The 123,050-nt window shown below is 44.9% G+C and overlaps 8 protein-coding genes; 4 read left to right on the forward strand and 4 right to left on the reverse strand.

The window, feature by feature from the left end:
• Positions 1-35,606: 35,606 nt before the first annotated feature.
• On the reverse strand, positions 35,607-36,982 carry GSTUM_00009697001 (uncharacterized protein). XM_002840856.2 has 1 exon: positions 35,607-36,982. The coding sequence occupies exon 1, from the start codon at positions 36,793-36,795 to the stop codon at positions 35,773-35,775; it is 1,023 nt and encodes a 340-aa protein (XP_002840902.1). The 5' UTR covers positions 36,796-36,982; the 3' UTR covers positions 35,607-35,772.
• A 1,138-nt stretch (positions 36,983-38,120) lies between these two features.
• Positions 38,121-38,983, forward strand: GSTUM_00009698001 (uncharacterized protein; the record flags this gene model as incomplete). XM_002840857.2 has 3 exons in its annotated part: positions 38,121-38,206; positions 38,256-38,611; positions 38,665-38,983. The coding sequence occupies 2 exons, from the start codon at positions 38,121-38,123 to the stop codon at positions 38,368-38,370; spliced, it is 201 nt and encodes a 66-aa protein (XP_002840903.1). The 3' UTR covers positions 38,371-38,611; positions 38,665-38,983.
• A 361-nt stretch (positions 38,984-39,344) lies between these two features.
• On the forward strand, positions 39,345-40,003 carry GSTUM_00009699001 (uncharacterized protein; the record flags this gene model as incomplete). XM_002840858.2 has 1 exon in its annotated part: positions 39,345-40,003. One exon carries the CDS (start codon positions 39,345-39,347, stop codon positions 39,675-39,677), a length of 333 nt encoding a protein of 110 aa, XP_002840904.1. The 3' UTR covers positions 39,678-40,003.
• Positions 40,004-48,561: 8,558 nt separating this feature from the next.
• Positions 48,562-50,691, reverse strand: GSTUM_00009702001 (uncharacterized protein). XM_002840859.2 has 4 exons: positions 49,871-50,691; positions 49,589-49,809; positions 48,997-49,530; positions 48,562-48,947 (listed from the first exon to the last, which is right to left on the reverse strand). Exons 1-4 carry the CDS (start codon positions 50,567-50,569, stop codon positions 48,734-48,736), a joined length of 1,668 nt encoding a protein of 555 aa, XP_002840905.1. The 5' UTR covers positions 50,570-50,691; the 3' UTR covers positions 48,562-48,733.
• Positions 50,692-52,861: 2,170 nt separating this feature from the next.
• On the reverse strand, positions 52,862-59,325 carry GSTUM_00009703001 (uncharacterized protein; the record flags this gene model as incomplete). The annotated part of the gene is made up of 4 exons (XM_002840860.1): positions 52,862-54,483; positions 54,534-55,821; positions 55,881-58,367; positions 58,429-59,325. 4 exons carry the CDS (start codon positions 59,323-59,325, stop codon positions 52,862-52,864), a joined length of 6,294 nt encoding a protein of 2,097 aa, XP_002840906.1.
• A 2,213-nt stretch (positions 59,326-61,538) lies between these two features.
• On the forward strand, positions 61,539-64,814 carry GSTUM_00009704001 (uncharacterized protein). XM_002840861.2 has 8 exons: positions 61,539-62,181; positions 62,415-62,591; positions 62,671-62,731; positions 62,791-63,228; positions 63,298-64,071; positions 64,138-64,293; positions 64,343-64,465; positions 64,526-64,814. Exons 1-8 carry the CDS (start codon positions 61,967-61,969, stop codon positions 64,673-64,675), a joined length of 2,094 nt encoding a protein of 697 aa, XP_002840907.1. The 5' UTR covers positions 61,539-61,966; the 3' UTR covers positions 64,676-64,814.
• Positions 64,815-65,327: 513 nt separating this feature from the next.
• Positions 65,328-69,131, forward strand: GSTUM_00009705001 (uncharacterized protein; the record flags this gene model as incomplete). XM_002840862.2 has 7 exons in its annotated part: positions 65,328-65,687; positions 65,762-65,821; positions 65,896-66,822; positions 66,880-67,456; positions 67,508-68,343; positions 68,401-68,584; positions 68,632-69,131. The coding sequence occupies exons 1-7, from the start codon at positions 65,676-65,678 to the stop codon at positions 69,129-69,131; spliced, it is 3,096 nt and encodes a 1,031-aa protein (XP_002840908.1). The 5' UTR covers positions 65,328-65,675.
• Positions 69,132-100,635: 31,504 nt separating this feature from the next.
• Positions 100,636-102,079, reverse strand: GSTUM_00009708001 (uncharacterized protein; the record flags this gene model as incomplete). XM_002840863.2 has 5 exons in its annotated part: positions 101,869-102,079; positions 101,759-101,793; positions 101,352-101,706; positions 101,107-101,222; positions 100,636-101,027 (listed from the first exon to the last, which is right to left on the reverse strand). Exons 1-5 carry the CDS (start codon positions 101,883-101,885, stop codon positions 100,636-100,638), a joined length of 915 nt encoding a protein of 304 aa, XP_002840909.1. The 5' UTR covers positions 101,886-102,079.
• Between the last annotated feature and the right edge of the window lie 20,971 nt (positions 102,080-123,050).

The raw sequence follows: 123,050 nt of genomic DNA on the forward strand, positions 1-123,050 counted from the left end.
CAACTATCGTATCTATTATCGATAACGTGATTAGCACCTTGCGAACACGTTACAGAATGGGTCACATACGAAGAGTTCAAGGCGACACTCTTTGAACAATTTGGAGATCCCAACGCCAAAGAAACAGTAAGACGAAAGCTAGAAAAACTCCAGCAAGAAAAACAAACATTCTCAGCAAATTGGAACGAATGTCGACTGTTGGAATACAAGGCCGAGTTTGATGATGCGGCTCTCTACATCATCCTCCAGAGAAACTGCAGTGAGAGACTCCGAGAGGCATGGGGAATCTCTGACCTGCGTTATACGACAGCCAAACGATTTGCAAGATGGGCAATCGACAAAGAAAGCAAATTAAACATAGTTCGGAGCAACTCGGAAAATACTATAGCACATAGAGTGGTCCAATCATCCAGGAATGTGGACGGGACATTCAAACCGCAAGCACCTCGAGGAGAAAGTTGAGCATTACCACCAGGCGAACCAATGGAATTAGACAAGTCAAGAGCAGGACCTGCTCTGAATCTGTCCAAGAAAGAATACGCCAGAAGGATGAATGGGAAACTTTGCCTAAGGTGTGGAAAAGCAGTACATCGGATACGAGAATGCAGAAGCCGACCGGACAACAGATACCAGGAAAACAGGGCTGCTGGAAATAATCATTTCCAAAATCAGAAAAGAAGCAACATCCGCGAAATGATAGCAGATTCACCAGCGGAAAACGACGAGGGTCCCCAGTAAACGGTGGTCTGGGAGACCCAAGATGTGGACCTGGAAAACCCATCAAATTAGCGAACTACTACACGGCACTACATACGGAAAGAGGAGAAGAAGATGGAGATCATGTGATGATCAAAACGAAGATACACAACAGAGAAAGCAAAGAAACAACAATATATGCAATGCTCGACTCGGGGGCCACTGAAGACTTCATCGACAAAGAAATATGCGACAAATACGGCCTCCACACCAAACAAGCGAAGAAAGCAAGACAAGTCTACTTAGCGGATGGAAAACCAAGCGCTATGGGTCCTATAACCCACATGGCGACAGTACCCATAGACATTGACAGCCATAGGGAAACGGCAACCTTTCAAGTGGCAGATCTGAAGAACCATAAGATAGTCCTAGTGATGCCATGATTACGGAAGCATAATCCAACGATCAATTGGAACGAGAACAAGATGACCTTTACAAGCGAACTATGTGCAACACAATGTCTCAACGGTTCACCTGTGGTCTACTCAACACCTATACGAGAAGCGGAGGAAGAAACTTTGCATGCAAAGTTTGCCGAGATGCGGCAAGACAAAAGGGTCCGAATACAAAGACTGGACCAAGAGGCAAAAGTGCCTACCAAGGATTCTAAAGGGGCAGCAGGACACAACCTATATGCCAACGAAGGAATCAAGATACCGGCTAATGGGCAGGCAACGATAGCGATGGGAATAGCCATTGGACTCCTAGAAGGCACCTATGGACGAATAGCACCCCGTAGTGGTCTAGCAGTCAAACACCAACTCATGACCATGCCAGGGGTGATCGACATCAACTATACCGGTGAAATCAAAGTGGTCCTAGCCAACCTAGCTAACGAGGACTACCAAGTCCAGAAAGGTGATCGAATTGCGCAGTTGATAATCGAAAAAATCAACACATAGGATCTGCATGAAGTAGATCAACTGGAAGAAACTATAAGATGAAATAAGGGATTTGGAAGTAAGGACCAAAACCAGCTCGATACAACAATAAGAATTGAGATCAAAGAGATCACAGCACAAACCTTTGGACGATATTATCGAAGAGGAGATACAACAGGAATTCTCAAATGGACATACAAAGACGAAAAAGCGGTTCTAGCAAAAATCAACATCAGCACAGAACTAGCAATCCAGGACAAGAAATACCAAAGCAAAGAAGGATGGAAAGAATTGGTTCCAAAAGAATATCACCAATTCAGAAAATCTATTCCAGGAAGAGGAAGCTACGGAGCTACCACCTCGAAGACCAGGAATTGACCACGAAATTCAGCAGGACAAAGACGAAAAAATAGGAAAGACAAAAGAGATTCCCTATAAGAAGTTATACCCCTTAGGGGAAACAGAACTCGAAGAACTTAGGAAGTACATCGAGCAAAACCTAAAGAGAGGATGGATCTGAGATTCTTTCGCGTCGGGAGGATCCCCAATACTATTCGTTAAAAAGAAAGATGGCAAAATGAGACTCTACATGGACTACAGAGCCGTCAATTCGGTTACCAAGAAGGACTGATATCCACTACCCTTGATTGGGGAAGCACTGGACAGACTACAATCAGCAAAATCCTTCACCAAACTCGACATCAAAGATGCATACCACAATATACGCATCAAGGCAGAAGACGAATGGAACACTACATTCGCCTCAAGATACGGAATGTTCGAATACTTGGTTATGCCCTTCGGGCTAACCAACGCACAGGCTTCATTCCAGAGATGGATTAACAATGTACTTAATAAGTACCTCGACATATGTTGCATCGTATACTTGGACGATGTACTCATATACTTGGAAAACATACAACAACACCAAAAAGATATCAGCAATATCATGGCGGCAATACAAGGATCAGGAATGAAGATCCAACCAACCAAATGCGAATTCCATAAGGAAGAAACAGAATACCTTGGATTTATCATCAATGGAAGTGGGGTCAAGGTCGACCCTGTTAGAACAGCAGCCATATGGGACTGGGCCAAACCAAACAACAAGACAGATGTGCAATGCTTTATGGGATTCTGCAACTTGTATCGAAGGTTCATAGAGGGGTTTAGCAGACTTGCAAAACCACTCTATAACCTAACGAAAAAAGACAAGAAATGGGAATGGGGAGAAACAGAACAAAAAGCATATGATGCAATATGAACGCATCTAACATCGGCACCCATATTGGTCCATTTCAACCCAAACCGAAGGACAATGATCGTGACAGACACCTCAAAATATATATGCTCAGGGATACTATCGCAACAATGCAACGATGGAAAATAGAGGCCAGTGTCCTATCGATCCAAGACAATGACCCCCGCAGAGTGCAACTACGATGTTGCAAACAAAGAACTATTAGCAATAGTTCAAGCATTAAAAGAAAGGAGAAGATATGTTTCGAAAAACGACCATCCAGTCCGAGTTCTAACCGACCACAAGCACCTGGTGCCGTTCATGACTACAAAAGAACTGAACGATCGCCAGATAAGATGGATGGAACACCTCAGCAAATACAACTTCAAAATCAAATACCGACTAGGCAAAGAAAGTGGAAAGCTAGATGCTCTCACAAGGATTGCAAGCGACAAACCACAAACGAAAGAAGACGAAAGGATTAAACAAAAAACACGGACCCTATTACCAAAAACCTAGTTCGAGGAAATGGAGGTTATCCAATTCACATCAAAGGAGGAATGAGGAATTGAGAACGCAAACGAGAAAGACAAAACAATCCAGGCAATAAGAGAAGTCTTGAAAGAAGGGAAAAAGGAGATGAAAGGAATTGCACTGGGGTTATGCCAATGGAAGGACGGAAATATGTGGTACGATGGAAAACAATGGATCCCAGAAGGAGAGGAGATAAGGACAGACGTCACGACAACACCATGATATCCGAATGGCAGGACACGGAGGAATGGCTAAAACGACGGAATTTGTCACGAGGTCATTCTATTGGCCAGGACTGCGCGAAGATGTCCAACGATGTGTCAAAAACTGCGACATCTGCCAGAGAACGAAAATGGCTAAATACGTACCATATGGATTACTAAAATCAAACGAAGTCCCCGAACAACCATGGAAAACAATTACTCTGGATTTCATCATGGACCTACCAACATCGGAAAATTGAGATAGCATCCTGGTTGTGGTTGATCGTCTGACCAAAATGTGTCATTTCATTCCGGTTAGAAAAGACATCAACATGAGGGATTTTATACAAACATTCTTCCGAGAGGTCTTTCGACTTCACAGCCTCTCAAAGAATATCATTACCGATCGAGGAACACTATTCACATCGGGACTATGGAAAAAAGTAACCAGAGAAATGGGAATACAAAACAGAATGAGCGCGGCGTTCCACCCACAAACAGATGGACAAACGGAACGTGTAAATGCGATACTCGAACAATATTTAAGGGCCTATGTCAACTCCCAGCAAGATGATAGGTACAAGCTGTTATCTATGGCCGAATTTACATACAACAATGGAAAGCAAGAAACAATTGGCACGACACCCTTTTTCGCATTTTACGGACAACATCCACAAAGTCAGACCACATATCATACGATTAATGATGTGATACCGGATAAAGCCGATATGGGGAAACTACACGAAACATTACAATACGAAATGAGTGAAGCACAACAACGACAGAAGGAACAATACGATAAGTACCGAAGACCAGATCCGAACATAAAACCAGGAGATATGGTAAGGCTAACACCATGCAATATTCATACAACGCGACCATCAAAGAAATTGGACTACAAGAAAATAGGACCATTCCGGATACTGGAAAAAGTGGGCAGCCGAGCTTATAAACTCGACCTTCCCCCCTCAATGCGAATACACAATACATTCCACATCTCACTCCTCGAACTACACAGTGACAATAAGTTTCCTTCACAAACACTTATTCCTCCCCCTCTGATCGAACTCGATGGAGAACCAGAATACGAGCTCGACGAAATAGTCGATTCCTGCTTCTTCCATGGTCACCTCCAATGCCGAGCCAAGTGGACAGGATATTCTGCCGAATACGATAAAACTTGGTACTTCGCACACAACTTCGAAAACGAACAAGATGCCATCTCAACCTTCCACCAACGATACCCAGGCAAGCTCGGCGCAGGTGACGATCACGTTCAACCAAGACAAAGGAGAGGGAAAGACTCCCGCGCTGTTGCAGCAACACGAGGGCTGGGGCGATAGCCCCCGCCAAACCAGAGCCACCAGCCCCGAATAGTCATTGATGGGGCCAACCGACGAAGAACTTAAGGAGAGGGAACAACAAGCACAGCATAACACCATGTCATGGACTGTATGCTACGATGACGGTTGCCAAACACACTTTGGTGACACAGAAGGCTCGGGATGGTTCCCGAGGGAATGTCGAAAGCGTGGCCCATGCCCAGACTACGTTCTAAAGCATTGACAACAATGCTTCAGAAATGGATGCAGGATGCACAGTGCACAGAAAATATCTGCGGGATTCTACCCGCAGAAAGATGAAAGCAGGAAAGAGTTGGAAGGAGAAGATGCCAGAAAGGTATGGGCCGCGAGGACACGGTCCAGGAAGGGAGGGGCCCAAAACTCCTCCGCAGACACGGAACCGGATGTCAGGCACCTACACAGGCAGATTCGGGGACTCCGAGAACAACTAGGCCAAGCCGAGGCCACAATTTTGGCAAACGAAAAAACGATCGCGAAGCTAAGACAGCTGAACCACAATCAGCAGCACACAATCGAAATGGCGAACCTGACCCTGGAATTGGTGAGGGTCAGATGGAGGACGGCAGACGAAAAGTTCCACAAGCTGAGAAGGACCACGCGCTCGGCAGGACGGGAACTATTAAAACTGGGAGAAAAAGCCTGATGGGACTCAGGCTTAGGAGGAGGGGAGCTAATGTCACGAATGTGGCTTGGCATGGAAAAAGTTTTCACGTAACACATAGTTATGAGTCACAGGTATGTTATTGTTTTGCGCATATAATTCATTCGGGTTATATGATTTGTTATGTCTGAGATTGGTGATGCTTTCGCACATGGCTCAAGTATGAGTCATGGGACGTGCGCCTGGCAAGTAGGCCTTGCGAGTGTGCCTTGTGGGTAAGCCTTGCGCATATGAGTTGGGTTTTGCACATGACCTCATTATGAGGTCATGGGTTTCGCGCATATGACTCAGTCGAGTTATATGACTTGTTTATTGCGTTATAATTTGTTTATGAGTTTTGCACATGACCTCGCCATGAGGTCATGGGTTTTGAGCATGTGATTACTTCGGTTACATGATTAGTTTGTTATGATTTGGTTTCGCACATGTGACCCCTTTAGGTCACATGATTACAGGCGGCAAGAACACTATATAAGGAGGCTGATACGGCCGAGGAAGATAAGTTTGTCATGCTTTGTTTTAAGTACTTTTCCTACTTATTACTTTAACGAATATAAAACACCTTTACGATCTTTATCCTTATTGCAACTTTATCGTTATGCCAAGGAAGGCGCGTTAAGAAGAAGAGTTAGAGAAAGCTTACGATAGGCGTTCCCGGTAGAAGACGAGGGTCTTGTACTATCGGTAATGTAGGCAGAGGCCTAGAGTTATCGTAAGACAAAGGAAGAAGCAGACAGGAAGAGAAGTATCGTTCCCCGTCGCCAAGCACTAACTAGCCCAAGAGTGATCGTTACATCTATTGTCTCTGATGTATGACTTGAGTATTGGGGTATCATACTGAAATTGAGTAATGATCAGACTCAGGCAAGAGCACGTTTAAAAGGTAGCACTTGAGTACTGTCTGACTGTCTCAACACAACTGCCAGAACTCCCAAAACATATCACTCAAGGTTCCTTATCTTCTTTTCTTGCCATTACGTGACCGTCCCATTGGTTTTCTTGTGGATGACGAATCCCAAGTACTATAGTAGGGCCTTCGAGGCCTCATCAAATGCTTGCAGCCATGTGTTCTTCTTGAGAAATTCTTGAACACAATCCATCATGTGCTTAAACTGTCGAAGATAAACAGTATGGAGTAAATCAGGCTTGTCCAGATTAGACGCTGATACAGGTTGAAGCCTTTAAAATACATTACACCCAATCTTGAGACCAAGAGTATTGAACATAGTTTGGATATCGTGCAGGTGGGACTCCCCTGACTGATCCCATACTTCCTGTTCTAGAAGCTCGTATCTTACATAATCTCTCTGAGGATATCAGTTCTTCACGCAGGCTTCTAACATATCTAGTAATATCTCGCATTTAGGACAGGTATTGGATTTTACTCCATGTAATGCAATGCTTTCCATGTAGTCAGTAATCCATACTGCCAAGATAGGGAAACACAAGTGCACTTTCCAATCAATACAGTCAATTGGTATACTTTCACACGCTCTGTCTTGTAATGGACTAAAGATAAGATTGAATATTCAGCGTAGTATATCTGCATTGATTTCTCTTTGAACCTTGTTGGCAGAACTGGTTTGTAGGAGCCTGGGTGGGACAGGTACAAGTACCAGAAGGAGCACTGCCATTGACCCAGGTCTATTGCGCTTGCACGACAGAGGTTTTCCAATTGTAATATACACGGGCCATGCCTTCCTGTCACCGGAGAAGTTCATCAGATGGGTCTGTTCCGACATCCTAATAATTGGGACCACAGTCATACCATGTAGAAGTGTTTCCTATCATCACTTACCCTGTGTTTTCGTTAGAGAGGTCTAGATAAGCCATTTGGCACTTTACTTCAATGTCACACCACCTGTCCACTGTATGTATTTCCGCATATATCCACTCACCTTGGGGATTGTATTCATATCGCAGTATGTAAACAAAGTCATCTCAGCACACAATCACTTTTTTCTTTTTTTTTTTTTTTTTTTGTAATCATTTAGATACTTGTTTAAGGTACAAGAACATCGCATGCAGCACTAGCTATGGCATTAAGAAAACCCCTCCACCCCGGACCTAGAGAAAACCTGTGCCACCAAGACCCTCTGGTATGGACCCAACCACACACACTCCAAGGGCGATCAACTCAGGTGCCCAGCCTGCAGGCCTCACGACTTGAACGTGAAAGGGTCTCGCCTAGAAGCCAACCAAAAGCCCAAGAAGATTCCTCACCCGAAAGAAAACCCCACCCACTAACTACACTTAGCCAATAGGAAGGAAACCAATCAAGCTAGGCAGGAAAGCATAAGGAAAAACTCCATCCCATAAACTACAAGACCCGTAGGGGCCACAAAGAAAAACAACTACTGCCCACCATACCACCAGATTTGCGATTATTTATAGAACCGCCCCCGAAGTGGGTGGCCGGCGACGAGCCCTAAGGCCGAGCGCCCCCAACCAGCTAACCTACAGAGGTAGTGCAATATCATGGGCCGCTAATAGAGAACAGAGGCCACGGTATCAGGCCCAAGGAATGGATGTTTAGCGGAGGGGATGCCGTCCAGCAGTAGGATGCCAGCCAAAGATCGACCACAGGCAGGCAGCAGGCCGAAACCCCGGAACACCACGCGGCAGAGGGAGGAGGTAGTAGGGTACCAGCCAAGGAGGGAAAGCAGTAGGGTGCGAGCCAACGCGACCGAAGTGGAAAGTAGAGGTAGGGCCAAAGGCCCCAGTGCAAACCTGACCGTAGACAAAACTGCCGCATTACCGCGTCTCTCATGTAGTCCATTATTCTCCGAGAGATAGTGTCACTTAGTGGAAGGGATCCCACCGGCGGTAGGGAGGTGGAAGGGTGAGGTGAGGAGGGCAACCAAACTTGAACCGAGCGACCAGGAGGATATGGTCAAATCTCATTGCGTGACAGACCCCGAAGTTACTAGCCGAGGCGTTCCCCAACGGTGATCATGCAAGTAGGGAGAAGGACGTCCACCACTGCCAGTGCCATCCGGAAATGAAGAGAGGAAGCCGACTGTGCTAAAGCTAAGCGAGCTCCTATTAGCAAGACAGGACTACTGGGTGAGCCCAGATAACTCCCCAATCAAGCAGACAAGAGACAAGCGAGGCCAAAGTGGGAGAGGATGGAAGAGTTAACCATGCCCCTAGGCAGGAACCATCAAGGGGGCAGAGGGGAGTTGGGGGGGCCCACAATAGTTGACGTAGTGTTGCCAAACTATGTGGGAGGAAAATAGGAGCGACGGACCGTCCTCAGCACACGATCACTCAGAGTATGTATCGAATACAGTGTAGAATATAGTGGTAGAAGAAAGGTAAGATTCTCGTCCTGTCCTCCACTTAGCCCTTAAACTATCCTAGATATTGGCTATAATAATCCAGCTCGTGGAGGTGTTGCTCAACTGTATATACCTAGCGATAGCCAACGTCAGCGGAATTGCCAAGGCTACTAGTAAAGTATTCATTAATCCATCCTTTAGAAATCCTGCCTGTAATTAACCAAGATCCTAGTTTGAAACTGTGCTCACTGGCAGACAGTACACATGGCTCCTAGTACAGATTTCCATATTCCTTGCAAAATCCCTTAACCTTCTCAATTGATTCTCCAGAGCCTGGATAGTAGGTCTGGTCACTAGGCGCCGAAGACATCATGATAATGTTTAGTTCTTCCACTTTATACTCTGACATGATGCCATTTAGTACGTTTTATTTGTAACCACCAGAATCCTGATCCGATTCATAGTCAGAATCTGGATGTTCATTTTCATAGAACAGTGCATCTTGGAGCAATATGTGGGATTCTGTGTGGTGAATACGATTGCCGGGAGGAGAATGCTGTCGGCAAGACGCTAGAAGATTGTACAAATCTGCATGTACTATTCATAGGTATTTCTCAAACTGGCCTGCACAAGCGTACTTGTGGCGACAAAAATGAGCACTTAATTGGCATTGTGGGAGTGAGCAAAGTCAATTCTGAGAAGCCTGTGTATATCACAAGATGCGAAAGATTGGTGGTTACATTGTGGACGTGATACAGGGCCAAGGATTTTGGATGCTTATAGGTATAGTAAATTTATTACTCAAAGCAGTTAGGTGCATTGTATCTATACATCATGTGACATAAAATGTCTTGCATTCCAGATATATTGTTTCATCTGCGCTTAAATATCTCGGATCTAGTATTTATATCAGTGTATATCGAGTGTTCTATATTTCAACTTGAATCGTGTAAGGGTCCTGGACATCTTGACCAAAAGCGTTCTAGACATGCAGCATAAGAGACATTGTGTGGGTTTCCCTGATGGCCACACTCTTGCTCACAAAGAGATGGATGCCGTGCCTGCTATCAGTCATTCCTCCATTCTTTTGTACATATCTTATATTGCCAAACTATGGTATTATGTGGAGTGTGCGCCAACCTACAGTAGTGGAGATAGAGTGCTGGCATGAAGTAGAGGTGACCACGAGTTCGTCTTATCCTCCATGTCTACATCTACCGCTACTGCTGTATATATATATAAAGTATGTCTCTTAGCATCACGATACTATTAGCAGCTTAAAACCTTATTTGGTAAACTCAAAGAGTAAGAGTACCAGTAGTTAAAACTGGAATCTACCCCAACAATGTTAGAAATGCTTGATCGACACTCAGCATATTTAGAACAATTTCCAGATCCACATTTCTCATTATCGCCATGCAGATTAGAGGGTTTGCACTCAGGCACCTAGGTGCCCGTTAGCGCTAGAGGGGCCTAGGTAGTAAAAAGAGTTTGTGCATGAGATCTAGGTGACTCGATAGCCGGGTTACCCTAAGCAGGATGATGAACCTGTAAACAGTTCATTAGATTGATCAAAGTACTATTTGAATTTGTTATCATTCCACAGAGAGATACAAAAGACCACTTCGAAAAGCCATACTTGCCTAACAGTTCCTACTTAGAAGAAATGCCAGAAGACTAGCAGCTCTTCAAAGGCTTCAGGTAGCTCTGAGATGTAACAATAATCGAAAGGAAGGAGTACTACGCGATGGTGGAAGACTAGATCTGGATAAATTAGAGAAAGTGGAGTGGAAGAATCAATTTTGATTAGTATTATCCTGTACTTTAATGAAATTAATATAATTAAAAAGAAATGAAATTTGTGACTTACTTGTAGAAGGTTCACAAGATGTGAAGTGGAAGAGCTTGTTATAGCTCTATAACTCCCGATATCGTTAGAGCAGACAACCGAATCACTGAACACCCCTGAAGAGCCCCCTGCATGATACTAGCTGATTGGCATATCCAAATCGCCTCAGTGATATGGCTCTGAAGTTTGGTTTTTTTCTGGTTGAGAGAGTATCCAGAATTAGTACTGTAACTCAAAAGATTATTCACGAGAAGTGGAGCCACTTACTCTTCTGGGATGTTCACCGCCTGACTCCAGAAAGATTAGCCGAGTATGTCAATACAATAGAACAAAAGTGAGCCCCAATTGGCACTGTATGGGGATTTATTGATAGTACCATATGTGCTATTGCTCGACCTACTCAATGTCAGTGAACTTGTTAAAACAGTTGGAAGCGGAAACACTGCCTGAAATATCATGCAGTTGTTACTCCAGGCGGGCTAATAAGCCACTTGTTCAGTCCAATAGATAGATGCCGGAATGATGTGTTTCTCTGGCAGGAGTCGAATCTGCCCAACATCCTACAACAATACGTGCATGGACTGGACAGAACCTCACTTCAGCTGTATGGTGACCTAGCCTATAGTATTAATAGGTTTATTCTGTCACCATACCAGGGGCACGAGTTACAGAAAACCAAAGGCAATGGAATCAGTCCATGTATTATCTTCGCATTGTGGCTGAGTGGGCTTTTAAAGTGATGGTGAACACTTTTGGCTTTTTGGACTATGCAAAGAATCAAAAACACTTACTTGAACCAGTAGGAGTACAATTCCGTGTAGCTGCTCTCCTTCATAATGCTGATGTATGTGTACATAGACCTCAAGTAACTCAATATTTTCAGATTGAGAGAGGAAACATTGCTGAACCCAAAGAGTTAATTGAAGAAAATCTTTTAGAGCCACCCTCATTGTTAGAATATTTTCATAATTGAATTTTTGTTTATACTTGTACATATAATATATAAAATAACTTAATCAAAATCAATATAAAATAATCAACGTATTTTTAATATATAATATTATACAGAATAGTTAATTTAAATCTCTCCATCCTTTCGCAAAGCCTGCAAAATCATCACCAGCTCCTCCTTTCTTGCCTCACATTCAAGATACGAATCATGAGACCTGCACTCACTTTGTTCCATATTTTCTTCTGTAAGTTCTAGAATACATCTCATCAAGTCCTCATGCTTCTGATCCTGCCTTGCCTCTAGCTCTTTCAGCTCCTCCATGTCCTCCTTCATCCCCGCCTCTCACTCTTCTACAACTTCCTCTACCTCTTTTGCCCATCCATTCTTTTGCCTTTTGGTCACAGGCCCACTGACATTACTACCTGCCCCTTCAGGACTATTCCATTCCTCCTCTCTCCACCGCACTAGTCCTTGTATCAAATCCGCTCTTACCCTCCAGCCATCAAGCTCTAACTGAGCCGCTTTTATTTGTGCTGCCCTTTTTGTCGCAGGATCCGTCCTGCTCTGGTCTTACTGAGTTGCAAGCTCGACCATGTTAAGTTCAAACTCACTAAACTCTTCATTGGTTCTACTTTTCTGAAGGGAGCAGAGCACGTTTTTCTATTATTTAGCTTGGTAAGATTTTGTTCATCTTCATTTTTTCAAATTAGAAACCAAATTTACTTGCCTTATATATTTCAATTAGTTTCTTGACATGTTGGCAGCATAACTCAGCACTGTCCAGAATTGGTTGATGTGTCAAACAATTAAGTGTATCAGAGACCTCTGCCTATTTCGCTACTGTTCTTCCTCATCCACAATTAATTAGATTGGTTGCTAACACTTGTCTAACCAGAGCTCGATCCATCCAGCCTATTTGGCTGCTCTTCCTGGTCCTCGAGCATCTGCTGGAATGGCTCTCTCATTTCCATAAACGGCAAGCCCTGGAGTTTGACTACTCCCCACTGCTTCAACCTCAACTTGATTCACCTGTAACCCCCTGACCTCTTGAGCTGCCATATCGTGTATAACACTCTGCCTTCTTGCATCTTGTTGGAGATTTTCACTCATGTTGTCTGTGTTCACTAACGTTCGTACGCTTTTTGGACTTGTTTCTTTTTTTTTTCTCTTTTTCCTGTAGTTACCCTACAGAATTCTCCAGGTCTCCTCTGCTGCAATGTAGACCACAGCCAGGTCCCCACTGCCACCCAGGTGTCCCAGACTTTTAGCTTAACATATATTAACAGGTTTTCCAAGCACCTAGGTCTCAGTGCGCAAACCCTCTATTGTGACATGATCGGCATAAAGCTTTTGAAAATCAAACTTTCTAGAACATTGTGTACCCTAGACATAAATTGGAAAAACCCCTGTGATGTCCCATGATTTCAACTAACCTCAGGCGTATAAGCAAGCTTTCTCCACACTCTTGTCTCATCCACTCCTCCACCTCCATGCCTCTCCTCTCCCCCTCTGGAGCACACACACATCTTTAACACCAAACTGTTAACATCCTTTGTTTCTTAGGTCCTCTGGTACTATCGACTGAGAGAACCTGCACAGTCAATGGGTGTTTTTTTCCCTCTTTTTCGGTTCGGTCTGCGGGTATTGTTGCTTTTTTTGTCTTTGCAGTTCGGTCGGTCTGTGAGCGCTTTTTTTTTTTTTTTCTTTTCAGTTTAGTTGATCTGTGGGTGTTCTTTTTTGACTTTCCGGTTCCCCATCTGCTCGTGTTTTCCCCTTTGTCTTCTTCGTTCTTTCCTAAACCAACACCCGCATACCACAAATAGTATCCTCCAAGAAAATGCAAAGCGTTCTCGAAATAGAAATGTAAGTACACACTTTCTCCAAGTTTAATAATGGGACCAATCTTGATCTCTTGATTTCTTAGGCATCCTGCCAGCCAGGCACAGATTGGAGATGCTGCTGGTGGTAAATGCAGAAAGTATCTGTCCCATGCGGTCACTGTTGCCACAGCTACTGCAAAACGGTATGTACTCTTCTTATCGACGGTATATCCCAGCACACCTAGCTATGGTTTATGCTAGTCATAAGCAGCACAAACCGGAATTTGCTCCAGTGGGTGAGGATTTACAGGGTGTTTTACATTCTTTTTTTCATTTAAAACGGAGCTCACATGCATCTCATAGAGGGTACTATGGCGATATTGCCTACTCTAGAAGTTGGTGTAGCTTCTCCAACACCAGAAAGGTCTCCACACAGTATATCAATTGGTGGCACGAAGTCCAATCGTACATCACAAAGAGCACTTAGGACCCAGAAACCCTGACCCAAGACCAATTCGCATCGGTCCTGGAAATTGCCCGCTCACTTCCGCCTCTCACCTTCCAACTCCAGTTATTAAAAATGACGTGCCGGACAACCGACGTTGATGAGTTCAAACACCACCTGAAAGTTTTAGTGAAAGACGTAGGAAAAAAACTTGAAGTGACAATTGAGCATTACAAGGCTGATCCCAATAGTGTTAGCGTGACTCTAGATGGTGGGAATAAGCATTTTGTTCTCGGACGTTCATGTATCGTCGTACTAATGGATTATCTTAGTCAAAACGGATTGGATGTCTCCTTTCTGCCATGGGCAGTATGGATTCATGTTGTTCAGAGATCAGGGGTGGCAGCCACGGAGCATGCATTTTTCAAACTTCTATTGTTCCTGTAACCGGTACTGGTACTCGGTTATTGATTTTGTTTTATGTTTTGTTTTAAGTAGCGCTTTGATACTTGGTATGTTTTAAGTATTGTTTGATAATAGCCGGTTCCCCTCCTATTTCGCGTTGCCCATAGTCGGTAAAAGCAAGTGTGACGGAAAAGCAAGTATGACACGCCAGCTTTTTTTTTCCCCGCAAAAAAAGAGCCTCCTACTAGCCTATAGCAATAGACTCAACACTCTAAGTTAACAGGAACAACACTGTTAACACCAACCATTCCCATCTCAATCCAGTGAGACCTACTAAGGTACATTCCAGCTTCCTAATTGCCATTCAGACTATCTAAATTGAAGTCCTAATCTGACCAAGTTTTTAAGAAGCAAAGTGCCAGAACACAACTTGACAGAGTGGCTTGAAGCCAAGTAGCGATTAGATCATTCCATGCAATAGCTGGTGGAAGAAACAACTGAGAAAGCTTCAACAGCCACTATTATCTTCAATGTTAAAGCATTATCAATACGAATGCATCTACTTCAGACCCGTCATCAAGAGCGCAATTCTCAAGCGACTTTCAACTACCATGGTGGGAATAATTTGATTCTGACTGAGGTCCAAGAAGAAGCAGTTTTCTGGTTCTGCTCTGAGCAATTGGAAATAGGCTTAGAGGCTCCACCATCCATCATATATGCAGCTATTTGTAACTTGCGTAAGCAGGAGAAACAGAATCCACCAACTCTCGTCTGTTTTTCGAATTGATTAAAGAAGCACTCAGGACTTCATACTATTAAAACAAAGCCCGTTTCCGATGTCCGAGTTACCACCCATTCTGAGCAGGATTTAAAAGCTTTCATTGCCGAATATCAGAATACACTATCGGAATATGGTATCACCTGTGCCAGTTATATTTACAATATGAATGAGTCCGGAGTTAGAATTGGCTGTCCTACAGGGGAGATTGTGATAGTTCCTACAGAAGTAAAGGAACTATATACTGCCAGTCCTGAAAACTGCCAGTCTCTTACTATTGTTGAGGCAATCTGTACCGATGGAAGCACTCCTCCACTGCCTGTTATTATCTGTCCAGGGGAGAAGATTATGGGGAATTGAATTCAGGATAACTTGACAGGAGCAGAGGCTATTGCTCTATCACAAACCAGTTATACAAATGAGAGTATTGCCCTTGCCTGGCTTGACCACTTCATCAAGCATGTTAACCCAGAGCCTAATAAGCACTGGCGTGCTCTTCTCCTTGACAGCCATATTACCCACTATCAAGATGATTTTGTTATTAAATGCCATGAAAACCCCATCATTCCCATTGAACTTTCCTCTCATGTCACCCATGTCCTACAACCTTTGGACACTGGTGTCTTCCGTCTTTGGAAGCACTACCATAACAACAGTATTCATAATGCTCTCAACTCACTAGATAATAAATATACTATGTCCTCCTTCTTCTGTGACTTGAGCTCTATCCGTGAGCAAACCCTCCTGCCGTTCACCCTTAAAAACCTGTGTAAAGAGTCATGAATATTTCCACTATCTTTTTAGAAAGACTTAAAAAAGATCCAGTATTACAACAAAAAAGGAAAAGCAGCTGCAAATTCTCTCACAAATTCAAGTAGCAGCCAAGGAGATGGCCAGAATCATACCGGTATATCGGTTAATGAAGGTAGAGAGTTGGAACTTCCGATGCTTCCCAGCACCTATTTTAACTGCCAGAAAGGACTTGGTGAGTGAGTTGAGTATGCGGAAACCTTTAGTCCATCTTCGAAGGACCACTTTCAACAATGAGCTAAAGAGACTCAAGTACTTCTTGCTCAAGCAGAACTTCAAAGAGAATCTTATCAGAATATCCAAACCTGAATTTAGGAGGAGAAAAGGCGCAAAAGTAAGTCTCACAGGGTCGTTCAAAAAGGTGGTATTATTACTATTGAAGCTACAAGACAAAGAAAGAAGGAAAAGAAAGAGCAGGAGAAGGCAGCTACAATTAAGAAGGCGCGCAAGAATATTCAAGTTGCAGTGAACAAAGCTAACATAGCTCTCAATCACCGTAGTATTGATGGTCGTAAGGCAGAGAAGGAAAGAAAGTAGCAAGTCAGGAGTATTCTAAATATGGGGGAAATTGTTTCTGCTGAGCTTCAAATACCAATTCCTTATCCAGAGAAGAATCCTAGTACTCAAGATCTTGAATCACTGAAACCATCTCCTGATCTCTTGCAAGCTCTCTTACTGGTAGAACTCCCATCTGTTTGTTCTTCTAATGTTATTGACCCTCAATTTCTGGCTCTTAGTGGTGAAGTTGGAAATAGGCATACAAGTCTAGGGAGGCTAGAAACTAGTTATCCTAAAGATAATTCTCCAGATTTAGGCAGTGAATCAGACTCTGATTCTTCATGTACATCAAATAACTCAATTACTAGAAATGCTAACTTTGTAGCATTCAATTAAAGTTGTGGTTCACAACTGTTGTTATGTAGAACTCTAAAAAAATAAAATAAAAACTGGCACATCATACTTGCTTTTCCGTCACACCTACTTTTACCAACTATGAGCAATGCGAAATAGGAGGGGAACCAACTATTACTTGGTTTTGTTTTATGTTTTGTATTAAGTATTACTTTTATACTTGGTATGTTTTAAGTATCATTTGATACTTAGTTTTGTTTTATGTTTTATTTTAAGTATCACTTTGATACTTAAATTAGTTTCACCAAAGTGTATCACTTGATACTCTTGTCTAGTTTCGTTCATGCTGGACATGAACAAGATTTGTGTATTTAAAGACTGCCTGAGTCTACAGTGGAAACAGCAGACTCCAACAGACAGTATTATCAATATACTTGATTGAAAGGTTACTTCTTTGTTTCTCAGTACATCTTCAAAGCCTCCTTTAGTTCTCAGCTGTTGCCTCCTCCCTGGTAGAGCAGGCCACATGCCAACTATCTTACCCATTACCGATAGCATGATTAGCACCTTGCGAACACATTATAGCTCTATAGTGACTTGGACTGTGGCATGGCCTGGGGTGTTCTGGAGTCCTCCGATATGTACCACCTACTGGGTACGATCAAAGCACAAAAAAGAGTCCGAAATTGGATACCCAAGATACCTGATTAGTGTAACTAGTTCTGGTGCACGGAGCTTGTATCACCAGCCCTTGGCTCCCCTTTCCTTAGCCGATATGTTTTTCTTTGAACGAGGACTATGACATCCAGGCCTGGCTGCTGGCAAACCAGCAGGAGGGCAAAGACCTACTGGATCTTCATCTCCTGGACTCAAGCCAAAATGGGTGAGAGAACCTGGGGCAGATGCCAGAGCCCGAGGGCGGCAAATATCAGTTTCTTGACTGGGACATCTGGATATATGGCGATCAGGAAGACCTTTTTGGAGATAAGATAAGTGGGGGCAACTGCAGTGGCAACGAGGACTGGGACACTAATGAGAATACTAACCCAGGGAAATCTGTCGAGCCTTTGGACCCCAGAGCGATTATCGTTGACGACGATAATCGGGTACCACAAACAGGAACCTATTCACCCCACCCATCAGATACTACATCTGGTGAATCTTGGAACCCCACCCAGTCCTCTGCAACCAGCCTATCCACCCCAGCCACAGGAGGTCCTCTCTGCCCATCGGCTAGGATATGAGGCCAAGACCCCTCCACCTCTACCCACGACCCAACCCACCAACCGAGACCAGACGCCATCACAAATCCCCGAGGTAAGCTCAGTCGCAAGGAACCCCGGGACCCTTCTCGAAAACAAGCAGCAGAATCAGACTCTGGACGTTCTAGACTGTGCAAGGAGGAGAAAGATAGACAGGCGATGGCTATTCTGCAGACCATGCCATGGCTGGTGCCCAACATCCAGGGCCAATACTCCACAACCTCCAGGATTAACACTTTGCAGGATGACAATAGCTACGGCCACGGCGGTACCTTTGACAGCCAAGCCGTAAGTGGCGCAACTGAACCCAGTGTTGTTTGTCGTACTGGGTCTGGACCCACCGCCCCTGACACTCTTGTACTGTTTCCCACACACCCCATTATGCTAGACCCTGTTCTGCCTCTCCTCCGTTCCCCCCCACGCTTAATACTAGCGTGGCCTCTCCACCCGCGACACCTTCAGTACTTGATATGACATTAGCTCCTAGTTCTCCAGTTACTCCAACGTTTAGGGGAACACTGAGGCAAGGCTCTAAGAAGAAGTGCTATGTGGGGTGTTGCCAATAGTCCCTTAGACCTTGTCACTTTTCATTTTTTACACCTGCATTTTCACATTTTTATCGGTCTTCTGTCTGCAGGTGTTTTCCTCTCTACTGTATTGTTACAAGGGTTTGCTTACTTTTTTACCATGTTGTATGATGTTTTTTTCCATCTTCAGTCTAGCAGGTGGTTTTTTCTTTCATCTGTACTACAGGATTGCTCCCAGTGTTTGCTCCCATTGGCGCCCTGTATCATGTTTTCTTCGATCTCCCATCTGTAGTGTTTGCTCGCTTTGGCATCTTATATTCTTCGATTCTTTGCTCGCTTTAGCATCTCGTATTCTTAGATCCTGTGCTCACTTTGGCGTCTTATGTTCTTAGATCCTTTGCTAGCTTTGGTAACTTGTATTCTTAGATTTGTAGTTTCCTATTTGGTGTCTACTATTTCTACGCACCCATTGCACCCATGTCTTGTATTATCTTAACCACATACTGCTTGAATAATGTAAGACCTATCTCCATTTGGCTAGTCTTATATCCGTAGTCTGTGTACAGCCTTGCGTGGCCATGTAAGGCTCAGAATATCTACAATAGTCATAGTGCAAAACAGTGTTACTAATCCTTATTGCTCGTGGTTAAATTCAACCTAGCATTCTATCCCCATTTTTTCTACTTTTATTTTGCATAAAAGCTAATGTTCTGTAGCTGAGAATTATATGTTTGGGTTTGGACCATAAACTTATTGTTGCGCCTTCATAAAAAAAAATTCTCTCATCAGACACCAACCTAGACTGTATCTCGACTCAAATTTGAAAATAGTGATTAAACCCTGTGATAGAGATTCTCAAGAATGGTATGTTCAGACCATGGATGTAATATTGGACCTTTACCAGCCAGGATTTTGCGGTCAAATCAAGAAAATCAATACCAAGTAATGGTCTGTGAATTCGCCAACCCTAACCCAGGATGTCCTCATGTATATGACTTGACACATCTGATTTTCTAAAACAAAACAATAAAAATCCTTCATCTTCAGCACACTCGAGAATAATATAGTTTGGCTAGGTCCTCAATCCTCACTTACCTGACAGTAAGTGACCTATTATACTATGCATGCACAATAGGTTGATTTACAGAGTCAGCCTGCACTGCAAATACATAATATGCACGGTCGTAGGCAGAATGTCGGACCGGATCCCATTGGATTGGGAATGTCCGGATCTGCAACACCACCTAAAGAACCCACCAGCTTACTGAGTATGCTATCGAACCACCAGTCATCACGTCAAAACCCTTCTCCAACCACAATCGGGGTGACACAAAGGATTTGAAATTTAAATAGGCGTACACGTAATGCCAGACCTAACTCCATTGGATTGGGAATGTCGAGATCAGGAATACAACACAACGAACTGGGTAGCTCTCTGGATACACTATTGAACAACCAATTGACACGTCAAGAGCATTCGCCACCACATATCTCAAGTGGTACCCTCCAAAACCCTATAAAATGGATATGATGAAGTAGGCTACAGGTGATGGCTTATGCCCAAGTCGTAACCAAATCTGAAGTACTTGGATATACGCAAATAATCATCTGAGCGATGATAGGGGCAAAGAATACCAAAACTCATAAGGATCAGATGAGACAGAATTAGAGACCAAACTAGATCCTCACGATGTTGATATTACAGATAGTACTATATCATGACAGATTCCCAGGTCCCAAGCTGCCAAGTACTGCATCAACCACGTGACTACTATCCAGATTTCCCCTGCCACCGGCTCTGAATCACAACTGGTGGATCATGCATAGTGGACACCTGCACCTAGTGGACGAATTATTAGTGGTAAACCCTATGGTCATCCTGTATTTCTATCATCTAGTGTGTCGCATTTTCCATCTCTACTGAGCAGCCTAAGGGCTACTGCATCTGGTATTAGGAGCTCTAGTCCAACCGATCACATGAGTACACCATAGCATAAGAGCTGGTTAGGAGGTAACTCTCGCCAAAAGGGAGTGATGGGTGCTGAATGGGCCATAGTAGAGTATGCAAAGTCTCTCATCATACACTACACCCTTTTTGAGGATTTACTCCTAAATGTTGTTGCTTGGACTGACCAGGTACACAGAGTTTAGGATATTGATGTGACCAGGATTGTGGATTGTGAACATATCACACATACGGAGGAGTACATAAATTTGGTAAGTGGACTCTGGTGAGCATGACATGATGCAGAGTACACTGCTAATATAAAAAGATACACTGGAAATACTCAGGCATACAATCGCAATTTGTATACCATATAAAGAATGTTATTACAAAGTTATACGAACTACCAGAAGACCTCAGAGCTGTAGCATGTAGGGTACAATACCGGCTGCCGGACAACAGATTTATGTGCAACCTGAAGAGCTATGAAATTTGCTTCCACAGGATGACTACCCTCTAGTGACCACCACTAACTGCGATTGAACTCTACACAGCATGTGACATTTCGATTCCTTACACCCCAGATTCCAGAGGCTATTTACGGCAAATATTTCGCTGGAAAGACAACAAGTGGTAATGTTGAACTAGACTTTCTTTGGCAGATCAATGGTACTATGATCTGCTTAACATGTGCTATAATCCGCCATTCACTATACGTGTGGTATAAGAGAACATATGAGGAGTCTATAGACTTCAAGCCTGAAGCAGCCAGAGGTGACAATTCCTGTATCTTTGGATAGTACTCTAGTTGCTGGATTGAATTTCCATTGTTTCGGATACAATGAATCTAAAAAAATGCAAGTTCAAAGAGTCAGCTTCGAGTAAGTTGGTGACAAAATCAGCTATCTAGTCACCAAACAACCAAGACCTTTTTACATGTCAGAGACAGATGTGGGCGATAATACCACCACATATTAAGGAAATATTTTTAAAGAGTGTTTGCAAGGCAATCAAGAAGAAGGTTGAACAAGTACTTGGCATACAGGAGGAGCACATTCAGGCATATAACAACAATTGGGAAGCGGGTACAGTAGAGCTCACTAGTTAGGCATCTGAACAAAATTCTACACTAATTGTCCCGCAAGGTACAGGATGCTACACACTGGCCTTAGAGTCAAACTTGGAATGTGAAAATCTCTTGCAGCAGTCAAACACAACATTGATCAATAGTCAGCTGTCGTCAATTACTCAGTAGTTTGGAATATTGGAAGCAGATCTTGCAAGTCAAGATTCAGGTGTGCTGATTTTAAGACCCATGCTGGACATCCAAAAGAGCCCTTCTCTTTCCCATTGCCTCTCGCTTAGCGATAAGCAATCTCAAGAAGTGGAAGAAGTAGGAGTATAAATCAATCATCGTCAGCTGGACCAGGAGGGCTGTGGGCTAAATGTGAACATCAGCATGAGAAGCCAATCAGGGTTAAAGAGATATAGAGGGTACTGGTCACCATAATTAAGTCAATTTGTCTAACTGTGATGTGATATGACATGAAAACGAGGCAGGAATCCGGGTCATATGCCGCATAGAGTCAACAGAGAAAAGGCATCACGTGAATGTTGGTGTGATCAAGATGTGATAGGTAAACAATCTGGAGGAATATGGGACCATGATTCAGTATTGAGCTGATATAAGCACAGTGTCTGGTAGAATTCGAGGTGTACCAGAGTGCATCATAAGACTGTCGAGATGACCGAGTATCATCAGGCTGGAGTCACGATGTCAAGTAGAATCTGGAGGCGTCACATATCGAGGGTGAATATCTAGACATAGGGAGAAGCATGTAGAAGGAATTTGGATATAAAAGTCAGAGACAACACAATGCTAGGATGAAAGAAAAGAGCATTATGGTATCCAAATACTAGAGTACATAGATGAAGCAGTCCAGAGGCACTGGAGCGAGATGAAGGATGTCAGAATGTAGCAGGCAAGCGTGAGATTTTCGTGGGATACAACAGGTAAGAATGGCAGGTGGTGAGGATGATTGATACCAGGATCGGTTGTCGTCACAGTAGCAGATGTAAGGATCAAACATTGTTAAGGGACAACTGTCTTGCGTCTGATATTGTTAGGATGTACAGGACATAGAGGGCTGTGTCCAGATAGCATCAGGACACAGAATAGCGTACAAATGCAAATCAGGATGCGACGTCAGAGAGAGGTCCCGTCCAGGTTAACAGTTAACATCATGAGCATCTGGTGCATCTAACACACCAGACATACAGGACCCAAGAAATTATTTGTGCTGATGCAATTCTGTTCATGTCTAGCATGAATGAAACTAATCAAAGGTATCAAGCGATACACCTTGGTAAAACAACTTAAGTATTAAAATGATACTTTAACACAAAACATAAAACAAAACCAAGTATCAAACAATACTTAAAACAAACCAAGTATCAAAATAATACTAAAAACAAAACTTAAAACAAAACCAAGTATCAAATAATACTTAAAGTAAACCATGAACTAAAACAATAATTAAAACAAAACAAAAAACAAATCTAATAACCAAGTACCTGAACTGTTTACATAAAGGGTGTAAGCAAGGGTTACAGGAACATGGTTTATGGCCAAAAGGTAGATTGTGACTTGACTGTAAGAGCAGAAAATCTAAGAAGAACAAAAGCCACTCTTGTAATTCTTGTTGTGCAAGAAGGCTGTTCTCTGTACAGCCTGACTTTTTAGAGCAAAAGTCACACTTACAGGAAGAGAAGAAAAAATGTGGTTATCTTCGCTGATTCTTTCCCAAGTTTCATTGCGAGCTCAATTGGATAGAATACCAATGGCGAACAGCCAAGTGGATTACTAGCAAACATTGTCAATACACTTGGTCCTCATTGGTTAAGACTGTTCCCAATGCCTTGGAGGAAGTACCTCCACTTTTGCTTCTCAATTATTGGTGGAAGAGTACTTGAATACTAGATACTTACTATAATAGACTCTAGTATGAGACTAATCAATTTACCAATGTTGTACATAAAAGTCATTGTCGTGTTCCCTTAGCTTAAGCCACTTGTTAGATAGTTTCTGCATATACAAATATCTTTTTACAATTCAGAAGGTATAAACTTCTCTTACTATTTCATTCCGCATTTTTTCATTTTTGGCCTAGTGAACTGTAAAGTCTCAAATATTATTAGACATCCTCTTGGGCCATTCTAAGCACTGAAAACTACTGTGCATCTAGAATAGGCAAGTTGTGATTCTTTGGATATCGTTATAATAAATATCATTGCACTTTACTAATCATGCCTCGGCAACTCTTGGCTGAATCCCGATCGGCAGCAACGGAATTTCCGTTTCACCGGAGGTCCCGCCTTTAGGCACTTTTCACCGTATCATTGGGCTTCGCTCAACTATATTTATTTACACTTTTTGAATTGGGGGCTGAACGCGGAGGTGTCCCCTGTTCCGAACTACTTGGTCAATTTTGGCCATGGTATAGGTGTCCGGAACCATAACTCGCCCCGGCTCGTGTAGGCTGACTGGTGTGACTGTTTTCTCTTGGCATCATATAAGCCTGATCTGTCCCTTCCTTCCTTCCTTCCCCACACCTCTTCAACATCTTCCATTATTAAACCTTTCCCTGGGGCATCCGCTCCTACACTGCTCTCCAAGCTTATACTTCCCTCTCCTCAGCTCATTCCTTTACAAAGTCTAGAATCCACCACAAGCCGAAAATATTCCCCCTCATCCTCATTCTGTCGGACTGCACTCTCGACAGACCACCATGGACCACACTGTTTTCCCTTCCCCGAGGAACGCCCCTGATGTCAGTTGCAACAATGTAGCTAATAGCAACAACAATATCATCCCTATCGAAAAAATCACACACTGGCAAAATCAAGAAATCATGCATTGGAACTCCCCACTTGACCCGGGGAGAAGATATCTGGATGTGCGTACTGACAGCTTGGATGGCGTTGGAGATTGTCTTTTGGCAAACGAGTTCCGCGAGTTGAAGAATGGTAGACGCGGAGCAGATAATACTGTCCCACTCGCCCCCGGGAACCCCGGAGCGGGGAAGACGTATCTAGGGTAAGTACTCAGTTTGGCTAGGGGAAGCAGGAATTATTGCTGAGGGCCAGAAACATCAGTTCCTTAGTGATCGAAAGCCTGTGCCATGGACCCTGCCAGGAAGACATTGCAATCGCAATGTTTTACGGTGACTTTCACAACCAACAGGAGCAGACTGCTACCAAAGTCATGGGAGCCATCCTCAAGCAGCTGGTAGTTAGAGGGGAAGTTCTGAAGGCTGTGGGGACGGAGGCTGGCTGTCGAGGTCTGCCACTTTTAGTTGTGATGGAGATGTTGGAGCAGGAAGTTGCTACTTTACCCCAGGTCCTGATCTCTATCGATGCTTTGGATGAGTACCTTCCCAAGCATAGGCAGGAGCTTCGCGCATCACTGGGGGATATCCTTCCGGAATCGCGGAACCTCCCGATATTTGTCACTAGGAGGCCACAGATTGAGGGAGAAATTACAGGCTACTTCCCCACAAGTGTTACAGTATCCATCAGCCCGAAGATTCACTATGTGGCGCGGTGCCCAGGGAAGAGGTTGGAGGTGGATATCAAGCGCGGCATTATGTCTGATGGCTTACGAGAGGATGCCTCGACAATTACTCCTGAAACGGTCTCTAAAATGTGTTTGTGAGTATCTACAGTTTTCCTTCTGCTCATCATGATTTTGTCTTGACTAACTGTTGTCTCTAGATTCCTCCTTGTTTCGTTACACATCGTCGCAATACTGGGGGGGGTTACTGACTTTAATAGAGGACAAAAGTTGAACGCAAAAAGAAAGAGCAATTATTTGGGGGATGCATACGAGACAGTTATAGCACGAATTAAAGAGCAGAAGGGAAGTGGATCCAAACCCACAATAGAAACCCTGGTGTGGGTACCCAACTTGGAGCGACTGTTACACACTGCCCAGCTTTGTCATGCCTTATGGGTTAGCATAGGATCCCCGTATCTAAATAGAGACAGGGTTCCTACAATCCGAGCAACCCCCGCGCACTCTATGGGGCTTATCGTGGTTGAGACATCTTCATCTACCTTTCGGCTAGTCCATTTCAGCCTGCAGGAGTATATATTCGATAATCCATGCCTTTTCCAAAGCCCACTCGCCATGATCGCCGATGTTTGCTTGACTTGCCTGAATTTTCGCTGTCTTTGCGAACCTCCCCTAACTCTGAGCTCGACATCGTTGCCAACCCCCCTTGTGGGATATTTTTCCAACGGCTGGTGGAAGCATATAGGAGGGCAGAAAGCGGGGGGTGTGGGTCCCCTGGCACTGCAGATTTCGGTTGAATTCGAACAGCATTCATCATCCCGGCTGCTCTTCCAAGGTTACCGAAGGAATAAATATTGGTTAGATCTAGGTTTTGATAACATGGTTGTCTCTGGGAGTTTTACAGGGCTCCATGGAGCGGTAAGTTCCGTGATCGTGGAAGTCACCGCGTTATCGGCGATGAAGAAATGGGATATCAACGCAGCAGATACTACGGGTAAAACAGCACTTACTTGGGCAGTAATAGGAGGTTATGAGGATGTCGTGAAGGTACTACTACCGTGGAGGGATGTTGAGGCCGATGATGTGGATACAGAATACGGTGGGACGCCCCTATGGTGGGCTGCGAAGGATGGACATGAGGGAGTGGCCAAGTTGCTATTGGAGCGTGAAGATACCAATCCCAATGCACTAGACAAGGAATATGGCCGAGCGCCGCTCTCTTGGGATACAGAGAACGGGCATGAGGTAGTAGTAAAGATGGTGTTAGAACGAGAGGATACCAGCCCCAACACCGCGGATACCAAATTTGGACTGACAGCACACTTGTGGGCGGTGGGGAAGGGAAATGAGGAAGTTTCAAGGTTGCTATTGGAGCAGGAGGATGTCGATCCCAATGCGGAAGACACAGGATATGGCCGAACACCACTCTCGTGGGCGGCAGGGAACGGCCACCAGGGAGTTGTAAAATTGCTATTGGAGCGGGGGGATGTCGATCCCAACGCAGAAGACACAGAATATGGCCGAACACCACTCACGTGGGCAGCAGGGAATGGCCACCAGGGAGTTGTAAAATTGCTATTGGAGCGGGAGGATGTCGATCCCAACGCAGAAGATACAGAATATGGCCAAACACCACTCTCGTTGGCAGCAGAGTATGGCCACCAGGGAGTTGTAAAATTGCTATTGGAGCGGGAGGATGTCGATCCCAACGCAGAAGATACAGAATATGGCCAAACACCACTCTCGTTGGCAGCAGAGAATGGCCACCAGGGAGTTGTAAAATTGCTATTGGACCGGAAGGATGTCGATCCCAACACAGAAGACACAGAATATGGCCGAACGCCGCTCACGTGGGCAGCAGGGAATGGCCACCAGGGAGTTGTAAAATTGCTATTGGAGCGGGAGGATGTCGATCCCAACGCAGAAGACACAGAATATGGCCAAACACCACTCTCATTGGCAGCAGATAATGGCCACCAGGGAGTTGTAAAATTGCTATTGGACCGGAAAGATGTCGATCCCAACACAGAAGACACGAAATGTGGCCGAACACCACTCTTGTGGGCAGCAGAGAATGGCCACCAGGGAGTTGTAAAGTTGCTATTGGAGCGGGAGGATGTCGATCCGAACACCGCAGACACAATATTTAGTCGAACACCACTATTGTGGGCTTTGCGGAACGTCCATGAGGGAGTAGTTCGGTTTTTATTGGGGCGTGAGGACACGAATCCCAACATTGTAGACCCTTATTCTGGCCAAACACCACTCGTGTGGGCGGTTGAGAACGGCCACGAGGGAGTAGTAAAGTTGCTATTGGACCGGGAGGATGTCGATCCGAACACCGCAGACAGAATTTGGGGCCGGCCGCCACTCTGGTGGGCTGCCAATAGTGGGCACGAGGGAATAGTAATGTTGCTTTTGGGGCGAGAAGATATTGGTCCCAACACTGTAGACACCTCCTTTTGCGAAACGCCGCTCTGGAGAGCTGTAAGGGGAGGGCACGAGGCGGTAGCAAAATTGCTTTTAGGACGAGAGGACGTTAATCCAAACACCACGGATACACAATATGGCGCAACACCACTCTGGTGGGCTGCCTACAGTGGGTACGAGGGAGTGGTAAAGTTGTTGCTGGAGCGTGAGGACGTTAATCCCAACACTGCAGATCACGAACTTGGTCAATCGCCGCTCTTGCGCACTGTTATGAATGGGCATGAAGGAGTGGTAAAGATACTATTAGAACGAGCGGATGTCAATCCTAACATTGGATGCACAGATTATCGTGGAAGAACACCACTCACCTACGCGGCAGAAGGCGGACATGAAGGAATCATGCGGTTACTTTTAGGACGAGATGACATAAATCGAAATCCTCCAGACCCATGTGGCCGAACGCCGCTCTCGTGGGCTGCATCTCGTGGCCATGTGGGAGTAGTCCAATTGCTATTGGAGGATGAGGATAACAGTGGCAACACTGCAGAAGGGAGTGGTCACCGAGAGGCGTTAGAGGAGGCTCTGTCGAGTGGGCATGACACGGTGGTGGAGTTGCTATTGGAACGAGATCACCCCGGCCACAACACCGCATACAACGGATATGGGAAGACACCACTCTCCTGGGCTGCGGAGAACGGACACGAGGCGGCCGTCAAGTTACTACTAGAGCGACAGGATATCAACCCCAACGCTGTAGACACAATATTTGGCCGAACACCGCTCCTGCTAGCCGCAAAGAACAGGCATGAAATAGTAACAAAGCTACTTCTGGAACACGATGATATTGATCCAAACGCTCCAGACACTCTATGGGGCCAAACACCACTCTTGTGGGCCGCAGGGAACGGGGATGAGGGGATAGTAAAATTGCTTTTGGGATGCGAGGATATTAATCCCAACGCTGCAGATAGGAGATTCGGCCGAACACCCCTCTTGCGGGCTGCGCAGAGCGGTCATGAAGGAGTGGTGGGGTTGCTTTTAGGACGGGGGGACGTTAATCGCAACACTGTAGACACCAAATATGGCAAAACACCACTCTTGTGGGCTGCAGAGAACGAGCATAAAGGAGTAGTAAAGTTACTATTGGAGCGCGCGGACATCAACCCCAACACCCCCGAAACCGGATTTGGTTACACACCACTCAGCTGGGCTGCGATATGTAGACGGAAGTGGTTTGTAAAGTTGTTATTGGAGCGATGGGATATCAACCCCAACGCTACAAACACAAGTGATGGCACCACTGCTCTCTCGTGTGCTGCCAGGGAGGGTCGTGATAAAATAGTAAAGTTGCTATTGGAACGGGAAGATATCGATCCCAACATTGCAGACACAATATTTGGTCGAACACCATTAGCGTGGGCTGCCAATGAGGGACATGAGGGAGTAGTAAAGTTACTATTGGAAAGAGACGACGTCAATCCTGACATTCGAGACTTCTTTGGTGCAAAAGCATCGAAATTAGCAACTCGGGGTGGACATAAACGAATTCAGATTTTACTCGGCGCGCTGAACCTTCCCTCAGTGTCCTTGTGCACATCGATGACCTCTCACCAGTGCTGCTCCGGGGATCGGTCTGACTCACTTCAAACCCTGTGAGTCTATCCCGTCAGTTTACTTTTCGGAGCCAAAAATGCCCTCCCGCAATCGCTAGCCGTCTTTTAGAGCAGCCATTGACTCCTTCATTATTATTTTCGTTGAAAATCACAGGCAATCACAAGGTAGTGAAGGATATATTCTTTCGTGACTTCCCATTTTGGCACTCTTAGTCTTTGGTTTCCTTCATTTGTCACTTATTATGAATCCACCTGAGCTTGCGTGAGGGCCAGGCACGAGTATCCTCACTACCGGCCGGAAATCTTTGGGGGGGATAGTGGATGATGGATCGGAGTAATATAAGCAAACGGGACTGGAGCTCCGCTGTTAGCATATCATCTCCAGAAGGATTTCTTCCAGCAAACCATTTTTATACATTCTAGTTGTGCTCGTGGCCGGAGGAAGGAGATAAGGGAGAGAAAATTCCGAATTTGTTTCAAACCGGCCCCTACCGTGTCGCAAGCGAATTCACTGCATTATAATCTAGAGTATGAGCAATATGAATTTCACCCTTCTTCAGCATGTCACTTTTCTGACATCAAAGTGACTTTTAATGTGTTTCAGGGGGGCAAGTGTTCATCACTAAGCGATCAATAAATGCATAAAATAAAATGAAACATTATTTATGAGACCTTAACACCATTCCAGACTTACTAAATCTGATTTCTCCAGTTCCGTTTCTAAACTATGGCTGAGAGGTTTTTCATATTGATAATTCTCATTGATTTCATTGATTTCGTACGAGGCAGGTTCCTGTTACTAACGTCGATCACCGGGAAGTGACACAATACCCGGATGTGACACAAGCCGGAATCAGCCACAATGAGGCGTTCTGTGGATGTATAACCCCGCTCTCACATAGGCTAAGTGATCAACACAACTACAAACCCAATGGCACCACCAAAGACGTCTGATTCCGGATACAAGGAACGCCTACAGCAAGCAATGCGTAAGAGAATTAATTCGCCGGCCGGTCAGTTCCTTCAACCCAACCTAACAGACCGCAGGCACTCGCCCGCATCTCAGGCGGTAGCTGTCTGAACTCCATCTCAACATCCAACTGCCAACCTCAAATACCCACAATGTGGAGTTGTCCGGTCGATATTCGGCTTGAGAAAGAGATAGTCCGCAGTCCCCTGGAAACCTTTTTGCTCTGTCAAACAAGAGGTCCGCTATTGGATATGGGTACATACAATGATTGAAAGGCACCACCCAAAAAAAATGCATCCCCCGGCCCATTCAAGAACCTGGCATGCAGGCGCGCTGACTTGATGCGCCGCAGATCACCGGCTCATTTCAATCCCGCAGCACGAACCAATAAATGTCTAATTCCTGTATGGCGATAGCGGTACCTGGGTGGCGTGTCGGAATATGTGTCCCCTTCGTTTTTGATTTCCTTGTACCTTTTCCGCTCTTCAAAGTTGTCTGATCTTTCTTGAAACTCACTACTGTACTCTCCTTACTCTTGTTGAAACTGTCCTCTCCTTGCAGTTGAAACCTTCGCTCTCTTCTAGTGAGAGCAAATTTTCTCTACGCTTAGTGGGGTGAAAGTTTTCACCCACACTGGTACGGTATTGATGGAAGCAGGACTTCTCATAAAACACTTGCTTGTCTAGTTAGAAATCTATATGCGAATTTGAACGTCTCTTCTTTGCTCAACTGAATTGCCCAATTGAACTTTAACTATCTTCCCTTTCTATATACAATATTTCTCCCTTCCTTCGGCCTGTAAAATAACATGGCGATACCACATTCGACGATACCTGTTGTCCTGCTGACCCAAACCACTCCGACCCACCACAACCGCCAGGTACCTGCAGGCTAGTCAGTAACAATGTTTCGAACATGCAGGTCCAGGCAATTTGGGTGTTGGGCCCGAGCCAGCTTTTCCCTTACTCACCCTAGTTAGCGTCCTGAACTTGTCGATACTGAGATCCATGTGCTGAGCTTGAGTGGCTGCCTCCTTGTTTGGGCATGTATAATCACTCGTACCACATTTGGTTGAACGGTAAGAAGTTTCTGTTAAATCTCATAGTTCTGACTGGACGTCATTATTGCCGGGCTAAAGGGAACTCTCTTGCCAAACTTATGCTAACTTTGATGTCACGGAAATGAACTTGAATTTTTAGCCTGGCCGCGATTGATCTGTACAGTACCATCTGTTAGAAATGATCCGTGATAAGTCAAACACTACAAGCGATAGACGGTATAGATTATCTGCACAGCTGATTGCTGAGTACTGAGAGTGCAGAGGAGCTTTACTGAAAGCAAGAACCAGAGAGAGAAATAGAGATCAAACAAGAGTTGTATTAAGACCAATGTTGTTCTTGTTCGGATATTGAAAGGAGCTTGTTGAGAAGAGAGAAGAGAACTAGAAACGAAACAAAAGGAAAGAGTACAAGGAGAACAAGGGAGCTGCTTAACCACCGACATCCGGGTAATCCTCATGACTGAGCTTCCGCAAACAATCCATAATTTCCAACACCATCACGGCACAGCGTTGAACCATCGAACCGGATGAACACCCCGCGTCGATCCCGAATCAAACCCCTGGCTCAACAACGGCACGACAACTTCAGAAGGAGAACGCAGGGAAGGGGGGAAACACTTAGGAACAGGACAACGACCACGGTACGGTGGAACCTTGCGGCTGAGTTGCCCATCTTGGGGTCAACCCGGGTTAAGTTTGGGACGGGCGGCACCAGGATCCGCGCGGGGGTCGAGAGTTAATGGACAGGTTACTCGTCTCGCCCAAGGTTGGACTCGTGATCCTCTAAGATCCCAAAGTGTCTTTGGGGATAGCTGAGGATAAGGAATTACACTGTGCAACTGATGATATCTTCTAAACTAGAACCTAGATTTCCGTCCGCCCTCCTGGCTGCCCCCTATCTTCTCTAGCATTTTACCCGCTGTCTCGAGAGCTTTTGCCTAATCGCCCATCCCCTACTCCTACTCTCATCAACTAGTTTTTCTTTGAATATGTAATATTTCCTTTTTGGGGTAGGGCGGGTATGTTCCTTATTTCAGGCCGAATCAGGATATTTGTCTATACATATGATGGTTTCCTCTGGTTTTTGTCCTTTAGCAGAAGCCTGAAGTAGACCTCAAGTTACTGATATCGTTACCCCAAATGTGACACGTCTAATCACACAGTAGATTGAAAAGGTATTTCACCACCCACCCCCACCCGCTATTTAGCCTCCCAACCTTCCTCTTCTCGCACGGTAGCTCAACCAGTATCTTTTCCCACCAGGTTGAATCCCCACCAATATGTGCTACAGCCGTGGCACCCAAACCACCCGGTTCAAATAGGGTATCAGTGCGATTGCAGGAACATAGTGTCTGCAGTCACCACTCTGGATCAAATACCCCGAGAACGTATATCACTAGAAGCCTTGGGAGATAACGCGATGTGGGTGTGATGCTTTCAAGCAAGGTGTGGGGTAGTGGCTGGTTGCGGACATTCTACTATTAGGAACTCGATTTTGGCGAGTGCTTCCTACATATCTCCAATCCCGTTCTCATCATGAAACTAGCACTCCCAACTCGAATTTCTGTTTCCCCTAAGGGAACTATTGATTAGCTATAAAAAATCTTCGAGGCTCTCCCCGGCGATCCCGGATCTACACCGGGTACTCCTCCCCTGGCCGGCAAGCAGTCTTCGAGAACACACATACCTTGTGTCGAACACTAGCTCGGAATCGGGAGCCTAGTTGGGTCAGCCTCGAAGGGGAACCACCCCCGGACAAGCGGATAAAACCCGTGAACATGGATGCTGATTTCCACGGGCCAGGTGTAGATTTTCCGAATTATCCCGGCGCTTTCAAACTCAAACAGTAGTGCATACCATATGGCCAACTTTGGTAATGCAAGCGGAGATGCAAGGGTGCGTTATATTGGGCGACTTGGTTTGAATGGGACATTCGTGACAGTAGGGAAAAAAAGAATAAGCGATCCGACGCAACTGAATTTCTTCCCCTGCAATCCCTCCAATCACGCCCTATCACTCACTTCCTCCGTCAGCCACCCAAAACAGAAGTCAGACATAAACACGCAGAACAAAAAAAAAAAAAAAAAAAAGACGACGGGGGATATCCAAGGAGAGATCAGTCTATCCTCCTCCATATCTTCCGGTCCTAGTAGTAGCTCCCTATGACACCTAGAGATCCAAGATTATCACTTCTTTGTCTCCTTTCTCCTTTCTCCTCCCGTTTGAACCTGCCATGCAAGAACAGGTATATATGTCCGATCTGTTACCTGAGGAACTTCCCCCCACTCGGATACCACGAACCGCTCCAGCTGAATTATGGCGGGAAACATGGTATGCGATAGCTCACCACTTGTGGCCGAATTCCGATACATATTAAGTTACAGCGAGTGGAGGAACTGTAGGGGCCGTAGATCCAACAGTGCGCCTTCCTTCTCCCATACTTTTCAGGATATCTCCACAGGAAAAGCTGATAGGATGTCCTAAAAGGACAAGGGTTTTAACTTTGGGGCATACCTCCGAACAACACTTAGTATGATTGAATCATAATATTATTATTATTATTATGTTTTAATTCGGGACGATATTCACCAAAAGCCCGCCCCACAAATCATTTCCGCTTGCTAACTAGGCTTTTGGAAAAGAAGCTGTGCCCACGGTTCATTAGGGGTAGAAAGAAAAGATTTTTTTTTTCACGCTAGTACCCCCCCCGTTCTCGTTCAACTCATGCCGGCAATGTCTCAGCTAATCAGTATCATATGATACCTTGCCGTCCTAAATGGTTAGGTTATGCTAGCCAACTGCTGTAAAAGGCTCTGGGAGTGAACTTGTACATAGCTAAGATACCTCTACACCGGTTTTACCCGGAGTTGATGACGGGGCGGATGTCAGATGAACAAACCCTGGGGACCAGTAGTACCTCCGAACCCACCAACCCATCTCCGGAGCGTCCCAGCCAAGGTCTTTCTTTTCTTTCCCGGGAGTGCCATGGGGACTCGAGACGTCGGTTTATACCCTTCACGGCTGTAAGCCGGACGTCTATATCCTGAATTTCTAGAAGCGGCGCTATTACAAAACCGGCCAAGGCACTGACGGAAGTTAGTAGTGCTAGTGAGCATAGTTCAATGTTCTACGTGGGAATTGAAACCAGTCTTGTATGAATGCTACTGGGAAAAACAGGCCCGTATACCCCAGCCCATCTCTCAAACTATGATACCAATTTCATTGCTACACAAGTCCTCATCCTTCCAGAAAAAAAAAAAATCCCCCTTTCCAGTCCAGTCATTTCAATTCCTTGATCTATCACACACACCTGAACCCGCCCACACCCCAACGCTTCTCTATTCCCCGTGTCTTGTAGTGGGTAATCCCTAACCCCCCCGCCCATCCATTTCGACACCAACCAGCCAACGGTCCCAACATCCCTCCAGCGCCCTGCTCCAAACACACAAAAGTCACAAATCGAAGGTGCAACCCCCCCGCTGCGGGACCAATCCCCAGAAGAAGCTCAAGAGTTTCCCAGGACCTAATAGGCAGCACCGAGGAGCTTTTCTCAACATTAACGTGAAACACCGAGGAGTTCACTTTCCCATACGTACTGTGCCAGCTGAGCCACGATGGGTGGGGGTCTGTTCGTATCCGGCTCTCAAGGGAGTGAATGATAGGGTATAAATTAAATTTCGGTGTGACCTCGATTGCGAAAGGCTTCTGCCGTTTCGTTGGCTGGTCCGGTTGGGTGATTTTTGGCAGACGCCGGGGCTGGTAGGACACTTCTTCATTCGAGTGCAATGCCCTGCCGAATGTATCTTGTGCTTTACTCGTGATGTCCCTACGCTTGGGTTTGCATGTAGCGCCAAGATTGAATGCATTGGACCTGCTATTGATCAATACACTCATCCTAACTATAATACCAATCTGGCTTCTGGCTTCTGGCTAGGCGAGATGTATATTTCAGGGGAAAGGGAGTGAATCTCAAGCGCCATTTTTAACAACCCATCCAACTACTCAGATCCGGATCACAGTTCCTTATTTTTTGTGTTGTTGGGCTCTGTGCTATTGGTCCAAGATGCAGATGCAGGACAATGCGGACCCGGGCGCGTTCACAAACGTCGGAACATTGCTCGAGTACCAGCAGTTCGTGATTGGCATAAGCCTTCATCTGGATAAGCAGAGACTAAGGTCCCTTATAGGCCAACTAGATGATAAGCTTAATCCAACCTCACTTCGCACGGGGACTTGACCAGTTAATCCTTCGTCACACAATTCTTGGGCCTGTCGAATCAATTTAGGGCACTGGCATGCGCCCACAGCTCGATGCTTGCAGGGATGGAATTAACGGTATACAGCATTTATCGCCCAATCAAACGATTCTCGCATGCCACCATTCTCCATCCAGTGAAAAGGCTTGATACCACTACAAACTTGGGTTCATTGCAATTTGATTTTTGCCTAATCGAAACCGAAACAGTGAGAACGAAGAAAAATGGAAAAAACTCCTCCTACTCCATCCGATCCCCGCGTCTGCATGTCCTTCAAAGTCCTTAAGAAAAAACAGAAGAAAAAATTAAAGTTCCTCGTCCTTCTCCGTGTAAACCACAGTCCACTGACGGTCGACTGGGCCGGTGCTCAGCTCGCTCCACCTATCACAATCGTCGATTTCGGATTTTGAAAGGTCGCCGTACTCGGAATCCGTGACAGACTCGCCCCCTTCCGACTGGCGAGAAATGCTGATAATGCTCTCATCCAATTTATCCACCATAAGAGTGTTCGTATCATCCTCTATTTCCTCGTTAGACATCGTAGGAATCCTGGTTGGCGGAGGGGGGCATGGAGTTATAAAGTATTCTTCTTGGGTGTGTTTTCCATCTCCCACATCTGGCGAACCCGAGACACGGCTTGGCGGGGGTGGATGCGGTGTGTAATCCTGTTCCTCCACCCCACCACTGTATCCTTCATTTCTTCCATTGGCACTCCCGCCCCCATTATCGCTGCCAGAGGGCGGAGACGGAGAAGTATTCAGAGAACCGAGCGGGCATCCTCCATCCGACACCTTCCTCAACATCACGGCTGCCCAATCCAACTCCACGTTCGACTGCCAGGTATTGCTAAGAGAAGAACTCCTGCTCCTCTTATTCCACTTATCCTCCAACCGCTTCGTCAATTCGCTCGAGCACTTCTCCACCTTGTGAACCGCGTCGATAACGTACCAACCACCGAATTCCCATCTATCTCGCCCACCGGAAATCGCCACGGGCACTTGGCGGTAAAGCGGCACAGCGGTCGTCTGAAGGCTAGACAGCGGAACGTCGAAAAGTAGGTTTAGATGTGACTTCACAAATATTTCGCGTGGAAAGTCTGGGTGTGCGTTGTCGAAGACGAGGATCCGGGCGATCCCAGGGGGTGTAGTTGGAGTAGGAGATATTGTGCTGGAATCGTTCGAGTAGAACTCATCAAGTTGCGTCCGCGTATAAGTTTGCGAGGTTCGTGAAGTCCGCGAGGTACGGGGACGCCATGGGTGATTTATTGTTCCGCCTCCTCCGTCTGTTGGCATAAGTGAATGTGAGGGCGAGACCGCCAATGTAGACATCCTCTCTCTCTTTTTTTTTTTTATCCCGGGAGTTGATCCCCTAAGAGCGTCGGATATTTGGGTTTTTATTTTTTTTAAAAAATAGAAGAAAGGAGGAAGTGGAGTGGTTGGATGATTGAAAGGGAGGAGGGTGGAATACGAAAGCTTTTGTCAGAGCGTTGGTGTTCTGGACGTTACGAGAGTTGATTGATGGGAAGGATAAGCCGATGAGGTGCAGCCCGTGTCAGTTCGCTTGGCTACAGGCTTACAGCTATCATGCCTTTACTGGGTATCATTGTGGTTACACCAAAAGCATACTCGAGTAAACTCTCAATTGTCGCCCCGCGGCGCGATTTGGCAACCAGTCACTCTTGCTGCCTATCTCAAATTGCTCCTCTTGGAAGCGCAGATACCGATCTGGTGAGTTGTGCTTTGGTGCCCACAGCTGTTCCTGCTTATTCATTACCAAGCTGATCGGTCGCGGCATTGGATTTTGAACGAGACCTATGAGCCCAGTCATATCCACAATCATGCGCAGCCAATGAGCCTTTAAGGCTCGGATGAGGGATATTCTTGGAATCTTTGCATCTCCGGGATCATGCATTCGCTGAGCCTTCTCGTGATGTGCTTTACCGTCAGTGGGTAGTCGGAAGCGCTGATTCGACCCCGACTCTTCCGGTCGAGAATGCAATCCCTCGGACCTCACTTCCCGCTAACTTGGGCTAGAGCCCAATGGGGCGTACCGGTCCCAGGGGAGTTACGATAAGATAGCGGTACCAACATTAGTCACTGAGTTCCGACCAAAATATTCAATCTCCATCCTCCTATCGAGTGACCTCCGATGAGGGTTCTTTGTGGCCCAACATGGAGTCGCCGCAAGATGGTGGGTTTTTCCGCCAAATCGTATCCGAGCCGCACAAAGCTGAGTTAATGTGTATGCCCATCGGCATCATGGGAAAAGCACAACAAAACACCTGAGCCCTGAGATGAATGTTCGAGATTAGGGAGAGGTGAATCGGTTTATCATATCTCTGGCCATTTGTCTCTGCGACGGCAGGGGTGTGCGAAAGATAAGGGGGATGCCGGCCCGTCATATTTAAGTGACCTGCTCCACGGTGTAGCGAGCTATAGCAGGTTTGAGCGACACAATGATTTGAACTTTGGTCAAGATTGCAATGGTTCCTAGTGTTCGGATGTGTCTTTCTGTGAAGGGCCGCGGAATACGTCATGAGAGTGGGGCAGAAGGACAGGCATGATGGCGATGGCAAAACGAAGATGGTTGCCTACTCGAGCACAATCACAATCCCAACAATTATCTTTTTGACCGGCAATACACGGAGAATTTCATGTCTCCCCTGTCGGCTCCTGAGATACAGATGGCTGAGGAGGAGGGGTTGACCGGCTGCCTCACTCTTCCTTGGTGGTTATCAGCGTAGGTGTGGTCATATATCTACCGGTAATATTACGCTGATTATGGTCAGGAGTCTGCACGCCTACGAAATCTCGGCTATTGACACGAGTTCCTTATCAACCTCTGTCCCAAGCGCCGGCAGGGGGCGCACAGAATTCCCAGCGTCCTGCCGATCCAGGCGATAGATCGCGGATAACGGGTCCCCGGATGTGCCTAACAAGAAGAGAAAAGGTACTAAAGGGTTAGGTTATATAAAGCTTAGGAAATCTGCTTCATGCAGCCCTGACACCAACACCACTCTAGTACTGCGTAATCTTCGTCTACCATCGACCGGTCCCTTCTAATTTGCTCCTTTCGTATACGGTACTATCTAAATCCCGTATCTGCGGGGGGTCTTGGTGTCGGTAGGGGGCTATCGGTGAGAATGTAGGTCCATCCGCTTTACCGGGACAAAGAAAAGCAGGGGCTAATAGGGGTAGCCGAGATTCTATCGATGAGAACGCTGTCGTGCTGTACCGTATGTACGAGTATACGAGCCATTATACTCGGATGATCAGCAGTACGGCTAAGCCGGGGTACGTTAGGCGGAGTTGTATGATATCAACGGGAACGCGGTTGTGCTGGGGCGGTCAGAACTAGCGCGAGGTTTTACGAGCGGGAACGTCTGAGTACCAGCTATTGTATTAGGGCGGTTCAAAACCATGACGAAGAGGAGGTAGGTGAAGATCTGTGGATGAGATTCTACCTATTGTACCAGGTGTTGAGATAGCGCGGTTAAGAGCACGGTGTCAACTCCTACCAGCATACCGGTAATTGACCGGTGTTCGTTCGTGGCTGCTCTCTGTATCAGGGTTGGAGTCTTGTTGGCCCAGAAGTTGCTGTGCTGTGCCTTTGTAGCATTTTGAGATAGCATGGGAGGGCGGTGTCCGGCGATATGTGCCGACTATACCAGTGTTGATATCTACCCGGCGTAGTAGTAGCCCCACGATCCCGCCATGGCTAATTCTGGGCAGTGAGAGGTTGCTATTTGGCTGTCTCCGTTCGTAATTGATATATTAGGATTGATGGCCCTAGGTTCCTGGTGTGGCGGTAGACTTGGAGTTCTTTAATTTCCCAAAGAGCGACAGAGGAGAGCGTGATTTGGCCGTGCTTTTATATCATGTGCCGATTTCGTAAATTGGTGCCGGTAGCTGCAATATCTCATTACGACCCTTTGTGGTATCATACCCTCTCGCCCGCATTTGTCTGCTACATTAGGGTTGATATCTCTTCGGTGTATCATAGTATAATCAGCAATTTCACAATCCCCTCGTGGCCAATTTCAGCGGCACGGGAGAGCCGTGTTCTGCCATCTTCGTCTATTATGTTAGGGTTGACGTCTTTACAACCTAGTGGCAACCTCACTAGTTCTCCAAGACCTCCGAGAGTCATAAGGGGGAGGGCGCTCCTAGCGTGTCGATTCGCTACGTTGGGGTTGGCATCTTACCGATGAAGTAGCAAACTTCACTGTTACTTTATGGCCCTTTAGAGCAGCATGAGAGAGAAGTATCTGCCCCCTTTTGTCTGCTAAATTAAGGTTGACATATCGTCAGCAGAATAGTAGCTTCGCGATCCCCTCACGGCCATTTCCAGAATGACAGAGCGCTGTTCGGCCATCTTGTCTATGGTGTTGGGGTTCACTTCTTGCTGGCCGAGAGTGGCTTCACCATTTCCTCCCGTCTAGAGTGAGCAGCGTAAAAGAGGGGGGGTCCGGCCGTATACGTCTTTCCTATTGGTTTGACATCTCGTTGGTCTAGGAGTAATTTCACTGTTTCCTCATGTCCTAAGTGAGCAGCGTAGAATAAGTTAGGGGAGTTCGACCATATCCGTCCACCATATCAGGGTTGATATCATGCCGGCCTAGCAGCAGCCTCGCGGTCCGTTTACAGCCCATTGCCGCAGCATAAGACAGTGGTGTTCGGTCGTCTTGTTCTGCTGTGTCGGGATTGATGTCTTCATAGCTCAGTAGTATTTTTGCTGCCATCTCTTTCCCATCTCTAGCTGCGAAAGAATGTGGTGTTCCGCCATACCTACCCACTGTATGAGCATTGGCCTGTTTCTAGGCTAGAAGTAGATTTACTACCCCTCATACCCACTTCGGTCGGGATAGGAGAATCAAGCCTTCTAACCGGCTGGCCCGGGTTGTCCGTCCCATAAAATCTGTTTGATTCACATTATAGCTTCCCGGTTCTAGTAGTGCGATGGCAATCTCAGCGACGTCGAGGACTGCTTTGCAATACGATCCGGAAAATCCAGCTGCACTTTTCTCAGCTTCTCCCCAATCCCGGATTTCCCTCCCATTCTGGAATAAATTAAATACCAGGATTGAGGTAGACACATAGTTGTAGTAGTATCGAACCAGCAATTAAAAACAAGTCTTTTTTTACCGAGACTGCGATCCCTCTGCTGGCATGACCCCCCAGTGCAGGGGGGAATATTCGAGAAGGGGTAGTATTTTTGGGAGGCTAATCGTGGGCTTTGCAAAGAGCGGTGAAATGGTAGTGATAGGGTATCCATGATTCACGACAGTTGAAAATTTGAGACATTTTCCGCAACCGCTCCATGGGTATAATCGAAAGGCTCATGTCATATGCGAATAAATATCCCCGTATCGTTGAATGAATCAGTCGAACTGTTGATGTTTCCCGATTTACAGTTATAGGTCTTTGATAGGACTGCAGTACTGTCTGTATCGCGGAAGTGCCACAGGACTTAAATCTAGTGAGCCATCCTTCACCCCTACCGCATCGCGCAGCCCATTGGCCTGTAAGGGCGGCTCCACCGGGGATATCAACATCAAAGATATCATGCGTAATCATGCCCGGTCTCCACATTGCTGCTTAATCCTTCCCGGATTCACTTTATAAGCATCTTCCAGATCGCCTATAGATCCCATTTGACGGAGCTTCGTTACTCTATCAAACGCAGTCGCCTTCCCCAATATCGTGTTGATGTGTAACGCAATCAGCAGAAAGCTTGTCTCGGTCAGCGAATTGTATCCATAAAAATAATCATATTATCGCTCACACTCCTGAAAAGCTCTGAGAAATGCTCTGATTTTAGGCGATCGTTCATAATACTAGATCCGGGCCTTGATAGCTTGGCCTCCGGATGCGGCTTGATAACATTCCTACTGTATGGTACTCAAGTACCGGTACAGCCACGACCGTACCCACGACGAATCTGGGCTAGTGACAAACATGGCAAGGGGGGAATCGTCAAACAAAAAATTACTCGTACTTGTTACTGATCCCTATTGATCACGTGTGCTCGAACTGTAGTGTACGGTACTATTCAGTACTCCAGTACTCAAGTACCGGTACCGATACGGCAGTAGGCACCTAAAGTCCTTGTGCAGTGCCAGTGTGCCCATTATGGCACTGCGCGACTTGATCCCAGAGTGCACTCGTACTGAGTACTCGAGTACTCTAGTGGCACCAACCGATGGCATTTTTTGGCAGAATACCGGTACGATTGTCAAGAATGGGTGAGCCACGATCACATCCATACGGACCGGTAGTTCGGGCGGCAGTTGTAGTCGGGCACCCAGTCAGGGAAGTTGATCAGCCGCGAGTCAAGTAAAAAGCACAGATACCGTACCGGTAGTCCATCTGTGCTCTGTGGTTGGCTGGATGATGACTAATGTCGCCCCCAGCATGCGACCTGGAATGGGCCGCGCGAGTAGTCTACAGGCACAGTACCCCGCACGGGGACAGTCAGTACTCGAGTATCATACTTGAGCAGTAACTTCGCAACCTTGCTCGCTTCGAGACTTTGCAGCGTTGGGGTTCATCTTCCCAACAGTTTCTCCTTTTCTCCTTTTCTCCTTTTCTCCCTTTTCTCCCTTTTCTTCTTTGCTTTTAAATTCATTTCATTTTTACAAGTACCCGGGTGGGAGTTAATTCGCGAACCGTTGTACCAGTCAAGCCGCTATATACCCCTTCAAGCAAATAAAGAATCACAGAGCCTCCTCTCCCCACAACCAGTGGGCTTAGCTGGATATCAGAAACAGCCATCCATTCATTGGAGAATGTTCACGGACTGATCCAGGTGTCCGAGTACCAGTATGATATGTGTTTTTCCTGAAGGTGGAAAGTGCGAGTACGGTATCATACGAGTACTGTATTTATAAATCTCGTAGCGGCCTACGGCGCACGGATCGTAACAATTGCAACCCGTCTCCGCGGGGTAATTTCTTTGTTAGCTTCTCCTGCCATATCTCCAGCATATTTACTCGTACAGTAACTTATTTCTCTTACATCTCTCGGGGACTGCATGAGCCATTCTGCAGTGGTTGATTGATTGGGAAGGTGACACAGTCACACGGCGTTCTACTCCTTGTTCTTATAGGATATGTTGATTGCGGCCATGCTTTCTGTTGTCCGGGGGCCGGGTAACTCCTCTTTCCTCTTCCGAATATGACACAAAATATGGCCTAGTCGTGCCATAATGGGCAGGGTGCTGGTTTCACAGATTTCAACTCGGTTGATTGGATCCTTCCTGGGTATTAATTATATCGAGGCTCTAGGATAAAGACCCCGCTTTTCCTCACCCCCCCAGAAATTTCATCAACCGACACCACCCAACAACCCGCCCTCTGCAACCCTCCAAACAGCGGGGAACAGAGGATGTCTCCATCTTTTACTCACAATCTCATCCCTTCTAACGTTTTTAATGTGCCGGATAGCTTCGTTGTTGCTGATGATCGGTCCGAAATCCAAGCCTGGTTATCGTACGAGGACGCTCAAGACTGCCAGTTTGACAACGCAGATGAGAGGCTTCTACAAACCGGGGGGTTTAGAGGCTGGTGTGGCGGGAGTCGGGGGGATGGATCTGAAAACGGAGTCTTGTTTTGCTGTGGAAATCCGGGAGTCGGCAAGACCGACATTAGGTAAGGAGAACCCCCAAGGAATGAAGGAAAGGGAGCTAGTGCTGATGAGCTGTGATCGATCCCAGAGCCCTCATGGCAGACAGCTTGTGCGGTCAGGCTATTGGGCAGGATGCTGCTTTCGCCTATTTTGACTTTGACTTCGCCACCCGAAAGGCGCAGTTATTGAAAAGTATGCTAGGTTTCCCGATAAAGAAGGTTGTTAGTGGACTAGACATGGTTCCGGAGGAAGTATCCCAAATGCTTAAAGACCAGAAAAACGTCATTGGTGAACGGGGATCGTTGCTCCCCGATATCGTTACGATGCTACAGGCTACCACGTCTCCACGGCGCCCACCTATATCCATTGACTCCCTGTGCGGATGTGTTGCAGGGCATCGGGTCGAGCTTCTTGATTCGCTGAGAGAAAAAGAAAATTTCCAGAAGTCCCCAGGCATCGGGGGACTCTACAGCCGGGCTGGGACCGGGAGGCGTCCCGCTGGATGAACGATGGCTGTGTCCGTAGGCACCAGCAAAGATGATATCATTGGATATCTCCGTGTTGGACGAGGATACAAACTCGGATGCAATGGACGATGGCCAGGAAGAAGACACTCTAGGGGAAACTCCCGGAATGATTTCGGAAGTGTATGTCGCTGCAAAGATACTAGGAATCTTACCCTCAGTTATCCGCTGACACACGTGTATTTAGATTTCTACTTGTTTCCTTAAATACCGGGGCAATCCAACGAGAATCAGCAATCTATCGTAATTCACGGGCCCGCAATGGTAGATGGGCTGGAGTTGGGAGGTGTTTACGGTGCAACATTAGGGTGGATAGGGGCGCAGGATGGGGTAAATCAAGACTTGGGATGGCAGCTTTGATGGATCAGTCGCCCATTGTCGGCAGATGAACCTTGCCACGTCCTAGCAGTCGAGTTAGGCTCAATGACTTCAATTCTGGCAAAATTCCTTCGATGTCGACACCGTTAGGTTTCTGTCAGGGACTTATTACTGTGGGCAAGGAAGCTTCGACTTTCCGCTTGATCCATTTCACTCTCCAAGAGTATCCTTCCGCACATCCCGCCTTTTCGACCAGATCTTGCTCGACGGTCGCGGGAACCTGCTTACGCTATCTGATTTCTCCACTGGCCAAGGCCCTTCCCATCGACCCCTCCCCTAACCTCCGAGGCACACCCTTTCTCAAATATCCCTCCATATATCGAAGCCCACGCGAAATAGGAATTCTCAGACGGCGCGAAATCGCTTGCGCTGAAGCTATTTGAGAAGTATGATAAACACATCAATTAAATCACCTATCGAGGGGGCAGAGTCTTGGAGTGATTATCTCGGTGGCTATCCCTCGTTCACTAGACTACACTGTCCAACCTTGTTCAAAATTGTTGCTTTGATGGAGATGATGGATTTTGCTATCAACCGAGCCGTTTTGCGGGAAACACCACCCATGTGTGATGCTGGGGATGGGCGTGAGGGAGTTATGAAGATACTATGGCGGGAAAGTGTCAATCCTAGCTCGCCGAAAAAATAGAGCCAAACACCACTCTTGTTTGTCGCTTGGAATGCACATGAGGGGGGGCGGAATATGCCTGGGATGGGGAGAGATCAACCCTGCCAGGCCGGGTGAAGGGATGCGTAGGGGTGGTAGCACTAATATGGCTCTGGAAAGCCGCGACCCCCAACACGATTTGAGGCGAGATATCACCTTCGAACATGGAAGACATATGCGCCGCTCCCATAACAGCCCCACGGACATATTCACCATCATCACCATCGTCGTCCGACCCTTTCACTCCGGTTAAACCTTCTCGTTGACAGAAATCGTCCCCCTTCCCCCGCTTCCCTTCCGGACCCGGGTCACTTTAGCATCGTCCTTGCTGTGGTTTATCCAAAAAAACCCCGCACGGCGGGAATGTATGCATAAGCCATCGTACCTGTGCCAACCTCCCTGCATATTTCCTTGCGCTTTCGAATGAGTATTGGTGACCTGGGTATAACTTATGGCTCGAAGTTTTCCCGTATAATACCCGATTTTTCTGGTTTCATTCTAGTGAAAATTATCCCTTCACAATATTTCTTGTTCTGCGATTTGCGTCTTCCTTTCCCCCACCCTGTATGATTGATGCGTTGTGCTTCGGGTGCTGTTCAGAGGGAGATAGAGAAATGTGGCGTGGGTATTCTCGACATGGTTAAAAACAACTTAAGAGCGGGGGTTTTAGCTGAGATAGCGGGTGGCTACCACAAAGACAAATATATATTACTTAGTATCATTCGAGTTTCCACCAGCATAATCAGAAATACTGCAAAGCCAAGAGTCAGTTTGAGACATAATACACAATAGCCAATAACTTCACGGAAGGTGCTTATGATTCCTAAACCCGTATCTACTTAGGCTTGGAACGAGAGCCAAAACAGTAAACCAGCAGAAATCCTCCTGGGGGCGACGAGTCTACTGTAGGAGCCTGACAAAAGAAAGCCATGAAATCCACAAGCGGGGGTTAGATAACTGTAATCTGCGGGGAGATTAAGGGCTCCGATCCACTTGGCGTACGATCGTACAGCAGATATTTTCGCGGTCCGCAACATTCGAGAGAAAACTAGCGAGCGAGGGATCCGAGATAACCTAACGACATTGACGGTAAGTGCTTTATCATATCAGTTGGGACATGTCCTTCCCGTCTTTCTACTCGGAGTCATTCCATTCAATGCGCCTGTCAGGGAATTTTCTTGTTCAACCATCTACCGCTCGCCAATGGCCCCCCCTCATATATTCTCGAGACAGATTATAGTCAAACTGACACCGGCGCTGCATACTCCGCTATGGGGCCGGTTCTATTAGGGGTCCATAAACCTCACACGGGTTTCGGATAGGTTCGGGACAAGCTGGTTTTTGGCGAAATAAAGAGCCAATAAGATCAGCCATCCCGGCAACCGGTTTGAGGACCCAGTGAACGCAAGCTAGAGGAAATGTAATGTCATCATGACATGCTGGGAGCGGGTGGAAACCGTGGTGCGAGATACACTGACTGGTTTGTAAGAAATTGTATGATAGTAAACTATATAACTTGTAAGCAACGGCAAAGAATCGTTCAAGGACTTCCCTCCTTCGTACCAATTCGCAAAGATGCTAAAAGTTACAAAGTGCAAAAAGTTATGATAATTACATTATTGGAGCGGTGGAAGATTTCAAGAGAATACTAATGGATGATCCCAACTTGGACTCAGATACCTACCAAATTCGGCATATTGGACTATCCTTGCCGAGTGGGGAGGGGAGGGGACAGCTTGCAGAGAGAGATGGGAGATGATATTGAGAAAAATGATAAGGAAGTAGGAGATCGAAAAATAAACGAGTAGGAGCTGGAAAGGCGATTGGATATAGAGCTCAAGAAGGAGGATAGGAGGATGATGGAGAAAGTTATCGGAATATCATACCGGATGGAACAATGGGGCACAAGGCCAAAGATGGAATCGAGGAAGTAATCAGAGCAAGGAGCAAGCGGAATCGGAGGAGATTTTTAGAATGCCAAGGTTGAAACAATACTTCAATGAGCAAAAATAATACTACCTATGATACTCGTATTGCTTAAATTACCTGCTGTTTGAGCAGGAGAGACTACAATCAGAGTGGGCCTTTAATACTATATTTTGTATGAACGAGCCCGTCTTTTTCCACCTCATATCCAGAATCTGTCAACATTCAATCTTTCCGAAACAGATCCAGCTATCAACGGACCTCAGACTAGTATCAGTTAGCTGCCTTTTTGAGAATAGAGATTATAAAAATGGGGGGTTTACATTGGAACCTATCATTGTAAGTTGGTGCCCGTGAGGGAACAATCCTACTCTACTGTGACTTAGCATTGCTAGTATTGCTGTCTACCTGTATAGGTATAGGATTTATTACCTGGCCCTGGCAGAAAAACGCAAATTTCATAAAAATCAGATATGTGATGCCATCTCGGGAGTCACTCCTGGGCCGTTGGCTTTTATAGGTAGTACATTCATTATCCTCAACTCTGCCCCCTAACAAAAGAAACACTTTGTAACTTGAGTCAGCTCATGTGCAGCCGTCTGACTGCCTTGGACTTGCACACCTAAAACATACGATCTTCGTAACTCAACGCTTAACCTCCTCTGCGTGCCGCCGGGAAAATAATAATAATCGTTTCCACTGCTACTGCTCACGCATCCATACAGTTAAGCGTGAGGGGATCGGAGCTGAGAAGCAGCGAGAAGTACACAGGATCCGTCTATTGCTCCTGATGCTCACTGCAGTGCGCCGAAGCCGCCGCGCGAGCTTCGCTTCCTCCGTGCTTGCTAGAGTAAGTTGATACCGGACACTACATACCAGGGTCAAAGTACGGCAGCAAAGTAACATGAGTTCTTACACGCATGTATTTCACCCCGCACCAACCCCCCGGAAGATCTTATCATGTGTAAACCAACAGACACAAGTCCCCTACGAATGTCAGCTCTGGATTATGGATTCCAAGGGAGGGAGCCCCCCCCCCCAGCCGTCACGAGAAGAATGCGATTTTTCCCAGAAACCCCGGTCTTGAGTTCCCACTCTCTAGACGGGTACCCCACCCCCACCCCCAGACTATCAACATTTAAAGAGTGACGCAACGGAAGGGATACCCCCGACACCTTCACAATTTCCGCGAATGGTGGCTTTGTCTGCCAAAGCATGACACCGGCGTACCGCTCCGGATCCACCCCTTCATCTGTGCCTGGAGAGAAGCACCCACTCTGGCACAATCGCCTCGGGGGATCATCAGTATTATCTACACTCAATCAGCGCAGCTCAATATGTCGATTCGATTCGCGGCTTTCAGTATCATACATTGTCCAGCATGGCTTCGAACGTGCTGATGATGCACTATCCCCATCTCAAATAATCCCCTCCCCCCCCCATACTAGGACTATGCCCCACTTATCATCGTCGCTAGAGCCAAAGCAGCGATCCTCAATAAATTAAAAGGGTGCAAAGTTATCTCTTCTCGCGGCACGGCGCCGCAGGGGATGTTAACTACCACAAGCTACCGGCGGGAGCCGATGCGATTAGCTCACCAAGATTTGCGGGAGAGGGGGGAGAAGTAGTGCCCTCTATGGCTTTGCTTCTCCTACCTGGGAGTTTTCGATTAACGCATCCTATATTTATGCAACCGATGTCGGCCTTATACCCCCCTTGAGGCTGCGGAAGGACAGCGTGCACCTCTTTGGGCTAAATTTTCACACAAGGTGCCTACTGAAACCTATCCACCTATGAACAAGTAAACGGGAGATACAAGAATGTAAGTTGCCCGAGTGATTGATTGTGAATAAAGTGCTTAGTACTCTGCCGTCGCAGGTGAATCTTACAAAAGCAGACTCAGCACTCGCTTGGTACTGCGCGCGGTAGAATTCCTGAACCACGGAGCGGCTAAACAGCCAGGGGGGAGAAGTATAACCAAATGAGGCGAATTACTATAATATCCCTCCAAAGTATATCCCCATTCTTCGAAACTAGACGGGAAAGGGAGAAGGTGACTCCCTGTTCTACCAAAATCTTACAAACCCGCTCCACTTCTGGTACCTGGCATCCCGGTTCCCCCCAAACCAAAAAAAAAAAATTCCAACAATCACCTCCCCCCAATGATCTCACTAGTATCCACCTCCTTCCCCTTCCCCTTTTCCAGCGCCTTCTCTGCCTCCTTAACAGGGTCTTTCAGCCCCCGTCCGCGCATAGAACCCAACACCCTCCTAGAAAAACTTCCGGAAACAGCATGCTCCCCAGTATCAAACAGCGAGTTGATGATCGCTAGTGCTAGGATGAACAGGTATACGTCACCATTTCTATACCCCACAATTAGCCACTCGAACAACAGAGGGAGAGAGAACATACTTAACACCCCTAACATAACCCTTCTTGGCAAGCACTTTCCAGGCACTAACCAACCCAACCCTAAAAGTGTACAAGAAATTGCCGCGGCCACCTCCGGAATCCACAAGCGCCCACAGCCCACCAACAAACCCACCAAGCCAGAACCGTCCCTTTGGGAGAAAGTGCCTGGGTAAAAGTTTCTGAAACAAGCAGGTCATGCCCCAGGACGTCCCGATTGATCCCGTGATGAACGTGGTTGTCAAGAGGGTGGATTTTGAGAGCTTTCCGAGTGCGCCTGCCGGGTTGCGTAGGAAAGCCTTGTAGCGAGGGAGCCAGGATATAGCGTAGACTACCGACATGAATTTCGCTATAGAGGTGAATTCAGAGGCCCAAAATGCTAGATAGGTTTTCAGGCAGCTAGGTTCTTGCGGGTGTAAGAGGGCGCATTGGAGGGAAGTTATTGTGGGGTGGGCGGGGGAGACAATAGGGGATATTTTCTGGAGGAATTTGGGGAGGGAATTTGCGTCGGGGTACAGGATTGCAGAATTGAAAGGGCTAGAGGTGGAGGGTTAGTGATTTGCCGTGAGTGACAGGAAGGCATAGCAAAGTATACGGATAATTTAACCCCGCGATCTTCCCTATGCTGTCCACAATGTCATGCGTTCCCGGCCATTGCAAATGGTCCGGATAGCCTACCGGCCGAGCTTGGAGATACTCTTTCGAATACCCCATGATGAAGTTCCCATACTCAGGCGGGAAGCAATCTCTATCAAAAACGAAAGCGTAAAGCAACTGCCCCGAAGCAATTGGGAACAGCATCCACGATCCAAACCACTGCTCCCTCCCACCACTTCGTTAGCACCACACACGCCAGAAATAGCCAAGGAGAAACTACCCAAGGTTTATTCTGAAACCGCCCTTCATCCTCCAGCCTATTATAACAAAACTCCAACGCCTTCACAAAAGTCCATGCAGAAACCGTAGTCCTCCTATTCCCAGAAGGATGGATCAGCAATGCCAACCCTGCCAATGCAGACCCAATCGGTGGTGAAAGCCTCGACAAGAAAAGTTTCGCAACCTTCGGGTGTCTCAGCCGGAAGGTGCATGCCTGAGGAAGCAACAAATTCTCCCGAAGGCGAAAGAAAAACCTATACAGCAACCGATGAGCAACAACCAGTGTGCCCAACGACAGCGAGAAGAGAAAATTTGGACTCTTGAACAGCGTCTTTCTGGCTGTCGTCTCTATCACTTGCTTCGCCCAATCATTGTTGCCGCCCTTCCGCCGTCTCCTGGCCAATCTCCCTGCACCCACATCCCACAAATTCAGTACTACGTTGCTCAGCAGGAAGACCCGGAGGCCAGCTCTGCTTGTTGCAGGGAGGGAGTCGTCGCGCCCCGACTCATAGCATACTGCATCGAACTGTGTCTTGGATGGCGTCGCGGCGCGAAGACCCCCCGGGCCTTTGAGCAATATGCGACGGCGGAGAACCGCGTATTCTTTTGGGGAGATGGCGTATCGGAGTGAGAGGATCAATAGGCGATGGGCGTTCGAGACTTCTGGGGGCGGCTTGGCCCGCTTGGACGCCGGATCCATGGAGGCGGCGGTTATCTGGGGCTGATGCTCTTGCTGATAGTTGGGTTTAGTGGGGAAGTGAAAGGAAGGGAAGTGGGGGGGGTGGAGGGTTTAGGATAGAAATGTAGCCTTCATATAATGATTATGACATCGACCCGGCGCATGGTGGAGGTGATCGATGGGGTGTGTTGTGCGACGTGGATGAAGAAGAGAGAACCGAAGCTTGTGGGGAGTTACCTCGGTTGTATCACGTGCGCGATCAGTGTTCATTGGCAATCCCGGAAGCACAGCTCATCCCCAGCCAAGGTGCTGATAAGAGTGCCTATGGTTTCTCTGCCAGCCGATACATGTATTTTGCTGCAGTTCTTGCCAGATACCGGTACGGTATTCAACTCTCTGAGGTATTCTTGGCGAAGACAAGCCAGCAAGGCGCTGTACTCGAGTACTCGAGTATGGTACAGTTCGCTGAGTTCATCGGAACCCTTTTACACTTATAAAGTGCTGTAGTGACTTAAAAAATTTATCGCCAGTGCATTTGTCTATTTTTTCACCTCATTCCAAATTAGGAGCCTTAAGTTAGATCTTAACATCTCTCTTAAAATTGCTACATGACTGGGTTTTACTCAATAATAAAAAAATACAATTTCTATCATAGCTATTTTACCTATCAAGTAAAAGAGATCTTATCAATATAACATGTTATACCTTCAAGTTTTTGTCAAACATATACCTTTTAAGCTCTTAGGAGCTTTTAAGAAATGAAATTTCATATTACTGGTAGTTTTCCTAAAGCTACAAACTACCACCTAACAACTATTTATATGGTTTTCTTAAGCAGGATATTCATTCTTATTAGAAGTATATTTCCTACTTACTCTTCAAGTTTCATGCTTAAAAAAAACAGCTGATCAGTTGAATTCACCTAGAACTCATCTTCTCAAACTTTACAGGAATAAATTTCTGAATATTCTACAATCCGAGAAGCTATCCTATTCATTCTTTAACTTTGAATACACTTTACGGTATTATCGTATATATTAAAGCTTCTTGTACTATTCCACTAGTATTCAAAAAATCTCGTTATAACTCTGACGACGATACTTGAAGGTAGATTACCATAATTATAAGAGCATGAACCTACACGACTAAAGTGATCATTAGGATAGTAATAACTAGCTCTAAATTTCAAAACCTATTAATTTTATATTTGCTAATATTCTTTATAATAGAACTGTTTCTCAGGAGACCGGCTATATCGAGATATCTGATCTATAAACTCTTCAGTTAAACAAAAATGATACGAGTATTTTTTAAATCCTAATAGAAGGTTTAAATGTAGAATAAATAAAAGAGAATACTGACTGACCTTACAATATCTATAGCCTTACCTCCTTAACATATTTCCTACTACTGGCAGTACGTAGTTTGTTATCAGACATCTTCCAATTATGCTCACCAATAATTACCTCAACTCATTAGACTGTAACATGTAATCAGAGTTTACTTGACCTTTTTTTCTTCCCTTTATTATTTCTTTCAGAAATAGATTCTGAGTCACTCTGATTCCTGTCCAAGTTTGAATCTATCAAGTGTATAATATTATAATAAAATAATATAATAAACTTGAACGTCATTATAACCTCAATTAAGTCTTGTATTGATTATATTATGTTATATACAAATAGTTTACTACATAGTCGTTATACAATAGCAAAGTCAAGGGTTCTCTCTTCTGGCACTTATCCTATATACTTTGCTCTCAGATTTATGCTATAAAAATATATTGCGAAAATAAAAATATATGACAATATTTTTGTATGTGCCAAACACACTCCTATATAAAAAGTTTTAGTTGCTATAAGAATAGCCCCGCCAAACAGGGCCAAAGTGAACTTTTTAGTAAGTAGAAGAAGAAAAGTTCCATTCCCAAGAATACTGAAAACAGAGGGGGTGTTTGCCCAATTTGATACTCATACAGTATTATACAATAAACCAGTTCCGCAAACGTTAACGTTGGAACGCGCCTTGATAAACAGCGAGCGTGAGATTCTATAAAAGCCTACACCGGTACAAATAAAACGCTACAAGCGACCCATAACCATAATCATCGCGAGTGAGCAAAACTAAATAAAAACAAACCCAGACACCCCCGGATGTAGGATACCGTATCAAACCACCAATACGATCACAGCTCGACACAGCACAATAGACCCATCCTATCAACAGGACCTCCAACGGGGAAGAAAGAAAGAAAAAAAAGTGGAAAAACAAGCGCCACCCAAAACGCCCTAATATCATTACTCCCCACGTAGTTTACGACAAGTACGCCGGGATGCCATATACAACCGGTGCCGCCCCATTAAGATACTTCAACACGCAAGATTCCCTTCCTTTCGCTACAGCCTCGACCAATGATGCATTTGGTGCCTCCAGCTCTCTCTCTTTCTTAGATTTGCCCGGCCCACTAAATAATCCCCATCTGTTGAAAACGTCCTTGGAGAATCTATCGATGTCCTTGTCCGTGACGTCCCAGAGCGTAGCCACCATTGATGGACAGCCCCCAAGCAGGTAATTAACCGGCATCCCGTATGGCTCGAATTCGCCCGTGTCTTTCAATGCTCCACTGCTACAGCCGAGGAGTAAGGCGATGCCGCACTTGTCTAACTTTTTGAGCGTACGGGCGCGGATGAAATGGGCGCCGCTTCCATGGCCAAAGTATAGCAACAAATCTCGCTCCTCCAGGTTACGCCGGAACTCCTCTTCAGAAGGAGGCCTGCCGACAATTCCTTCCCAGGTTTTCAGAGTTCTAAGATCATCCTCAAAGGCTTTCTGGGTGTTGACCAAATCGGAACCTGGGTTAAGGATGTAAGCTCCACGGGTCTTGTCAGCGTAGAATCCGGGCCGTGATTGTTGGGATGGTTCCTTCTCCTGCATCATGAGGATTCTGTCCCGGAGAGAGGCTAATGATGGAAGCCTAGATACCGAGTGGCCCCGAAGGCACGGGAGTGATTCCCACGGAAACATGTGTACCGATTTATCAAGAATAAGGATTGTGTGATCAACGTCGCTTGCTACTTCATTCGGATGGAATGATACCCCTTTGTGATATGCTGCTAAAGCCTCCGTGAGCTCCAAAACCATAACGTCGAAATCCACCTCATCGTAGGCGTTACCCTCTCCGTGGAACTGTAGGATATCAACAACGAAATAGATCAAGTCGACAAGCGCTTCATCTAGGTCCTGCTCGTCCGGCCGCCCGAGACCGATAAAGAGTTCTAATATCCGATAATCAATATTTACCCTCTTCGCCCTCCTATTTTGTCGGGAAGGCAGATGCCTTGCGAGGACCTTGTCAAAGGCAGATTTGAACTTCGCCATGTATTCCTTGTGTAGAGCATACTGGCAAAATACGCCTTTGAAGCCGCCCAGCCAGTGATACTCGATCACGCTCAGAAGATCTTTGAGCTGAGTGTCGAGTGATTCCCGCTGTTTCCACCACTCAGTCCTTGCGCCTTTGCTCGTCATATCCTTCGCATTATGAGCGCTGATGTTGGCACCTTTGACGATCTCATTGAGCTCCTCGAGCATTGACTCGTATTCCCATCGGTCCTCATAGTCGTCACGGGAATTATGCCGCGTGAGCGGAAGACGAACCATAAGCTGGCTCTGACCAGCCTGGAACCGCGAGAGGTAAAGCTCCTCGCGGCTCTCACTGAGTGAAACAGACACAGCCGCCCATTTTTTAGGTATGATGTCGACGTAATCACTCTGGAAGTTAGAAAACTCGAAAGGAGCCGATCCTGCCAGCAGTGATTTTGGAGCGTCGGGAACAGAACCTGCTCTTGGCCAGCTCAAGTCCTCAGGGATACGGCTAACTACCTTCTCCGTCTCAATCGCAGCTTTCTCTCTCTGCAAGGAAATTCCCTTGTGAAGTTCTAGCGAGGTATTAGCAACCGCCAGCGTAGCACACAGGGAAGAACCTTACCAAGGGAATAACTCGCAAATAACGGATGCTCGGGTCCTTTGCCTTTGGAATTAGTTACGGCAGATAGTAAGACGATAATTTGACTAAGTAGCGAGGCCACACTATGAGTTATCGTTGAGGATCCCATTTTAACAGCTCGAGTATGAACATTGGCGACAGCATCTCTAGCTCTAGTCAGGATCTCAACAAACTTTTTCGTTTGTTTCACTGCAGCTGCCACGCCTTTCTTAGTTGATTTTTTAACAGGACTTGACTCCCCCGTTCTAGGTGCAACACTAGGGAGAGAGATTGTGGACTCGTGTAGGACACTAAACACAGGATCAGACCCCACAAGTGAGAGCGCCTCCTGAAGTAGATGCTTGGCTTCCGTTAATCCATGTATCACTGTTTCCTGGTGTCCGACTGGCAGCTTGGATGCCTCCAGAAGCAAAACCTCGGCTTGCTCGCATTGCCTCTGCATTGTGAGATTGTGCGCCTTGAGTCGAAGTATGTTCCCCTTCTGTTTAAGCAATACAGAGCACTCCGCTGCAACCACACTAGAAATTGCAGGAACACCTCTGGAGGCTTTGGTGACCTTTGATGCTTTAGACGCTTTTGTCGTTTTGGGTTTTGCTGGCGGCCTTCCTCGACGTTTAGGTTCGGGCCCCGGTTGAGGTCCTTCTCGCAGTTCCAAGATGGCGACCTTCTCTGATAAACCCTCACTGTCGCCTGTGAGCGCACCAAGCTTTTCAATATATCTAACTGACATAAGCTGTTCGAGTTGTTTCTCTGCCCGCTCGTAAGCCCTCCCTTCCCCGGCGAAATCCCCTCGAAGACGATCCAAGTTTCCACTTGCTACTTCAAATTCCAAGGCCTCCCTGCCTCCGCCTATAGACTTGCCAGCTTTCTGTAGCATCTCCTCGCCTTCGTCTATATGACCGGATCTTATACGTAAATCCCCGTACATCGTCATTGCCAAACTGACTCTCGGGGACGCGTTGACAGCTTCAACTGTCTTAAGTGCCTGTTCAAGGTAAAATTCCGCCTCGCGGACCATTCCTTGATGCCGATAAATATTAGATGTTTGTAATAGTCCAGCATATAGCGAGGAAACTAGAGGCCATAGCAGAGGGACATTGAGGGCCCCGAACGTCGTCGATTGGACCTTCGGTTGCGGGTAGTCGGAGGTGCTTAGTGTTGCCATGCTGTCGACGAGACTATCTCTGCTTAAACTCTCGAGCCCAGCCCATGCGCGCTGGTTAAGCCGTACACACCGCCTAGCATGCGCCAATGCATCGCTAGGATTCCCCTATATAATCATCACTAGTCAATAGGATACCTAAACAATATCTACGGAGTAGCATATACCTTCTCAAAAGTAAGCAAGCTCATTACGTAGGCGGCATCTGCGATGATACGATTTAGCTTCACTCGTTTTGCAATGCGGGCGCCTGACATCCCGGCATAGTGGAGATCTTGGTCCTCTTCAAGAATATTGCTAGCGGCGTTAAGGTACTCTTCCGCCTTTTCAAGATTCCCTATATTAACAAGGTATTCGGTGTACGCCATGTGCCATTGAAGTATTGTAACTGTCGATACACTAGCCTGATCCTTCTTCATCAACGCCTGAGCCTTAGCCATGGTCATCCCAGATCTGCCGGAATATCCAAGTCGGAGATAGTGTAGCCCTATCAAGGTTTCGAGGCGAACAAGCGCATCATAATCGGCCTGCTTCTCGATCTCCCTTAACGAAACCAAGACCTTCAACACACACATTTTTAAGTCTGCCTCGCCTCTCATCTCGGAAAACTCGGCAAGCATATCAAGCGTCTTCATAATAACGCTAATCTCCTCCACCTTTTCCAGAAGCATATCCCATGATGAACATCCTTTCACAAGTGTACCCCAAGCCCCCACAGCCTCTTTGACCGACTCCACCCCGGCTTCTCCATTGATCCATTTCAAAAATGCCAAACTGACCAGACAGCCTGCGATTATGTCTTCTTTGTATTTCGCCAAATTTCCGTCTTCTGCCAAGGATGGTATCGGTGTTTCTCTAGACCAGGAAGCAACTTCATCACCAATAACCCTGACTTCTTCAATGTTGAAAATCTCTGGATGGTCCACAGCTAGGCATAAAATCCTCGATACCACGCGGGCCCTCCGTAGCGGCATCGCTTCCAGGGGGTATGCCTCAAGCAATCTCTCTGCGAGCACACGCACAACAACCCCATCATTAGCCATCACACCGATGGCCAACTTCAAGGACCATTCAAGAAGCATCCCCCGCGCAGCTGCTGCAATTTTCTCATCGTCGAATCGGAGCGCAGCCACTTCAGTGCTCTTCCTTCGCGATGCACATTTGATAAGACTTGCCAAAACCCGTCCCACCATAGCCTCCTGCGTATGCACCTCAAACTCGCTGCCGATACGATCGCCCTTTGAGGCACAAATCCCTAGCTCCCCAATAATGCCAGTTTCAGTGAAAACCTCCATTGCCTTTAAAAGAGTCTCTTCAGCTCTTCTCCAATCCCCCGTGGACATAAACGAGCTTCCTAGGCGTTCCCATTTTAAGGCGATGTTGGCTTTGACGAGTTGGGCAGGTGGTCTCCCGTCTAATACTGATATGCTGCGCTTCAAAGCCCGAACGCTCTCCTTGTCCATACCAGCCTTCCGATAAAGCAAATGGATCTGCCAATAAGTGCTCGAAAACTTCTCGTAAAGTGTTAAATCACCTAGGGCCTCTAGATCAGATTCCGTCAATGATCGAACAAGAGCCAAGGAATCCCTCGTCAGTTCTTCCAATCCTTCCCACTGGGCGCAATATTCGATATCGAAACCTCTCCAAGCAGTAGATATGGACGTATCGATCGCAGAGACGGCAAGCTTTATGGCCTTTGTTCGTTCATCGCCTTGGCTTCCCATAGCTAGATACTTTCGACAGAATCCGACAACGCCTCGAGCAATCATATTGCAGACATCTCGAAGCTCCAACCTCACGGTCCTTGCTTCGCTCTCTTTGAGTTCTATGAACCCCGGACTTTCATCTTTGAGAAGAGCTACAAGCAAGCTAACACCGCTCCTCCTCAGATATCCGGCTTCGACAAGTAACTGGTCGAGGTCTGATCTTCTGCCTTTCGAAATCTTCTCGAGCCCTTCGACAGCAGTGCCCACCCGGTCCTTTATTCGCTGAACACCCGAGCCATCTACTAGCAGCTCTCCGTCCTCCATGACCATGGAAATCTTTAGCTCAGCCGTTGCCATCCTGACTCTGCCCACTAGCTCTAATGCAGCATCGCTCTGAACATCTGACTTTTCCAGCTCCTGGACCCATGCCCTCGTTAATTCCATGGATTGGGTCATCAGTCCAGCCTCGAATGATAAACTAGAGAGAATCCTCGTAACCTCAGGCGAGTAGGAGTGCGATGCACCCTCAACCCTGAGGAACCTCCTCACAGCATCCGCTAAATCCCGAACAATGCCGTATCGTTCCCGCTTATTGCTATAGTCTTGTGTGCGTCGAACAAAAGCTGAAGCGTATCTCCTCCAAGACTCCCAATGCTCCTCTCTCACCTTATCGGTTATCTCTGTGAAGTTAGGTTGAAGAGTCAACTTCACGATGCTACACTGTAAAGCTTTGGTCTGGAGAGCTAAGGCGGCTCTAGGAGAACAGGATAGTTTAGCATTGGTCGCTACAGCATCGATAGAGGTAGATATGGATGGCGCCATAGAAACTAGTGTATAATGAAGAACATTCAAATGTGCGAGAGCTTTCTGAAGAGAGGTTCCGGCCAGAGCACGGATAACGTTGAGCGGATTGTGCACTGTAGAGGAAGAGAGTGTGGGTAAAACGGCCTGGTATATCAAGTTTCAGTGAGTGAAAAATCAGCAATGTCAGACGGGGCCCACAACTAACCTCCACCAGTTCTGGCCTTTTCAGTCCCGCAATACATCGTAATATTCCCAACTGACAAGATATAACCAAAGGAAATGCAGGACTCGAAGTAACCACATCGTCAAATTCCAATAGTTTATCAATTGGCTCCTTCTGCGCCTTTGAGACATTCCTACGCGAATCTTCTTTTTCTGCCAGAGCCACCGCCGGCGTCGGCTTGCCCTGTTTTTCACTTCCGCCCCCACTTCTCATCGCCTCTGCCAATGTCCGCTTTAAACTTCGTGACTCCTTCAACCCCAATTCAAACATACCCAACTGTATTAACTTCAATATAAGACTATTCTGTGCATTCTCAATTTGCAACGGCGCAATGTCGAGTGCATTCGAAGACCCGGATATCGAATTCAAGTATGAAATGGCTAGTGAACAACATATTGCGAGGTTCTCAGTTGCGTCTGGTCTAAGAAGCGTAGGCGCATCGTTCCGATTTGACGGTCGAGAATGCGAAGAACGAGCTACCGAGGTCTGCTGTTGTTTCTCTGTTTTCCGAACTGGTTGATCCTTCTCATGTACTTCTAGTACCGTAGCTTTCGGGTCCTTCTTCACAGCTTCGCTAAGATTTCGTAAACTGGTATTGATAACCTCAATGGCCAATTTGTACCGATCTGCAGTCCTAGATGCCAACGTTACCGCAACTGAAGCACTCCCTACGGCCACCACCGTCTTTTGAGATCTCGAGTTCGTTCGTGAGTGATTGGTTCTTGTGGACACTTTTAAGGTTGCGGCAACCATAGATGATGCGGGAGCGAACAGGGCCTCATTCAGCAACTTCACAGTGGAGGCCGGACATGTCTCAGCGCCTAGAGATTGTTTGATCTCGTCGTACGGGTTAGAGGAAGCTGCTATCTTGGAGGACATAATGGCCCAGTCGGTGCACTAAGGGGTGCAGATAGTGAAAAGATAAAAATCCGTCCAGTTCGTCCGTATAGGTGTATAGGTGTTGTTATGTCCCAAGGGTGATTGGGGAAAGTGGTGAGTTAAGTAGACGAAAAGATCTGTGAGTGTTCTTCGAGGTTGAAAATCTGGAATTGTAGGGTTGGCTCAACCAGAATAAAGGAAAACAGATGCGTAACGTGGTAGCCGCAGGGTGTGTTCATGTAACCGGTGTTTGCGAAGGGTCCGGCCCCCTGGTTGCTATGGAAACGTAAACTGGCCAGATCCCATGGTTAAAGTCCGACTCGTCGGTTCGCTTACCTATCGTACTCAGAACAGGGGAAGAGCCAAATTTACTTTAGGCCAGGAACGAAATGACCGCCCTCATTCGGTCACCCCCACCCGGCAATGTAAAGTATCCGGACACTTTGGCGACAAGACAGGGCCAAGGTGTCTCGATACTTTGTAAATTTCCAAGCACTGCTAGATATCACCGTTAGATCATTGAAAATACCCGGTACCCTATCCTCACCACATCCCCCAACAGTAGTGGTATCGACTCCCCGTACCACACCACTTCGTTTCCTAACGCTATTATGAAGGATTACCCTCGACATCACAGGCCCAACTCATTTCTTCCTCGAGGCACAAATGCGAGCTGGTAGAGAGCTGATCCGGTACCTAACCCCCCGTTGTCATCACTTTAGCTCCTCCACACCGTCGGTCAGGTGGCCTCCCAGGCATTAGCCCTTGTTAAATCCTTCCGATACCTAGAGCCAACGCCGGTTTCGGCGCACTCGAACTAGGCATATTAACTAGAGATATTATTTACCAGCACGATGTTGAAATCAAGGTTTCAACCGTTTGGCATTAAGGGTAGTGTACTCGTACAAATAATCACATATAGGCATGGCTCTGCCTCTACCATACACCGGTAGAACAATATTGTTATTATGATATCATACATTGTGTAAGGTACTAGGTCAAATCGTTTCGTCCATGACCTTATTACACCAAAAGTTGTCACTTTCATCACCTTCTCTCACAGCACACTGGCTATGAGAACCTGCCAAAAATTGGTAGAGCATCAATAAGCCTGCAGGTAAAAAGGAAAATTTTGTGGAATTCCTAAAAATTATAAATTGGTTGGGAAAGTGTCGATTCAGTGTGAAGTATTGGTTGCAATGTACCTTTTTGTATGGAGCCATATACAGAAATTTAGGTCACTTTTACACTAGTCAACGCAACAGTAAATAATGAAAACAGTTTTGATCACGCACAGTTCTGGTTCAAGTGATTTAAATAGGTAGTGATTGTCAAGTTGATAGATCAATTTAAGGTGTTTTCAGGAAGGTAGCGTGGGTAATTGTCTGTTTGAAAGTGTCTAATTTTGGTGTGAAACCTGAGTCGGACGGAACGTTTTGACCTGGCACTGTAGTATCATTGTAGACTATCATAGCTCTCTTCCCAGCTGTGTAGCAATACTCGAGTAGCGGTACGAGTACTTATAGCAGAACTGACTACCGGCATTTTAAGACGAGAGATGTCGGTCTAGGGCCTCGGCTTACTGTGGGTGGGGGTGTGGCGTGCTAGCGCAAGGAGAAGGAGTGGGAGCCCGTCTGCGCAATGCTGGCATTGGCATACAGTAAATTATCGCACAGCACCCCCGCACCCTCTCGAGGACACAGCACGAGTTATGCATACTGAGTACAACACCAACTCTGGACACGAATTTCTTGTTGGGAATAGGTTGGGAATAGTACCGAGGGGTTTTTTTGAGCCAATCTCTGCTTTTCTTGTACTTAAAACTGACAATCTGCGCAATAAGGTATGATCAGCCTTGGGGCGTAGGGCTCCCTGCTGCTTGTGGGCCTGCAGAGCAATGGATGCGGAAGATATGATACTTCTCCTTTTTTTGCCCCTTCTCAAGCGCTCGAAGTGTATTTGGCCTTTTGCTCGCTCTCGTAATCGCGCCGGGCTCGGGGAAGACCTCAAAATGTTAGCGCTACTTCCTTATCCGCCCGAGCTGGCGATGGTGGGTTATAGATAGGTCTGGAACCCTAGCCCTGTCCCACATTTGGGGTTACGTGCGAACAATAGAGTACGGCGCGGTACTGTGTGCCGGGAGCACTGGACTTGCCGCCCGGGCTCCTGGCGGCGACTTATCCACTCCCCTCAGCGATGGCCCTACCGGTACCCAGCAATTTTTTGATTCATTCCAGCTGGTGCGTTGAACAGTCTCTCGGGCCCTACCGACTCATCCGTATAGTGGGGTGTTGTTTCTGCAAGCCAGTTAGGTACTGCACAAGCACCCGAGTACAGGTGAGAATCAAGGGGCACAAGCGATCGCTGACCCTTGATGAGACTCTTCGAAAGAGGGCTTTCTCCATGGTCTTTCTGGAAGGAAGCCTGTCGCCCGACTGAAGTGCTGTACTCGCGCTTGTGAATTATTTTGCTTTTTGGTCCAGCCCACCTTCCATTCGCATCTGTATCGTCTCCTACACTTTCCTACGGCCTTTTGCTCGAAGCACATCCAACCTTCCCCCCCGGCCAACCCAGGGGCGAGTGTTCCTGATCTTCTACCATCGTTTTTGCCTCAATACATTTTGTTCATTCCTCAACTGCCATGAGTGTACCTACTCCAAGCAATGCGGCTTCCGTTCGGACTGCCTCTGGCAGCGCCGATACATGGGGCACAAAGGTCAGCGCGAGAAGTAGCAGAAGCTCTAGGGAAGAACATAATCAGCTGCATGTCGAGTACATACTGGTCGCCGAATTCTCAATCGATAAGGGTCCGACAATGGAGCATCAATACCCGAACGCTATAAGCGGAGACGAGCAGTGAGTTTTACCCGCCTTCCCCACCAGCCCCTTTGGTACATATGACACATGTTGTAACTTCAATTTCCACTGTTCCCAAGTCTTCCATCTGTCCTCCCTCATACTGTATCAGAAGAAGAAAAAAGTATTTTTTTATTACCTGATTTGTCTGTGGCAGTAATCAATTCAACTTAATTCGGAAATCGGTTGGATACGCAAATGGAGAGTTTTTGGGTGCTAACTGTGTGAAAAAGCATGTTGGCCGAGCTCATGCTACCTGATCAAGCTCATGTTCGCTTTCAAGACTGGACCATATTCTTTCTACATAAAGATGCGGAACAGAGTGAAGATCAAATGGACCCTACAGGCCATGCACCTCTGATCTATGTGCTCAATTTGGTGAATACGAAGCATGACAAAGAGGCGAAACGGTATGTTTCCTTTTTTTCTATTACAGCCTGCGCCATTTGATGAATGCCCCAAACTTACAGATAATGCTTGGTTCACTAGGGGCGCAAAGGTAAAAGCCATGGCTATCTGCACACGCCACTCGTTCCTGCATATTTACAAGGTGATTATAATAAGAATTTGCATATCCGGGGATAATTATATTAACAATATGCTCACTAGCCAATTTTATTGCTTGCGCTCGAAGAGTACTTCAAATCTCCAACTCTTGATACTCTGGCCGAGCTCTTTACTGCTGTAAATAGTATGGACCTTTCGCCGATGCCGCGTTTGTCAATATTCGAACGTCAGGTCCTCGCTGCAAGTGATAAGAAAGAAATGTTTTCTGAGAAATTTGACGAAATGGCAATGGCCTCGCCAAACGCCGTGGTTCACCAAATGAGGTCGCCATCGGCCGCTGGCATGATCACAGCTAGTGACCAGGATGGTGATTTAAGACCGACTACATATATCGATCTGGCACCTGGCAGGAACAAGATTGTGAATGGAAAAATCACTATTAATCGAGATAGCCATGAGTTTGAAACGAAAGTTGTTTATAACGGCATACCTGTGCCTATAAGGGTTCCGGTAGCTGTTTTACCAGAGACTGTCGGTGATGTAAAGGAATCCCTCTTTCTCCTCCCTATCCTCTGATCGTTCATATCGTGTTTGATTGACATCTCTAAGTTCTCGTTGATACAACTCATTACCACATTTTCGAACCCTCATTCCCAGAACCCCCAGCCGTTCGCGCTTCATCCGCACCTCACAACGAATGGCCCATACACACATCCCATAATGGTTCTGGTTAATGGACTACTCACACAAAAGAGAATTGTGTTTCTTAGCCATGGCCGCCCTTCCGGAGATGTTGCGGATCATGTGCTTGCCGCGTGTGCTTTGGCATCGGGAGGAATTCTAAGAGGATTCACGCGTCATGCTTTCCCTTATACCGATCTCTCCAAAGTCGATGAATTACTACTGGTTACTGGTTTTATCGCTGGTGTCACGAATCCAACGTTTGCCAATCATCCTGGTTGGTGGGATATTTTGTGCAATATTGATACTGGCCGGGTGAAAATTTCTCCAGAAATTAAAATGTCTGGGCAATCTGACGGTGCTGCTGTCTTTGGAAGTATGACCAACATGACAGGAAATGTTGATACTGGCGACAATCAATTTATGGACGATATTTTGCACTGCATCTCGTCAAGGTTTGGCGAAAAGGCTGTAAGGGCTAGGTGGAGGGATTGGGTCGTAAGATTTACACGGATGGCCGCTGCATTTGAGGAGATGGTTTACGGAGCCAGCGCCTTATGGATCGGTCATGAAGAAAATCATGTCATCCGTGGTCATGGATTTGTTTGGCCTGATGAGCAGACCAAAATTAGGGATTTAACTGCCAACATGGCCAGGATCGAGGGGTGGCGAGGAAGTCGTAGTTACCATGCGTACGCCCAGGTGAGTTTCTGGCAACTCTAGTCTTTATTTTGAATGCACAGCACCTAATTGACGAGACTCGAACAGGATGTTCAACAATTCTATATGGCGAAGCCGATTAAAATTTTGGATTTGCACCACCACATGGATCGCCTAAGAGCTCTGAGAATGTCTCACGAAGACTCGGGGAAAATATATACTGCGCTTAAAGATTATGTTATCGAATATGAAGAGATCAATCAAGTAGGTTCCGTTTCCAAGTTTCAAGTCAAAAAGCGTCTGACATTGTTAGCTGCTTTGTGTGATTCCTGAGAACCAGGGCGGACTCTTTCCTATCGCAGTGGGTCTCTTCCATCCGGTTCAGAAGGTTCGGTTTGCAGTGGTAGAACTCCTTGAGAGAATTAGCACGCACATGGTAACCAGGTCACACCTTCAAACCCTTGCGGTCAACTATAACTGATCGCCATTCATTTAGGCTGGCCGGCATTTCTTTAGCTCTTTAAACAAATTTCAGAAACTCGCCTTCATCCGTTTACAACAGGAGAAGATGAGTACGGTGGAAAGTCCAAATACGGGTCTGACGATGGCTGGGCTCGGCATCGGAGGGGCTACGACCAAGTCATGATCAGAGTGGGAGATTGGGCGAATGAATGTCTTTTCTTAGCTGCGAGTAATGCATTTACTAGGATTTCAATGGCTTTTTCTATTAGATATCACGACCCGAAGATTATTTTAAAATGATAACGAAATCAATTTCTCTTTAATGCCCAGTGATGATTCGGTTAGTAGTGAATGATCTTGTACAGTAGATAGGAAAGAGGAAAGAAAAAGTGAGCTTACAGCCCTTTTTTGGGTTACCTTGTGGGTACTTATGGGGAGGGAATAGTATCATATGGGGCTGTATTTGAGACGCGAGATTTTACGAGCAGTAATTTTGGCTAAACGTGTGGTCACGTGGGAATGTTTCCTTGTCAGACCCATTAACGGCTAGCCCTTGTTTAGGTGGCCAAAGCTTGATTCTAATCTGGTCCACTGCCCCACCATCAGTTTTTCCTGGCGCCAGCGAGCAAACCGAGAACAGTTGCTCGAAATCAGTAACTTATCAGTCAATCAACATAGCAGTCTCCCTCGACAGCAACAGAAGAAAGGAGAACCGACAGCTCAGTGATCAACATCGACCCCCTCCAACATTATATATTATCATACTATTTTTTTCTGCCCTTCCTCTATCACCACCACCACCCTCTTTTAACTTTTGTGCTACCAATCTTGAGTGTAGTTTCTTCACAGAGTCAACACACGAGAGGCGTTTAAGCGAAAACGGAAAGCACACACTGGGAAAAAGAAAATTCGATACTCTTTCGTCATTTCTTCACTCACCACCTTGGATCCTTCTTTTTTTTCCCTTTCTTTCTTTCAATCTCCAGCTTTCAACTCGTTTGTCCTTCGACGTTCAAATTTATCGCATCTTTTTGCGGGGGGGCTTTTTGAGCTGTTGACTCACCTCCGCCGGACTGCTTGCTATTGAAGCAAAGCGGAAGGTGGGGCAATTTTTCAACCCAGCAAGCACATTAGTTATTTCTATTAAGAGTTTCTACAAATATTACCGCCATAGCAACGGGAAGATGGACGCTCAGGTACGTACAACACTTTAGGATACATTTTTAATTCTGAGAACACATGGACTTCTAACGGTTTGCCGTATTTATAGGTGGAAAATGCCGTTCAGATTGCGTATAATCCTGGTGCCGACCCACAAATCAAGAGACAGGTCTGTATAGGCTATAGAATTATTTCGGAGCTCTGCTCGCTCATGTGCAGAAGATGCTGATTTGAGAACCGTAGGCTATGACCTTTCTAGAGCAGGTAAAGCAGTCATCGGATGCCTGGCAGGTCTGTCTCCCCTTGTTTGCACGGGATCCGAAACCCACCGAGATCGTTCGCCACTTTTGCCTTGACGTCCTGAATATTGCCGTTCGGCGCCGGTTCCATCAAACCGACGACCAGAGCCTCAATTACATTCGGGAGACCCTGATGGATTATATCAGGCGGTCATACTTTACAGGGTCCGGCGCCCCTGACTCCCCCGGAATTCAAAACAAATTGACACAAACTCTGACATCTCTCTTTGTCTCCATGTACACGACAACCTGGGGAAGCTTCTTTGATGATATGCTTACTCTGACTTCTTCCTCTAGTGAGGCTAATGCTCAGGGGAATCGAGACAATTACTTGGGCGTAGTGTTCTTCTTGCGCATCGTGGCTAGTGTGCACGAAGAGGTTGCGGATATCCTCGTCCCACACACTATGGAGGAGGCCCAGAGAAACACTCAAATCAAGGATGTTGCTCGTGAACGTGATGTGAGAAAGCTAGTGGTGGCTTGGCAAGAAATTCTGGCCCAGTGGAATGGGAGTGATAAAGGCATTGTAGAGATGTGTCTAAGAGTTGTCGGTCGATGGGTTAGCTGGATTGACATATCGTTGGTTGTCAATGAAGTCTTACTCGGAATGCTGTATAACTTTATACTCGGCGAATCTAGAGTAAGAGACGCTGCTATAGTGACTTTGGCCGATATTGTCGGAAAGAGGATGAAAGGCACTGATAAACTAGAACTAATTGTCTTTCTGAAGCTTGGGGAAATTGTGGAGACCTTGGTCAATTCGCCTGCGTTGCAAGCTCATGGGCAACCAACATACGACCTTGAACTTGCCGAAGGTGTGGCCAGACTAGTCAATAATGTGACGACTGATATCTTGAGAATATTGAATGATGTAAGTTGTTCCGTAATTGCTTTTGTTTATTAATCCATGACCTAAACATTACCGCAGGATTCTCTTGATATCCAGGTTAAACAACGGGCTGAGGAGCTTTTCCAGCCTTTCTTTCCGTTTCTCCTTCGCTTCTTTAGCGACGAATGGGACGAGGTTTCGCATGCCGTTTACCCCTCTATGCTTGACCTTCTTAGTTTGCTTAGAAAGGAGAAGCGTATTACCGGGACTCTTTCGCATGCTCATAGTCTGATGCTATCACCCATACTTAATGCGATTGTTTTAAAAGCGAAATATGATGAAGATTCAGTTTGGGGAGGTGAAGACGACGATGAAGCTGATGAGGCCGAGTTCCAAGCACTCCGAAAACGATTGAAGACTTTGCAGGACACTGTTGCCGCCATTGACGAACAACTTTACATCAATACATTATCCAGCCTTATCGGTACCACATTTGATAGAGTGGCGGAGGGTGGAGTTGCTGCTGCTGATTGGCGAGAGGTTGACTTAGCCATGTACGAGATGTTTCTCTTTGGAGAATTGGCTATGAGGAGCGGTGGCATGTTCAATAAGGGGCGGCCACAGGGGCTAGCGGCGGAGGCTCTAATCAGCCTAATGATCAAAATGATGAATTCTGGTGGGACTCTTAGATCTGAGCCTTCCGGCGGAGGTAGTAACATTTTTATAGGTATCGTGGCGTCTTCACATCCGGCTATCAAGCTCCGATATATGGAAACAGTTGTTAGATATGCGGCATTCTTTGAAGTTCATACCACTTATATACCAAAAGCTCTGGAGAATTTTGTGGGGGGTGTGCACGACAGCCATGTGCGCGTCCGAAATAGGTCATGGTACCTCTTTTTTCGATTTGTCAAAACTCTTCGCCAGCACATCGGTGGGGTTGCCCAAGAGGTGCTGGAGGCAATTAGCGATATTCTCGTCATAAAGGCTGAATTGCCGCAAGATGCCGGAGACAATGAGATGTCATCAGACGATGCACAGGGTGAGGATGCTACCTTTGAGAGCCAGCTGCATCTCTTTGAGGCGGTCGGTTGCCTCTCATCCATAAAATCCGTCGCACTTGAGAAACAAGTGCTTTTTGTGACAACAGTCATGACCCCGTTATTTAGGAACATGGAAAGTACCTTAGAGGCGGCAAAGCAAGGCGATGCCCGGTGTGTGTTGCAAGTTCATCACATCATGATGGCTTTAGGTATCCTGGCTAAGGGCTATGCCGACGGAACTCCTGGCCCTGGTGTTTCCGCCTCTGTACCTAACGAATTAGTGGTTCGGGAGTTTGAAAATGCCTCAGAAATTATTTTAGTGTCCCTAGAGTCTCTCCGTAACTGCCCAAATGTCCGGGATGCCGCCAGGCGTTCTTTCTCTAAGATGGTAGTAATTCTGGGACCGAGGGCTTTGCCTACATTGCCAAGGTGGCTTGAGGGACTCCTGGCAGAAGATTCAACAGCTGAAGAGATTTTGGTATTCCTGAGACTTTTGAAACAAATTGTTCATGGATTTAAGGTATTTTTCATAAATATTGTTGCAATAGCTTTTTGGGGGTGCTAACTTTGGGTATAGTCGGAGTTTTATGATATTCTGAATTCTCTGCTCACCCCACTGTTAAACAAGGTATTTAGTTCTCTGGGACAAGAGGCAACTGGAACCGACGATGAAATCCAAGCGGCAGAGCTGCGGAAAGAATACCTTGACTTTTTACTTGTTATTCTAAACAATGACCTCGGTCTTGTGCTCGTCAGCGAAGGTTATACTCTACGAGCTTGTCTTCTTCACTAGCTAACTTGCTTTTAGTCAACCAACCAATCTTTGAACAGCTTATAGGGACAGTTCAGCATTTCGCCAAAGAGGTCAATGACCTCCCGACATCTAAGCTCGCATTTTCTGTGATGGGGAAAATGTCAATTGTCTGGGGGCCTGCTACCGACTCTGCGAAGGAACAAACGAACGGCAACTTGAAAGAACAGCCACTTCCTGGATTCGACACATTTATGATTAAGCGTTTCTCATCCCTTTGCTGGGAGGTTCCAGCGATGCCTGGCTTCCGTCCAAAGGATGCTCAAGCAAAGATGGTTCTTGGCGAGATCGCCGCCCTACAGAATATTCTTTACACTAAGCTCGGGGAAAACTTTATTCAGTATTTAGGAACTGTTTACTTTCCATCTGTCAACCTCCCCCAAGGCCCTGCCGAGGAGTACCTGGTAGCGCTCAGACAGATGGGGTTCAAGCCCTTCAGGAGTTACTTTCAGGTAGACATTCAGTGCACGTGCGATTCTGGGGAATTGATTTGCTAATGAGCGGAAATTGTAGAAATTCATACAACGAATCAGTGGCGGATAGTCAACTCCTCTTTTCCCTCGCGATTAAAGGCAACCGGATGTCTTTAGATTGCTTAATTATTAATCCTTGTGTGAGAATCTTTCCGCCAATTAACTCTCAATTCTCTTCGTACTCGTTAAATTTCTGTCCCTGTCTTTTTGGTGTCTTGTGATTATTTTTCTTTCTTTTATATAGTTCTCAAAACTCTCTAGGTACAGCTAGACGCGTGCCCAAGACCTGCTATTCTTTTTCCTTTTTTTCTTCTGGTGAAAGTGGACAAAATAGGGTTATGATCTTCTCTTCGCCGTCCGCTTTTTCTTATATTTAATCCTAAAGAACGGCTTTTTTTTTTATTTCTTTTGTCTGCAAAGTTCAGAATAGATTTTGAGAAAACTGTTGCTTGATCCTGTTATAATTTTTTTTTCCTAGTTTCGGTCTTTTGTGTCTATTATCCCATTGATTCTGAGGGTTTGGGTGATTGGTTAGCTGTTTCTATCTTGGGGACTTTCCAGCTGGGTAGGGATTGGTGGATGGTGGATGGATGGGTGGATAGATAGAGGGTAAATACAGGTACCGGTACCAGTTAAAATATTACTGAACTTGGGCTGTGCAGCAGAGTAGACACCTTTTTTTTGGTCTGTTATGACTCAAATTGACTTTCCGAGGAACACGATATTTCAGAATCAGGTTTCACAAATAGTTTGAAGTGCCGTGCACGTTTTGTAAATCACGCTATGTCAACACTCCAAGTGATTTCTCATCAATACCATAAACCAATAGAAATATGGGTTTCGAGTATGGCACTGGGACTGAGGAAATTGATATCAGGAATGTCAACAAAAAAAAGAGAGCTCTACCAGTGGTAGTCTGACATCATCGAACAGGGTATTGCTGCTCTACTTGTCGTGATTCTAGGATGATATCCAATTCCTTCCTCATTTGGCATCATATCAAGAGTTTCTCAGCACGTTTTTTCACGCAAAAGAATTCCACTAACTACGCCTACATTTCACTTGTGTTGCATGGAACTTGCAATGGAGCAAGCATTGCATACTTACAGATCTCACGGTGTATTCCAGCGTTTTTATGTTTTGACCTTTCGGTGTATGGGTTGGGGTTCGGAGTTTGTGTAATTGGGGTTTGAGTGGGTCAATCGGGACAAAAAGGCAACTGACGGAAGTAAAGTGACTGCCATGCAGGTGCCGGATCTCCGCAAACCATAGTGGGAATGTCTGTTCAGGCAAATACTGAGCGAATACCGTCGCCTAGACTCCTAAGTTCCTTTCAGACTCCCCCGGGTCCTGTTTTCTTTTTTACTAGTACCAATTGCTCCGCCGTATAGTGCTGATTGGGCAGTCCGGGTCCGGCCTTTTGGTCTATTTTGTGGGGGCAGGTTCAATTCCCCCTACTGGGTAGTGTTAAACATGAGGGGGAGGGGGTGGGGGGTAGCGCGAACCTCAACTCGAGCAACCACTGCCAGATATTCTGTCGGCCAGTGGTCAGTAGTAAGGTTGCATGTTTGGTGAATCAGTTTATCTGTGTGCTCGGGGTATGTGCTGTATTGCGCTATATGACACCACCTGTCGCCACAAGACTGTAAATCGATCATGGAGTATCACTCGCGCAAGGTAGTGTTCGAAACTTATGTTCCTTTTACATCCGAGATGGAAGTGACATGCTCTTGAGTCAATGCAGAGAGATCCCCACCACTAATAGTTATCAGGGACTGCTCCTACACGATTCCCTGAGCGCCTTATTGAAACAGAATGTGAGTGGCGACTGCTCTGTCCTTTAGCGCCCCACCGAAACATAATGTCCCGCATTAAGAGTGCGTGTTCCGAGGGCTGGAACGTGACATGTAGCGCACGTGCACAAGTATCGTGATATCATGGTTCGACGGTTTGACCACGAGCATATAAAGGCCGTCGTTCCCCCCCCCCCTTCCAGCGGACAACATAGCAGCTCCTTTCCGACCTTGTTTTAATCCCTTGACAGGGGTTTCGGCAGAACACAATAGTACCTACATTATTTTTGCAAACTGCCGGCATTGGGCGTGATACGTTCGTTCATTTCTGCTCGTTAATGCCCCTTGCCGTGTGTACACGTGAACTGTGCTAACCACAGAGGTTTTTCGTATCTAGCTGACCAAGGAGCCGGATTTGGGTACGGATTTGGGAATTGTGGGATCACATCGATTATGTTGCGACTACATGGAAGCCAGCAAGCACTTTTCCGCGAGGTCCCGGGAGCGCCAGATAGATATGCCTGATATGCCTCTATAGACCAGTCCAGCGTACAGGGCACCTTCTCTTCGAAACATCTACATGGAAAGCCCGGTTGCAGTTTCTCAGTTGTTTACTGCTACTCGTTGTTCTACCAACTATATGGATTTTTTCTCCAACCTGACAGCGTTGTCCATGGTATCCCCCTGGCACTACGTGGCATATTGTGGCACCCAATTTTGAAAACCGGCAATGGATTTGCTATGCCTGGAATCAGCTATCGTCCTTACCCACGAGACTGGACGACAGCAGATAATGGTGGTGCGAGTGCCAAACTTCAGGGACTGCGTCGGAAACCCAAACCACTGGCCCGGCACCTCGAGAAAAAAACAAAAAAGCCACTTACGTACATGATTTTACCGGCTGGTTGCAGCTGATATATAGTGCCTGGGCTCACTTGTATCCAATTACCATGTACCCTCATAAAAACCAATGCGGACCATAGCTCCGAACTCCTCTTTGAAAAGAGGATAAGAAATAGTTTATATTTGGCCAAACTTTCAGTTCTACTCCATAAGGCTGCAGATGAAGTAGCTACATGGGGTCAAGTATCTATATATGGGCCATCCATGTGTCGTGCATCAACACATCAGAACAGCCAGTTACTCAATTTGGAGAAATTTCAAGATTCATAAAGCTTAGTTCCCTCCTTGATCCCATTCCCCTCTCTCCCTTCCCGAGATGAACGGTAGGGAGATGGAGGGGTAACCTGCATAATGACCAGGTTAGAAAAAAGCTAACTGAACTGTCGACCTATGCACGCTATAGATATGGCAGATCATTGATTTCATTAACTTCGTGATCCCCCCGATACTCCCAAATACTCCGTCTTGACGATCAAATAAACTAGTCCCAAAGGCCTGTTGAACCGATCCGAGGATTTAGTGCTCGCATTCACAAAAAATGTGGGTGCTTTTTTGCACGCAGGGAAGGGGAAAACCTACCAAAAACAAAAACTAGTCTAAAGATACAAATCATGTCGGGTTCAGTGGGTTCAGCACAAACTGGATGCTGAAAACACTCAGGTGTTCCTTATCGAGGTGAGGTTCGACGTGATGAATGGTCCCCGATTCGTTCACCCCCAATGAGCAGATATTTTCTTGGCCCAACTTTCGGTCACCGTTACTACTAGCGCGGCCTACAATCAACAGACACCACCTAACATTAGTTCTTTTCGCTTTATCATTTATTATCGAAGAAAAGGATACGAATAGAGATGGCACGAAAAGGGAATGCGTCACTTCTGGAATGTGAAAGAGAATGGCAACAAGGGCTGCTTTTTTTGTCTCGTTTCTCTTTACGCTTTTTGATGGTTTGGTGGTTCCTATATCGTCTCTTGATAATCCACAAAATCTCCTCATCTTTACCGGCGAGAATTGGAAATTTTTTAATAAGGGCGTCTTTCAAGTTGGCCAGGTTTTCTTCGGGCAGTGCGGTGAACCCCTCGTAGCCGCCAGCAAATGCCGTCCAATCAACGTTCTTTCGCAAAAATTCCTAAACGAAACAACCCATCACTCAAATCAGTCCGAACCCTTTACCGCAACATTTTGATCTCGAGAAGAGAGGGCAGAGATTTGGTGATGGATGTTTTCTTTTTTCTTTTCATTCTCATGCTGGAAGAGGGATGCCGGCAAGGAAAAAAAATGTTTTTTACTGACACGAATTTGAGAGTATACGCCTTCGGATATGCCTAAACGCTTCAGGATCTGGTCTTTCGAGTTGGCCATGAGGGGTTCGCGAGTCTGTGCACACAGGGGGAAAGCAAAAAACAAATCTCGAGGGGGAAGTTCTTAGACTAAAAGGCCGGAGAGAGAGGGGGAATTTGACAACCCCCCCCCCTCTCTCGGGGGGGAACAGTGGGTACTAATTTTCCATGTTCTTCTCAGCTTGCCGCCAAGGGGTCTCGTGATGGGTTGGTCACAATCAGAACCCTCTTTTCCAACGGATGTGTTTTGTGAGTGGTGAAACGAACGAGATCGAGAATCGAAGAATGAGGCTTTGATCTCTGTGGAAGAAAAACCACCTAAGCGCAAGGGGATCTGCAACCGAATGTGGACTAGCCGAAAGGGGACCGGGAGGGATAAGGTAAGAGGGCGCAAAGAATAAGCGGTAGGGGGGGTCCTGACGAGTGAGAAATCGTGACCTAAGTGATTCTTTTCCTGTTTTCTCTTCCTTCCCCAGTAACATACAGTAACTCACACAACACTTGCACAATGCGTGTACCAATCTGATGTGGTGCGCACAAATGTTGGGAAGAGAGAGAGAAAAAAAATAGGGAAAAAGAAAAAGTAAAGAAGAAAAAAAGTCGCTCCGAATAGAACGTGACCAATAAACAACAATTTTGTAACGTTTTTATTTTGTTTTTTATCCTGCCTTTCACTTTTTATGTTTTATTTTTTTTATTTGGGGGTTGAGAGAGAGGGGAAAAAAACGCCCTTGCGATCCTGAATCCCGAAAAGAAAGCTATGAAAATTCATCAATGGGGGAATGGGGGAGGGGGGTCGGAAGATGTGTGCGTGTGCGCGTGTGCGTGCGTTTGGACGGTGCAGTAACGGTAAAGTAGAAACTCGCAAAATTAATGATCCCTGGTTGTTATGCTGTACGTGCGTGCAGTTCCGAGCGAGCGGCTGCCTTTCAGTCAGTCTGCCCCGTCCGTCTGTCAACAACGGAGAGCTGAGCAGAGCAATTCGCTTGTCATAAGATACAGCGGATATACAAGAGATAATTTACCGTACCTTTACCGAAAGGCGGGATGATGATGACGATGATGGTGATGGTGATGGTGGTGATGGTGATGGTGGGGAAGGGTGGGGGAGGGGGGGTTGGATACCCACAGGAGAGTTTTTTTTCTTCTTCTTTTCTTTTTCTTTTTCTTGGCTGTGGAAAGTTGGATTTGGTTAAATGCAGGGAAAAATCGATGGAGAGCGAGCGGCCTGAGGTTTGGCTTGAAAACGGCTGAGCTATGGTATAAGAAGTGTTAAAATGCCTATAATTGTTATTATAAAAATAGGCAAGTGTTAACAAGATTGTTAGATTATCGATTGTGTGACCACTGGAATTCTCTTTTGAAAGGAAAACTATTATTATGGAAGCAAACAAGGCTGGTGAGACAAGAAATGAGTGTATTTTATATTTGATTTTAAGTATTACTCAATATCTTGTTACTTATTCTATACTAGGTATTATTTGATATCTAATCAGTTGATTTTATTACAAAATTATTGAGTATGATAGGCAGAAAGATATATTTAAAGTATACCATATTCTGAACTTGGAAGAGTAGACATCAACAGGCAGATTTTTAAATACATTTTATTAAGTAGTTACTTCTCTTTAGTTTGCACAATACTACAGCTAGGAAGTACAGGAATTAGCTAACTAGCTAGTAATATATGTAGAGCTCTCCTAATAGTTTTAATTTTATTATAATATTATGATAGTTTAACTCTCAGGCAATAAACTTGAAGTTCTAAAAATTGAGTAAAAAAGGTATCAAATTATAAGAGTTGTAGTATTTTATTCTAAAACTAACTGCTTAGATAAAAAGAAGAAAAATTAAGTTAGAAAAATTGTAAATATAGAGTAGATATCAGACTATCTGTTTGGTAGAATCCAACCTATAATCAATATTAAAAGACTGAGGCCAGAAACTTTAATGTGAAAGGAGTTTTATTTGGAAAGAGTTGAGAATATTACTTTCATTTATAACTGCTAAGAACTTGGAGGGAAAGAAATATGGTAAATGAATAAAGATTTGTGTAAGAACTTACTATATTATTAAGATCTCTTCTCCATTACTTGATGATATCTGTTAAGTCTTACGGGTACTTTAATATTTAAATCTCCATTTTGAGTACTTATAAACTACAACTATTTATTATATAATGAAAATATTTCACTATTTTATACATCCTCTGTTTCCACTACATGTCTGATGATTGAAATCTATTTCCTATTTAGGAAGACTTGAATATTACGGAATTTTCTCACTACTTTTTGTATCTGATTCTCCTAGTTGGTGGATTATACCATTACTTTTCATCTTCCTATCATATTAGGAAACTGTTCTTAACTTTTCTCTTGAGATCTACCCTCTTGTGATCCTCTTCCTGCTTCTTCCAATATCTCATAGTATTGGTTTTTATCTCAACTCAGGCTCTACTTTTGCTCCAATCTCACATAATATTAGCATAGTTGAGTTTTCACTGTTTCGCTACACCAAATAGCTGGGAATACAGTTAGCAGTATGTAATTGTAATAAATTTCTTCTCCACCTCTCTCTAAAGAAATTAGGAGTTGTTTTAATTTCCTCAATAGGCTACAGTTAATCTTGGTGCCATTCTCTTCTTTACTACTGACAGGTAGTGGTGTCTCATCTATCAAGTAATGGTATTTCTCCAAGAATATAAAACTACATGAGTGATTTAAGAAAATACCTGAGTACATTGGGGATATCAGGAGACACCTAGTTAAGATACAAATATGTTTTCAATAGTTGCTTCAGTATTTGGGTCAACCCCTCCTCTCTCCTCTCCATAGTTATAGTTAGCTGGTATAATACTACCATACTTCTGCTTCTTATTCTTGGAAACAGTTGTCTCCTTACTTTTTAGCTTTTCCTTGCCCCTGTTGCTGGACTATATTCCCATAGGTACAACCTTATTAAGTGCTCAGGATTTGTTATTGACAGATTTTTTTTTTTTTTATATCCAGTTTTATTTATTTTTAAGGCACATGGATCATGTCAACTAGTGCTATGTAGACCTAAACCTCCACCCCTGTCTTGGTCCTGGCAGCGTGAAGAAAAACCCTTAAACTGAAGTAAGTAAGTAGAAAAAACTCCACTTAGCAGTAACCCATAGTACACACTGTCAGAAAATCACATCTAAGTAACCAAAATCAAGAAAATCCTCTGACCCAACAGATGACACTCCTCACGGTACCTAAAAGAAAAACCCCCAAACTAAGGAAACCCTAAAACCTAGAGACTTCAGTCTAAAACCTCATGGCTTAGGTGACTAGATTCATATAGCCCCAGAAATCCAATAGCTAATTCTGAGCACTAAGTTGGATAAATATATCCATAGACATATAGTCTGGTAGCAGGCGTGAGAGGGAACCAGGAAGTAAGGAGATAACTTCCTCCAAAACAAGGCCCCAAGTATATGGAGATGTAAAGGAACTCAGGCCATCCTCCAAGGGGTGCTGGGATGAAGAGTGTAAGGCCTAGCAGAAAGAAAAGAAGGTCAATAGGATGCTAGCCAATAGTAGAGTGTCAGACAGGAGGGAAAGATGGCATATAGTAGTTGAGTGGGTACCAGCTGGGGGTAGAAAGTAGGATGGTAGTGGGGTACCAGCCGATTGAACTGAAGAGAGAAGGGAGGAGGAGTAGATCTAAACACTGAAAATACTATCGGAAATGTGTTTGTATCTTAACTAGGTGTCCTCCTTTATTTCTCAATGCCTCCACGTATATTACTGCATCTCTCATATAGTCTCTTGTTTCCAGAGGGATAGCACCACTTAGTGGATAGGATACCACCACCTGTAGGGGGGAGAGAAAAAGAGGGTGGCAAAATCGATGATAGCCTATTGAGGAGACTAGAGCAATGGCTAGGAAAAGCAGGAGAATCCATTGTAATTGTATACTACAAACCATATTCTCAGCCGTCTATTAAAGGGAAAAGCTGAAAACCCAATGGTGCTGATGCTAAGTGAGGCTAAAGCAAAAGTGTGGTAGCAAAGAAAGCCAACATCATGAGATGTTGGGAGGAAGGAGGGAGGACCTTAAGAGGGTAGACCTCAGGAGGAAAAGTAAAAGAAAAGTCCCAACAGGATAGGAGAATGAAAAGTGGTGGCCTGATCCCATCTCTGGGGAATGGACCAGATGTGAGATGTGGTGAGTGATTCTGTAGTATTGGAATTTTCCTAAATGGGAAATAGGTTTTGGACACTGGAGGTGTAGTGGAGACGGTCGATGTTGGTTATTGATTAATTTCTGTAACTATATGAATCCAGTTACCTAAGCTTATAGTTTTGTACTTTAGTCTTTGAGTTTAGGAGATTACTTTTATTTAGAGTTTTCTTTCTGTATATACTTGAGAAGTATTATCTGTTGGTTTTAGAGGGTTTCCTTAGTTTGAATAGCTTGGATGTAGTTTTCAGGTTGTTTACACTGCAGGCTGCTGCTTGGAAATGTTTTTTACAAGAATTGCTGGTTAGATACTAGTGACTTTAGGTAAGACCCCTTCACCTTCAAGCCATAGGATCTAAGAATCAGGTATAATATCTGGTTACTGGTATTTATCTTTCTAGTTTAACAGTTTTTAATCTGACTACTAGGGCCTAGATAGAAGTAGAGATTTTGGGTCTACATTGTATGTACTGACATAGCCTTTGTATTTTAGCTAGTCTTAGAATATATTAAATAAATGAGACATTTCTTTATCTTCATTTTTTTCTATTTTTTATACTCAAGTATTCAATAGTATAATAAGTATGAATATCTTTCAGCTCTGAAAACTTTTATACTACTTTGAACTTAATTTATTAAATTATTTATCATAAAATAATGTACTACCTGTTATGCATATTAGAATTTAAAAGTACAGCCACTTGTCATAAGTGTTTGTGAAAGCTTAGTCAGCAGCCTCACTAAAAAAACAAAAAAGCCAGATTGCAACCAGTAATCGTGGTGCCGGTTCAACTCAACCCCTCTACCAAAACTTCCTGTTCTATAATTTAATCATGGTTTACCGATCCAGATATGCCAAACCTGCTGCAAAAAATAAGCCTCCTCCAAAGACCTCCTGAAGAGAAATGACCAATATTGAAAAAGGCATGATTATTGCCTTTTTCTATTGTTATTGTAACATCACCCTAGTGGCTCAAATTATTGGCCAGCCTTGGACAACAATTAAAGGCTTCTCTGCTCAAGCAAGTGAACGGCAATTACTGGATAATATTCCTCATCCTGGTCACTCTTACCTCCTTACCCAGTGACAGTATCACACAATTCTTCAAGCAGCTAAGTCAAATCGAAAAATGATAAGAGTGGACTTCTAGGATAAATTGGAGCCTGACATATCACTTTCTACAGGTAACAAAAAAAAACTCGGAGTTTTGTACTATACTGAGAGCCCGTAACATCATAACTACTATCAGGCTGAGTGTTAGGATATGATTTCAGTTAACTAATTTGCAATAGTAGATAGAGTACTCATAGAAGCCAATATAAAAAAATGTCTAGTTAAATCAAGATCCAGACTCAAACCTGAGCATGTTGCTAAGAGATGGAAATGGGCAACTGCTCATAAAGATTGGATTACTGAGATTTTTAAAAGAGTTATCTGGAGTGATAAATACAGTATGGAGAAATTCAAAAATTCAAGGCAACAATGGGCTTTCAGAGAGTCTGGAGAGAAGTAGCTGGCTGAGTGTATTCATCCAAAAGAGAAGGATAAGGAAATTTCACTCATGGTTTAGGGGCACTTTTGGAGTAAAAGTAAAAGTCCTTTGGTTCCTATTACTCAAAATATCAATAAGATCGGGTATGTTAGACTTTTAAGAAAACATCTTTTTTCTGTTATTCATTAAATGGTTTTCTTGGGTATACAACTTGAAGATATTCTTTTTTAGCAGGATAATGCTCCTGTTTATAAGGCATATAGTGTCATAGATTGGCTTGAGAGAAATTGTATTCAGGTTGAGGAGCATCCTCTATATTCTCCTGATTTGAATCCTATTGTGCATGTATAGGTTGAGCTTAAAAAGCAATTACACCAGCAATATCTAAGAATTGGAGATACCCCAGGATGGAAAGAAGCTGTGAAGAGGAGGCTTGTACATGTATTACCACTGGTTTGGGAGACAATTCCTGAGGAGTTTTTTGAAAAGTTGTGGAAATTAATACCAGATAGGGTAGCTACAGTTTTGGAGGCAAGGAGAGGATATACAAAGTACTAGCTAGTATTATTTCTATTTCTATTATACAATTTATTATGGTATATTGTGGTTGATCAATTGATTGATTGTTCACTATGGTTGATTGTTCACTATAGTTGATTGTTCACTATGGTTGATCATTCATGTGCACAATTACCGGTTGCAACCCTACCACAGTACCCCACCATGGTATGGCACTATTGCTAATTAGACAGGTTTCAGATTATGAACACTTATGACGAGTGGCTGTACATAGACCTCCTAAGTATATACTGAGAAAATATTATTTCAACATCCCCTTTTAGCCCAAATGTGAGGCCTAAAAGTTGTTTGCCATGCTTTAAACAATTTTATTTTGATACTAAATTTAAAGAATTGGAAGCTTACTTATAATACTGTATATATTGGTACTATCTGACAGACTAAAAGCTGTTTACAGGATATATGAAAGAGGACCTTTAGTGACATCTAGAAAGATATTAAGAGGAAAATGGTAAAAAGTGTATGAGATTATGGAGCATTATGTTTAAGCAAATTGAAAGTGTCTTCAAGATAAGGAAAGATTTTATACAATATTATAAATATAATGAGACAGCATTATTATCAGAATAATCAATATATGTCTGCATTAATTGCTATAATAAAGTAGAATTATTAGAAAGTCTACTTGCTGGAAAGGTTAGTATAAGAACTTAAATAGTAATATACTTGTAGATACTCTGATAAGATTCTCTTGAAAGATATTAGTTTAAGCATTAACTTAACTACCAAATAGAATGCTGTCATATTACTAATACCTACTGAACTATGGTCTGATAATCTAGCTGGTACCTCCATATTCAGAAAGGATAATTAGTGTAGTATTCATATACAATTGGCATAATTAGACCAAGACTATTTGATAAAGAAATTGAAAACTACTTATTAGAAATGTGGTATATACTTTTAAATAAATAAAGTACTTTGGTAAATCTCTGTACTTGACAGGGAAAATGTTCTCTATATCAAACTGTGTTTAAACAGGTATGAATCTATTGATTTAGTTAGTAGTTATATAGTTAGTAAAGTTGATAGATATTGTCTTTTAATACTCAAATATAGTATATAAATATTGAAGTATTTCTTTAACTATGTGACTTAACAAGTAATAGAGAAGAGATCTTATTAATATAATAAGTTATAATAAATATTTACTATAATTCTTAAAAATCTTTTGTGCTCTTAAGTAATACTAGTAAGTTATAATATTACAAGCCTTTTTGGACAAGTTTTCTTCTATAATAAGGGATTTTTCAAGTTGGCCTTAACAAATCTTAACTCACTTTAGAGTTGTCTACTATCTAATAGTACCTTCTTTTATGCTATTTATTATTTATTAAGTTAAATAGACTTTTTTTTAAAAACTCTAACCTTATTAAATATTATTTTACTAGACTTTTCTGAGTTTGATTATAAAGTGATTAGTATATATGTTGAACAGCTATGTATAATAAAACTTAGAAAACTGTATACTAGAACTTCCTATACCTTCTGTCTATTATAATATTCAAATCTGAGCTGCTTTCTCAATATGCTCCTCTGTTATAAGTAGCTATTTTAAAGAGATTGTGTTTTTAGAATTAACTAATATACTGCTAACTTCAGATAGATATTAGTTATCTGTATTATTCAACAGCTACTTCAAATATTATGATAGGTATCATTGTAGATTATTGCAACAAAAATGTCCTATGATATTTGACCTACTATTAGGTATATGGAAAGTGTACAGACTCTTCAGTAGGGTAACTGCACACAGACCCTCATTTACCAGAATTGCCAATACCTCTCTCCAGCACCATTCTAAGTCTCACACATCCTTTATAAGTTTTTGAAATATTGCATCCCATACCTATAATATCTATTCAATGAAGCCTACTTCATAACACTATATATATCACTGCTGTCTATCTGACCAGAGAAAATGTTTATAGAATACTAGTAAGTACCCATGTGTTACCACCCAGGATCTTAGATCATGAATTAAGAAGTCAAAATATTATAGTATTAAATTACACAGACAGCTAGTAATAATTGTTTTACTGGTATAAGTCATTTGTGTTATCAGAGTGTCTCCTATCACAAAGTTATTTATGACTTTTAATGAAAATATAGGATTTCTGAAAAGACTTATTACTTTTGTAATACTATTTCGTATATTATTACTTAACAAAACTTTAAGTTTGTAGAAATTAGGATGTTGGAAAATATTACTACATATACATAGCTAACAGTAAAGACCTTATTTTCTAAGGAAATATTAACTATATCTAAATACTATATCTAACTTTGGTTGATTATCATAATAAAATTCTAGTATAAAGAATAAGTAAGTTGTACAGGATAAGTTAGTTGTACAGGATAAGTAGTTAAATGGTAATATTGTCAGCTTTAATAGTTAGAAATGACTAGAGATTAAATATTATATTCACTTGATTCATTACCTTAACTGTATGGAATTGGATTTTATAGGTATCTTATTACTATGTATAATAGCAAGTTTAATAATGCCCTTTCTGTAGATTGTAATGTAAAAATCAAGTTTATATTGTCTAAAGAGTAATATTGTTGACTTGGATAGTCAGAAACCAGAATTGCTAGAAATTAAATATCAATTTCTGTCAGGCCCTCTCTTTAGCTCCATAGAATTAGAATTTGTGAGTAGTCTTTCAAAGTATGTAATGGTTGACTTCAATGAACATATTATATATTCCATAATAATTATGTTATGATACATTGAAATGTGAATTTCAGAGTTAATGTTACAGTGCTGACATATTGTCTTGGCACAATGTGCTTGTCTTAGCATGTTTGGTTACATGATTGTCCTTTTCTGAAAAGCTTATTTTATGTAATAGATATATGCGGGGACCTTAAGGTACTTCTAGGAAGTAGAATTAAAGTAATCTGTCGTAGGTGCATTAAGTTATTAGGCTTCAAAGTTAGGTTTCCTAACTATGTGTGGAAAGTAACAGGTCATTTTTGTCGTGATAATCTGTAACTACTGCTACAGTACTCCAAAGGCTATAGGGGACAGATAACATAACAATACCTATCTGATAGCCACTGTATATTGGTTAGTTCTGGAAACAGTATCCCTCCACTCGCAGAAGTAATTCTCTAGGAAATGAGGCAGACTAAGAAGAAGCTGCTCAAACTCAGAAGACCTAATAGGTAGTAGATATAAAAGTGTTAGCAGTATGTCCATCAAGCCTGCATTATGTATAGGTATCTAACATATAAGTTAACTACTTTGTAAATTTAGAAGAGACTATTGGAACACTTGTCAATTATATTAAAGTTTCAGAAAGATATCTATTTGGCTCTATAAATCAGAGACTGCAAGTTAGAAGGTAAAAGTACATCCTCCAATAGTGAAAATTTTATTTACATGAGTACAAAGTTGTGTGAAAAAATTCAGGCTCAAACAGTATTTGCATTTATTAAGACTAAAGATTATTACATACAGAATCAGGAAAGGTACTTTGTTGTTAGGTGGAGACAATCTGATAGACTTCAGAATTGTCTAGGCCAATCAAGATTCATTTCTGCAGACAGAGATTGTCTAGGAAGGCTTGAGTTTGCTCATTTCATTTATGGCTACTAAGAGCGAAGTAAATTCAGTAAAATAAAATAGAATTGTAAAACCAGCTTATATGTAATGATCCCTCTTTGAATAGTTAGTGCTTGGCACCGGGGAATGATACTTCTCTTCCTGTCTTCTTCTTATCTTTGTCTTGCGATAGCTCTAAGCCTTTGCCTACGTTACCGATAGTACAAGACCCTTGTCTTCTACCGGGAACGCCTATCGTAAGCTTTCTCTAACTCTTCTTCATAAAGCGCCTTTCTTGGCTTAACGATAACGTTGTAATAAAGATAAAAATCGTAAAGGTATTTTATATTCATTAAAGTAATAAGTAGGAAAAGTACTCAGAACAAAGCGTGAAGAACCTATCTTCCTCGGCCTCATCGGCCTCCTTATATAGTGTTCGTCCCGCCTTTAGTCATGTGACCTAAGTGATCACATGCTCAAAACCCATGACCTCATAGCGAGGTCATGTGCGAAACTCATAAAGCAATCACAATGCAATAAACAAGTCATATGACTCGACTGAGTCATATGCACGAAACCTATGACATCATAATGAGGTCATGTGTCAAACATAAATCATATGCGCAAGGCTTGCCTGTAAGGCACACTCATAAGGCATACTCGTCAGGCGCATATCCCATGACTTATACTTGAGCCATGTGCGAAAGCATCACAAATCCCACACATAACTAATCATATAACCCGAATAGGTCATATGCGTGAAACAATAACATACCTGTGACTCATAACCATGTGTCACGTAAAAACCCTTTCCTCGCTAAGCCACGTTCGTGATATTAGCTCCCCTCCTCCTACGCCTGAGTCCCATCTGGCTTTTTCTGCCAGTTTCAATAGTTCCTGTCCTGCCGAGCGCATCGTCCTTCTCAGCTTGTGGAACTTTTCATCTGCCATCCTCCATCTGACCCTTACCGATTCCAGAGTCAGATTCGCCATCTCGATCCTGTGCCACTGATTGTCGTTCAGCTGTCTAAGCTCCGCGATCATTTTGTCGTTTGCCGAAATTCTGGCCTCGGCTTGGCCCAGTTGTTCTCGGAGTCCCCAGATCTGCCTGTGTAGGCTCCTGACATCCGGTTCCATGTCTGCCGAGGAATTTTGGGCCCCTCCCTCCTTGGACCATGTCCTTGCGGCCTATGCCTTCCTGGCATCTTCTCCTTCCAACTCTTTTCTGCTTCCATCCTTCTGCGGGTAGAATCCCGCAGATATTTTTTGTGCCCTGTGCATCCTGCACCCATTTCTGAAGCATTGTTGCCAATGCTTCAGGACGTGGTCTGGGCGTGGGCCACGCTTTCGACATTCCCTCGGGAACCATCCCGAGCCTTCCTTGTCGCCAAAATGTGTTTGGCACCCGTCATCATAGCATACCGTCCATGACATGGCGTTATGCTGTGCTTGTCTTTCCCTTTCCTTGAGTTCTTCGTCGGTTGGCCTCATGAATGAGTATTCGGGGCTGGTGGGTGTGGTTTGGCGGGGGCTATCGCCCCAGCCCTCGTGTTGCTGCAACGGCGCGGGAGTCTTTCCTTCTTCTTTGTCTTGGTTGAACGTGATCGTCACCTGGGCTGGGCTTGCCTGGGTATCACAGGTGGAAGGTAGAGATGGCATCTTGTGCGTTTTCGAAGTTGTGTGCGAAGTACCAAGTTTTATCGTGTTCAGGAGAATATCCTGTCCACTTGGCTCGGTATTGGAGGTGACCGTGGAAGAAGCGGGAATCGACTATTTCGTCGAGCTCATATTCTGGTTCTCCGTCGAGTTCGATCGGAGGGGGAGGAATAAGTGTTTGTAAAGGAAACTTATTGTCGTTGTGTAGTTCGAGGAGTGAGATGTGGAATATATTGTGTATTCATATTGAGGGGGGAAGGTCGAGTTTATAAGCTCGGCTGCCCACTTTTTTCAGTATCCGGAATGGTCCTATTTTCTTGTAGTCCAATTTCTTTGATGGTCGTGTTGTATGAATATTGCGTGGTGTTAGCCATACCATATCTCCTGGTCGTATGTTCGGATCTGGTCTTCGGTGCTTATTGTATTGTTCCTTCTGTCGTTGTTGTGCTTGACTCATTGCGTATTGTAATGTCTCGTGTAGTTTCCCCATATCGGTTTTATCCAGTATTACATCATTAATCATATGATATGTGGTCTGACTTTGTGGATGTTGTCCGTAATTTGCGAAGAAAGGTGTCGTGCTAATTGTTTCTTGCTTGCCATTGTTGTATGCGAATTTGGCCATAGATAACAGCTTGTACCAATCATCTTGCTGATAGTTGACCTAGGCTCTTAAATATTGTTCGAGTATCGCATTTACCCGTTCCGTTTGTCCATCCGTTTGTGGGTGGAACGCTGTGCTCATTCTGTTTTGTATTCCCATTTCTCAAGTTTCTTTCTTCCATAGTCCAGATGTGAATAGTGTTCCTCGATTGGTAATGATATTCTTTGGGAGGCCGTGAAGTCGAAAGACCTCTTGGAAGAATATTTGTATAAAATCCCTCGTGTTGATGTCTTTTCTAACCGGAATGAAATGACTCATTTTGGTGAGGCGATCCACTACGACCAAGATGCTATCGCAATTTTCCGATGTTGGTAGGTCCGTGATGAAATCCATAGTAATTGTTTCCCATGGTTGTTCTAGGACTTCGTTTGATTTTAGTAGTCCATATGGTGTGTGTTTAGCCGTTTTCGTCCTCTGGCATATGTCACAGTTTTTGACATATCGTTTGATATCTTCGCGCTGTCCTGGTCAATAGAATGACCTTGTGATAAATTCTGTAGTTTTAGCCGTTCCTCCGTGTCATGCCGTTCGGATATCCTGGTGTTGTCGTATGATGTCTGTCCTTATCTCCTCTTCTTCCGGGATCCATTGTTTTCCATCGTACCACATATTTCCGTCCTTCCATTGGCATAACTCCAGTGCAATTCCTTTCATCTCCTTTTTTCCTTCTTCTAAGGCTTCTCTTATTGCCTGGATTGTTTTGTCTTTCTTGTTTGCCTTCTCAATTCCTCTTTCTTCCTTTGATATGAATTGGATAACCTCTATTGCCTCGAAGTAGGTTTTTGGTAATAGGGTCCGTGTTTTTTGTTTAATCCTTTTGTCTTCTTTCATTTGTGGTTTGTCGCTTGCAATCCCTGTGAGAGCATCTGGCTTTCCACTTTCTTTGCCTGGTCGGTATTCGATTTTGAAGTTGTATTTGCTGAGGTGTTCCATCCATCTTATCTGGCGGTCGTTCAGTTCTTTCGTAGTCATGAACGGCACCAGGTTCTTGTGGTCGGTTAGAACTCGGACTGGATGGCCGTTGTTCGAAACATATCTTCTCCATTCTTTTAATGCTTGAACTATTGCTAATAGTTCTTTCTTTGCAACATCGTAGTTGCACTCTGCAGGGGTCGATTGTCTTGGATCGATAGGACACTGGCCTCTATTTTCCATCGTCGCATTGTTGCGATAGTATGCCTGAGCATACATATTTTCAGGCATCCGTTTCAATCATTGTCCTTTGGTTTGGGTTGAAATGGACCAATATGGGTGCCGATGTTACATGCGTTCATATTGCATCATATGCCTTTTGTTCCGTTTCTCCCCATTTCCATTTCTTGTCTTTTTTCGTTAGGTTATGGAGTGGTTTTGCAAGTCTGCTAAACCCCTCTATGAACCTTCGATAAAAGTTGCAGAATCCCATAAAGTATTGGACATCTGTTTTGTTGTTTGGTTTGGCCCAATCCCATATGGCTGCTGTTTTAACAGGGTCGACCTTGACCCCACTTCGATTGATGATAAATCCAAGGTATTCTGTTTCTTCCTTATGGAATTCGCATTTTGTTGGTTTGATCTTCATTCCTGATCCTTGTATTGCCGCCATGATATTGCTGATATCTTTTTGGTGTTGTTGTATGTTTTCCGAGTATATGAGTACATCGTCCAAGTATACGATGCAACATATGTCGAGGTACTTATTAAGTACCTTGTTGATCCATCTCTGGAATGAAGCCGGTGCGTTGGTTAGCCCGAAGGGCATAACCAAGTATTCGAACATTCCGTATCTTGAGGCTAATGTAGTCTTCCATTCGTCTCCTGCCTTGATGCGTATATTGTGGCAGGCGTCTTTGATATCGAGTTTGGTGAAGTATTTTGCTGATCGTAGTTGGTCCAGTGCTTCCCCAATCAAGGGTAATAGATATCGGTCCTTCTTGGTAACCGAATTGAGGGCTCTGTAGTCCACGCATAGTCTGATTTTTCCGTCTTTCTTTTTGAAGAATAGTATTGGGGATCCTCCTGACGCGAAAGCGTCTCGGATCCATCCTCTCTTTAGGTTTTGCTCGATGTACTTCCTAAGTTCTTCGAGCTCTGCTTCCCCTAGGGGGTATAACTTCTTATAGGGAATCTCTTTTGTCTTTCCTGTTTTTTCGTCTTTGTCCAGCTGAATTTCGTGGTCGATTCCTGGTCTTCGAGGTGGTAGCTCCGTACCTTCCTCTTCTTGGAATAGATTTGTGAATTGGTGATATTCTTTTGGAACCAATTCTCTCTATCCTTTTTTGCTTTGGTATTTCTTGTCCTGGATTGCTAGCTCTGTGCTAATGTTGATTTTTGCTAGAACCGCTTTTTCGTCTTCGTATGTCCATTTGAGAATTGCTGTTGTATCTCTTCTTCGATAATATCGTCCAAAGGCTTGTGCTGTGATCTCTTTGATCTCAATTCTTTTTGTTGTATCCAGCTGGTTTTGGTCCGTACTTCCCAATCCCTTGTTTTTTCTTATGGTTTCTTCCAGTTGATCTACTTCATGCAGATCCTCTTTGTTGATTTTTTCGATTATCAACTGTGCGATTCGATCGCCTTTCTGGACTTGGTAGTCCTCTTGAGCTAGGTTGGCCAGGACCACTTTGATTTCACCGGTATAGTCGACGTCAATCACCCCTGCCATGGTCATGAGTTGGTGTTTGACTGCTAGACCACTGTGGAGTGCTATTCGTCTATAGGTGCCTTCTGGGAGTCCAATGGCTATTCCCATCGCTATCGTTGCCTCCCCGTTGGCCGGTATCTTGATTCCTTCGTTGGCATATAGGTTGTGTCCTGCTGCCCCTTTGGAACCCTTGGTAGGCACTTTTGCCTCTTGGTCCAGTCTTTGTATCTGGACCCTCTTGTCTTGCCGCATCTCGGCAAACTTTGCATGCAAAGTTTCTTCTTCCGCTTCTCCTATCGGTATTGAGTAGACCACAGGTGAACTGTTGAGACATCGTGTCGCACATAGTTCGCTTGTAGAGGTCATCTTGTTCTCGTTCCAATCAATCGTCGGATTATGCTTCCGTAACCATGGCATCCCTAGGACTATCTCATGGTTCTTCAGATCTGCCACTTGAAAGGTTGCTGTTTCCCTATGGCTGTCAATGTCCATGGGTACTGTCGCCGTATGGATTATAGGACCCATAGTGCTTGGTTTTCTATCCGCTAAGTAGACCTGTCTTGCTTTCTTCGCTTGTTTGGTGTGGAGGCCGTATTTGTCGCATATTTCTTCGTGGATGAAGTCTTCAGTGGCCCCCGAGTCGAGCATTGCATATATTGTTGTTTCTTCGCTCTCTCTGTTGTATATCTTCGTTTTAATCATCACATGATCTCCATCTTCTTCTCCTCTTTGCGTGTGTAGTGCCGTGTAGTAGTTCGCTAATTTGATGGGTTTTCCAGGTCCACGTCTTGGGTTTCCCAGACCACCGTTTACTGGGGACCCTCTTCGTTTTCCGCCGGTGAATCCTCTGCTATCATTTCGCGGATGTTGCTTCTTTTCTGATTTTGGAAACGATTATTTCCAGTAGCTCTGTTTCTCTGGTATCCGTTGTCCAGTCAGCTTCTGCATTCTCGTATCTGATGCCCTACTTTTCCACACCTTAGGCATAGTTTCCCATTCATCCTTCTGGCGTATTCTTGTTTAGACAGATTCAGAGCAGGCCCTGGTCTTGACTTGTCCAATTCCATCGGTTCGCCTGCTGGTAATGCTCGACTTTCTCCGCGAGGTGCTGGCAGTTTGAAGGTCCTATCCGTATTCCTGGATGATTGGACCACTCTATGTGCTATGGTATTTTCCGAGTTGCTCCGAACCATGTTTAATTTGCTTTCTTTGTCGATTGCCCATCTTGCAAATCGTTCGGCTGTCGTATAGCGCAGGTCAGAGATTCCCCATGCCTCTCGGAGTCTCTCACTGCAGTTCCTCAGGAGGATGATGTAGAGAGTCGCATCATCAAACTCGGCCTTGTATTCCAACAGTCGACATTCGTTCCAGGATGCTGAGAACGTTTGTTTTCCTTGCTGGAGCTTTTCTAGCTTTCGTCTTGCTGTTTCTATGATGTTAGGGTCTCCTAATTGTTCAAAGAGTGTCGCCTTGAACTCTTTGTACGTGACCCATTCCCTTTGTTTCCGTCCATCTTGGAAGGGCATGATCCATTGTCCCGCGAGTCCTCGGTGTAGAGATTTCAGATATGGAATCTTAATTTCATCATGGTGATCTCCGTATCCCTTAACTGCAAAATATCCCTCGCATTGTGCTAAGAATATTCGTAGCTTATCTTTGGCTCCTTCGTATGCGTCGGGCCACTTTGCTTTTGGTCGTTGGATATTTCCTTGTCCTGTATTTCGCGTGGTTGCAAGAAATGCCTGAAACTGCTTTTCAGTCATTCCAAGTATGCTGGTTCCTGGTGCCGGAGCGGCTGGGGCCGGTGGCCCAGGCACTGCAGATCCCGACATTCTCTCGGGTCGTGGCGTTCCAGCAGGAGAGCTATCGACTGGTGATCCTTTCTCTGGGGTTACTGGGCTTGCTTATAACGTGTTCACAAGGTGCTAATCACGTTATTGGTAATAGATACGATAGTTGGCAGGTGGCCTGCTCTTCCAGAGAGGAGGCGAGAGCTGAGAACTAAAGGAGGCTTCGAGGGTGTACTGGGGAACAAAGAAGTAACCGTTCAACCAAGTATATTGAAATACTGTCTGTCGAAATCTGCCTTTTCTATCGTAGAAACAGGCGGTCTTTAAATACACAAATCTGTTCATGTCTAGCATGAACGAAACTAATCAAAGGTATCAAGCGATACACTTTGGTAAAACTTCTTAAGTATCAAAGCGATACTTAAAACAAAACATAAAACAAAACCAAGTATCAAACGATACTTAAAACAAACCAAGTATCAAAGCGATACTTGAAACAAAACATAAAACAAAACCAAGTATCAAACGATACTTAAAACAAACCAAGTATCAAAGCGATACTTGAAACAAAACATAAAACAAAACCAAGTATCAAACGATACTTAAAACAAACCAAGTATCAAAGCGATACTTGAAACAAAACATAAAACAAAACTAAGTATCAAACGATACTTAAAACAAACCAAGTATCAAAGCGATACTTGAAACAAAACATAAAACAAAACCAATAACCGAGTACCCGTACCGGTTACATTCCCCAAAACAAAACAACTGTTTAAACAAACAAAATCTAATAATCATCAAAAGCGGATTCCGAGAAACTCATGGCTTCAGTTTCCGCAAGAAATTCCTCATCAGAAGTATCATACCAGGGGCAGGAGGAAACTCTAAGGAAACATTTAGACTCGAAGAAATCTAAATCACAGTAGTCACGAATACCAGATTCGTGCTGTACATCAACCCAAGCATGATCACAATCAGGACAGTAGTCAATCCAGAGGATTTCGAAATAGTCTTCAAGTTGGATAGCATCGCGGTTCAACAACAGTCCAACAACTTATTGTCGCTGCCTCATATTGAGCTCCACATAGTTTGACATCGTTATGGTATTCGGATGGTGATTGGTGACTAGATAAAGTTGTCGAGGGCCTGCTCCATAGCTTGATTCTCCTCATCGCTGCTTTCAAACTCCGACTCAAAGTGTAGTGCCCAAAATCCATCTCTAGCTTCGAGTTCTGCGTGCCATCGCTCAGTTTCTGGCATTGTAGGTGTCCAGCACATGGTGATATAATTGATTGTTGGGGGGAGGGATTCATTTGGCATGTTGTCTTTCCACCATTCGTTCACCATATCCATAGCGTGCTCTAGTCCCTCTAGTGGTTCCCAACTGTTTTCGCTCGTCAGATATCCTTTCCACTTCACAAGGAACTGATCATTTCCATGCCAAAGGCGGTGGTCTCGGATTTCTTCAACTCCCCATTCATCTTTCTTTTCAATGATGATAGGTGCGGGTCGAGAGTGGGTTCTTCCAGGGAACTTGGAGTCGTCATTTGGGTGGAACCATTTGACAGCAGAGGCGTGAAAGACTGCAGTATTGCGGCGGTACATGCATCCATCTATCTGGACAGTATAGTTCTCTGTGTGCTTGTCAAAGGATATGACTTTGAAGGATCCACGCCATCGGGGTTGCAGTTTCTTACTGCGTCCAACATTGGTAATGAACATGTTACCATGTACCATGAGCATGTTTCCTGGTGAGATGGGGATATGTTTGCGTCGTCGTTTCTGGGTAGTAGTGGTGCTTCGGAATCGGGCAGCCTTAACGGCTTGGAAGGCATCATTCCGAATTGCTTGGTGGCGGTTTAGATGGTCGTCAGAGGCAGGGACTGAGGAGTTCTTAAATAGTGTTGTAGGTAGGAGGGGGTATTGACGGCCAAAGACTGCCTTGTATGGTGACATTCCCAAGGTATCTGAAAATCCGGCATTGATATATGCCGCGAGCTCAACAAGGGCTGGTTCCCAGTTGGTTTGTCGTTCATTGATCATGTTCCTAATTCCGGTCTTAACTTCGCGGATTTTTCGTTCTGCCTGGCCATTAGTCTCATGGTGTCCAGGGGCAGCCATAATGTGGTTTATTCCGAGGGAGGTCAAGGTTTGCTTCCAGAATCTGGCAGTAAAGCGGGGATCAGCATCACTGACAATAGATAAGGGGTACCCATGGGGGGTAAACAGGTATCGTTGGAGGTTATTCCAGGTGTCTTTGGATGAATCGATAACTTTCATTGGAATGAGCCAGGTATATCCAGAAAATCGGTCCACAGCTACCAAGATGGTGTCAAATCCAGTGGATTTGTCGAATGGTCCTGGGAAATCGATGGCATACGATTCGAATATTTCACATGGTAGTTGGAGGGTCTGTGCTTTCCCTTCAGATAGTTGTGTTCGCTCCTTATTTGCCTGGCAGAGTTCACATTGTTTGACGAAATCGTGGAAGTCCTTTCGCATTTCAGGCCAGTAAACATATTCTGCGGCATATTTAAGGTTGCGGTCCGCACTATGGTGTCCTTTGTTGTGAATCTCTGATATGACATGTTCTCTAATAGTCATTCCATTGAACATATGACCTTTTGGTATGTATAGGCAATGTTCACCATAACGGGTGCTGGTAAAGACCATTCCGTTGGATATGTTGTAGGGGGCGAGGTCTCCATACCTGGAGCTATCCATGGCTTTGAAGTAAATCGGGTCATGGCGATATCCAGCTATCATTTGGCTTCGGAATAAGGAGGTTAATTCTTCTGTGGTCGATCTAACATCTCGTTCATCCTCGATTAGGGATCCTCTTGTTGGTTCGATAGGGGCTTCCTCTTCCTCAAGGGTTTCGTATAGTTGACGCCGATGCTCGGGAATAGTAGGGGGTATGACCGAGACAATGGTTTCATTGTTGTATACTCGTAAGAGTCCACCATATAGTGGTCGTGAATCGATTATGGGAGGAGAGAATGGCGGGGCTGACTGTCGGGGTTGTAAATAGGACATTGCATCCACGTAGGCTGCTACTTGTTCGAGTTCTTCAAGACCTTAGTATCGTGTTGGAACAGGATTAAGGGTATGAGGAGGTTGGATCGATTCATCTTCATTGATTATCTCTTCTGCTTCTTCAATGGTGTCGAAACTGGTGTCTTTGGAATCATCAGCAGGCATATAGTCCGGTCGTTGGTATCTGTTTCCGTACTTAATCTCAGTCTGGTGGAAAGGGCAGGTGTCGTGGTAACAGTGGGACCAGTGGAGTCTGCTTTGTTCAAGTTCGTGAGGAGGTGTGCTGCGGAGCGTGCAATTGTCTTTCCATTCTTCCTCAAGGTCCTTTCCTCATTCTGTTCCGGCAGCACTGTACATGGTGTAAGAGAAAGGATTGGAGGGAGCAGCAGAGCTGGCGGTAGCCATTGATGGTTCTTGTTCATAGGAGGTGTCGTCAGGGCTGTCCTCGCTTTGTCTTGTGTGGTCATTAACAAGGGGAGGGTTTGCGAGGTCTTGATTCTCATATAGGCGGGAGAGAGCATCAGCTAAATAGTTCGTTCTTCCAGGGGTATAGATGATTTTTGCATCGTATTTGCTGATCTCGCCTATCCATCTCGTTCTTCTTCTTCACGGTATTCTTTCTGTTTTAAGATTAGTGAGAGGTTGGTGGTCGGTGACAATAGTGAAGGTATTGCCCATTATGATGTGGTTGAAAGCGGCAAGAGCATCAATCACAGCAAGGGCTTCCTTGTCTGTTGTTCCATAGTTCATCTGTGAGTTAGTGAACTTCCTGCTGTGTAATGCCGCTGGCCTCGCCGTTTCATGCGAGGCCCCTTGCCCAACCCATGCTCCAACTCCAACATCCGATGCATCAGTAATCAGCCATATTGGTTCTGGTTTACTATAGTCGATAGGTTGGATAACGTTGGCGTTTTTAATCAATTCCTTGATGTTGGTAAAGGCTTGGTCATGAGTGTGGGTCTAGACAAATTCTGCATTGCCGGTAAGGTCTGTGAGCGGTGCTGTCACAGTGGCATGGTGTGGGAGGAACTGGGCAATATAGTTGACTAGTCCTAGGAATCGCAGGAGTTCCTTTTGAATTCCAGGGTGTCGACCATTCCGTTAAACAGGCTATTTTTCCTGGGGCTGCATGTATTCCTTCATCACCTATGACATGTCCTAGAATATCGAGTTTGTCAGCAAACAGGATTGATTTGTTTCTGCTAGCGTAGAATTTAGCTTCCTTAAGTTTGGTACAAACCAAACCTATATGGTAGGCGTGTTCTGCTGCGGTGTTCGAGAAGATGAGAATATCATCAATGTAGACCCAAACAAAATAGTGGAGGTATTCGCTTAGGAGGTTTTCCATAATTCGCATAAAGGTGGCGGGCGCATTCATATCATCTTGTAACATATTTCGGCTAATGAAACTTCCGAAGGGTGTTTTGAAACTGTTGTAACGTTCGCTTTCTGGATCTAACCTGGTTTGGAAGTAGGCATCGCTTAGGTCAATCTTACTTCGGAATCTAGCCCGTCCAACTGCATTTAGGATCTGGGTTTGGTTTGGGATAGCGGAGCTGTCCATAACCGTGTTTTCGTTCAGTAGCTTGAGATCAACCAAGGGGCGGATTCTTTTGCCATCTGCTTTGGGTTGAACAAACATAGGAGCGGCACCTGGGGCTTCTGCCCGGTAGATGACTCCTCTTCTTTGTTGTTGGTTGATCCAATCACAAAGTGGGCTTTTGTATGCGTCAGGAATAGAGTAGGTGGGTTGGTTTTTTAGATTAGAGGGGTCTCGGAGGCGGATGTGGTGATTCACCTCTCTCATAGGCGGTAGTTCTTCGGGTATTTGATCAGGGAAAACATCAGAGTACTCATCCAATAGTCGTAGGGCAGTTGTTTCACAGACTGCGGCTCGGTATTCTCCGCTTGTTGGCTTGCATGAGACTCTGACCTTCTGATCTGGGAAATCGATAGTTGATTCCCCACACCTGATTATAGCTTTGTGGCGGTTGAGGAATGGCATGCCTATTAGGGCATCGTATTTGGCTAAATTTCCAATCAGCATTTCCTGGGGGGGTAGTATAGCAGAACCAAGTCGAATAGTCGCAGTACAGGTTTTATGGCTTGTAGATCCTGATCCCTTTACTGCCATATTAACTGGTATGGGTTGGTTAAGGTCTCGGGTTGGGAGTCCATGGACAGAGATAAAGGCATTACTGATCATATCTCTTCCGATTGCGCCAGTGTCGAATAGGACTCGAGCCCTTTTGCCATTGATCAGAATAGTACCTTCCAGAGCGGTGTGTGCTTTGAACGTCGCCGGAGGTCGAACACTGTTGCATTCCACATCGATATATCCGATATGGATTTCTTCATATTCCCTGGATTGAGCATTATTTCTTTCAACATTGTTGGCAGACGCCTCTTGCTTAATTGCCTTTCCTTTTCCTTTCTTTGTAGGACAGTTCTTTGCCATGTGCCCTGTTTTTCCACATTCAAAACATTCTCCTTTTTGCCATCTCGATTCTTTGGAGGATTTTGTTTTCTTCTTGAAAACTCGCGGGGTATCGTCTCCAGAGTTGCTGGAGGCTTTGTGTCGTGGCTGGCTGTTCCTACGAGAGGATGTCTGTGTTTTGTAGGCCTAGGTCTCATGGAGAATGGCGTCCTTTCGTTCTGCTCTTGCAATTATTACTGCAATATCATCGCCATCTTCCTCGAGTGGTTCTACCTCTCGCCGGAGAGTAGGGTGCAAGGTGTCGTAGAATTGTCGCTTCAAGATGTATTTGGAGATACTTCCTCTCTCCATCCGGTCCTTATAGATTATTATGTCCGTAGCCACATCGGTGATGCGCTTGACATGCGTTCCGTTAACTTGCTAGAGCTGGTTGAATTTGTTGTATAGGAGGTTGTTGGTTATAGAGGATTGGAATCGTCCTTTCAGGTAATCGAGAACTGTAGATCCTCTTAATCTTACATTCCCGCCGAAATCCTTATAGCATTGGTGGTATGCGTCGGTTGCCTTTCCTTCACAGAATGATCCAATGATAAGTCCGGTTGTAGGGTCTTCCACATCCTTTCCTTGCAAGAGTAGGAAGTGTGAGAGTTCTGTGGCCTATCGTTCAAAGGCTTCAGGTTTGAGGTCTTTCCCTTCGCCTGTGAACTTCGCTGGGAGGTGGAGTTTAAACTTAGGGGGTTCAAATGCTGCGGGTACCTCCTCTTCTTCACGCCTTGCCCGAGATTTCCCTCCTCCAGAAGGCCCTCCTCCTGTGCTAGCCATATCTGATTCGCTACTAGATTCGGGGTCGTTTGGAGGTTCAAAGGAAGGTTTCTTTGTTGGAGTAGATGGGAATTCTCCTGGAGGTTGTGTATCTTCCGTGTTTGCAGGATCGCCCGGCTCTTTAGCAGAGCGCCGGGGTTGTTTCTTCCTTGTAAGGTCTTGCCGTGGTATTTGCTTCCCACTCCTGGTTGTCAAAGACTCTATCTTGGGTTTGAGATGAAGCCGAATGTACTGTGATTCTGCCGCTTCTCTCCACTAGCGTTCTGAGGTGGATATCAATAGGTTGATCAGGCCTAAATCCGGGGACAGGTTTTCAACCACTTGCTGAGGTTAAAAAATTGTAACGTGTTCGCAAGGTGCTAATCACATTATCGGTAATAGATACGATAGTTGGCAGGTGGCCTGCTCTTCCAGAGAGGAGGCGAGAGCTGAGAACTAAAGCAGGCTTCGCGGGTGTACTGGGGAACAAAGAAGTAACCGTTCAACCAAGTATATTGAAATACTGTCTGTCGAAATCTGCCTTTTCTATCGTAGAAACAGGCGGTCTTTAAATACACAAATCTGTTCATGTCTAGCATGAACGAAACTAATCAAAGGTATCAAGTGATACACTTTGGTAAAACTTCTTAAGTATCAAAGCGATACTTAAAACAAAACATAAAACAAAACCAAGTATCAAACGATACTTAAAACAAACCAAGTATCAAAGCGATACTTGAAACAAAACATAAAACAAAACCAAGTATCAAACGATACTTAAAACAAACCAAGTATCAAAGCGATACTTGAAACAAAACGTAAAACAAAACCAAGTATCAAACAATACTTAAAACAAACCAAGTATCAAAGCGATACTTGAAACAAAACATAAAACAAAACTAATAACCGAGTACCCGTACCGGTTACATTGCTGCTCTCGAGGGTTCTGCTGAGACGTGATCTAGGGCGTCGCTGAATCCTCCTAGATTAAGATTTTGGTCGTAGATGTCAATATCTCCTTCCCGGTATGGGTTGAAGGATGCCGTCTTGTATCGTTTAGCATCGCACTAGGTGACGCTTTGTAATGTAACGATCCCTCTTTGAATAGTTAGTACTTGGCGATGGGGAACGATACTTCTCTTCCTGTCTTCTTCTTATCTTTGTCTTGCGATAGCTCTAGGCCTTTGCCTACGTTACCGATAGTACAAGACCCTTGTCTTCTACCGGAAACGCCTATCGTAAGCTTTCTCTCACTCTTCTTCGTAAAGCGCCTTTCTTGGCTTAACGATAACGTTGTAATAAAGATAAAGATCGTAAAGGTATTTTATATTCGTTAAAGTAATAAGTAGGAAAAGTACTTAGAACAAAGCGTGAAGAACCTATCTTCCTCGGCTGCATCGGCCTCCTTATATAGTGTTCTTCCCGCCTTTAGTCATGTGACCTAAGTGATCACATGCTCAAAACCCATGACCTCATAGCAAGGTCATGTGCGAAACTCATAAACCAATCACAACGCAATAAACAAGTCATATGACTCGCCTGAGTCATATGCACGAAACCTATGACATCATAATGAGGTCATGTACGAAACATAAATCATATGCGCAAGGCTTGCCTGTAAGGCACACTCGTAAGGTATACTCATCAGGCGCATATCCCATGACTCATACTTGAGCCATGTGCGAAAGCATCACAAATCCCACACATAACTAATCATATAATCCGAATAGGTCATATGTGTGAATCAATAACATACCTGTGACTCATAACCATGTATTACGTGAAAACCCTTTCCTCGCTAAGCCACCTTCGTGACATTATATTGTTAAGGTCTCTTCTCCTTGCTTGATGATGTCTACAGCTTGGGAGGCATTTTAATATTTATATTCCGCGTTTGAGTATTTGCAGACTACATCAATTTATCATACAACTATGTACATTTCTGATCATAACTCACAATGTCGGGTATTCTTGAAAGGTGGGAACACCTGGAGACCGTGAAAATCACCACACCCTCTTTGGCAATTCCAATATAACTAATTCGAAACTATACTGTTCCCAATAGTGGCTATTCAATTCTTAGAGTCTTTAGACTTATAGCCTAGTTCTCAAGTTGAACTGAGTTGGCTCCAATTGTCTCTATCATTGATGAAATGATCAGTTTCATCTGTGGGTTGCAGCTGTGAAGGTAGTCATAATCACAACTTTTTCTCAGGTCGCCTGACTTTAAATCCCTATAACTCTTTACCCAACTGATAGATGTCTTCTGGAGAACATCGTACTAATTCGCAGAAAGCTATTCTACTGGATTGATAGATATTCCCTTGGTCGGCAACCCTTAGTTGCTCTGGGTAATAGGGTTTCAATCACTGTTGTTGTATTGGAAGTGATCTCAGTAACTACAACCTATTCCAAAACCTAGTTGCAACATTCCGTGAAGTCCAATAACTTCTATGGTAGTGTCCCTTGGAGTTCTAGACTCTTTCAGATGTTGTAGGGTAGATGTAAATGTATTAGTCTCTTATTGAGATCATTTACCATTCAATACTGTCTCTTTGTACGAAAGTGTCCCGTTACTTACAGCTCATACCAAGGGTATCATGTCTTTGAATCCTAGTAACCTTTCTGAGAAGTTGTCAGATTTACTCCGTTCTACTTCTCAGACCTAGCCGATGGTCCTCTCTCATGTATACTGTGAACAGGATCTGATCAGACAGACAGCGATGACGTATACAGTATTACTCTGACACCTTCAATCTGGTGGTATTATAGTCACAGGATACAACTGAGATTGATATGTATGATGATGTGCAGGCCCCATAAGGGGGCCGGAGGGGAGTGTTGGAGATCAGAGATTCCAATTCCAGATGGGGTTATCCTACTTAGGGTAACTCCTAGGTATCGGATCTCAATATTCCTAACATTAGTTGTATAGTACTAGTTAGAATTAGTCTGCAAATACTCAGACATGGGATATAAATATTGAAGTATCTCCTGAGTTTTACAGATATCAAGTAATGGAAAAGAGATCTTAACAATATAAAATTGTTCTACCAACAAATCTTTATCATACTATCTTTACTGTTTTCTTTAAACCACGTTCTTAGTAGTCATTAATGAAAAAACAATAATGAGCCTTCTTAGACAATCTCCATCTACATCAAAGATTCTGGCCTTAGTCTTCTTAACACATACTAGTGTTGGCTTCTGCCCAACACTTGCTGCCAAAATACCTAACTTTGAAGACTAGTAACTTAAGATGCTTCTACTAGATGACTCCCACTCTACTTCCCAGATAAAAGATATTCTCAGAAGTTTTCTCTTATATATTATATGAAGAGCTTCCCGTATTAGAATATAATATAGTAATATATTATAAGAATTTACATCATTGAACCCCATTATGGAATTAAAATAAGACATATCTTACAAAGAAAAAATTGTATAATATTAGTTTTTGAGCTGAAAACTACTTAAAGAAAATATTAACATCATTCCTCTCTTTCTTTCAACCCTCAACTCATATAATTAGCTGACTATTTATTATATGTCTGCTGCAGTTCAATGACTCCTAGCTAGCCATGTATGTGTAATATCATAACTACATGATCTTAAACCTAGTCATGTATCCAATTTTTAAAATATTTTTCTTAGTATATCACCTTCAAATCTGAAAATATCATAATATGAAAATACTTGATCGACTTCTGAAGTTGTCCAAAGCTAGTGGTATCCTTCCTATTCCCTCCTGGCACAAGTATGAAAGAGGGCAAAAAAGGTTTAGCCTTTCGATATCCATAGCCTTACTAGGGGCTACCATTTACCGGCAAGATGAGATGTGTTAGGTACAAAGCATATTTCATAGTGCCGAGAAGAGCATAGTTCCCAAGACTGTAGAACAAAGCAGAGAAGAGACGTGAATACCATAATAGCATTATTATAATAATGCCTCAAGGCTGAAATTAACTTTCCTTTTTCCAACCGGCACAGTGTCGTGGGACGGATACCCAACCGTGCCAAAATTTTCACGGTACTTGAGCGTTGCCAGCCAGACCACCACCTACCGAACGCTCTACCGGTGCCACTGCACATAACTATAAGTTAATTAGCTACAGGTGCTGTAGTTATCATATCATCATCAAAATCATCGCCTTCATCACACATTCATCTCGGAAGTTATGTAAATAATGGCGGAGTGAGGGGAATGGGGTGGGGTGCAACCACGATTTCACGGGTTATTGTAACCGTTCCGGGTTACTAATTTTGGCTGGTAGGCAAGGCGGGTGTGGTTACAGGGGTCGCGGCGATCGAGGTACCGGTAATCTATCGGCGATAAGTAAGAGTTGGGTTACGGTGTTCATTTTTGACGTTTGTCGTTCGCCAGGGCGGAGTTTAGTGGGGTGGTTTGGATTTTGGATGGGGGAGGCTTTGCGGGTTGGTTTCTAGAAATACTGGGGGGGAGGGGGTTTACTTTTTATTTCGTTTCATTTTTATTTTATTTCACGTTATTTTATGGGAGGTTTGAATGTTGATTGCGGAGGGCGGGGAAAAGTCTAGTTTATATGCTTCGTACTAATTTTTAAATTAAAACCAAGATCTGAAAGCCGAAGAAAGTGAGTAGAGGAATAGGAGGGAGGGAGTTTTTCATTTCTCAATCCCAAACATTCCCGCAAGACCTCGAATTCGAAATCTGTGTAACGAGGATGTCCTCCGCCCCCGTTTCTTCGAGCCTATCCATGACCGTAGCGATACTGCTCTTCTCCACCATGGCCGAGACGGAGACCCAGCCGTACTCATCCAGCTGCGTGATGGTGGGCGCGCGCTTGCCAGGTGTGACCTTCGTCACGGCGGCTAGTTTATCGCGGGAGATGTTGTAGGTGCACAGCACGTATTTTTTGGCCACGATGACGCCGCGGATGCGCGACTCGATCGTTTTCACAAGGGTGGGGTTAGAGGGGTGTTTGGACTTTATCAGGACGGCACCCGTGGTCAAGATTGTAGCGATGGGTTTTAGGCCGGCAGCTCTCATGGTTTCACCGGATTCTGTTTTCAGACGCTGTTGGTTAGGTGATTGTGGTACCTAGATGAGGAGGCGGGGAGGGGAGAGGGGGCGGGTAAGTACCGACTAAGTCGACGATCCCATCGGCGACACCGAGAGCGCAGGCAGCCTCGACGCTTCCACCGACATACTTTATCCTGGTAACTGTACCGTCTACCTTAATAGCCCTGGGAGTAGCTCTAGGGGTTGTCTTCTCCAGAGCATTCAAGTTTAACTCCCCCACCCCTCCGCTACCTCCTCCTCCTTCCTTCCTCCCCCTCTCCTCCGCATTGTCACTCCCAACCCCATCCTTCACCTGCTCCTCCAACCTGGCGAAATACTCACTGGCCAACAGCGTGAAGCTCGTGACGATGTTCTTCCCGATTAATTCCCTGGGCACCTGGATCGGGCCCTTCTCCGGGACCTGCACTTGCAGCTTGCACTTCCCGAAGCCCAATTCCATCAGTTCCTCCACGTCCGCTTGCGACTCCGCAACCTGGTCCTGCCCGGTTATGCCCAGACCCACACGGCCCTCGCCGACGAAGACGGGGATGTCGGCTGCCGGGAGGAAGACGAGCGCTATGGGGTGGTTGATGCATAGGGCTATGTCAAGACGGCTGTGGCGGTGGAATTGGATGTCGGCGCCGTGGAGGAGGTCGAGGCAATTCTGGTGGAGGCGGCCTTCTGTAGTGGGGTCGTTAGCTACTCATTGGTGCGGAAGAAGGGGGGGGGGAACTCTTGGGAACGGCAAAGAGGAGGCGGTCGCTCAGGCTGAGTCATTGGCATTGAGATGTTAGTAACCGAGACAACTTCCATCTAGAAGAGAAAAGGCGTAGGAAAACAAACTGATTGACAAGATCCATTGTGTGATCTTCAAGTAGTCTTTTTTCCTTTTTTCCTCCTTTTCTTTTTTTGCGGTTCCTTTTCTTTCCGTTAAGGGAGGGAGATCGGACGGAAGAAGGCGTATGTGTGGGATGATGTACTAGTACGAGAAGGAAAGGGGTTGTTTGAGTAACGAAGGGGGTGAGTGGGTGAGGGGTTGATAACAGCTTGGTATGGATGGTAGGGTTAGATTGATGAATTAGATTAGACTTTACTGAATGATGCCATGCACCTTACCAAATCCCGTGGTGGGGTTACATACAACAGTTGCGTTATCATATGATGCCGGTAAGTGTCTAAGACAAGGGCAGGAGAAAAAGGAAGAAGAAGGAGGAGAAGAAAGGGGGGAGGTTTGTCTGTAAGTAAGGGTACAGTACTGTACTTTGGGGAGTTGAGGTTTGTGTTGATCCGGGGACCAGGGTTTCGTTTTTATCTCATCCTTCCCCAATCCACCCGCTCCTCCTCCCCGTTCGTGACTTTGTTCCGCCACGCACGATAGCAGAGAATTCCACACATAACCACTCGGAGTAATATTATAGTATGGTCTAATAGATAACTACGGTAGCCTGGTCTAGCCCAGCCCAGTCCAACTCCTCTCAAAACTCTACAAAATTACCATTTTCTCTCTTAGTCAGTTGTGCTCACCTGGTAAATCCTCGTTCAAAGGGAATAAAAGAAAGGGGAGAAGGAAAAGCCCTGTCGATCCATCCATTCACCCATCCACCCTCACGTCCACCCATCGAAAACAAATGGAAAAATGGATAAGGGTCAAGGGTTAGGGCACAGCAGCCTCATCCTTACCTGATGATTGACATCTACCCTGCCGAACCCGGCCCCTCATCGATAGAGTACGTATGATACAAATACTCGTACAAGTACAATGGTGATAGTCCACCGTACTGGTACCGTAGACTGCTCCGCACAGTCTCACCAATCACGTCTTTAAAACCCACCATACCCGACACACGGCATCATACCCAACCCATGCGAAGGATGTGATGTGCTACCGTACCCCTTCAATCGATCAATCAATCAATCATCACCACTGAGCTTGTGTGAATGCACACCCACATATACACCATACCACCGTACCGCACGACACGGTACAGTACTCGTAGTGTCGAAGCGTTTTTAAAAAGGACTGCTATTGCATGCCACCAAGATCCCAGCAGAATGGCCAATTTTTGGTGGTATGCAATAGCAGTCTTTTCTAAAAACGCTTCGACATTACGAGTATCAGACACACATGTCGTACCCTACGTGACGTGATGTGACATACGGTATTCGAGTATGATACGCTCTTTACGCCCCGTTGGCATCAACTGTCATTCATCGCCTTAAATCCAGGAACTCCTCGAGCGAACTGCACACACACGCGTTTGTGGGTGGGCGTGTGCGGGCTTATTCGGAATAGACCTACTGTGCCTGTTCCTGCCTATCTACGGTACTGAAGCGGGGCGGAGCGTATGACGACTTACTGTATGCTATTACCGAGAAGTATGATACCGTCACTCATTCCACTCCTGCTTCTCCCCGCCCGCCAGGGTTTTCCTGGCTGTGGGTGGATGTGTGTGTGGGGGGAGGGAGGGGGTAAAGGCAGTGTTGTATGAGGGAAGAGATGGAAGACCGGGCCGGATTGTGAGTGGGACTGGGAAGAGAGTGGGAATGTGGTTGCGATCCCGATCTGTTACCTGTGTGTATTTTGCTTTTTTGCTCTACTCGTACTGGTAACTCTTCAGCACTGGTTCTGAACGTTTCATGGGTGCGTGCCAGGTGCTTACTCGAGTACTTCGGGGGGAGGGATTGAATGAATGAATGAGTGAGGAGCTCGGGTGTTGCCGGACGGAACGGGTCTGGTGGGGGGGGGTGCTCCGACCTCCAACCCCCCGCGTTCGAATTCCCCTCCCCCACGATGATACTATGATACCTCTGCTTCCATTCCGTTCCGATGGGAGGGAGGGCTTAGCCCTTCCATCCTTCCCCCTTCCCTTCTTGCAATTCAATGCAATCTGATTCCTTATCGATAGCGGATTAGATACCGGTAGATAGACTTGCTGTGAATACGTTTTTACAAACGGCACACATGTTGCGCCGCCACACCATCTACCTGCCCTGCCCTGCCTTGTGCTACGACAAAAAGCAAGGTGATGTGCTTTCAGTGGTTGTGAAAAAGCCGATTACCCAAATTCCCGATTCCATGAAAGGGTAAAAAAGGGGAGAAAAAAGGAAAAAAGTGGGATATGTATGCTTCGGTCGGTTGGGTCGGCTAAGCGTGAGGGAATTGCTATTGGGAGTTTTTGAAGTCAAAACGCACTTTTCTACAACCCCCCCCCTCATTCCCTTCCTCACCCTCGGAGCGCAGGGAATGGGGGAGAGGGGGGTGTAACCATGGTTGAAGTGAAGTGCTATCTTGTTTACCTACGCGTGAGCGCTTTCTTGTTCCTCCGGTCATTGACAGTGGTTATTGACTTACTTGCGCTGGTCTGGATTGATCGACCGTGGGTGAGTGGCTAGGGGTGGAGCTGGAGTGGGGAGCTTTCAAGGGGTATGGTACTACGAGTACGCTGTAAGTTAGACTAATTAGGTATAGTTAGAGCAAAAACCGGAAGGTCGGAATCCCCTCCCCCACCCGTGTTTTGTTTAGATCCCGTCTGTCTGCCTGTTTGATGTTACCGGAGGTGGGGATCACGATTCATGAGGGTTGAAGCTTTGTAATTGGATTGAAGTAAGAAGATGGATGATAAGTGAGGGTAGTGAATCAAGGAAAACACAGTAACGGTATTCCAAGCTAAGCTTGCTGAAGCTCTAGCTTAGCTTACCTCTACTAGCAGTAAAACCACGGGTGGTCTGCAGGTTTTCCGGGGAGAGTGGGATGATTGAGGCTGGTGGTACAGTGCTCGTCGGGTGGGTGCTTTGATGGGCTGATGGAGGGGGATGGTGGGTTCGGAAGGGCTGTACGGGCGCAAGGTTCTGGTTGGCTGGTTAAGCCTTTTATATTTGTCAACGGGGGGAATCGGAGGTCTGGCCCACTGCAGCATGGCTCGCCTGCAGCGGAGATAGGTACCGTCCCGCATGCTGTGGGTCAGGTACGGTACGTACTATACCTCGTACTTGGATGTTACGCGCTGTGTCGTATTATTTTCGCAATGCGCGTGCTTGTTTGGTTGGTTTGTGATATGTTGGCGGAATGGACGAGAGTGCAGACTGGATGAAACACCCTGCTCTGCCAGAAGAGCAGAATGGCAGGGTACGGTAGATTGGCGTACGGGAGGGGCTCAACTTAGGCCCCCAGGCCAGTAAGGTTATACTGTGCTAGACCAGAATGCTCCGAAAGAATTGAGTTTGGCTACCGAAGCTCTCTGATAGAGCTCTTACCATACCGGTACCACTATGGTGCAGCATCGCAGTCTGCCGTATCCTATCCATTCCCTCCCCACAAGGTTCCATCACTAAGCTAATACAGCGATATATAGGGCTCTGCCTAACTTGCCGTATGCAACTTCCCCTAGTTGTCCCAGCCGCCAGGTGGTTTACCGGTACTCGAGTGCTTCACCCCATAGCCAATTTGTCTGTCCCGCCTTGACACATGCAGTATAGCACTACATACCGTATTCTGATACCGAATATTTCATATTGGGGAACTCGTCCTACCGCTATCCGTCAGCATGGTCTAATCACTACCAGTCGGTCTCGATTAGGATTGCAATTCTTCGGGGGCCCCCATCTCACAAGGCTGGACTTCGCACTCGCTCACGAACCGGGCGATATAACGCTGCGAGGAAGGAGGGGGATGTTCAGTCCGATATACCTTGTTCAAGATCTATCAACATACCAAAGCCTTGCCCTGATTTCAGCCGGATGTTACCACTGGTGCGGTATTTGATCCGACATTGGAGACTTAAGAAGGCTCCGGTACCATATACAGATACCGTATGGGTATTTCGCGAATCTGAGAGATTAGAGCTCGGTTCTCGCAAGGCTCCCTCTTTCCCTGCACGTGGTCACCCGAAACCTTATGCTACCCTATGCCGTCCCGCTAGGAGAAGGCTGTGGGGATGCTCATTGCAAGGCTACTGCAGTAACTCACTATCACAGAGACAAGGACTTTGCGAGGGCATGAGTTCGATATATTAGGGCAGTTCACTTCGCTGGAGATCGCTAGTTTGATAGTCCATCACTCGAGGTGTTTGGATTGCGATAGCACTTTTTTTAAAGTCTGCGCTCGGATAGTCCCGGGTCTGTTCGGTGAAGAATTTGGGAGAAGCCTTAATAAATTCCTGGCCACTAGTTAGTCGCCTTGACTAATATTCGATGCTGTGGTGGTGATCGGCGGTCTGCTCTTATATCTGTTATTTTCTACCTTGCGTTTGCTATTCGTTAGTTTTGGCTGAGCTAGATTACTTCTTTTGTTCTCTCACCTCATTGTGGGCCCATATTGTGGCTAAATCAATAGCCTTTGAAAAGATGTGTTCGGATGCTCATTGGGAGACTTCTGAGTGATCGTGCGGAATGCTTCTGCGAAGGTTGAAGATTTTGGAATGGCCTGTTTTGATGTCAGTCCAATGATATGGTGACCATTTAGCCACTTGCTTTCGGGGTATGTTTCCTCGGATAGGGGGTGGGTCAAGTTAGGTTAATTTGGTAGACGTCGTTGAACTATGATACTGTGAGCAATCGCTGAATGGAGCGATGCACCCAATACCCACCATCCAGCCATCCAGCCATCCAGCCACACTCCCCTAATGGATGGGGACGTAAATATTAGTAGAAACTCACATCCACCAGAAGCCTTCAAAACTTCACGATGTAATTGAAATTTTTTCGAATCACCTGCAGTCCGCTGTGACGCACCCTTCTCCTTCTCCAGTTGCCTCCATTTTCTGCTCATTTTCTCTCAAATAAGGGACAAGCTGGTTCATTACGCCATCTCCCTTCCGCCGACGCTCCTCTGTAGATTAAGGCATGGATCAAGCAAACCACGTAGCGCTGCAAAAAAAAAACCCCCACGATGCCAGCAACGAAAACACAGTAGTCGGGCAAAATAAACTCCAAACACCCATCACAATACGGCGAATCGCCGTGACACTCCGTGAAGCATTTCGCCATCATCGAAAGTTTGTTATTCGTGAGCTCGCGGGGATGTGTGCTATGTGCTCATTCCACGTTCCTCTATTGAGTGTGCCGGAATAGAGTGCTAGTTGATTTCTGGTTGGGTCGGGTTACATTTCCGGTCAGTTCGTGGATGCGGTGGAGGCGGGGGGGGGTGCTGGTAGGTTTGTCCCCTTTTCGTTTTTCTTTAGGAGGGGAAGTGAAGTAGAGAAGGAGTTGTATCAGTTGAGGAGAACATTTGGAAATTTACCTACACGAGGAACATCTCGAAGGAAAAGGGGGGGGGGCAGATTATGATGTTCGTGAGCTATGATACCTCAAAATCTCACTTCTATGATGTGTGATGCTGCTATTGGGACGGGTGGGGAAAGTGCTTGTTCCTCCGCAATGTTACACCTTGTACAGTACCATCTACATCAAAGCAGTGGTGCCAGAGGACTACTCATAAGGTTTACCCCACTATACCTTACCACACCAGTCTGCTGCGGCCCTGGGAGAATATACTTGTACAATTGAGGTTAGATGCTGAGTCGAGTACGACCTTAGAGCCTGAATTTGCTCATCCAATCCTCTGTATTAAATTTTGCGTACTATAGAGCAAAAGTTTTGCCAAAACTTACCTACTGCAGTTGACACCTACAGCTTGTTTGTGTTAGAGGTTCGAAGTGGCTTGAGAATGAGTGGAATTGATTCAGGAAGTTGCGGCTGTCTAGTGGATTCTTTGGGAGTATGATGGAACGTTCTTAAGTGTTAGTGATTCACGGAGAAGATCCTACAGACATGTCTTTCCTCTACTGTCACGGGGAGTATGCGGAGGAATGTGGATATGTGCGGAGACAGGGATGGATGTGGTGACTATAGAAGGACCAAGATACTTCGTTCATGTTTCGTTCATACACCTTTCTTTGCCGCCACCCCAGTGGAATGGAGAAAGACGAACGAGAGAATGGGGTTGCTCACAGCACCCGTCTTTCTCAGTGCACAGTTTCCAAGCCGAATCCTCTTACTCTACCGTCTACTCGAGTACTGTACAGCTGCGCGGTCTACCTCTCTCTCTCCTTAATCCCCGCCCACCACGGTTTACAACGCAAACACAAGCACGCCACTGCTCCGGGAATGGTATACCCCTCCAAACCTATACACACAAATTCGGCTCTTTCAGACGCTCCATCCCCCCGCACTCTTAGGGAGCACAAAAAGGATATGATACCTGAGTCTTCAACAAACCCTAGGACGAAGGCGCAGGGTTGGGGTAGGCTACCCGTGAATTAATAATACAGATACATTCGGAAGATTTTCCTACCGAGGAGTTGAGAAGCTGTGCCGTGCGGGAGGGTCGGGAAGTACTCGTACGTTGTTGGAGGTTAATTGAGTTGGGTTTGCTCCTCGTTCGAGTTCGTGTGGCGATAGCTCCTAGTAAGGCGAGGGATAGGAGTGAATAGAGGATTCCCGGATACCGGCGTAGGCCTATTACAGAAGAGCTGGGTTGGTTATATTAGGTTAATACGCAAACTCTCATTGGTGAATTACTTTATAAGTTAGTAATCTCGTTTCTTTATGGGTGTCCCTGTCCGAATGGGGCCGACTGAAAGATGGAGGGCCAAAGGAAGGAGTTTGAGAGTTGGGGATTATAGATCTTGATATATTCGTTAGGGTAATGATTGTTAAACGGTCTAGAGGTTCCTATACGCACCTGTGAGCATAGTTTGACGTGAGGCCAATATACAACAGTGTACTCAGAATGTCTAGGGAGAAAGCTATGAGATTTCCCGCTTGATGGGTTGTGCGGAATATGTAAGCGGAATCCACAACGGTGTGCAAATGGCTACTACAACATATGTAACTACACCCGCACGAGGCGAATCTGAAAAGCTTAGTTTGGAGCCATATCCACGGGTGACAGCTATAGTATAGAGGAGGGAGTCGTCCAAGGGTGTAACTACGACTGGCCGCGCGATAAGGGTGCAAACGAGTTACAAGTGATCTACAAAGTTCGGCATTCGAATGCACTGCGATATTGTAGATGTAGAGCCAAAGTGGTTCTAGCTTCACTTCCTCTCCTACTTCCCCCTCGGTAGTTTCGGGATATCCCCCAAGTATTCCCCGTTCTAGGGTTAAGTTGTATAATACCTATCCTGGTAAGTTTCTACAGTCACGGTAAATCACTCGATTTGAGAAACCATGAGCTCTTTAGAATAAATAAGCTGAGGGCTCGGCTTTGGGTGGGGTTTGATGTCGTTTACCTGGAGAGGCGATAGCCTGCTGGGGCTGGAAGCAGCCATGACAAGTTCTAGCAGAGCTTAAAATTCACGGTTCTCTTGGGCCAATAAACTTTATGGGCCACACATAAGTCCCCGCTGCCAGCTACTTTCCCACCTTCCCCACCATCCGCTTAACGGTTGGGCACTAGTCCTCAAAATTTACAGGCTCAAGGCATAGGCTTCTTGGTGGGGTTGCAAAGAATCATAGGGTGGCCGGATTGGCAGCCTCCCTCGGATGAATCAGCTTTTTTCATTCAAGCCGAGTACAACATCTCCGAGGGGGTGGTCTTGCTACTCCACAGCCTCCGGGGCCCTGTCGGATAGCGTATCTCATAGGGGGTACACGCCCGGTGTGCAACCTTGAATGGCGGAAAAATCGATGGTATTTGTGGTTCTACCATAACTACTACAACTCTGGCTATTGCGCTCACCTTAGATGTTTCGGGCAAGACCGTGACGATTGCTCTTGTCAGCGGGACAATTTCTTGGAAGCGAGGTTGTCGCTGCAGGGCCTGGCAAGAGCATTCCAAAGAAAGCGGTTTTTTTTGTGGTATGTCCTTGTAGGAGTGGGGGATGGTAAGAGAGGGTGGGAAGATAGCGGGTGAATAAGAGCCCTCTTAGGAATTGGCATATGCTATTGCGGAGATTGGTATGATATTCCGACTCCTTAAGATTGCATCCTGGGCGTGGGGCGGCTGGTTTGCGAGGAAGAAGAGGAAGAGAAAAATGGTGTAGGATTTTGAAGAGGGAGAAGAGTTCTCTTTTTAGGGAAAATATTATAACGCATTTTGCACCAGCTTTTGGGTCGAGTGATAGTTTGTGTGGAACTGTGTCTCTTTTTGTCTGTAATCTAACGTAACTTACCCACGAGACCCGAGAGGCTACAATGCGGTATAGCACTGTATCGAGGCACGAGTGCTGTGTTAAAACGAAGACAAGGTGCCCTACCAAAAGGGAAAAAAAAGAAAGACCTCTCATTAATTAGTGATCTACATGTATTCCGTAAGATATGATTAGTAATTCCGGGGAAATAATTGGATCCGTCACCTTACTGGAGCTGCCGAGAACAGAAGCACTACTGGTAGTATGATACTTCACAAAACGGAGAGTCTTGGTTATGCATTAATTGAACCCCCAAGTGTAAACGTTGCATTACTCAAACTTAACCAACGCCGGCAACGCACGCAGGAGATCTTCGTGGTGCGATGTCGTGGTGGGGAGCGTGGGGCGCGGGGGAAGGAAAGAGAGTATCATAAACCCAGATCGGGACTTTTGCTTGTATGATAACATACATATGGTTAAGAACAATGCATGATGTTTCTTCCTACCGGGATTGTTTCCCGCCCTCCTACCGAGACGCCGGGGGTTTCGATTCTGTGACACTAAAAATGGTAAGAAGGGCGCTAATTTGGCGGGGGGAGATAGACAATGAACTAATGATACAAGGCCTTGTTCGGCACTCACGCCGCTATACAAAATAATGTCGCCATTGCTAAAATTCGAACTCCCCGGACCAACTCAGAGAGCAAAAAGAGAAACGATATACACATAGAATCCGCCTCACCAGTCGTCGTGATTAAAACAATAATTTATCAAGGAGGCTGCATAGTATGTGGAGCTATAGCCAAAAAGAAACATGTCAAAATACTTCATTTGCGGCAAAGATGCCTAAAAGCCAGAACAACGCCATCTCATGAAGTGGGAAACAGGGCCTAGGTCTTGGGGATAGTGATAGGGGGAGTAGTATCATAGTCAATATGGGGAAGACGGGAGGGGGTAAAAGGGGAAGAAGGGGAAGAAGGTGCCATACAATGTTATGATGGATTTAGTGGGCTGCATAACCGGCGAGACGGCAATCGCTAATTAATCCCCCGTTATAATCCCCCATTATCCACCCCACGCACTGTACATGATTGGAGTCCATGAAAAATTGTCCCATCGATCTTTGGTAGGTAGGTATATGGAGATAATTGAATCGTAAGTACACAAAAAGGAAAGGAATGGGAAAGAAAGAAAAAAAAGATGGAAATAAATTTGGATGTAATTGTGAAGCCCAAGGGTGGAGCAAGGATATATTATGATAGTGGGGGTGTTGAAGGGATAACTGGCAGCTAGCCTAGGCTTATTGTATGGAAATTTGTGTCATAAGGGGGCGTGTTGAACTTTGGTCTTGGATATAGAGGGGTGTGGAACTTTTTGGAGGGGTGTGATTCGGGTCAGACAGTCCGGGTGGGAGAGGTGCCATAGTATAGGTTTATCGCTATCGGACCGGAGAGCTAAATTTCGCGTTCGGATAGTAATTCTACGATAGTGTTATGTCCATTCTTCAGAGCTTCCGAAAGTGACGTTTCACAAGCGAGATCTACCGTACCGGAGTTGGTATCCACGCACTCTAGAAGCATCTTCACGACTCCCTCATGTCCTTTCGAGGCCGCTATGAGGAGGGGTGTTTGGCCGTGTCGATCCGCAATGTCAGGCTTGACATCTTTCCGCTCCAGAAGCGCCTTTACTACCTTCTCATGCCCCTCCTTGGCGGCTATAGTGTTGGAAATTACGTTATTCCTTTCCTATCTGGTAATGGGGCTGTGTTGGTCATGTGACACAGCCACATGACTGAGTATATATGCTATTGTATTCTAGCATCTTCTAGAAATTTCCTTGGTATGAGGCAGTGCTCGTGTAATGGTAATGGTAAAGGGATATATAAAGGGCAGGTTCAGCCCTGTTCTTAGAAAGAGTGTGCAAGCTTGGATTAATCTTTAAGTCTTCAGATTTTATTGTGGTTATCATTGTTACTTCGTTAGCATAACAGTTAGTATAATAGATACAAATATTTTCAGGTTATGAGCCCAGGTTTGTGAGATACTTCTGCATTCACACCATAAATCAGAAGACCTCTAAAGCACTCTAAGTAAAAACATCACTGTCTCCCACCCTCAACCAATCCTCTGTTTCATCGTGGCAAAATATTTCTTTTATGACGTACACAAGTACCTACTGACCCCCTCTGAATATGGCCTTTACCACTGTAAAGACTACAAATACATCCAACAGCTAGACTACAATAACTTGTTTCCTGTGTGCTGTAAATGTTACTATGAAAATATCCGTGATTACTCATTAGATTACCTGAGGGATATCAATTGATATAAATAACTTCCTGACACAAAATAAAAGAACTAAACAGTCTATATCACGATATTATCTGAAAGTGACACAAAATCTGGCTTTAGCATTTCTGTCAAAGATTACCCTAAACTCCATGGTCAAGAAAATTATTAAACCTGCACTGATACCTGGGAGATAGCTTTTGAAGTCCTGGATTTTTGGGATGTAGTATTAGGCGAATCTGTGAAACCAGAACCTTCTTCCAAAGATAGCGCAATAACTTACACCATGTGAGTCAAGGAATGGAAAAAGAAAGACAAAAGAAAAAAGTTCTTCCTATACCAAGCTGTTAACACTACCTTTCATGCCAAAATCTCTGCCAATGCAACCTCTAAAGCTTTTGGCAAGCCTTCAAAGATAGATTTAACAAAGAAACCCCTACAACCAACTTGATCTTATTGAAAGCAATCTGGAAGATCAAACTCACATTTGGACAAGTAATCCCCAACCATACAACCAAGTTCGAAACTGCATAGAACCAATTAGTCCAACGATGTGCCAACAACTTTGATAGTGAAGGCAATATCGACAAATTCTGTATGGCAGTAAGGATATAGACCCAATCTGAGTCAGTGAAAGGAACAATGTTCATGTTATCAATAAAGAATCTACATTTTGATATATAGAACATATTATCAGCATGAAAGACTATTTGCTGGATAGATGTTAGGGACTACTTCATTGGAAGGGCTGCCGAGAAGTCAGTAGAAGAAGAAGAAAAGGTACTGAGTATACCTAGTGGTGAGAAAAGAGAACTGTAGCTATTGTACAAAGAGAGAGAAAACAAGCAACAACTACATGATTGCAAAATGTCAATGTCTACAAAGGGAAAAGAAGAGAAAAGAAAAGAGAAAAAAACTCAAATTGCTGCAACAGCTGATGCAAACATTACTGTATTGATGGTTGAAAATATGCCATTAAATTTGGAGATGGTAGAGGGTAAAAACTCTACAAATTAGTTATGCGACTCAGATGGTACCAGTCTCCTTTCGCCAAACTCAGGTTATTTCCTCAATCTCACCACTTCCTTTAAAACAATAGTAACTGCCGACGGAAGAATTCATTAGACAACTGAATCTGGAAAAGCAAGAATCAATGTACACCTGTTGGATAGGCATCAACATACAGTTATCCATAAATGGACACTGTATGTTCACTCTTTTGGATACTCATTGGTATCAGAATCCAGAATGGATAATATTGGAGTAAGGAGAGTAATGGAAAAGGGGAAGTATTAGGAATACCAGGATCTGATACCTAGGAATTACCCTAAGTAAAGTAACCCCATGTGGAATTGGAATCTCTGGTCTCTAACATCACCCTCTGGCCTCCTTATGGGGCCTGCAAGTCGTCATACAAATCAATCTCAGTTGTGTTCTCTAACTATAATGCCACAGAATTCAATCTGTCAGAATAATACTGTACATGTCACTACTGTCCATCTGACCGGATCTTGTTCACAGGATATATGAGAGGAGACCTTTGACTAGGTCTGGGAAGTAGAATGGAATAAATCCATCAACTACTAAAAGAGTTACTATACTTCAAAGATATGACATTGTTGGCATGGGCTGTAGGTAATGGGATGTTTTCACATGAAGTGACCATATCAAATAGTAAAGGATCTTAATGAGAATGCAATATATTCGCACTTACCCTAAAATAATCAGAAGAGTCTAGAACACTGAGGAACACTATCGTAGAAGTCAATAGACTTCATGGAGTATTACAACTGGGTTCAGGAATGTGCCATGGTTGAACAGTTACTTCTTTGTTCCTCAGTACACCCTCAAAGCCTCCTTTGGTTCTCAGCTCTCGCCTCTTCTCTGGAAGAGCAGGCCACCTGCCAACTATTGTAACTATTATGTATAACGTGTTCGCAAAGTGCTAATTACATTATCGGTAATAGATACAATAGTTGGCAGGTGGCCTGCTCTTCCAGAGTTGAGGCGAGAGCTGAGAACTAAAGGTAGCTTTGAGGGTGTACTGAGGAATAAAGAAGTAACTGTTCAACCAAGTATATTGAAATACTGTCTGTCGAAGTCTGCCTTTTCCATCGTGGAATCAGGCGGTCTTTAAATACACAAATCTGTTCATGTCTAGCATGAACGAAACTAATCAAAGGTATCAATCAATACACTTTGGTAAAACTAATTAAGTATCAAGCAATACTTAAAACAAAATCTAAAACAAAACCTTGCAAACCCTGGCTTCCCACTGCCACTCCTGTTCTGTCATTTCATTGCGCTTACCCCCCGTACCCCATCGAACAGAAATGATGCAACTGGCATAGCGCCAAGAATTGAAAAACGAAAATGATTAAATTGGGGATTGTCCCGTGTTGCGAGAAAATGTTTAGAGAACAAGAGAGGGATTTTCAATTGCTCAATGAGATGAGAGAAGAACAGAGGTGGAGGTACAGGAAAGCAGAAAATATATAGAGGGGAAAAACTTCGTGCTGGTACAGAGTACTGACATCCTGGTATATAATATATCATACGTTTCTAGGAATATATCCAACACTAAGGGTTCCAAGGGCGCTGAGTGATATATTATATATTAGTGTAACCGGTACGGGTACTCGGCTATTGTTTTGCTTTAAGTATCGCTTTGATACTTGGTTTGTTTTAAGTATCGTTTGAAACTTGGTTTTGTTTTATGTTTTGTTTTAAGTATTGCTTTGATACTAGGTTTTGTTTTATGTTTTGTTTTAAGTATCGCTTTGATACTTGGTTTGTTTTAAGTATCATTTGATACTTGGTCTTGTTTTATGTTTTGTTTTAAGTATCGCCTTGATACTTAGTTTGTTTTAAGTATTGTTTGATACTTGGTTTTGTTTTATGTTTTGTTTTAAGTATCGCTTTGATACTTAAGGAGTTTTACCAAATGGTATCGATTGATACCTTTGATTAGTTTCGTTCATGCTAGACATGAACAGATTTGTGTATTTAAAGACCACCTGTTTCTACGATAGAAAAGGCAGACTTTGACAGACAGTATTTCAATATACTTGGTTGAACGGTTACTTCTTTGTTCCTCAGTACACCCTCGAAGCCTCCTTTAGTTCCCAGCTCTCGCCTCCTCTCTGGAAGAGCAGGCCACCTGCCAACTATCGTATCTCTACCGATAACATGATTAGCACCTTGCGAACACGTTACATTTTTTTAACCTCAGCAAGTGGTTAAGAACCTGTCCCCGGATTTAGGCCTGATCAACCTATCGATATCCACCTCAGAACGCTAGCGGAGAGAAGCGGCAGAATCACAGTACATACGGCTTCATCTCAAACCCAAGATAGAGACTTTGACGACCAGGAGTGGGAAGCAAATCCCACGGCAAGACCTTACAAGGAAGAAACAACCCCGGCGCTCTGCTAAAGAGCCGGGCGATCCTGCAAACATGGAAGATATACAACCTCCAGCAGAAGTCCCTTCTACGCCAGCAAAGAAGCCTTCCTTTGAACCTCCAAACGACCCCGAGTCTAGTAGCGAATCAGATATGGCTAGCACAGGAGGAGGGCCTTCTGGAGGAGGGAAATCTCAGGCAAGGCCTGAAGAAGAGGAGGTACCCGCAGCATTTGAACCCCCTAAGTTTAAACTTCACCTCCCAGCGAAGTTCACAGGCGAAGAAAAAGACCTCAAACCTGAAGTCTTTGAACGATGGGCCACAGAACTCTCACACTTCCTACTCTTGCAAGGAAAAGATGTGGAAGACCCTACAACCTGACTTATCATCGGATCATTTTGCGAAGGAAAGGCAACCGATGCATACCACCAATGCTATAAGGATTTTGGCAGGAATGTGAGATTAAGAGGATCTACAGTTCTCGATTACCTGAAAGGACGATTCCAATCCTCTATAACCAACCACCTCCTATACAACAAATTCAACCAGCTCCAGCAAGTTAACGGAACGCATGTCAAGCGAATCACCGATGTGGCTACGGACCTAATAATGTATAAGGACCGAATGGAGAGAGGAAGTATCGCCAAATACATCTTGAAGCGACGATTCTACGACACCATGCATCCTACCCTCCGGCGAGAAGTAGAACGACTTGAGGAAGATGGTGATGATATTGCAGTAATAATTGCAAGAGCAGAACGAAAGGACGCCATTCTCCATGAGACCAAGGCCTACAAAACACAGACGTCCTCTAATAGGAACAGCCAGCCACGACATAAAGCCTCCAGCAACTCTGAAGACGATATCCCACGGGTTTTCAAGAAGAAAACAAAATCCTCCAAAGAATCGAGACAGCAAAAGGGAGAATGTTTTGAATGCGGAAAAACAGGGCACATGGCAAAGAACTGTCCTACAAAGAAAGGAAAAGGAAAGGCAATTAAGCAAGAGGCGTCGGCCAACAATGTTGAAAGCGATAACGCCCAATCTAGTGAATATGAAGAAATCCATATCGGATATATCGATGTGGAATGTAACAGTGTTCGACCTCCGGCCACATTCAAAGCACACACCACTTTGGAAGGTAATATCCTGATCAATGGCAAAAGGGCTCGAGTCCTATTCGACACTGGCGCAATTGGAAGAGATATGATCAGTAATGCCTTTGTCTCCGTCCATGGATTCCCTACTCGAGAGCTTAACCAACCCATACCAGTCAATATGGCAGTAAAAGGATCACGATCCACAAGCCATAAAACCTGTAGTGCTACCATTCGACTTGGTTCTGCAGTCCTACCCCCTCCGGAAATGCTGGTTGGAAATTTAGCCAAATACGATGCCCTAATAGGCATGCCATTCCTGAACCGCCACAAAGCTATAATCAGGTGTGGGGAATCAACTATCGACTTCCCAGATCAGTAGGTCAGAGTCTCATGCAAGCCAACAAGCGGAGAATACCGAGCCCCAGTCTGTGATGCAACTACCCGAAAACTATTGGATGAATACTCTGATGTTTTCCCTGATCAAATACCCGAAGAACTACCGCCTATGAGAGAGGTGAACCACCACATCCGCCTCCGAGACCCCTCCAATCTCAAGAACCAACCCACCTACTCTATTCCTGACGCATACAAAAGCCCACTTTGTGATTGGATCAACCAACAATAAAGAAGAGGAGTCATCTACTGGGCAGAAGCCCCAGGTGCCGCTCCTATGTTTGTTCAACCCAAAGCAGATGGCAAAAGAATCCGCCTCTTGGTTGATCTCAAACTACGGAACGAAAACACCGTTATGGACAGCTCCGCTATCCCAAACCAAACCCAGATCCTAAATGCAGTTGGACGGGCTAGATTCCGAAGTAAGATTGACCTAAGCGATGCCTACTTCCAAACAAGGTTAGATCCAGAAAGCGAACGCTACAACAGCTTCAAAACACCCTTCGGAAGTTTCATTAGCCGAGTTATGTTACAAGGTGATATGAATGCGCCCGCCACCTTTATGCGAATTATGGAAAACCTCCTAAGTGAATACCTCCACCATTTTGTCTGGGTTTACATTGATGATATTCTCATCTTCTCGAACACCGAAATAGAACATGCCTACCATATAGGACTGGTTTGCACCAAACTAAGGGAAGCTAAATTCTACGCTGGCAGAAACAAATCAATCCTGTTTGCCGATAAACACGATATCCTAGGACATGTCATAGATGATGAAGGAATACACGCAGCCCCTGGAAAAATAGCCCATTTAACTTGGAATGGTCAACACCCCGGAATCAAAAGGAACTCATTCGATTCCTAGGACTAGTCAACTATATTTCCCAGTTCCTCCCACACCACGCCACTGTGACAGCGCCGCTCACTGACCTTACTGGCAATGCAGAATTTGTCTGGACCCACACCCATGACCAAGCCTTTACCAACATCAAGGAATTGATTAAAAACGCCAATGTTATTCAACCTATTAACTATAGTAAACCAGGACCGATATGGCTGATTACTGATGCATCGGATGTTGGAGTTGGAGCATGGGTTGGACAAGAAGCCTCCCATGAAACGGCAAGACCGGCCACTTTACACAGCAGAAAGTTCACTAATTCACAGATGAACTATGGGACAACAGACAAGAAAGCCCTTGCTGTGATTGATGCCCTCGCCACTTTCAACCACATCCTCATTGGCAATACCTTCACTATTGTTACCGACCACCAACCTCTCACCAATCTTAAAACAGAAAGGATACCTGGAAGAAGAAGAACAAGATGGATAGGCGAAATCAGCAAATACGATGCAAAAATTATCTACACCCCTGGAAGAACGAACTATTTAGCTGATGCTCTCTCCCGCCTATATGAGAATCAAGACCTCGCAAACCCTCCCCTTGTTCACGACCACACAAGACAAAGCGAGGACAGTCCTGACGACACCTCCTATGAACAAGAACCATCGATGGCAGCCGCCAGCTCTGCCACTCCCTCCAATCCTTTCTCTTACACCATGTACAGTGCTGCCGGAACAGAATGAGGAAAGGACATTGATGAAGAATGGAAAGACAATTGCACGCTCCGCAGCACACCTCCTCACGAACTTGAACAAAGCAGACTCCACTGGCCCCACTGTTATCACGACACCTGCCCTTTTCACCAGACTGAGATCAAGTTTGGCAACAGATATCAGCGACCATACTATATGCCTGCTGACGATTCCAAAGACACCAGCTTCGACACCGTAGAAGGAGCAGAAGAGATGATCAATGAAGATGAATTGACCCAACCTCCTCATACCCTTAATCCTGTTCCAACACGATACCAAGGTCTTGAAGAACTCGAACAAGCAGCAGCCTACGTGGATGCAATATCCTATTTACACCCCCCACAGTCAGCCCCACTATCCTCTCCTCCCATAATCGATTCACGACCACTATATGGTGGACCCTTACGAGTATACAACAATGAAACCATTGTCTCGGTCATACCCCCTGCTATTCCCGAGCATCGGCGTCAACTCTATGAAACTATTGAGGAAGAGGAAGCCCCTATCGATCCAACAAGAGGATCCCGAATCGAGGATGAACGAGATGTTAGATCAACCACAGAAGAATTAACCTCCTCTTTCCGAAGCCAAATGATAGCAGGTTATCGCCATGACCCAATTTACTTCAAAGCCATGGATAGCTCCAGGCATGGAGATCTTGCTCCCTACAACATATCAAACAGAATGGTATATACCAGCACCCGTTATGGTGAACATTGCCTATACATACCAAAGGGCCATATATTCAATGGAATGACTATTAGAGAATATGTCATATCCGAGATTCACAACAAAGGACACCACAGTGCGGATCGCAACCTCCAATATGCCTCAGAATATGTTTTCTGGCCGGAAATGCGAAAGGACTTCCACGATTTTGTCAGGCAATGCGAACTCTGTCAGGCAAATAAGGAGCGAACACAACTTCCTGAAGGGAAAGCTCAGACCCTCCAACTACCATGTGAAATATTTGAATCCTATGGCATCGATTTCGCAGGACCATTCAACAAGTCCGCCGGATATGACACCATCCTGGTAGCTGTGGACCGATTCTCTGGATACACCTGGTTAATACCAATGAAGATTACCGACTCCTCCAAAGACACCTGGAATAACCTACAACGATATTTGTTTACCCCCCACGGGTACCCCTTATCTATTGTCAGTGATGCTGATCCCCGTTTTACCGCCAGATTCTGGAAGCAAACCTTGACCTCCCTCGGAATAAACCACATTATGGCTGCCCCTGGACACCATGAGACTGGAGCATGGCCAGGCAGAACGAAAAATCCGCGAAGTTAAGACCGGAATTAGGAACATGATCAATGAACGACAAACCAACTGGGAACCAGCCCTGGTTGAGCTCGCTGCATATGTCAATGCTGGATTTTCAGATACATTGGGAATGTCACCATACAAGGCAGTCTTTGGCCACCAATACCCCCTTCTACCTACAACACTATTCAAGAACTCCTCAGTTCCAGCCTCTGATGACCATCTAAACCGCCACCAAGCAATTCGGAACGATGCCTTCCAAGCTGTTAAAGCTGCCCGATTCCGAAGCACCACCACTGCCCAGAAACGGCGACGCAAACATGCCCCCATCCCCCTAGGAGACATGCTGATGGTACACGGTACCATGTTCATTACCAATGTCGGACGCAGCAAGAAACTACAACCCCGATGGCGTGGACCCTTCAAAGTCATATCCTTTGACGAGCATACAGAGAACTACACTGTCCAGATGGATGGACGCATGTACCGCCGCAATACTGCAGCCTTTCACGCCTCTGCTGTCAAATGGTTCCACCCAAATGACGACTCCAAGTTCGCTGGAAGAACCCACTCTCGACCCGCACCTATCATCATTGAAAGGAAAGATGAATAGGAAGTTGAAGAAATCCGAGACCACCACCTTTGGCATGGAAATAATCAGCTCCTAGTCAAGTGGAAAGGATATCCGACGAGCGAAAACAGTTGGGAACCACTAGAGGGACTAGAGCACGCTATGGATATGGTGAACGAATGGTGGAAAGACAACATGCCAAATGAATCCCTCCCCCCAACAATCAATTATATCACCATATGCTGGACACCTACAATGCCAGAAACTGAGCGATGGCACGCAGAACTCGAAACTAGAGATGGATTTTGGGCACCACACTTTGAGTCGGAGTTCGAAAGCAGCGATGAGGAAAATCAAGCTATGGAGCAGGCCCTTGACAACTTTATCTAGTCACCAATCACCATCCGAATACCATAACAATGTCAAACTATGTGGAGCTCAATGTGAGGCAGCGACAACAGGTTGTTGGACTGTTGTTGAACCGCGATGTTATCCAACTTGAAGATTACTTCGAAATCCTCTGGATTGATTACTGTCCTGATTGCGATCATGCTTGGGTTGATGTACAGCACGAATCTGGTATTCGTGACCACTGTGATTTAGATTTCTTCGAGTCTAAGTGTTTCCTTAGAGTTTCCTCTTGTCCCTGGTGTGATACTTATGATGAGGAATTTCTTGCGGAAACTGAAGCCATGAGTTTCTCGGAATCCGCTTTTGATGATTATTAGGTTTTGTTTGTTTAAACAGTTGTTTTGTTTTGGGGAATGTAACCTGTACGGGTACTCGGTTATTGTTTTGCTTTAAGTATCGCTTTGATACTTGGTTTGTTTTATGTTTTGTTTTAAGTATCGTTTGATACTTGGTTTTGTTTTATGTTTTGTTTTAAGTATCGCTTTAATAGTTAAGGAGTTTTACCAAATGGTATCGATTGATACCATTGATTAGTTTCGTTCATGCTAGACATGAACAGATTTGTGTATTTAAAGACTGCCTGTTTCTACGATAGAAAAGGCAGACTTCGACAGACAGTATTTCAATATACTTAGTTGAACGGTTACTTCTTTGTTCCTCAGTTCACCCTCGAAGCCTCCTTTAGTTCCCAGCTCTCGCCTCCTCTCTGGAAGAGCAGGCCACCTGCCAACTATCGTATCTCTACCGATAACGTGATTAGCACCTTGCGAACACCTTACAATTAGTGTCAGCATGGGCAACTAGATGCTTCAAGTTTTGTAACTATTTACAAGCTATAAACTACATTTCACGGCGCTTTGGGGTTCACCCATGGCTGGCGTAGTTCTGCTGAAGATATTCCTTAAATTTTAGAGCCCAATAAGCTAACCCACTTCTACAAGACCCATAATATGTGATAAATACCTCTAAAACCTCCATATTAGTGCACCAGAAACTGAATCAAGCATAAGGAGAATGACCTGTAATAGGGCCTTGCTCCTGTATCTGCAATTCTACCATGTGAAAAGCACTACTGTACACAAAAAGTATTCAATGGGGTATAATTTACTGTTGGAATATTTTCCCTGAGTTTCGATTTCATACCTACTATTGGTTTCTTATATGATCTTCATGAACTTTCTGTTATACCTTACTTGATATCTGAAACTGTTATCACCCTGTTGTCTCCGTACTGTCTTCCTCTCTATCTCCTTGCAGTGAAAATTTCTCTCTTATTTCTTTTCTGTTTCCTTGTTGTTTCAAAGGGACAAGACTTTAGTCCCCTTACTGGAAATGAAAATTTTCATCCACACAGGCACTGGACAAGATGTAGATCATCTTGGGTTAAAAGGGCCTTGTTATCTACTTAGAAATGATATGCGAATTCTGACCTTTCAATCGTGTACCTAAGAAACTCTCCTGCTGGTTCTTATCCTTTATTCTTCCGTCTATACTTTTCTCTCCCCACATTCCGATGAATGATTTTATTTTACTTCATTTACAACAAGGCTTCAGGTAAACAAGTACAAGATGCTTGTAAGCCTCAACCTTTTTCTGAGGCCAGGACCTCTGAGCTCAAAAGCATTTCTGACCAGCTATAAGAGCATGGGAATATTTACCGCCCATGGTGGATCTCCAAGAAACTTATCAGTTCCAGTTTTGTGATACTGAATACGCTGTGATCTATGGGGCCAAAGGAACCACTCCTCAAGGATAATTCTTAGCCCTTTCGGCTCCAAGTTGCCATTTTTCAATGTCATACATTGTAGGCAAAAGGTAAGGGGTAGGCTCTATTTGGAAAAATTGACTGTTGCCCTCTGGGTCCAAGATTCAAGAACTTTGACGCGTAAGTAAATAAGACGCCGGCCTCGCTGG

The sequence above is a fragment of the Tuber melanosporum genome, assembly GCF_000151645.1.
Source record: "Tuber melanosporum whole genome shotgun sequence assembly, scaffold_6, strain Mel28".
NCBI lineage: Eukaryota > Fungi > Ascomycota > Pezizomycetes > Pezizales > Tuberaceae > Tuber > Tuber melanosporum.

Bases quoted from the DNA above. Each gene is read 5' to 3' on its own strand.
- GSTUM_00009704001 (XM_002840861.2), top strand. From the start codon at position 61,967: ATGAGTGTACCTACTCCAAGCAATGCGGCTTCCGTTCGGACTGCCTCT. The intron at 62,732-62,790 runs GTGATTATAATA...TATGCTCACTAG, and splicing joins CGTTCCTGCATATTTACAAG to CCAATTTTATTGCTTGCGCT. The intron at 64,294-64,342 runs GTAGGTTCCGTT...TGACATTGTTAG, and splicing joins AATATGAAGAGATCAATCAA to CTGCTTTGTGTGATTCCTGA.
- GSTUM_00009702001 (XM_002840859.2), bottom strand. From the start codon at position 50,569: ATGGATCCGGCGTCCAAGCGGGCCAAGCCGCCCCCAGAAGTCTCGAAC. The intron at 49,810-49,870 runs GTAGTTTCTCCT...GGGAGGGAGCAG, and splicing joins GGTTTCAGAATAAACCTTGG to TGGTTTGGATCGTGGATGCT. The intron at 48,948-48,996 runs GTATGTTCTCTC...TGTGGGGTATAG, and splicing joins GGTTATGTTAGGGGTGTTAA to AAATGGTGACGTATACCTGT.
- GSTUM_00009697001 (XM_002840856.2), bottom strand. From the start codon at position 36,795: ATGTCTACATTGGCGGTCTCGCCCTCACATTCACTTATGCCAACAGAC.